The sequence below is a fragment of the Heptranchias perlo genome, chromosome 22, assembly GCF_035084215.1.
Source record: "Heptranchias perlo isolate sHepPer1 chromosome 22, sHepPer1.hap1, whole genome shotgun sequence".
Lineage (NCBI taxonomy): Eukaryota > Metazoa > Chordata > Chondrichthyes > Hexanchiformes > Hexanchidae > Heptranchias > Heptranchias perlo.
The window spans coordinates 30,993,115-31,137,293 of record NC_090346.1 but is presented as its reverse complement, the minus strand read 5'-3'; the positions used below and the strand labels follow the sequence as shown (position 1 = coordinate 31,137,293).

General features: G+C 42.5%; 2 protein-coding genes across 2 annotated transcripts; both read right to left on the bottom strand.

Annotated features, from left to right (window-relative positions):
* Positions 1 to 10,724: 10,724 nt before the first annotated feature.
* Positions 10,725 to 11,498, bottom strand: LOC137340538 (putative nuclease HARBI1). The gene has a single exon (XM_068003058.1). It carries the CDS (start codon positions 11,496 to 11,498, stop codon positions 10,725 to 10,727), a length of 774 nt encoding a protein of 257 aa, XP_067859159.1.
* A 54,798-nt stretch (positions 11,499 to 66,296) lies between these two features.
* gpr139 (G protein-coupled receptor 139) lies at positions 66,297 to 124,655 on the bottom strand. Its single transcript, XM_068003724.1, has 2 exons — positions 124,529 to 124,655; positions 66,297 to 67,231 (listed from the first exon to the last, which is right to left on the bottom strand). Exons 1-2 carry the CDS (start codon positions 124,653 to 124,655, stop codon positions 66,297 to 66,299), a joined length of 1,062 nt encoding a protein of 353 aa, XP_067859825.1.
* Between the last annotated feature and the right edge of the window lie 19,524 nt (positions 124,656 to 144,179).

The following is a 144,179-nucleotide window of genomic DNA, read 5'->3' as shown; positions in this document are numbered from 1 at the left end:
CATCGTCGCTGGGTCAAAATCCTGGAACTCCCTTCCTAACAGCACTGTGGGAGAACCGTCACCACACAGACTGCAGCGGTTCAAGAAGGCGGCTCACCACCACCTTCTCAAGGGCAATTAGGGATGGGCAATAAATGCCGGCCTCGCCAGCGACGGCCACATCCCATGAACGAATAAAAAAAAAGGATCATGCAGGTATTGCAGATTAGTTGCTGGAATATTGCTTCTGCTGCTGGTTCAATTGTTGAAGCTTCCTATACTGGGAGAAAGTTGCAATAGTATATAGGGAGTGGTCTAGCAGGTCCTCCAATGCTGTTGGTGGTATTTACAACAGTGTGCTGAACAAGATTTCTTGCAACGATGGGTGGCCTGCTAGGGCTCCCGCTGGGTATTGAACACGACTGGGAGCATGCAGAGAGGCCATACAGAGCAGGTCAAGCTGTGGGGAGAGGGAGGAGGAGGAGGAGGACGCACAGGACACTGAGCAGGAGGCCATATCCAATGAGGGCCTTCAGGGACCAGTTCTCTTACCTCAACCTGAGCGAAGATCAGTGCATCCGATGGCTGCGGTTCACGAAAGAGGTCGTGACGGAGATTTGTCAACTGCTGCAGCCACACCTGCAGCCGGAGAGCAGGGCAAGGACAGCACTGCCTGTGGCTGTCAAGGTAACCGTGGCGCTGAACTTTTACGGCTCTGGATCCTTTCAGGTCTCTGCTGGCGGTATGTGCAACATCTCACAGTTTGCAGTACACTGCTGCATAAGAGAGGTCACTGAGGCACTGTACGAGCTGCGCAACAGATTCATCACATTCCTGCTTGACAGAGAGAAGCAGAATGAGCGAGCACGAGGGTTTGTTCGCATTACAGGCTGCCCCATGGTGCCGGGTGCCATTGACTGCACGCTTATTGCCGTGCGTGCTCCACATCTCAACTTGGCCATCTTCATGAACAGAAAGGGATTCCACTCCCTCAATGTGCAGCTGGTGCCCGACCACAAGCAGTGCATCATGCAGGTTAATGCCCGCTACCCTGGCAGCAGTCATAACATCTTCATTATGCAACAGTCAAACGTCCCACCTATCTTTCAACCGGCTCGGCAAGTCAAAGGCTGACTATTAGGCGACAAGCGCTATCCCCTCATGAGGTGGCTCATGACTCTGGTCAGGAACGCACGCACACATGCAGAGCAGGCCTACAATGAGAGCCATGCGGCCACATGAAACGTCATTGAGCACACCATAGATGTCCTGAAGCAACGCTTCCTCTGCCTGGGCTGTTCTGGAGTACTGTAGTACTCAGCTGAGCGGGTGTCAAGATTTATCGTTATGCTGCATGCTGCACAACCTTGCCCTTATGAGGGAACAGCCCTTGTCACTGCCTTTCAGACAAGACCCTGAGCCAGAGGCAGAGGAAGAGAAGGAAGAGGCAAGGAGGCAACAAGGTGCACAGGCCCTGTCTCCAGGGGTTTGCGTGCTCAACTTATTCATGAGCGATATCAGTTACCTCAACAACACCTCCCAAGTCACCAACAGTCCTACACTCCTCACCTTTCCTCCCCCACATGACCTTCAAATCGTCCTCCTTATGATTACACATTGTTTCCTCCCGCAGCTTATCGCATAAATAAAAACCACCACCAACTGCAACTTCAAGTACAAATTTATAAACTTACACATGAAATCATGTAAACAACATTAGACTATTCACTCTTGTGCATTCCCTTAGTGCCTGTTGTTCGAGTGCCTTTTCCTTTCCTGGTGCTCCTACGAGGTGCATCCCCAGAGGCTGGAGCATGGATGGTGGAAGGCTGTTGAGCTTCGATTGAGGAGCGTGCAGATGGCCGTGGAGGGCTACCTCGAGCAACACTGGGCTGGGAGGACCCGGCTTCAGACTGCACCATCTCGGCCTGGGCTTTAGTAGTCTGGCCTGGTTGGCTGACAGCCAACAGCAAGGGTACTGGCGGAATGGCAGTGGTGGGAGCAGGACTGCTGTCACCTTGAGAGAGGACAGCAGGTTTGACTGCTATGGCGCCACTGCCACTCGCATGGTGTGGCACCTCAGCACTCCTGGTGATCAGCTGGAGAGCAGATTGCTGGAGTGCTGTGACGCCTGGAAGCCCCGTTCCACAGTGGTACCCAGAGCCACGATTGCAGAAGTCTGAGCCTCTAACGGAGCAGTCCAAGCTTCCATAGCAGCAGCCTGAGCTCCAAATGGAGCATGCAGACCTTTGATGGCATCTGTTTGTGCTGCAATGGAAGCTGAGACATGGGTCATCAGACGCTGTATCATGGTGGGTTCCACAGGTGTGCTGATGGAGGTGACCACTCGTTCCACGTGGGAAAGGATGGGCTCCAAGCTCTACGCAAAGCCTTGTGTCAAGTTAGAGCTGGACTCCTCCATGTCCCTTGACATTGTGTGCAGGCTTTCTAGTGCACCAAGCATTTGGTGGTGTACGCCCATCAGCCTTCTTCTGTAGCCTGGCTCATCAAAGTCATCATCTACTCCTCGGCAGCAGAACTAGTATGCGACCTCACCCTCTGGTGAGCTGGCACCTGTGGTATCCATTCCCCCCGCCCTGGCTCCGGCGTATTTGTGCCCGGTATCTCACCACGTGCAGATCTCTCCTCTATCCTAGCCTCCACACTACGCGCAGTGTCAGTATCTGAGCTGGTGGGTGCGAGTGTCAGATCAAGTGACGGTGTGTCTTCATTGTCACTGTCTTCCTCCTCCTCCTTGGACTCCAGTTCTTGAGTATCTGCAATGACAAAGGGAGACGGGTTGAGTTGTGGATCGGGGAGAGGAGCAAGTAAGACGTGCGTGCTGACACCATCTGCATCACGTGAGTTAGAAAAGATTGTGGGATGAGGGAGATGTGGGAAACGAGACGGAGGATTGAGTATGCAGAGACCCCCATCATTGGGACCTCCAGCGCCGCCAATGGCCACGGCCACAGCGACGGCCCATCCAATGATCCCCAGCACTGTCTCCTTCGTGGGGGTGAGGATGTGTAGGTGTGCCTGTCCTCTGTCCATTCTTTCCTGATGCCTCCTGTTATGTGCCACCTTCTCCTGCAAGACAGATGGAAGTGTGACAGTGAGTGTCCTGCAAGATGTTTGGATGATGTGCCTGTCATGGTAGAATAGCTGTCAGTGTGTGTGACCTGTGAGTTGTGGGTGTGTGGATTGCTAGAGTGGTACTATGTGAGGGTGAGATGCAGCATCTGAAGTGCAGCATTGTGTACGGATGGGAAACATTTGTTGATGGGTGGGTGATGGGGGGTGTTGTGCGTAGAGCAGTTGGTAGGATGTGACACTTGAGACTTGACTTCACTCACCTTGACCATTCGTATCAAGTCATTGAACTTTATCCTGCACTGCATCCACGGGAATGGTGCAATGCTCCTGGCATTCATCTCCAAGGCCACTTCCTCCCACTGTCTTCGCCTCTGTTGTCTGAAGGGTCTTCTGCACCCCCCCCCACCACCACAGCGGATACAGGATGACCCTCCATGCATCCACCTCATCCATCAAGGCCTCCGATGTGTCATCGGAGAACATCAGTGCACACTCTCTTGCAGGTCCATCCATTCCACTTGTCCTCCTCCACCGATTGCATTGACAGTGCACCTCCCCTTTAAGAGGTGCAGGCTGCCTTTAAGTAGTGCTGGCCATGTCCAATAATGGGACCCCTGCTGGTGTGTGCAGCCACTCAACAGCGCAGGTAGTGCTGGCTGCACGCAGGAATCAGGTAAATGACCAGGCAGCATGAATCTCACGTGCTGCCTGCATTGCAACGACCGGGAGCGGGTTAATCGCACACCGCGACCACCGCGTCCAGACTCAGGGATTATCAAATTTAACCCCCAGAATTTTTAAAACCTCCGACAACAATTAAAACCTGAAGGAAAGAGACTCTATACTTTTAGTAGTTGGTTTTCAGTGCCAGAGAGGTTGACTGGCTGAAATGGACAAGACTTAACTTTCTATGGTGAGTTTGGTTCATATCTACTGCGCAAATACAGCAACTTCACGCCATTCAATGCATTTCGACGGTGAGTCAGACAGCGAGATGCTGTTTTTGGGAAGCTAACGGCGGAGCAGCACATCTCAGACAGCAACTTTTGGATTTCCCTGTTTAATCATGCATCTGCCTTCGCCTGAAGTTGCTGCACCATTTGTGCATAAATAACAGCAAGCGCCATTAGCTGCACTGTTATTTTGACAGCAAATTATGGCCCAATGGGAGAATTATTTACGATTGTGAACATGAGCTGAAATGATGTATATCCAGGCTAAGCGGGCCGGGATAAAACTAAGTAATTTCTCTATTTCACACCTGGATGCAAATTGTTTATTACCCCGGAATAAAATAACTTTCTTCATATTTCGAAGGAAAGAGAATGTGAAAAAAATGTATAAATGCATTTTTTAAAATGGGAAATCTGAGGCGTGACTTTTAAGGACATGATGAGAAATTATTTTTATTTTGAGACCTTTGTTATTTAAAGTCGGAAAATCAGAAATAATAATTCCAGTGAATGCGGACTCGTATCTACTTCTATCAGAGACAATCAGGCCCATCAATAACTACAGTTCCACAAAAAAAGCAAGAATAATTATATAAATTGTATATAGACTTTGTTAACTTGACCCAGCCAGACCACTGGGTATGAGAAATGTTTAATTGAAAATAGCATCTGCGATGCCATGGATTCAATTACAGATGCCAGCTGTTACCCAGCATGATGATGAACCAGTGGAGAATGTGAAAAGTGGCATCGCACATCTACAAAAAGGCACTTTGATCTTCACAAATTAAAACCCATTTCAATTTCCCAAATCCCTTAATATGTACCTGAATGAAGTTGCTTTCCACTAGTGAAAATCAAAGAATGAATCCTGCATCGCTCAGCCCATGATGAGCGGTGATAAGGAATAAATGCAAGCTGGAGCCTCCAGCCATAAAATGCTGAATTTATGTACAGAGACTCTTAGCTACGATCTTAAAAATAATTCATTCCAGTTCAATTACAGGAAATAATCTCGGGCCCACAGTCTTTTTGAAATGTGTGCAGTAGTCCTAGCCTGGCTCACAACTTGAAGTGGAGAATCTAGTTTGATTTTTAGAGATTCATTTTTCAACTTGTTTCTACAGTGGCCCCATTTTTAAAGGGGGTAGGGTGCGTCCGAGCCTGAAGTGGGTCATGCACGCAGTGGGGTCCAGGGACATGGAGGCCCAGCCAATCTTAACGGGCTCATTAACGTAACTTCCATCGGAGTCCCGCCTAAACCCAGCATTAGCTGGCCGGCGGGAGGGAACAGAAGATTGCAGGCAGGGACCTGTGGGATCTGTCTCCAGTATTCAAGTAGTAAGGGGGGAGGGGGGCGGATACATGAAATGACCAATGTTCCAATTGCTCCTGCTCTTATGGCCATAACCCCTATCCTACTTCATAGCTTATCTACCAATGAGGCATTAATTTACTTAAATCAGACCATGTACTGTTTTCCTTTTTAACTTTAGTGTTCATTTAATTTCCTTACTGCTAGCGAAACAAAGAGAAGCAGGAAGAAAACCATTGAACAAGAGAGCAGAAATCAGGGAATGAGCACCCTTTCAGGCAGTGAGTTCCAGACCCCCACCACCCTCTGGATGAAAAAAATTCTCCTCAGCTCCCCTCTAATCCTTCTACCAATTACTTTAAATCTATGTCCCCTGGTCACTGACCCCTCTGCTAAGGGAAATAGGTCCTCCCTATCCACTCTATCTAGTCCCATCATAATTTTATATACCTCAGGCTCCTCTGTTCCAATGAAAACAACTCCAGCCTATCCAATTTTCCTCATAGCTCAAATTCTCCAGTCCTGGCAGCGTCCTCGTAAATCTCCACTGTACCCTTTCTTGTGCAATCACATCTTTCCTGTAATGTGGTGACCACAACTGTACGCAGTACTCAAGCTGTGGCCTAACTAGTATTTTATACAGTTCTATAGCTCTTATATTCTATGCCTTGGCTAATAAAGGAAAGTATCCTGTATGCCTTTTTAACCACCTTATCTACCTGTCCTGCTACCTTCAGGGATCTGTGGACATGCACTCCAAAGTCCCTCTGTTCCACTACACTTCTCATTATCCTTCCATTTATTGTGTACTCCCTTGCCTTGTTTGCCCTCCCCATACCTCACATTTCTCCAAATTGAATTCCATTTGCCACTTTTCTGCCCACCTGACCAGTCCATTGATATCTTCCTGCAGTCTACAGCTTTCCTCCTCACTATCAACCGCGTGGCCAATTTTTGTATCATCTGCAAACTTCTTAATCATGCCCCTTACATTTAGGTCTAAATCATTAATATATACCACAAAAAGCAAGGGACCTATTGCTGAACCCTGTGGAACCCCACTGGAAACAGCCTTCCAGTCACAAAAACACCCATCGACCATTACCCTTTGCTTCCTGCCACTGCCCCTCTCCCCACCTGTGACCGTCTTGCAACCCAAGACTCATTTTAATGTCCCATTTCCCTTTCCACAGACATGAAAAGAAATGAATTCATTATTTATCAGCAAAAAGTACGATTTCATGAAATAAATAATGTTGAACACAGGTGTAGAGTCTCAGGCTCCGATTTTGACCTCCCCCACCTGGCGGAAACTGGGCAGGACGGGAGTTTAAATGAGGGGAACAACTTACCCCCTCCGATCCTGATTATCGGGAACATACTCTGCTGCACCCCTACCTCCTCCTTATTTGGCCTGAAATATGCCTGCTCATATGTGCGTGGACATAGGCAATTAAACCTCTGCTATATTTCCTACCGATTGCCTTGACTGAACACTGGATGCAAGGGCTGCCTGTTAGGCCCTGGTGTCCAGTGTTCAATGGTGGGCACAGGTCCCCTGGATAGTCTTCTCTTGGGGTGAGTTTACCTCCAGTATGCTAATGAGCCTGGGGTCAGAAACTTGGCCAGAATCACTGATGGACACATGAGGCGGGCAGAAGTCCTCCTGCCCCTAGATTTACACCAGCATGGCCGCCATGCAGAGAATCCTGGCCAAGAGATTTAACTGTGGTGGGAACAGTCAGGTTGTGCTAGATTTTTAATATATTAAAATATATATGCATTTGCTGGAAAAAAGCTACTTTACTGATAATTTCTACAGTTTTTTACTTGGCAATTTGAAAGCATATATACAATATTTCTAATGCAGGAAGAAATTTGATAAATTTGTCATGACTGTGAAATATTTATGTAGTTGAATATTGGAACAGAGTCATTTAGCTGTAGGCATAAAATAAGTGCAAAGTAAAAGCTGAGAGAATTTAACTTTAGTATGGCACAATAGAAAAATAAATAAACATTGATTAAGCCTGAACACAGACTTTGCAGATCAGATAAAATGCCCAAGTTTCTATTCCGATGTAGTTAATTAGACCTGTGTAACTTAAAAGCCTTAATGTATTTCTTGTTCGACAGCAAAATAATGAAAAAGATATGAAAGATTTTTTAGGAAATTGATTTTATGCTACCATAGCTTAAAATGGTAATTGATTAAAGACCTTGCAATATTTCCCTATGGAATGTTTTAACCAACGTGATAATGAAACCATTTGTTACTGTCAGAATATAATATAACCTTAGAGTGGAAGCACTGTAACATAAATGGTACTTCACAATTTTGCAGATGAACCTATACACATATGGCACTATAATACAAATGCAGAGTTCAGATAAGTTTACTGATACCTCCCCGCAGCACATTACTGGGCCAAGCTGCAAATAGCTGTGCAGATAGATTAAAAAATATTATGTATGAAATTACTTGAGTAAAAAATTCATCCAGTAGTAATCATTATAGCTTCTGACACAGAGAGTTTGAAATTTCTCAATGTAATGATTGTTTTGGTACCCTGAGGTATTGGTACAATGTTTAATTTTATAGCTGGCAGGGTAAATAGAGCAGATGTCATCAAATTGTCACATTATCTTGTGATAAAGTAATGGTACTCCTTTTGAAAACTACCTCTCCAGAAGAATTTAAATCAAATTTTGATATACTGCATGCCAAGAATTCAATTAATTTGAACTATCAACAAATATCTTTTCAACTGGATTGAATTCCAAGCCAAAAAATAAACTCGCATCCTGAATGGAAGTAGTTTCAGTTAATTTGCCAAATGGATAAAATTGGACACTTTGGTTTTCATTATTCTCTTACACTAAATGTGCGTTGCCCTTGCACGCCAATATTTTAACTGCTGCGCCACAATTGTCCACATAGAAATAGCAATGAGAGCCAAACACTTGACAACTGGAAACACAGTAAAAATATGTGTGTACTTTCTTAAATGTAATCTTCTTAACCCTCATGGTCTAGCAGGGGAAAGATATATGGCTCTCCAATCCTTTAAAGACCAGGCAGAATCAACTTATCACAAATAGTTTGCACCATTTACTGGACCCTTCTTTTTAACAAGCTGAACTAAAATATATCATTGCTAATTCGCATCTCTAATATTTTTAGATCTCTCGCTTAAAACAGTGTTTGCTTAATTTCTGGATTTGCCACATTTTGAAGCAGTAAATAGTGTTACAACCAATCATCAGATCAACTAATAGATATGGAACAAATTTGTTTAAAAATAATGGGGCTGTAATTGCACTCCTGTATGTTGGCAGTGGAGATATGCTCCGGGGGCAGAAGAAGCAGAACTCTCCTTGTTAGTGCGTCTAATTGGCATTGCCTGATTTGCACTTGCCCTGAGTTTTTGGATGGTCATTCTCTGGGGACGCAGGAGCCTTGTGCTGCTCCATGGTGCAGACCACATTACAGCATTCATATAGGGTGTGTTGGGGGCATGTTCTTGCTGCACAGGGAATTCCAATGCAGGTGCCAACCAGGTGGTGTGTCCCTTTAAAATTTGGAGTAAAGCACACTCTTGCAGATGCACAACAAACGGAAGTCATTGTAAAACTGTCCTGCCTGACCTTTTGATGAGACTACTTCTTGCCTTTTGCTGTTTTAGGTTTCATGACGTTTCACCATTGCTTGTTTTTTGGATTGGATGTTTGTTTGTTCCCTTTTGTTCTTCGTTTCAATTTTATACTGCTGGACCCTATAATTCCTAACGTAGACTATCCTGTTTGTCTCTGGACATCAGCAATCCCCTGCCTCATCTCAGCACATAACACAGCAGAAAATGCCCGATTACAAACATTGGCAGTTGTGTTTTCAGCTGCCTAGACCTTAAGTTCTGGAATTCCCTCCCTAAACCTCCCTGTCTCTCTCTACCAAACTCTCCTTCTTTAAGATGCTCCTTAAAACTCTTTGACCAAGCCTTGGGATGTTTTACTATGTTAAAGACGCTATATAAATGCAAGTTGTTGTTGTTTGCTGCCAGTAAGAAGTGTAGGTGCCACGTTAAGGTGCTTCTTAACGTGCCGAGGAAATCCCGATCTCTGTGTTCCCAGTACATGATGAAAATTGTTTTGGGAGGTGCAATAAATGAGGAGATAGTAGAAAAACCCAAGGACGTCGGCTATGTGCTGCTGCTGTAACCCGGGGAACGTTCCTCCGAGCACTCGCAGTAACCCGGGGAAGGTTTCTCCATGTTCCTGCGGTAACCCGGGGATGGTTCCCTCTTTGCACCAGCAGTAACCTGTGGAAATCCCCTCTGTACACCCGCGGTAATCTGGGAGGTTCGGGCGAGATCACATACCAGCTCTGCTGCAGAGGTCTCAGATGATGATTTTGAGGGTCTGGTCCAGTGAAGAAGGCTGATGGGCATACATCAGGAAATGTTGGGTGCACTGGGCAGCCTGCCTGCAAGCTTGCCCACAACGGCTCGAAGGATGGATGAGTCCAGCTCCAATTTGTGTCAGGGCTTCACACAGATCAAGGAGACGAGTGGTCAGCTCCTACAACGTGATAATTTCGCCCGCCATGATGGAGCCTCTGCTGACAGCTTCCAGATCACACAGATGTCATGGGAGCTCAGATGGCAGCCATCTTGGCCCTGGGAGCCAGTGTTGAAGGGGCCTTCCAGAGTGTGAGATCACTCTTGCACTCACGCAGATCCTCAGGAGAGTGACCTTGGCTCCATGGGAGAGGCAACTGCTATCCTCTCTCAGGATGACAACATGCCTGCTCCTGCTTCACCCACTCCGCCAGTGGCTGTTGATACCACACAGCCAGCTGGGCCCAGACTGCCCAGGCCCATGTCGAGATGCTGCAGTCTGCAACCAAGCCCTCAAGGCCCAGAGCTGCTTGAGGGCACCCACCACGGCCACCTGAAGTGCCCTCAATGGAAGCTCAGCAGTCTCCCAAGCTGTAGCCACCGGGGAAACACTTTGTAGGAGCACTGGCTTATGAGCACACATGACAGGCACTAAGGAGTTTTTTGATAAATTTGTTTTTTGTTCTGGATTTGGTTTTAGTGTTTATATTTGTAACAAAGTGATGACATGACCCATAAGGCTGGACTGAAGGAAGGCAATTGGATGGTGGTAGTAAGGATGATGGTGGTAAGTATTGCGGAACTGTTGGTGTATTGGCGATAGGAGGGATTGTTCACGTGAAGTTCTCTTGGATGAGTTGCTCTCTAAGAGGTCTGGGAGTTTGGGGCAGCTGGCGGTCATTGTTGCACTCGCTCTTCCTCCTCCCACTCCTCTTTCTCCTACTGCACTTCTTATGCCCACGTGGTGGTAGGGCTGGTCCCTCATTATCGTAAAGTTGTGTAGCATGCAGCACATGACCACAACTCTGGAAACATAGTCAGGGCTGGACTGCAAAGCTCCCAAGAACAGTGCAGGCAGCTGAAGCATTGTTTGAGCAAGCCGACCATCTGCTTGATGATATTTCTGGTAGCAGCATGGCTCTCATTGTAGGCCACCTCAGCAGCTGTGCCCGGGTTCCTGACAGGAGTCATGAGCCATATCTGAAGAGTATACCCCTTGTTGCCCGGTTGCCATCCTGTGACCTGACAGCCTGGTTGGAATAAAGGTGGTACCGAGGACTGGCGCACGATGAATGAAGCATGACTGTGGCCAGGAAACCGGGCACAGAACTGCATGATATGCTGCCTGAGGTCACAAATAAGTTGGACATTGAAGGCATGGAATCCTTTTCTATTCAGAAACATGCCAGACTGGTGATAGGTAACAAGCAAGGCAAAGCATGTGCGGTCTATGCCACCTTGCACCTTGGGGAAGCCTGCAATGTGGGCGGAGCCTAGTGCTCTCTCATCTTGCTTCACTCTATCCATTGGGAAGGAGATGAAGGTTCTCCTCCTGGTGTAGAGAGTCTCGGTGACCTCCCTGATGCAATGGTGCACCACAAACTGGATGATGTCGCTGATGTCACCTGCTGCAGCCTGGAAGGAATCTGTTGCATAAACGTTAAGGGCCATGCTGATCTTGACAGCCACAGGCAGTGCTGTCCATGCTCTGGTTCGAGGCTCGAGTTGTGGCTGCAGCAGGTGATCTAGATAGGTCATAGCCTCCTTTGTGAAGTGAAGGTTCCTGACAGATTGTTGCTCAGTCAGGTTGAGGTAGAAGTGCTCTCTGAAGACCCGTTGTGGTCTCCTGCGCAGTGCACTCTTCCTCCCTCCTCTCCCAGCTGGTCCTGACTCTCTCCTGCCTTCTTCGCTGCTCCCCCTCTCCCTCTAGCCCGAAAGAAAGGCCTACCAGGCCACCCACGACTGCAATAAAACTGCTCTGAAGGCAAACAAAAATAGTCCAGCTTCAGCAAAAACTTGTTAGCAGAAGTCAGAATTAAGTTGTTGAATGCCAAAAATCACCAAGCAGTTAAGCAGCAGCCTAAAAGGACAAACCAGCAACTATCTGTATGTAATGGATGAGCCCTTTAACTAGTCCTGCTGCAGGGTCCTTGCTGGCTGTTAGTGCCATGATTTGTTGATCGAGTTTATCACAGGACGAGTCAGGCGCTGGGGCAGACCAAGATCACAAATGGTTTCCTACAAGTGTAAGACCCTTATTTAAATATTATAATTAGCTTTTTATATGCTTCTGGCTCATGCACTGGTCTACGGAGGAGCCCGATCCAATATGGCGTGTGGGGCATTTCCAGCATACAATGTGTACGTACATGCCACCCACCATATTGGAGCTTTAGGCACCCATTTTATGCCTGTAAAATAGGAAGACCCAGTTTGAATTCCTAGGCCTTTGAATTCAATAATTATTATATTTAAGTTTAACTATTATATTTGAATTTAATAACTATTATATTTAATGGACTCTTCAAAAATTACTTTTAAGTAAATACTTAAATTTTAAGGAAATTATTGCACGTGAAAAGGGAATCAGTTTTAACTTGAATGGCCAATTTGAAATAGTCTTTGTAGACTTTCTCAAAGCTTTATTGCAGCTTAAAAGTGCTGGTAATATGAATGTATTAAAGAGAAGCATCTGCAAAATATTGTCTAGCAGATTCTAATTGTGTACAGTATGGTCTGCTGGTGTCCTTCCACAGGCTGCCAGGTGTTATCAGTGGGAGAACCTGAGCTCTTCAGAGATGACTGACGTCCTGTAGAGATGTGCATCTGCAATTAGCAGTACTGATTGGCTTCATCTGTCTCCAGAGCCCAGAGGAGGTGGTTGTCAGCTCCACTGTAGCCGGTTTCATAAAGCTGGAACCTGCTGGATAAAGGTTAAGGTTCGTATAACCACATTTATACACCTTGGGGGGCAGACTTTGTAGCCAAACTCCCAGGTTGCCTTTGTGTTGAAGGCACAAAGAGAATAAGATAAGCTGTGGGCGGCAGGGAAAATTTACACAATCATTTGAAGCGCTCTGTGCCCAAAGGAAATCCATTTGACTTCCAATAAAGACATGAGCACTATTCAATAAATAATGGCCCAGAATTTGCTGGAAAAATAACAGCAAGTTAAAGGCATACGCCACTTTTAGTGCATAAAAATCCCAGCAATCTGTGGCAAGGAAGAGATATGCCATGAGTTGAGAATCACCACAAATTGCTGGACGATTTGTGCAGCTCTGCCGTTAGCCTTGCAAAAACAGGAGCTCGTCCTCAACCTCCCCATGAGTGTCAAGAAATTGCTGGATTTGCTCTGTAAATACGAATTAAACTCGCCGCAGAAAGTTAGGGCTACTATTTCATGGAGTAAGGACCCAATTAATAGGGTGATTTATAGTCCTGACATGCCACTCAACCTTGGAGGTCCAGAAAGAGAACAATTGAAACTGTGGAGTCTCACTCCTGCAGGTAGTAAATTGTTCCTCGAGGTTTTTCAATTTTTAAAATTTAACATTTTAAATTTTTTTTCTAACTTTTCCTTTCTGTCCCTTTTATCTCTCTCTCTCTTAATCTAATCTTTCTTCCCCTCTCTTTATTTATCTTTCTGTATCTGACTTGACTCTAATTCATCCTATTTCATTCTCCGCCATTTGCTCTGTTTCTTTCTCTATTCTTAAATTTAATTGGGTAAGTCTATTGGTCCCGTCATTCACCAAGGTCCCAGATGTCCCGTTGACCTCGGCCTGTTATGAATTCGTATTTCCAGCAATTTGTGGCGCAAAAATAATTGGAGCTGAAGGATGAGGAAAAAAATCCAACTCACACCATTCACTGCGCGATGCCCCACTCCAGCAGATTCTGGGCCAATATGAACAAACAATTCTTCTAGGTTGGGGAGAAACAAATAAAACATGATAAAATCTACCATGCTAAATTTTGTTTTAGAATTTTCTTTCCTTGGTTCACAGTTCTACTCTATAGTAATATTGATTTTTTTTTAATAAACACGTGCTTCCAATGCCAGTAAAAATAACCAGTTTTAAAAAATCTATTTCTCTTTCCCGTAGTAATGCATGTGTTAGAATTATATTCTCTTTCATTGTGCGGGATCTATATAAGAGATCTGTTCTCTGAAAATCGGCAGCTAAACATTAATATTTCTTGTAATCTTCACAATTCACAATTTTACTACATGATAAATATTGAAAAAAATTGCGAGATCTAAAATATCCAACACTCAGCCCAAGGATTTTTTTCTATGAACTCTGTTCTGTTCAGAATTAAAATGTTGTTAATTTTAATTTGCTTTCTAGAATAGAATCATTAGAAAGGTTACAGCGTGGAAGGAGGCCATTTGGCCCATCGAGTCCACGCCGATCTATGCAACAGCTTGTCCCATTCCCCCGCCCTATCCCTGTCGCCCTGCAAATTTTTTACTTTCGAGTACTTATCCAATTCCCTTTTGAAGGCCATGACTGAATCTGCCTCCACCACCCCCTCAGGCAGTGCATTCCAGATCCTAACCACTCGCTGTGTGAAAAAGTTTTTCCTCATGTCACCTTCAATTCTTTTGCCAATTACCTTAAATCTATGCCCTCTGGTTCTTGACCCTTCCACCAATGGGAACAGTTTCTCTCTATCTACTCTGTCTAGACCCTTCATGATTTTGAATACCTTCTGATGCCTGGAGGTGCCTGTTTCAGGTTCAGACAAGTGTTATGGCTCAAAACTCGTAAGCTTCAGTGTACAAAGTTAATGACAAAGCTTGAATCTGATTTGAAATTTAGAGATCTGAAAATTGAGTCTGGAATTCCGATTTGGATTCACCCAACTGGGGTATTTGTATTCGCCATTTCAAATCATTTTAGTGGTTTAGAGGGTTAAATTATGAGGACAGGTTGCATAATCTTGGCTTGTAGTCCCTTGAGTTTAGAAGATTGAGGGGTGATCTGATCGAGATGTTTAAAATGTTAAAGGGATTTGATAGGGTAGATACAGAGAAACTATTTCCTGGCGGGGGGAATATGAACAATGGGACATCTTAATCTTAAAATTAGAGCTAGGCCATTTAGGAGGGAAATCAGGAAGCACTTTTCCACAAAAAAGGGTAGTAGAAATACGGAATTCTCTTCCCCTAAAGGCTGTGAATGCTGGGACAATTGGAGCCTTCAAAACTGATATTTGTTGGGTAAGGGTATCAAGGATATGGAGCTAAGGCAGGGAAATGAAGCTGATACAGATCAGCCATGATCTAATTGAATGACGGGGGGCTTGAGGGGCTGAATGGTATGAGATTTGAGCGCTTTTTTGCACTATGGAATTGAACATTAACTTAGAAACAATGGACAATCTTGAAAGATACGGCATCAGCCAAAAAGACAGAACGAACTGCTGTTACCATGATCTCCGTGTGTAGCTGGAATTTTGATTATTTTAAAACCGCAGCTTGTATGGAAAAGCTTCTAGAAGTTTTAAACAAGTCAACATACCACAGAACCGATACCATTGAGAAACTGTGAGACAGTTAGAATCATGGACACATAAAATCAGGTGAGCACAGATAAGGAGGGGCCTTTACGTTCCAAAGTGCTTGAAAAGCCAGATGAACACAGATAAGGGGAGCCATCACATTCAAAGTGCTGAGCTAATTGTACCTCCATCAAAGAGGCCTAATCACAGGAGGTGATTGGACAGAGTGACACTTCCCTCACTTTACTTATGTCCCAAAGTGCAAAAACAACATAAAAAGAAAACATTGCAATGGAACTGACACTGCAGTTGGCGGACAGAGCAATAGGAGCTCACCTCAAGAAGGAGGACAACATCAGAAGAAGACACAACAGCCTTGAGTACAACGGACTGATCACCCAGAAAACTCAATGACCACTCTCTACTTCAGAAAGGTTGTATGGACTTGTGCCAATAAAGTTGTTTAGCCTTAAAGCAATTGTTCATGTAGTACTTTTCCAAAAGTTACCGTCCAGATTTCTCCAACCCTAAGGTAAGGACTGCTGTTTGGATTGTGTGGCCTACTCTTGCTGCTATGTTCTTATGTTTCTATGTCCTAAGTCATCTTTCACCTTTGAAGAAAACTGTCCAATGGTCCGTTTTTTTAAGTTTGTGGTTGGCAAGAAATGTCGATGAAGTGGATCAGCACGAGGCCTTGCATCAATATTATGGCAGAGAGGAAAAGTCAAGAATTGTAGCATGTATAAATGACATTTGTATAATGCTTAGGAAAGAATGTAAAACAGTACAGGAGGTACTCATATAGCTGGAACAATGTTCAAACTGAGATTGTGTACAAGTAAATAAGCATCATGAATCAAAGATTTGCCTAGTTGCACAGAGTTAAGATTAAAACAATAGAATAGCAGATTCATCCTTCTATCTTGTCCAATTCATTATGGTATAGTTTGCTGAGCCATCTTGCTAAATGATCTCCAGATATTCTCAGATTTATCCAATGATCCTTTGGAATGCCACTATGCACACCTTTTACTATGCTTCACTCCTGCCTAATCCTTCGATCTCCAGTGAACCAAAATACTGTACTACGTGAAGCAGCTAATTATATTGGTTTCTGGTGGGGAGAGAAGCTGATTTGTAACACTATACCAACCCTTTATTCATGTTTACAATGAGATGAAGTTTCTATCAGTAGACCTTTGTCCCTTGTGATCAAATCTATACCCATATGTATCTGATGAATGAGAATAGTGTGCCACATGATTAATAATGACCCCTTTACTGCAATATTTTGCACCAGATGTTGTTCCCCATCTTCACTGCATTCAGGCTAAAACTATTATTTGAGTTTATTTACAAGATTTTATAATTATGCAGAAGCTAACTAAGTACAGTATGTAATGAGCAAAACAATGCTTGACTTATACTATATCTTAAATTGTCTCAAAAATAATAATGGCCAAAGTGTCTTTTTCAGAATATTTTAACTAGGACCCCAATCAATCTTCAATCAATGTGGGCATTCCTTGGTTTCAATATTATAAACTAGAAACACACAGTTGAAACAAGTAAAGCAAAAAACATTTATTTTACTGCAAACCAGCTGTTGAACACTGCTCATGAAAACACTAGGCAACAAATATATTGCTATTGATTTTATCTTTCAGGCAGAGAGCTTGTGAACTTCTGGTATTTGGATGGGTTTTGTTATTTTCTAAAATCTGACTTGTACATAAAATGGCTTGGTCCTCAGAACAATCCTTAGTGATCATTATGTGTCTTGTTTCAAAGAATGGAGAGAATTTCTGATGCAATTAACATGAAATGATTTCCTTTTCCCCCAGGGAGACCAACAGGACTGGATATCTCTCATTGGAATGTATATATCTGTAGGCTGTATCTGTTTAACAAAATACAGTCAACAATCAATGAACTTTAAAGTCTATCTAAAATTTTGTATAAAGATATAATAAATGTTACAATTTGAAAAAGACAGGACTCTGATTCTGTAACAAAGAGTACTTAACATGGTTGGAATTTATTGTCCCATTTTCCAATAATCCTTAGAAATTTGATATGACCATGAAGTTTGAAACAGAATACCATTTCAAGTTTCACTTCCAGTGTTCAATTTTCTGGGAAACATTCCACATAGTTTTGGTGGAATCCATAATTGTATGACAAATTATCAAATCATGGGGGTCAATTGTAACCCCCCCACAAAGGGCAGGAGAGGATCGGAGGTGAGGGGGGGTGTGTGGGTTAAAAATGAAAAACCACAAACTGTGTCCCCAACCTGCCTTGTACGCGCCTGCCACCATTTTTTACGGTGGCGGGCTGTATGGCGTATCTGTGTCCTGCTCTCTAGAGGCGGGACACTTCATTATCATATTTAAATCAGGCTCCCATAGTGCAGGGCTCGGGAAATCCAGCAACGAAATAGAGATAGGAGCAGCTGGCTCCAGAAGGTGAATGCTTTTTAATGCACTGCTTGTGAGCCAGGAAGATCAGGAGTGCTCCCCCCCCCCGGTCCCTCAAGCAAATTGTGTCCCAATCACGGCCTCTCCTCACTGCTGTAATCAGCCGACCCCCACCCCTCCATCTTCGATCTCGAGGCACCTGCCCCATGATCAGCCGACCACCCCCCTACCAAGTCCCGATCTTTCCTGATTACCGGGAACTGTCCCCAGCGGTCACTAGCTGCGGCCTTCTGCCACTGGCTTTCTCACCCGGCCAGCATGTCAATCTGGTCAGCTGCCGGGCGGGAAACAGAATAAAAAAAACAATAATGAGGTCCAGCCGTTAAATTCGTCAAGACCTCCGCGTTCCCGGGATTTCCGGGTTTCGCCCCCGCAACTGCGATCCCCCGCTCCCTCCGCGCCGCCCCGTAAATATCGGGACCATGGTGTTTGTCTTCCACTTCCTACCTTCTACATCCCTCCAATCCAAACTAACTATTCTGGCATAATAATAATGAATGTGTCTATAACTCAAAGATGATTTAAATTTCTTTGTTACCCTAATTCTCTCCAAAATACTTCAAAGCAGTGGAGGGTTTGATAGGAGCAAAGTTGTGGATGCTGAGTTGTAATATGTAAGATCACAGAATGGGATTATATTTGCCTTATTTTTGAGTGGGTGGTACTTTTTACAGTAATTTTTACCCTGTTAAGGGTAATAGTAAGAAAGCAAAATTAAATAGGCATTGCAGGCATTTTTCCAAAGCAGAATGTGGGAAAAAAAAGTTTCAATAAATGATTATGAAGTTAAATATGTAAATATAATAAAACACTATTTTCACCAAAGGTAATTTAAAGGCTCTGTCATACCATGCCAATGGTAGTGGGCAATGTTATTTTAATAGCTGTAGTCGTGTTGAAAGTGTTTTACTTGAATATTAATAGCCACAATGCAGAACTAGTGATGATAAACAGATGGTCAATAAATATTATTGTGAAATCCACAGTAAATGCTTTTTGACTTCCAGGTGCAAAGGATGACTTTCTGATGTCACAGTTTTAGTCCCATGATATACAACCTGTGTCCATCAGATATAATACAGACTTAATGCAAAAGGCCATAATTCAAACAGTGTCCCAAGTCCAGGTCATTAATATATATCAATAAGAGCAGTGGTCCTAATACTGACCCTGGGGAACACCACTGTATACTTCCCTCCAGTCTGAAAAACAACCGTTCACCACTACTCTCTGCTTTCTGTCCCTTAGCCGATTTTGTATCCATGCTGCCACTGTCCCTTTAATTCCATGGGCTTTAATTTTGCTAACAAATCTATTATGTGGTACTTTATCAAATGCCTTTTGAAAGTCCATATACACATCAACCGTTCTACCCTCTTCAACCCTCTCCGTTACTTCATCAAAGAAATCAATCAAGTTAGTCAAACACGATTTTTCTTTAACAAATCAGTGCTGACTGTCATTTATTAGCCCATAATTTTCCAAGTGCCAATTAATTTTGTCCCGGATTATTGTCTCTAAAAGTTTCCCCACCACTGACTTTAGGCTGACTGACCGGGTTTACCCCTCTACCCTTTTTTGAACAAGGGTGTAACATTTGCAATGTTCCAGTTCTCCGGCATCATCCCCATATTTAAGGAGGATTGGAAGATTGTGGTCAGAGACACTGCAATTTCCACCCTTACTTCCCTCAGTAACCTAGGATGCATCCCAACTGGACCGGGTGACTTTTAAATATCTCCTCTTTGTCTATTTTTATCCTATCCAATATCGCTTCTACCTCCTCCTTTACTGATACATTGGCAGCATCGTCTTCTCTAGTGAAGACGGATGTGAAGTATTCATTTAGTACCTCAGCCTTACCCTCTGCCTCCACAAGAAGATCTCCTTTTTTGTCCCTAATCGGTCCCACCCTTCCATTGACTACCCTTTTACTATTTATATGTTTATAAAAGACTTTTGAGTTCCCTTTTATGTTGGCCGCTAATCTAGTCTCATACTCTCTCTTTGCCCCTCATTCCCTTTATTAGATCTTCTCTGTACTTTCTGTATTCAGCCTGGATCTCTACTGTATTATGAACCTTACATTTGTCATAAGCCTCCTTTTTCTGTCTCATTTTAATCTCTATATCTTTAGTCATCCAGGGAGCTCTAGCTTTGGATGCCTTTCATTTCCCCCTTGTAAGGATGTGTCTACTCTGTACCCGAACCAACTCCTTCTTGAAGGCCTCCCATTGTTCAATTACTGTTTTGCCTTCCAATTTTTGATTCCAATCCACCGGGGCAAGATCCCTTTTTAACTCACTGAAATTAGCCCTTCTCCAGTTAAATATTTTCACATTTGATTGCTCCTTGTCCTTTTCCATAACTATTCTCAACCCAATGATAATATGAACACAGTTCCCCAAATGCTCCCCCACTGAAACATGCTTCACCTGCCCCACTTTATTCCCCAGAATTAGATCCAGCACTGCTTTCTTTGTCATTGGGCTGGAAACACACTGTTCCAGAAAGTTCTCTTGTGTACATTTCAGGAATTCCTCCCCCTCTTTGCCCTTTACACTGTTACTGTCCCAGTCTATATTAGGATAATTGAAGTCCCACATTATCTCTACTCTATAGTTCTTGCATCTTTCTGTAATTTGCCTGCAAATTTGCTCCTCTATCTCCTTCCCACTATTTGGCCTGGAGTATACACCCAGTAGTGTAATAGTTCCTCTATTGTTTCTTAATTCTAACCAAATAGATTCTGTCTTTGATCCTTCAAATACATCATCCTTTTCCAGTGCTATAATAGTTTCTTTGATCAATACTGCCACTCCCCTCCTTTCTCTCCTTCCCTATCTTTCCTGAATATCTTGTAGCAGGAATATTAAGTACTCAATCCTCCCCTTCATTGAGCTAGGTCTCTGCTATTGCCAGCATCTCATAATCTCTGCAGCTCACCAACCTTATTTACCATGCTATGTGCATTAATGTACATGCACTCTAAACTCATCTTAGACTGCCTCGCATTTGCCCCCTGTCTGATCCCTCCTATTTCTGAACCATTCTTTACTCTAGTGCTAATTGTCCCTCCCAGTCCTGTGTGCACTTTGTTTCTCCTCTCTAATGTTTCATCCTGGTGCCCATCCCCACGCCAAATTAGTTTAAACTCTCCCCCACATCACATGTTAACCTCCCCGCGAGCACATTGGTCCCAGCTCTGTTGAGGTGCAACCCGTTCATTTTGAACAGATCCTAACAGATTGATGGGCCGAATGATCTCCTTCTGTGCTATAATATTGGACGATTACCTAAGAATGTAAAATGAAACAGGACATTCAGTCCATCCGGCTACCTAATCATGTTTGGGTCCTTCTTCAGGATGCACGTCCATTAAAATTGCTTTTTTTTTGATGATTTGTGCAGTGAAATTGCTGAATTTTAAACTTGAAACATACGCATTGGAATAAGTCGAGTCTTTATCCAAGGGCTCTGTGTGTAGCTACGAAGGAATTCCTTTTGATTTCTTTACAAACGGCAATGAATGTTTGTTTTTTGCTGATACAGTAAGCTGCTTTTTTCGTAATTGAAAATCATTGTACCTTTGCAAAAATATATGTGGCCATGGCTTAAAGATCAGTCTCATGCACAAGGTTTACATGTTTTTTAAAATTTAAAACATGAAAGAAGACCACATTCAATAATTTCATTCGGTAGAGTTAAGGAGCAGTATACTTCAATTGCAGTTGGTAGCAAAATCATTAGTATAGCAATTCTACCATGAACAACCTGCCAATTTAAAAACATATTTCAAAAAAGTACTCCCTAGAGAGATGAGGGGGCACATTCTGCAGTAGATCTTATAGAGACTTCCATTATTTGTAGCTATAACAGACTCGTTTGAAATTGCCTAAGGATCTATGTAATTGTATACAGATGCCCCAAACTTTGGAGATAGTTATTGACATTGCAGTTTTATTATACCCAGCAGTACATCGTAGAGGAAATTGGAATTCAACAGCTGATAAAATGATTTCAAATATATTACTCTGTGCACCTGGGAATGTATCCAACATATGAGTTGAAGTAATTGGACCATTGTACAATGGAAAAGACATGTTTATTTAGCATTGGTTAAGAAGATTAGTTTGCAATAGAAATAAATAATAAAATACGCTGCGCTTGGTGTATTAGGATTTTGTAGCTTTCAATCGTATACATTGATGGGCCTCAGAATTGAGTCATTTTGCATCCTTGGTACCTTAAATAAATAAGTTATTACCTGCAAAATTTAAACTTGAGTGTTAACTAAATTCTAGATATAGCAATGAGGGGTTCCACTGATGTCGTGGCGTCACCTGATGCTGGATTTGGTTCTGGGGAATGAGGTGGGCCAAGTGGAGCAAGTGTCAGTGGGGGAACATTTAGGGAACGGTGATCATAGTATCATAAGGTTTAGAATAGCTATGGAAAAGGACACGGACCACTCAAAAGTAAAAATACTCAATTGGAGGAGAGCCAATTTTAGTGGGATGAGATCAGATTGGGCCCTGGTAAATTGGAATCAAAGATTGGCAGGCAAAACTGTAATTGAAAAATCGTCGGCCTGTAAGCAGGAGATGGTTCAGGTACAGTCTAGGTACATTCCCACGAGGGAGAAAGGTAGGGCAACTAAAGCCAGAGCTTCCTGGATGACAAAAGAGGTAGAGAGTAAGATGAAACAGAAAAAAGGGGCTTATGACGGATGTCAGGTTGATAACACAAGTGAGAACCAGGCTGAATATAGAAAGTTCAGAGGGGAAGTGAAAAAGGAAATAAGAGGGGCAAAGAGAGAGAGACTGGCGACCAATATGAAAGGGAATCCAAAAGTCTTCTATAGGCATATAAATAGTAAACGGGTAGTAAGAGGAGGGGTGGGGCCGATTAGGGACCAAAAAGGAGATCTACTCATGGAGGCAGAGGGCGTGGCTGAGGTACTAAATGAGTAGTTTGCATCTGTCTTTATCAAAGAAGAAGATGCTGCCAGAGTCTCAGTAAAGGAAGATGTAGTTGAGATACTGGATGGGCTAAAATTTGATAAAGAGGAGGTACTAGAAAGGCAAGCAGTACTTAAAGTATATACGTCACCCAGGTGGGATGCAGCCTAGGTTGCTAAGGGAAGTAAGGGTGGAAATTGCGGAGCTACTGGCCATAATCTTCCAAACATCCTTAGATATGGGGGTGGTGCCAACGGACTGGAGAATTGCAAATGTTACACCCTTGTTCAAAAAAGGGTGTAAGGATAAACCCAGCAACTAGAGGCCAGTCAGTTTAACCTCAGTGATGGAGAAACTTTTAGAAACGATAATCTGGGACAGAATAGCAGTTTCTTGGACAATTGTGGATTGATTATTGAAAGCCAGGAAGGATTTGTTAAAGGTAAATCTTGTTTAACTAACTTGGTAGAGTTTCTTGATGAGGTAACAGAGAGGGTAGATGAGGGCAATGTAGTTGATATGGTATATATGGACTTCCAAAAGGTGTTTGATAAAGTGCCGCATAATAGGCTTGTCATCAAGATTGAAGCCCTTGGAAGAAAAGGGGGCAGTCGCAGAATGGATACAGAATTGGCTAAGTAACAGGAAACGGAGAGTAGTGGTGAACGGCTGTTTTTTGGACTGAAGGGAGGTATACAGTGGTGTTCCCCAGGGGTTGGTACGAGGACCACTGCTTTTCTTGATATACATTAATGACTTGGACTTGGGCGTAAAGGGCACAATTTCCAAATTTGCAAACGACAAAAAACTTGGAAGTGTAGTGAACAGTGAGAAGGATAGTGATAGATTTCAAGAGGATATAGACAGGCTGGTGGAATGGGCGGACACATGGCAGATGAAATTTAATGCAGAAAAATGCGAAGTGATACATTTCGATAGGAAGAATGAGGAGAGGCAATATAAAGTAAAGGGCACAATTCTGAAAGGGGTACAGGAACAGAGGGATTTGGCGGTATATGTACACAAATCGTTGAAGGTGGTAGGGCAGGTTGAGAAAGTGGTTAAAAAAGCATACGGGATCCTGGGCTTTATAAATAGAAGCATAAATACAAAAGCAAGGAAGTCATGATGTACCTTTATAAAACACGGTTTGGCCACAACTGGAGTATTGTGTCCAGTTCTGGGCACCTCACTTTAGGAAAGATGTGAAGCGATTTACTAGAATGATTCCAGGGATGAGGGGCTTCAGTTATGTGGATTGACTGGAGAAGCTGGGGTTGTTCTCCTTGGAACAGAGAAGGTTGAGAGGAGATTTGATGGAGGTATTCAAAATCATGAAGGGTCTGGACAGAGTAGATAGAGAGAAACTGTTCCCATTGGCGTAAGAGTCAAGAACCAGAGGACATAGATTTAAGGTGATTGGCAAAAGAACCAAAGGTGACACGAGGAAAAACTTTTTATACAGCAAGTGGTCATGATCTGGAATGCACTGCCCGAGGCGGTGGTGGAGGCAGATTCAATCATGGCTTTCAAAAATGAACTGGATAAGTACAGAAAAAATTAGCAGGGCTATAGAGATAGGGCTACGGAGTGGGACTAGCTGGATTGCTCGTGCATAGAGCTAGCACGGACTCGATGGGCCGATTGGCCTCCTTCCATGCTATACCCTTTCTATGATTCTACGATTCTAACAGGAGATCAAATAACATAGCAATGCATCGAATGAGAGATCAGATATGTACATCACATTAGAAATCAAATACATGCTGTGTATATAAGATAATTATATTACTCAGATTTATTTGGCTTGGAAAGTTTAACCCAACATTAATTTGAAATTTGAAAACATAAAGTCATAGTTTAAATTTCTAATGACAGTTATTTAGGCCAGGTTTATTGATAGTAATACTTGTACTCTTGTGACATTCTGTTCATGATCAGACAGCAATACATTTTGACAGGAATTCATTCAAATGAACCAAAGATGTTCGTTTGGACGTTGTCATAAAATATTCAAAAAAGCCAAAAATATATTCTAATATCTCCATGGTGCTCAATGGAAGTGTTTCTGTACGATGCTCAGCCTATCTATTATACAGTGCATCCTTGTGTGCAACTCAATCTCAGTCACTAATGTTTGTTTCAGGATGGAGACAAAAAGAACAGGGGGAAAAGAAATCTATCATCAATTTCCGGAAAAACTCAGCTCCAACCTCATTTCAGATGGAACTGCTCGATAAAAAAGAACAAACACAAAAACCTCTGGGTGTATTGTAGAGGTCATTTTCTTTACCTTGACCTTTACGCCAATGATGTGCTCTTAATTGTTGGAGGTGCCGCCTTTCATATGAAACATTAGACCGAGGCCCCGCCTGTTCTCTCAGGTGGATGTAAAAGATCTAATGGTACTATTTTAAAGAAGAGCATGGGACCTCTCCCCGGTGTCATGGCCAATATTTATCCCTCAACCAGCATCACTAAAAAAGATTACCTGGTCATTATCACATTGCTGATAGTGGGAGCTTGCTGTGCGCAAATTGGCTGCTGCGTTTCCTATATTACACCAGTAACTACACTTCAAAAAATATACTTAATTCTCTGTAAAGCTCTTTGAGTTGTCCTGAGGTCGTAAAAGGAGCTATATAAATGCAAGTCTTTAAAAAAATTCTATATCCTCCAGTCAATGGGGGAGAAATTCAACTTACTTATGACTGGCGTGCTGCCAGTGCTACTCATGCTGTTCATTGGCAGCTCGCCAATTGAGGGGGTGGGAAAATGGGCATCAGTGATGTCATTTAAAGGCATCCTGCATCTTTTAAAGGAGAGGTGCACCTTGGCTGTTGTCATCAATATTGCAGTTCAGCATCGAAATGGCAGGCAGAGGTGGTGCAGGAATGGCCCCTTAATTTTCCGTCACTGTGGTGGAGATCCTCGTGGAAGAGGTCACCAGGAGGAGGGAGTTTTTATTTCCTGCTGATGAGAGAAGAGTTCTGAGACAAGTTTCCCGGCACCAGTGGGCAGAGGTGATGAAGCAGGTCAATGCAAGGAGTATTGCACCCAGGACCTCAGTGTAATGCAGCAAGAAATTCAATGATATGACCAGAGCTGCTAAGGTAAGACTCATATTCATATCTCTCTTGCTCCCTCCTTAGCCCTGTACCACTTGTACCCCCAGCACTCTCAAGCCTTTTCTCACTCACCTCTAATCACAGCAGCACACTTCACTCAACTTCCTTCTGCTGCTTATGGCATACTCTGCATCTGCTACTGTTCTCATAATTAGTCCCCTTACTTCCCCATACATGTGGTATCTTTCTTGCACCAGCAACACTATTCTACGCTGACAGGCACATCGTCACAACCTTTCACCAAGCCACAAACTAACGCACTTCCTTTCTTCTTGCAGACTAGGCAGTGTAGAACACCTAACCAGAGACTTACCTGAGTGTAGCTGAGGACCCCTGTTAAATATTGCTGATACAGCCTACTTGCTGACTGTTGACACCAAGAATTACTGGGTGGGATGAAGAATCCACAAATCCGGTGGTCCCACAGTTCAATTTGGGAAAGGGGTCCTCCAAGAGGCAAAGGACCCTTATTTTAATATTTGAATGAGGCTTCCACTACTTACAGGCAGCAATACCAAGTCAGTCACACCATTATTTTTCAGTCTAAGTGGCTGCAGCACAAATGAAGGTGTAAATCTAGCAAACTGGCAATCGCCATTGAGTGCAATGGAGGGCTGAGCAATGAGAACAAACGTTTATCGGCTTAGGCGAGACTATCGGCAGAGGGGTGCAAATGTTCCAGCAAATTATGGCACAACGCAAATAACGGCATAACTCACTTACTCCGATATTTCTTGGAACTTTTACATATTAATGTCGGACCTGAATTTGCTGGAACGGCGTGTTTGGCGATGAACATTATTAATTGGACATTTTAGCTCCCTGTTCATATCTCACTATTTTTGCGCCACAAATTGCTGGATGTCGATCTGTTTGTGGCATGATGAGGCCAATGACGAATCAGGGGTCTCGTGGATGGAGCGACCAATGGCTTACCCCGCAAACCAACCACATGTCGCTATAAATAGCTGAGAACAGATGCCATTACTCAAATTGAGGTGTGGTACTGGGAGGTAAGTGAACTGCAACTTCTGAAATCAAATTAAATCAATGTTAAAACGTTAATAGCAGTTTAAAAAAACCTTGTCAAAGGCTGCCAAATGTAATCGCTAATGTCTGCACATCCCCTTTTCCACAGAAATGTCACAGGAAGAATAGAGAAAGAGGTCATCAATTGAGGAGAGAACCTGCTCTTTAGGATGAGGTGACCATTGGTGAGACTAGCTGCTGGGGACTGTAACGATGAGGGATCCCCGAAAGGCGAGCCAGGTGGTGTGGAGGGAGGTGGCCAAAGTGTTGAGCTTTGGTTGTCCCACGATTGGGGGACTCATATCATAAAAAATACAATGACCCAACCAGGGCAGGCAAGGTAAACATTCTCTGTGCTTCAATTCAGAACTCACAATTCTATTATAAGTAATAGAAAACCAAAAGTTGTCTGTCTCTGTAATTATCTTCTATAGAATGGCTTAAGATTGCAAAGGAGTTGTCCTTCAGTAGAGGAGGGTTAGGTACTTTCAAGATGTGATCTGTTTGTTTGCTCAAGGCAGAATCCAAAGGCAAGTGATTTATAAAAGTCTTTTGCCCTGGGAGACAGCCCTTTCTGAGTGGCTATTTGATGAATTTGACAGATTTAGTCACTATTTGAATGCCTGTCCTGTGGGAAGAAAAAAAGAGGATTAAAAATGGTTGCCCTTGTCAGTGCTGAGATGCCTCTACCTCACTAACCCACCTAACCTTTTACTTGTTTTCCCTCCACAGAGCAAATTGGCGCATAACACGTGGGTACGTGTGCGAAGTGGAGGAGGAAATGCCTTTTTGAAGGAATCAAGGGGCACAAATTTGGGCATGTCCATTTTTGGGTGTGGGGAGGTGCAGGGTACATTCCCTGCCCCTGAATGGTGAGGCCCGAGTCACCCCTGATATTGGGCCTCAGGCGTAATTTCAATGTAGCTGGCGCTTTCTGCAGCAGCAGAGATGATGGAGGCTTCAATTCTCTCCTGATCAGCTGATCTACGCTTGCATCAGGTAACCACGGGTGCCTGTGGCTGCAATGTTAAGAGACCCCTTCCCGAACAAACGCAATTGGAGGCTACTCGCCTTTGAGAGCTGGGAGGGGGTGGTGGCTAGTTTTGTGGGAGGATATTCATTCGGACGAAGGCTTTGATGGACCAATGTAAAAGATCGGGGAGATCTTGAGATTTTGGGCATATCGTAGTTACTCGTGTAACTCAGTTACGCCCAAAATTCTGGGATCTTTTAAGTCATGCAATTTCTCTCTCTGGGCACAAATGTGGAGGAAACTCCAGGCTGTTATGTTTACTGTTATAAAAAGTTGTTTGGAAATTCTAGCTGTTTTAAAACTGTTTAATACTATTGAATAAATTTACATTTAAACTGTTGTTACAGGAAAGTTTTTCACTGTTTATAAAACCAACCACTACTTTTCAATTGACTCCCTCAATACAGTTCTGCTGCTTAGTTCACAGGCAGTGATGTAGACACATTTATTGTAGAATATTTATTTACCACAGTTAACAACATTTAAATCTAAAATCTTGTTACAGAAAAAGTTCTGCACTATTTATAAAACTATGCAGTACTTTTTTGTTGAGTCTTCCTGAGAGAGTTTACTGCTTTTTTGTTCTCCTCTGCTTTTACACTGATGTTGTTTGTTGGCTGTTGATTTTTTACACTGTTGCACTGAGTAAAAGTTCAATTGTTTATTGCTTTAATCTTGCCTGTCCTTCTTTGTGTTCACACCACCATTCCACAGAGAATTTGTTCCGTTGGTGGAACTTCGGGGGGCGGAGGTGGGTGGCAAGGGTTGGGGTGGTTATCATTGTCCTGAGCCACCAGTTGCTTTCTGGTACCACTGCCTCCAGGACACCACCACCCATGGGCCCGGGGACATCCGAGTCGGGATCCTCTGCTAAGCAAGGGATTCCTGCAGAGCAAAATTGTACATTGCACGGCAGATCACTATAATCCTCACCACTTTATCAGGGGCGTACAGATGTAGAACACCCCCCTGAACTGACCAGGCACCGGAAGTGTGAGTTAATCACCCCGATTCTCCTCACCATCACTTGCTGAGTCGCCACGTGTGAACGGTTGAACCTTTCCTGTACTGCATTGTTGGTGACAGAATGCTGTCATTAGCCATGGCTTCAGTGGATAGGCCTTGTCTCCAAGGATCCACCCACCTCCATGTCCCTCCTTGCTGACTAAGTCAGGGATATTGGAGTGACGAAGGACAAAGGCATCATGAAAGCTTCCCCAATGCAGGATCCTCAGTAGGGCATCGCAGACAATTAGCACGAGAAATGACTGCCAGAACTGAGAGATTTTTAAAAATATTCTGAAAACAATTTCCAGACTGATGGAGTGAGACTCCACAGCTGTAATGGTCCCTTTGTTGGCCCCGGAGGCTGAGAGTCAGGTGAGGGCCGTAAATCACATCATCATCAGGTCACCCACGCCATTATTTTCCCGTTCTAAGTGGCTGTGTTGTTAAATAATGCCGTAAACCCAGCAAATTTGCGATTGCCAGTGACTGCAACGGTGGGCTGAGCAACGAGGACTAACTTTTATCGTCTTAGGCGAGGCTGTCGGCGGATTGGCGCAAATGTTCCAGTAAATTAACGTAACTCATGGCGCATCTCATTTACTACACTATTTGCTGGAACATTTATGTATTAATAATGGGGCTCACCATTAATGCATCACTACCATGGGGCTACTTCCCAGAAAATACAGGCCCGTATTGTTACAAAATTTTACAAGGATTAAAGATTGAAGAGATTATAGAGCAAGTATTAATGCCAACTATATTCCCTTCAAAAATCAAAAAAAAATTCAGATACAGAATTTGTTTCTTTTCATACTTAATACTCACTGAGGAATTGGTTTGGAGTAATTATCGGGCCTAACAGTGTGAGGGAGATGAAAAAACATACTTGTTTGAAGTGTGCTAGATTAATGACTTGAGACCAAATTTTCATTCAGTGGAAATGATGCAAGTGGGGAATAGTCTGGATCTCAACTCCAGTATTAACAGCAGGGTTGTTCAATGTACTTATTTAGATTCAGCTATTTATGCTTGAAATCCTGGTTCACTGGTGGTGCCTCTGAGGATAAGAATTCAGCAATTGTTGAAAAAAAAATCAATTTTAAAATACTTTATACGCACTGGGCTGTTTCAATTTGGCCTAAGCAGAGCTGAGTTAAACCTGGAATGGTTGGGGTTACTACTGCCCAGCCTTGATTTGCATAAAATGCCCGCAGGAACATTGAGCGTTGTGGTATCAAGTTAGAACTAGAATGCCACAGGGATGGTGAGCTCATGGAAGACATGATGATGGATCTATAACCTTTATTTTTCCCCAATTTTCATCCCTTCTGTCCAGAGGGAACTGACTCCCTTTAAGGGCTGATGGTTAGGCCGCGTTAGACCTGGATAAACTGAGCGGAGCATGCACTCTGTTTCTGCTGAATTTCGGAGTGAGGTAGTGAAACTGGTCTTACCCCCTAATTAGTATATGCAAGGAACCTAATAGCTGTTTCAGATAGGTCCATTGGACACAATTTGGCAGTCGGCACACTTCTGGGGGGATCGGGCACGTGATACCATCACCTGAAATTCATCCTCTAACCCTGATTTTGCACCCAGAAATTGGGCATGACGTATACCAATTTCTTTCCCATTATTCTGGTCATTTATCTCAATGCTATCTGTAATTTGGCTCCCACATTTGCCTACATTACAACAGTGAGCTTCAAAAATACTTCATTATCTGTAGAGTGCTTTTGAATGCCCTGAGGCCATGTGAGGTTCTATATATAGAACCTCACAACTACTCGCTGCGTAAAAACATTTCTCCTCATCTCTCCTATGGTTCTTTTGCCAATTACCTTAAATCTGTGTCCTCTGGTTAACTCCAGCCAGTTAAAACAATTTCTCCCTATGTACTCTATCAAAACCCATCAAAATTTTGAATACGTCTATTAAATTTCCCCTTAACTTCCTCTGCTCTAAGGAGAACAACCCCAGCTTCTCTAATCTCTCCACGTAACTGAAGTCCCTCATCCCTGATACTACTCTAGTAAATCTCCTCTGCACCCTCTCCAAGGCCTTGACATCCATCCTAAAGTGTGGTGCTCAGAATTGGACACAATACTCCAGCTGAGGCTTAACCAGTGTTCTAGAAAGGTTTAGCATAAATTCCTTGCTTTTGTACTCTATGCCTCAATTTATAAAGCCAAAGTTCTCATATGCTTTTTAACAACCTTATTAACATGTCCTGCCACCTTCAAAGATTTGTGTACATAAACCCCCTTTAAAATTGTCCCATTTAGTTTACATTGCCTCTCCTCATTCTTCCTTCTAAAAAGCTTCACTTCACACTTTTCTGCATAAAATTTCATCTGCCATGCATCAGCCCATTTCATCAGTCTGTCAATGTGCTCCTGAAGTTGCTACTATCCTCCTTACTGTTTACTACATTTCCAAATTTTGTGTCATCTGCAAACTTTGAAATTATGCCCTGTATACCCAAATCCAGGTCATTAATATATATCAGAAAGAGCAGTGGTCCTAGTACCGACCTCTAGGGGACACCACTGTATACTTCCCTCCAGTCTGAAAAATAACCGTTCATCACTACTCTCTGCTTTCTGTCCCTGAGCCAATTTCGAATCCATGCTGCCACTGTCCCATGGGCTTCAATTTTGCCGACAAGTTTATTATGTGGTACTTTATCAAACGCCTTTTGAAAATCCAGGTACACAACATCAACCGTACTACCCTCATCAACCCTCTCCATTACTTCATCGAAGAACTCAATCAAGTTTGTCAGACACGACTTGCCTTTAACAAATCCGTGCAGGTTGTTATTTACCAACCCATGTCTTTCCAAGTGAAAATTAAGTTTGTCTCGGATTATTGTCTCTAAACGTTAGGCTCACTGACTGATTTATCCCTTTTCCCCTTTTTTGAACAAGGGTGTAACATTTGCAACCCTCCAGTGCTCTGGCACCACTCCCATACCTAAGGCGGATTGGAAAATTGTGGCCAGAGCCTCCACTATTTTCACCCTTACTTCCCTCAACAACAAGGCTGCATCCTATCCAGGCTGGGTGATTTTTCTACTTTAAGTGCTGCCAACCTTTTAAGTAGCTCCTCGCTATCTATTTTTATCCAATCCAATTTCTCTACTACCTCCTCTGTTACTGTGACATTGGCAGCATCCTCTTGTTTTGTGAAGGCAGATGTGAAGTTCTCATTTAGGACCCCAGCCATGCCCTCTGCTTCCACAAGAAGATTTGCTTTTTGGTCCCTAATCGGCCCCACTCTATCTTTAAAAGAACACCTCTACACTTGAATGGAGCTGGAGTCCTTTCTCCAGCAATGTATGATTTTAGAATCAGAGAATCATAGAATGGTTACAGCACAGAAGGAGGCTATTCAACCCATGAAGTCTGTGCCATTCTTTGTAAGAGCAATCCAGTTAGTCCCATTCCCCCGCTCTTTCCCCTGTTTCTCTTTGTTTATTTTAGCTAAACACATCATGATTTTAAATACTTCTATCAAACCTCCTCACAACCTTCTCTTCTTTAAGGAGAACAACCCCAGCTTCTCCAGTCTCTCCACGTAACTGAAGTCACTCATCACCTCACTCGTGAGGAGTTCCTGGTAACTGAGTTCTTCCTAGCGATAGGCCAACCTATCCTAGTCAGTTATCAATTTTTTTCTGATTATGCTCCTGTGAAGTGCCTTTACTGTGTTAAAAGCACTATATAAATGCAAGTTGTTGCTTTTGTTGTTATTGTTATCCAACAACCAATTAATGACTAACCCACTTGGGAAGGTGGGAAAGAGAGATGTACATGGGGTGTTTTTGGATTGAGATGACAAATGACACATCTGGCAATGAAAGTTCAAACCAAGTCGATCATTTGTGGTAGATTGGTAATCTGATACCTGAAACAGGAAAATCCACAGATCTGCAGGATCACTAATGGAATCCCAGAGGAGTAGACCAATAAGAAAGGCTGGGATTCTTCCCACTTGGCTTTAGGTGAGTCTGAAAGCAAATGCCCTAAAGGGTTGGGTGGTCCTGATTGGACAACAGTGAGAACCTTACCACTGTGCTGGTAAGTTGCATGGTTATTATCTGGTTAAACTCCAGCAGCACCTGGGGACGAGGGCCCTAGGCCTTGGCTCTGCCAACTTGTGCGTAAGCCCCCGGACTTAAGTAATTAGTGTGTCGCTATGGATAGATTGTGTGCAGTCAATATTAGGCAAATAGAAATTCTACTAGCATAGATTGCTCAGTATCTTGGTTTGGAGACTTGATGGGATGCAGTGCACATCAGACACTAGGGTAACCAAAAAAACCCTCAATCATTAAAATGTGAATTATGGTACAGCAAGCCACCAGAGTTTTTCAAACTTTAAAAACCTATTTTCCTTGCTAGACCTTTGCGCCATCATTCCAAGTGAAGACACTCTTCCAGGTGATTTCCGATAAGTGATTAACTAAAAACACTTCTTGGACTTGCTCCAGGAAATGCTCTAATGATACTGAAGAACTTCGGTGACTCCAAGCTGCCACGCCAGCAGTAACGTGACATGGAACCTAGGATCAAAGCATGGATAGGTTGTCCCATATGACCCGAGGGACATATAAAGCTTGCTGTGTTTAACATGTTTGATTTTGGCATCAGGGTATGTGGCTAAGTAGTAACTACAAATCTTTGCTGGGAATTTCCTCAGGGTTCTCCTAATTGGTCACCGTAACTTTGCCAGAAGACTGGCTGAAACTCTGTTTACATGTCTATCCAGGGTTTCCACCAAAATTATGATGGCTGATCGGGAGAGCCACAGCGGAAATTCTCGGCAGTGACATATATCATTTTCTCAATGTTAACAGGTTTGTATTTATGATCAGCAAGACTGACAGAAGACTGGATCGGTGCTTATTTTTAGGAGTGAGATACATCAATGGAAGTCAACTTTTTGAATGAAAATGCGATTGTCACTCCAAATTAGTGATGCATGGTGCAACTATTCACAATAAATTTGAGGTCAGAGTCATTATATTGAACATTCATTATCCTGGCACTCTTACTCAATTGCTGCTGTCAGGTATTTTGACACATTTCTCATTCTGGCGAAGCCACATTTTGACACTACGCCATCGTTGAACCAAGCATCATTAGGATGTATTTAAATCACATTTCCAGATCATTTACGTTTGACACATTTGTAAGATGTATATATATATATATACTATCCCAGTTTGTGCCAATGGAAACAATAAAAATGTGCTATTTTGCACATTCAGAATGTGTTGCTGCGTAAATTCAGATGGCATCTCATGTGTACACGAATGCAAAGTGGAAGAACAGGAGCTAGTCAAAGTGCAGTACATGCACGAATTATCAGGGCATGTCAATAACTGGATTATGGAATGTTTCACATTGACTGAGTCATAATTCATTCAGCACAAAAAGGATTGTTGTAGCACTGACTCTGCATTTTTCTCTACTTAAAATGATTGATACAAAAATTGAAAAGCTACTGAAATAGTTCTTAAAGAAATCGAGTAACAAACTGGAGCATTTTGGGAGTGAAATTGTTCTCTACCAATGGAAAAGAAAATCAGGTACAGTGTAAAACGGGCCGTCGATTTCACACTACTGACGAAGATCAATTTCATCCCCTTTTTCTTTAAATGAACTCAAATACTTAGTTTTGATTTTAAACTTTATTTTTTTCAAAATTCAATCAATTATACTCTGTGGGATGGAAAATGATATAGCCTAAATTTCTGGAGAGTGATGCTCAAACTGTTTGTATAAGTTTTTAGTTTTTGGGGAATGTTTGTGCTCATCAAGATGAGGGGAGTGAGTGGTGGGGAAAGGAACACACTTTAAATTTTGAAACCCTAGCCCTGATGTTAATCTAACCCACCCTGCGGGATTGGGGTGGCTTTGGGTTGGATGCCTATTTTACACTTTGCCCAGTTTTACACTGCATTGAAGTTGGGGTGTAAAATTGGTGCCAGACCTGAACCCACTGCGTTCCCACAGGGCGGGTTAGGTTAAAATCAGGGCGAGGTGTTACAACCGGGCATGGTCAAATGCAGATAAAGCTCACATACTATTGTCTTTGTTCCGACCTCTGAAGTGAATTATTTGCACTAGTGTGAGTTTTTCCACTTCTTACATCACTCAACCTCATTGCTTCTAACTGCTCAGTTATCTCATTGTCGATAGGACTCTAACAGGCAGCTCATGCACAATTTGAATCGCATTGATCTGGGCTGGATTTAGACCCAGGGCCTGGATGTGATAAGACAAACCACTGCATCACTGTAGAAATAGTAGATATATGTTGATCAGAAATTGAACAATTGTAGTGTTGTTCTGAATTTTGACTTCACTTTTAAAGTTGAGCATTCACAAGAAACGGCAGGGTAGAAATTGCTGTAGGTGCGTCTTCGTGCACAGAATGGGTGCCGCAATTACCTGGCCCTAACATGTTGGCCCCAAATTCGTGTCCCTCATTAATTTAAATAAAATAGGCGGGCTGCCAGCTTTATTTGCACTGTTCATTGGCAGCTCACCTAATCGGGAGGCGCCAATTTCATACGTTGCTGACGATATTTATAGGTGAGGTGAGGTACACTTTGGCTGCAGGGACCTGTCAGTGAAGATTCCGCTCAATGGCAGGCACAGCAGAAACTTCAATGGGGCACCCCCCCACCCCACCCCCGGTTTTTGGACGCTGGAGGTTTGGGTGAAGGAGGTCGGCTGGAGGAGGGCGATGTTCTATCCACCAGGTAGTAGGAAGATATCCAGGCAAGCTGCCCGGCACAAGTGGATAGAGTTTTCAAAGTGGAGTGCAAGAGGTATCGCCCCCAGGACATGGCTGCAATACCAAAAAAGTTTAATGACCTCGCAACGATAGCTAAAGTAAGCCTCCTTACTCATATATCTCACTTCTCTCTGCTTAGCCTTGCACTACCTGTTACACACCTGCACACACAACCCTTCCCTCCCCCAATTACCAGCACTCTCCTTCAATCAGCAGACCTCACTCCACCTCCTTCTCCTCCTACTACACCACTCTGCACCTGCTACTCTCCTCACTGTTACTTTCTTCACCTCCTCACACCTCTGCCATCTTTCAGATACCAGTAATACCGTTCTACCCTCGCTACTCTTAACACTGACACACTTCCTTCTTTGTTGCAGGACAAGGTCACACACAACAGGGTGCAGGCAGCCACAGGAGGAGAGCCACGATTTATCCATGTGCTGTCCCTATTTGAAGAGTGGGTGATGGACATTGTAGGCAGGGGGCATGTCAGGAGGGTGGTGTCTGGTGAGGCTGCAGTACAAGTCCTACAGGGTTTTAAATCATCTTTCACTTCTCACTTAAATGTCATCTGTACACATGATGCATGACAAATTGCTGCTGCTTTCAGAAGGCTGGAGAGTCTAGAACTAGGGGGCATAGTCTCATCATGTTTATGTCAGTCTTTTTGGGGAAAGTAGAAATGAAAATATTAATGAATAATGACTGATTTTTTTCACAAAAACTTAATCAAAAATACATTATTTTCCTATCACAAATATACATTTATAGAGGAGATTGTGCAGAATACGATGAAGTATAATTTGAAATTTAGAGTAGAATTTGTTAAAATTTCACAGTGGATTTCACTTACTGTGTGCTACTCACATGAGGATGAAGTCATCAATTTAATGTTATACAGCTGGCTCTACATAGCCTGCCTCAGTATCACATAACTTCCTGGCACTCCCCATCAACCAATTTCTAGCCTTTAACCATTTGCCTTTTACATCTGTTGAAGGTTCACAGAACCAACCAATTTGTTTTCAAAGACCTGCAAGCTGTCCAGAGTTTCTGTTAATGGGAAATGTAGAAGAGGAAGACTTTTACATTTTGTCTTGGTGCCGAGATACCTTGCAGAGATGTTTAATGTTACTGTGACAGCAGTTTGGTCACGTAGCTTGTGAAGTAAATTGGTACTTTGTCAGACTTGCATGATTAGTTATGCTCATTGTTACTGTAATTAATTGTGACTGAATTTTTTGCAGGTGAATTACATCAAAAGGAGCTGTGCAGGGAAAGCCACTTATTGCTGGAGGACCATGATATTTATATTCTGGGGATTGGTAAATGCTGAATTTTATTATATGGCCCAATAATTAGCAGTTTGCAGGAATACTGAACAATAAGGCTGTGCAGAATGGTTTTGTCGATTTTATCCTAGAATATATTCCTCATTAAAACATCTCGGGGTAATTTTTAATTTCTCTGCGAGATAACCTAACGGAGCAGATCACACGCCTGTTATAGATCTTGTCCGATTTTCATCCCTTTGATTTCAGTTTTGGATGAGATCTGTAATCGATGGTCGATCTGCTCTGCCATATTACTGACCAGCTGGTGAAGTTGAAAATTACCCCCAATATCTAAATGGGGATCTTTCTCAGTGAGAGACAGAGGGGGTGAATTCCCTCACCATTTTTGACGCACTAGGAGCACTGGAATTGGGGTTGGAACCATTTTAGGGGAGGAAACTCGGGTTTACATGAATTGTACAGCTTGTGAGCCTTTAAATTGCTTCCCCCGAATTTTGTCGATCTTTATGGCCCTTCTCACGATCTGCCCGCTGAGCCTTCCTACTGAGATCTGCACTTGATTTTCACCACCTGCTACTGGGTCAGACCACGTGGAGATTTTTGGACCCTTGACCACGGTCAGAGCAACTCAGGAGCAGATGTTGCTTTTGCCCTGGATATACCACCCAATGTCACTATAATGGAGGAGGAGGAGGAGGAGGAGGAGGAGGAGTAGCAGCACAAGTTGGGGGAAAGGAGAGTCAGGCACCATTTCATACCAATACAGCTCGGGTGTTAAAGAGTATAAATTAGTTTGAGAAATCTTTAACACCCAATTGATAGCAAACTTTTTAGAGAGCCCCTAAATTTCCGGCACAGAAGGAGGCCATTCAGCCCATTGTGTCTGTGCCGGCTGAAAACCAGCCTAATCCTACTTTCCAACTCTTGGTCCGTAGCCATGTAGGTTACGGCACTTCAAGTGCATATCCAAGTACTTTTTAAATGTGATCAGAGTTTTGCCTCTACCACCCTTTCAGGCAGTGAGTTCCAGACCCCAACTACCCCCTGGGTGAAAAAAATTCTCCTCAATGGCCCTCTAATCCTTCTACCAATTACTTTAAATCAATGCCCCCTGGTTATTGACCTCTCTGCTAAGGGAAATAGGTCCTTCCTATCCACTCTATCTAGGCCCCTCATAATTTTATACACCTCAATTAAATCACCCCTCAGCCTCATCTGTTCCAAAGAAAACAACCCCAGCCAATCCAATCTTTCCTCATAGCTAAAATTCTCCAGTCCTGGCAACATCCTCGTAAATCTCCTCTGTACCCTTTCTAGTGCAATCACATCTTTCCTGTAATGTGGTGTAAGACTACAAATATGGAAAATATTGGAAAAATACAGCAAAACTGCAAGACATGAAACAGGCTGTAAGATATGAAACAGTAAACCCCAGGTGCCAGTCAAACAGACTCCAGCCCATGGTCAGATCCAGAGACTCAATTACATCAAACAATGATCCCCTGGTGAAGACACATTAACATCGAGACAATGTATAGTCAAACTGAGCCTCTGAGCCACGCTCAGTCTTGGACAAGAATGGAAGGACTTTCACACCTACACAACGCTATGAACCAAGGGCCCATCACTGTGAGGAATACTGCATTGTCCTGATGCTGTCCACAAGATGCACTGCAGCATTTTGCCAAGGCTTCTTCAACAGCACCTCCCAAACCCGTGACCTCTACCACCTAGAAGGACAAGGGTAGCAGGCACATGGGAACAGCACTACCTGCACATTCCCCTCCAAGTCACACACTATCCCGACTTGGAAATATATTGCCGTTCATTCATCATCGCTGGGTCAAAATCATGGAGCTCCTTACCTAACAGCACTGTGGGAGAACCTTCACCACACGGACTGCAGCGGTTCAAGAAGGCGGCTCACCACCACCTTCTCAAGGGCAATTAGGGATGGGCAATAAATGCTGGCTTTGCCAGCGACGCCCACGTCCCATGAACGAATAAAAAAAAAGGTAGCGGGAGAGGAGTTAAGGAGTTGTTTCTCAACCTCACAGCTCTGCACAACTAAGGAGTTTTGAATCACCGAGATGCCCAGATGAAGAGGTGTGAATGTCAAGCAATCCAACAGATTGATAGCTGAAACCACAGATGAGGCCCAGGTGGGGGTTTGCATGACTGGAACACTTTAAGAAGGTACAACAGCAGCACATGGAGGCTGAAGTCAGGTGAAGACGGACGGAGATCAGTAACCTCCAGATCCAGGCCTACAATCAACATCGGTAATGACCAGCCACGTGGGTGATTGTAAGTTCCAGGCAAACCACTAATGGGTTTGCACTGTGGAGGCTGCAGTCAAGGGAAGAAGGACGGAAACTGATCATTTCCAGGTCCAGGCCTACAATCAGCAGTAGTAACGACTAGCCGCATGGGTGATTGTAAGTTTCAGTCAAATCATAGAAGGGTTTGTACTGGGTTTTTATTGGTCTAATAAACTAACAAGTTTGGGTTGATCCAAAGCCTGTTCGTCGCGTACAATTTTGTTCTTGTAATTCCGAGATCCAAGAACCGGTGTAAGGCGGAAGGGAATGGAACACCTTACTGTGGTGAACAGAACTGTACGCAGTATGCTAGCTGTGGCCTACCTTGGTGTTTTATACAGTTCTAGCATAACCTCCCTGGTCTTATATTCTATGCCTCAGCTAATGAAGGAAAGTATCCAGTATGACTTCTTAACCACCTTATCTACCTGTCCTGGTACCTTCAGGGATCTGTGGACATGCATTCCAAGGTTCCTCCATTCCTCTATACTTCTCAGTATCCTCCCATTTATCGTGTACTCCCTTGCCTTGTTTGCCCTCCCCAAATGCATTGCCTCACACTTCTCCGGATTAAATTCCATTTGCTACTTTTCTGCCCTCCTGACCTGTCCATTGATACCTTCCTGCAGTCTACAGCTTTCTTCCTCACTGTCGGCCAACGGCCAACTTTTGTATCATCTGCAAACTAATCATCCATTAAAAAGTCATCCTCCACATATCAGTAACTGAAAATGTATATTCTGATCCAACTAAGTTTATTTTGTCCATATAATTGATTCGCTTGGAATAGACTCATAAATATTAGGGATGTTTTGGTTTGAATTTTTTTTTTAATTGAGTTTAACAAATCCCAGACCATTAATCTCAAAGACAGATCTAAACCAGTGAAATATTCATTTAGTTTAAGTGAAAGATTGGCTCAGTTTCTGTAAGGGTAAAAATCTGTCTTTTTTCAGGAAATTCAAGGGGAGCTCATTAAAAGCCAACTGTAGCCCAGCCTAAGTTTGGGTGCTTCTTAATGTGTGTTTCAAAATGGCCCTCACCCTCACAAGATATACTTGCCTTAGATTATTGGCACTAAATAGTTTCTGAAAATCTTTATGTGTGCAGTAGATGTTGTTAGACTATTCAACTAACTTCTTGGGCTCAATTTTGAAATAGTGGCGGGTTGGCAGCGGGGGTGAAGGGGTGGGGTGAAGGGGTGGGGTGAAGGGGTGGGGTGAAGGGGTGGGGTGAAGGGGTGGGGTGAAGGGGTGGGGTGAAGGTGCGCATGGCAAACCTGAATAAACAAAACTTACCGATTCCGATGCGATCGTGATACGGAAGATTGGGGGGGAGGGGAAGATCGGGGGGAAAGAGGGGAACATCGGGGGGGGGGGTGAAGAGGGGGAGATCGGGGGACATCGGGGGGTGAAGAGGGGGAGATTGGGGGTCATGGGGGGTGAAGAGGGGGAGATCGGAGGGACATTGGGGGGTGAAGAGGGGGGGTTCGGGGGGTGAAGAGGGGGAGATCGGGGGGTGAAGAGGGGAGATCGGGGGGACATCGGGGGGGGGGGTGGAGGGGGAGATTGGAGAGGGAAACATCGCACATCGGAGCAGGGTGGAGAGGTAGGTTGATTTTGTGTTTTAACTTCACGCAATGGTTTTTTATTTAATTTATTCTGTTTCTTTTTGCCTGATCCGGCCCGTCACGCCTGGTTTCAGAAGCAGTGGGCAAGCTGCCCAGGTAAATTAAAAATCGTTCCAACTACCTAATATGTGACAAGTAAAGTGCCTTAAGTACCTCAATGAGGTACATTTGGCTCTTTAACTATAATTAAAGCGGGCGGGACTTCTGGATTCGGGATGTCTGTGGAGATGGGTGAGATCCTAAATGAATATTTTGCATCGGTATTTACGGTTGAGAAAGGCATGGATGTTAGGGAACTTGGGGAAATAAATAGTGATGTCTTGAGGAGTGTACATATTACAGAGAGGGAGGTGCTGGAAGTCTTAACGCGCATCAAGGTAGATAAATTTCCGGGACCTGATGAAATGTATCCCAGGACTTTATGGGAGGTTAGGGAGGAAATTGCGGGTCCCCTAGCAGAGATATTTGAATCATCGACAGCTACAGGTGAGGTGCCTGAAGATTGGAGGGTAGCAAATGTTGTGCCTTTGTTTAAGAAGAGTGGCAGGGAAAAGCCTGGGAACTACAGACCGGTGAGCCTGACATCTGTAGTGGGTAAGTTGTTAGAGGGTATTCTGAGAGACAGGATCTACAGGCATTTGGAGCGGCAGGGACTGATTAGGAACAGTCAGCATGGTTTTGTGAGAGGAAAATCATGTCTCACAAATTTGATTGAGTTTTTTGAAGGGGTAACCAAGAAGATAGATGAGGGCTGTGCAGTAGACGTGGTCTACATGGACTTTAGCAAAGCCTTTGACAAGGCACCGCATGGTAGGTAGTTACATAAGGTTAGATCTCACGGGATCCAAGGTGAGGTAGCCAATTGGATACAAAATTGGATTGACGGCAGAAGACAGAGGGTGGTTGTAGAGGGTTGTTTTTCAAACTGGAGGCCTGTGACCAGCGGTGTGCCTCAGGGATCGGTGCTGGGTCCACTGTTATTTGTTATTTATATTAATGATTTGGATGAGAATTTAGGAGGCATGGTTAGTAAGTTTGCAGATGACACCAAGATTAGTGGCATTGTGGACAGTGAAGAAGGTTATCTAGGATTGCAACGGGATCTTGATAAATTGGGCCAGTGGGCCGATGAATGGCAGATGGAGTTTAATTTAGATAAATGTGAGGTGATGCATTTTGGTAGATCGAATCGGGCCAGGACCTACTCCGTTAATGGTAGGACATTGGGGAGAGTTATAGAACAAAGAGATCTAGGAGTACAGATTCATAGCTCCTTGAAAGTGGAGTCACAGGTGGATAGGGTGGTGAAGAAGGCATTCGGCATGCTTGGTTTCATTGGTCAGAACATTGAATACAGGAGTTTGGATGTCTTGTTGAAGTTGTACAAGACATTAGTAAGGCCACACTTGGAATACTGTGTACAGTTCTGGTCACCCTATTATAGAAAGGATATTATTAAACTAGAAAGAGTGCAGAAAAGATTTACTAGGATGCTACCGGGACTTGATGGTTTGACTTATAGGGAGAGGTTGGATAGACTGAGACTTTTTTCCCTGGAGAGTAGGAGGTTTAGGGGTGATCTTATAGAAGTCTATAAAATAATGAGGGGCATAGATAAGGTAGATAGTCAAAATCTTTTCCCAAAGGTAGGGGAGTCTATAACGAGGGGGCATAGATTTAAGGTGAGAGGGGAGAGATACAAAAGGGTCCAGAGGGGCAATTTTTTCACTCAAAGGGTGGTGAGTGTCTGGAACGAGCTGCCAGAGGCAGTAGTAGAGGCGGGTACAATTTTATCTTTTAAAAAGCATTTGGACAGTTACATGGGTAAGATGGGTATAGAGGGATATGGGCCAAGTGCAGGCAACTGGGACTGGCTTAGTGGTATAAACTGGGCGACATGGACATGTTGGGCCGAAGGGCCTGTTTCCGTGTTGTAAACTTCTATGATTCTATGATTCTATGATTCTAACTCGGAAGTCGGTGGGTTGGAGCCGAACCTGAACGGGAGTTCCCGAATTTTTGGAGCCCCCCCACCCCCAACACACCCTCAATTTCCCGGGAAAATCGAGCCCCTTGTTTGGGAAGTGAAATGCATTTTCCAGCCACTTTAAAAGCTTTGCTAAGTTAATTATGTTGTAATTTAAGTAGTAGCTGTAAACTTTCTGACCCAGAATTGTGACCTAGAAAGCTGGAAGTCAGGTGCTATATTGGTTATTGAATTTGCTTTAATTAATATTTCCAATTGTCTGTTTTTGCATCTTTGAATGGACTACAGAAATAGTTGTTTGGTGGAGGAGGCTCTCTTCACCATATTAAACCAGTGGATTGCCTATGGTGCTGCTTGTGGTACGTCAGAAGATGCGTTGTTGTGGAATGAAAGCAGTGTTATGCCATGAGATCGAGACGGTATTATTATAACTATTTCTGGTAGTACAATATCTGCCAATTTCTCTAATCAGCAGTACGTTTTAAACTATAAACAAAAGGCTCAAAATTGTAGATATAGTGAATCTGATACAAAGACAGAAAGTGCTAGAAATACTCAGTGGTTCGGGCATCAGTTTCTTTTGATAAAGGGGTAGGAATTGGAGCTTGTTGTGCCCACAAATGGGCCCAAATGAATTTTTACCCCAAAGGGTCCAGACTTGAAACATTTCCTCTGTTCTCTCCATGGATGCTGCCTGACGTCCTCACCATTTCCAACTGTGTTCTGCCTCTGTCAACCTCAGGGTGCATTCACCCTACAACTCTAGCATTGGGGCAAAATGATTTTGTTTCACACCTTGGCTTAAGTTACAGAGTAAAGACTGTCTGAATCTGGAATCAGGGCCTGACCTAGCACCGGAATGAGGCTGGAGTCTTGCACTGCCTCAGTCAATTCAGCTGCTGACACCCAATTTATACAACAAAATGTTTAGTGTCGGTACAAAACCAAAACTGCTGCATATTGATGCTAAATTCGTAGTGTACTTGCATTCTTAGAATGAAGAAAGTTTCCTGCTGGTTACTCTAACTCTACATAATGACAATTTTATCCAGACTCTAATTTTAAACTGTGGCAGTGATCTGAGTACGACCAGTTGCTATAGTAACAAGCTGAAAACTTCGTTCAATGTTAGATGGCTGAGAAAGGCAGAACACTCGCATTTTAAAACAAGATGCTGATTAAAATTAAAGCACTGGGTGAGAATGCAGATTGAGAGAGACAGTACCTTCAAATATACTGCTGACTAAAATTAAAGTTCCAGTGAGGGGTAAACTGAGTAGAACTGCGAGGTTTTAGCTATTTTCCTCACAACTACCTTGCGACGTTGAGCAATTTTATGTTGCACTAAATCACCTGTTCTAATTTATAGTTAATCTCCAGCAGCATATTCATGGGTGAAAACTTGTGCCTCTCCCATTTCTCTATCTGTGCTTGTGTGCTCTTCTCTCTTTTTTCTTTCTCTCTATCTTCCTCTCTCTCTATAAAACTTGAACCTTCGGCTTCTCAGAAAGGCATAGGTCTCCGATGAATAGCATTCTCAGATACATTTGAACATATTGTACAGGTAAGGTTAATAATTTTATTGTAAATGTTATAATTTTTTATGTCTTTATTATATTTGTTTGCAGTGGTAATTTCTCAGTTAATGGAGGTACAAAATAGCTGCCAAAAAGTTTTTCAAAAAATACTTTGAGCGAGGTTCAACATTTTCTATATTTGTATGGTGGCTGTTTTGACTGCCCATTTTTGATTTGTAGTTCTTTGAAATTCATAATAAAAAGTTTTCATTTCTGAATGCTATTTGCTGATTAGTTCCCTCCCTGTTCAGTTATGATTTATTGCTGTTTTATGAAAGTGGCGATGGAGCCAGTCAGGTGAATGAGTGCTGCATACTTTGCCTGAGGTGTGGCACAGGAAGTCTAACAGATAAAAGGTGCTACATGATACAGCTATAATGTATTAAAGGTCTTGAATGTGACACACATCTGTACACATTACTCCACCTGTATCACAATTTTTGAGTAACATTTTGCACATCCAAATTTATAGTGGTAAAACCCTCGAACCAATTTTCATCTGCCCTACTTCCAAATAGCCTTCCCGAAAATTGGGTGCAATGAAGAGGAGAAATGGGCACTAGTCGTTTGCTCTAACTGCTCCTGAACAACACTACACCTGAACTTTCTTCTGTGGATGGTGCAGCAATATAAATTACATGCAAATGAATATCAGAGGACTTTGTAGCTAGATTTCCCATAAGAGTACTGGGTGTAGATCAGGGCCAGAATACCCCCAGGGATACTGATCTCTGAGGTGCTGATTGTGCGCTATCACTCTTAAGTGAGAGGATGGTATTATTAAGATAGGTTATTATTTTTGACTTTTTGAATAAAAACCTGGTTTTGCTGCTTCAGAACATGTTGCAAAATACTGTTAGTATTTTACACGTAGTGATGGGGACTGTATTCAGTCAGTGTCACACCTCCTCCTTTTGTGATATGGTTTATTTGGATGGAGTGAGTGTTCACACCGCTGTGTCAGCCTATGTGTTGGAGGTGGGGTGGGACTTATGGCAGTACTTACAGCAAACAAAGTCTATTTTACAGCAAACAGTCTATTTACTCAGTAAACAGCAAAAAGAGTATTTAAACAGAGTCTCTACGCACTACAGCAAACATAACTCATGACCGAAACTCTCCCGAGTCTCCTGATAAAAGCAGAATTATTTCTCCAGCAAAATACAGTGAGCGGAGGATAGTTACATAATACAAATTATGTGTGTAAAATCAATCCCAGTCACTTACAGCAGTGCGGTCTCCAGGCATGATTGACAGGGGAATTACTCAATCATCTCCATTCTGGCCGGGACTTGCGGGATCACTGTACGCGGCCTTATTTGGAAACAGCTGATGGGAAACAACCACAAGTATCATAGTATGTTACAGCACTGCAAGAGGCCATTCAGCCTATCGTGCCTGGGCCGGCTCTTTGAAAGAGCTATCCAATTATTCCCACTCCCCTGCTCTTTCCCCATAGCCCTGTAAATTTTTTCCCTTCAAGTATTTAACCAATTCCCTTTTGAAAGTCATTATTGAATCTACTTCCACCACCCTTTCAGGCTGTGCATTCCAGATCATAACAACTCTGCATCAAAAAATGTTTCCTCATGTCGCCTCTCGTTCTTTTGCTGATCAACTTAAATCTGTGTCCTCTGGTTACCGACCCTACTGCCATTGGAAATAGTTTCTCCCTATTTACTCCATCAAAACCGTTCATGATTTTGAACACCTCTATCAAATCTCCCATTAACCTTCACTGTTCTAAGGAGAACAACCCCAGCTTCTCCAATCTCTCCACATCACTGAAGTCCCTCATTCCTGGTACCATTCTAGTAAATCTCTTCTGCATCCTCTCCAAGGTCTTGACATCCTTCTTAATATGTGGTGCCCAGAATTGAACACAATACTCCAGCTGTGGACTAACCAGTCTTTCATAAAGGTTTAGCACAACATCCTTGCTTTTATACTCTATGCCTCTATTAATAAAGCACAGGATGCCATATGCTTTTTTAACAGCCTTCTCAACTTGTCCTGCCACCTTCTAAGATTTGCGTACATACACCCCCAGGTCTCTCTGTTCCTGTACCCCCTTTAAAATTATACCATATAGTTCATATTGCTTTTCGTCATTCTTCCTACCAAAATGTATCACTTCATATTTCTCTGCATTAAATTTTATCTGCCATGTGTCTGCCCATTTCATCAATCTGTCCATGTCCTCCTGAAGTCTGTTACTATCCTTCACATTGTTTACTACATTCCCGAGTTTTGTGTCATCTGCAAACTTTGAAATTATGTCCTGTATACCCAAGTCCAGCCAGGTTTTTTTTATTCATTCATGGGATGTGGGCGTCGCTGGCGAGGCCGGCATTTATTGCCCATTCCTAATTGCCCTTGAGAAGGTGGTGGTGAGCTGCCTTCTTGAACTGCTGCAGTCCGTGTGGTGAAGGTTCTCCCACAGTGCTGTTAGGAAGGGAGTTCCATGATTTTGACCCAGCGACGATGAAGGAACGGAGATATATTTCCAAGTCGGGATGGTGTGTGACTTGGAGGGGAACGTGCAGGTGGTGTTGTTCCCATGTGCCTGCTGCCCTTGTCCTTGTCCTTAATACGTATCAAAAAGAGCAATGATCCTAATATCAACTCCTGGGGAACACCACTGTATACTTCCCTCCAGTCTGAAAAACAACTGTTCACCACCACTCTCTGCTTTCTGTCCCCTAGCCAATTTTGTATGCACGCTGCCACAGTCCTTTTAATCCCATTGGGCTTTAATTTTGCTTACAAATCTATTATGTGGTACTTTATCAAATGCCTTTTGAAAGTCCATATACACAACATCGACTGCACTACCCTCATCAACCATTACTTCATCAAAGAATTCAATCAAGTTAGTCAAACACGATTTTTCTTTAACAAATCCTTGCCCTCAACAGCTGCTGAAATCATGCGCACGGCCCTCTCTTAGGTCACCAATTGCAGTTTTCCTACCACAGAGTAGAAATCTCCCCTCCCCCTGACTGTATCACTGCTCCATGTCACCTTGAATAAAGAGAGAAACCTCACAGTCAAAGCAGTGCCCTCCTCCTATTCTCACACCATCATACATTATATCCATACTTGCTTTTCCTGCTCCTCCACCTAATGCTTGGCCCCACAGTGCTGCCTTGCATTCATTTATTTTGGACAGCACTGGGAGAGGAAGATTAGCCTTCCTATGTCAACATTTTTTATCACTCTTTGGTGATTGTCTTAAAGTAAAACAGCAGCAAATCAGAACATAATAGGTAAACAATGCATGAAACAGAAACTAGTTAAGTGTCCAGAAAACCATTAGTGAAAAACTACTAAGGACTTTGAAATTCCAGAAGCAGTAAGGAGAACCTTCCATTTTTTTTTAAAGTTAACCAATTGAATCACACTTAAAAAAAAATTGTCTACCAATTTATTCTCAGTAATTGAAATTTGTACTGTTCAAATTAAAGTTTTAAACAAAGTTAAAAATTTTAAAGTATAATTTACCCATTGAATTGTCTTTTTGTGTCTTTTAATGGCTAAAGTTTTTATTTCAAGGTCTCAGCCTGTCTCACAAGCCTACATGTTGACTGCCTCGTTTTCCCTTAGAACAGTTGAGGAGAGTTTCCAACCTGTGCAATCTGAGCAGATGTAGTTTGGAGAAGATTCCAACATCCATTGGTAGGTTTCGGAGTGGACGCAGAGGTTGTGCCCCTCGTCTTGTGAGGCCTTGCGAGTTTCTTTGTTTTCTCCAAAAGACTTTGAAACAATCAGGTTGAATTCACAAAGCTTCATTTCAAGAAAGTTTCAAGTTTCAAATATTAACATAAGCTCGTTTTCTATTCTGAACTGCTCATTTCGACAGCACCTGAGATTAGCACTGCTGTGATTAGAGGCACCTATTGTTTCTTTCTTGATAGTTAGAACAAAATTGTTTATTGAGAATGTATTTCACTTTCTTTGTTGAAAAGTTGGATCAGCACTTGTTTTTCAAAGTGAATCAAACCTAGCTGAAAGATACATTTGAATTATTGAATTCCTCTTCCACGCCTGTCACACTGTCACAGTGTAAATGAAGAGATGAATGATTATTCACAACACCACATATCACTACTACCACAGCTCTCTTCCACCATTCCAGTGTGCCTCATCCCAGTACCTGAGACCAGGCTGGTAGTGTTAAACTGAAAAGAGAAGAGATTGATGCATAGCCTGCACCTGAAAATGTTCTCACCATGTATACACCTGCGTGAAATTAATTGTTGTGTCAAACTTTCTCAATCTATATTCTCCTTCCAAAGGACAAGGTCACCCACAATCTGTGGCAAAAGAGTGCCATGGAGAAGGAACAACCACAATCAGGTCACTTAGTTTGCAAGAGGAGGAAGCTCTTCAACTCCTTGGCAGGTGTAGGGGTGATTTTAACCCAGCTCGCCCAGTGGGAACAGGGGAGTGTTGGCTATGGGCTGCACAAAGTAACCTGAGATTCCCCAGCTGCTGATACACAGGCAAGAACAACTTTTGAACTGAAGTAACCTGAGTTCAGTCGCTGGCCTGAGCTGGCTGGAGCCGGTTTGAATTAGCTAAGTTTTGTGAAAGACAAAGGAGATGTGATAAGACACAAGTCCTTATTTAGAAAAGGAGTAATGAGGTAATGCTACCTAAGTCCTTGGGACAGAGCCAATGAGGAGAAGACACAAGGTAACCGAGCAAGCCTAAACCAACGAAAGAGAGAGACAGCACGGCTTGAAGAGATAAGATTTGGAATAAGAATGAAGGATCTGGGGCGTGGAGCCAGAGCGAAGACTCCGGAGACCAACCATGGCGGAAGTGGAAGACCCTACGTCGGACGTAGAGACGACGTCGAGAGAGAGAGAGAACAGAATGCCTGGCCAGCGTCACCTCTCATTTTTGGGTATTATCCTTTATTTTCTGTGACTACTCAGGGAGTGTCAGAGAAACCTAGTGGGTGTGCGTTTAGATCTTAGTTTGGGTATAAAACTGTATAACCTGGTGTAAACTGCATGCCTATATCTAACCAGACGTATAAGCTATATGTATATGATCTAACGGCGTGATTGAAGTGAATTGAGAGTTAAGAGAGAAGTGACTCTTCTCCTCTTTGTACTAAGCCAGTAACCGTAACTGGTGACCTCCGGTCAACAGGAGGAACACAATTAAAATCATCTCCAAAACCTTACTGCCCTGTTACCGCTCAATTCCCACCCACTGCCACTTTAACGGTGTAGTTTTCTTAGGTGAAAGCAGGCGGGCACTTAATGAATGCATGCAAATCAGGGTCCTATGATGACATTAAAATACGCTAGGGCTGAAATTTGACAGCAGGTGTGTTTTACACTCACCCCTCCTCCTGCCCACCAGAACCCTGCTCCCAGTTAAAATCCATCCCTCTGAGGAGGTGGTGGGAGATAGGCAAGTTGGTGGAGAACCAGGAATGGATTGGTAAAGGAAGTGATGGTCTACAATGCAGTGCATTTTTCACAGTCTCCAGATGTCCACCGCATTTGTAAGATCCCCTATTATTGCTCAGCTACTTCTTTTAAGTCACACACAAGAGTCCTCAGTCTTAAAAGCATTCCCTTTGCAACCCTACTCAGTGCTGCACAGCAGCAGCCCAGCACCTGTTTTTCCAGCGATATTAGTCTTCAAGCAGCACAGAGTAATTTTATCATTTATAGTCGGTTTTATTGCATACGTGTCATGTTTCCAGCAGTGCATCATGATCGTCACAAGTCACAGCTTTAACTTTATATTGAACACCTGGAAAAAAAAGACAACATACTGGGTCCCAGCTGTTCAGAGAATCCAAAAAAAGTATAAGCTATCTGGTATCAGTGGTTTTGAAGCTTTTAATGAAATGAATTAAAACATATATTGAAGGGAATAGAGAATCAAAGGGGTGAGATTTATATTTAAAAATTGCTTGACTTGTACTGCTAATTGCTACTTTTTGTCATGCAAAAAGCCAAGGGGGTTAGAATTCAACTTCGGTGGGGGTGCGAGACGGGCGATATCGGATCAGGTGCCCATTATACATCCCGCCCGATTTTCCTTTTCATTGAAGGGAGAGCAAGTAGAGAAAGTTCAGATGGGGGAGCAGAAGTCAAGTGTGTGAAAATCATTTATTTTATTTAAAATTATATTTTAATTATTTCAGTTGTTTTGGGCTAATATTGCAGTATTAGTGTCCTGATAACATTTGAGGAATGTAATATTGATGTTTGTTTGAATTTCAGTATGTGAGCTGCAATTCTTTTTAAATGCCCATCACCTGGAATTTCCCTGAACCTCTCAGTGGCTTCAGGGTTAACTTTCATTTTGAAATGGGCGCATTTCAAAAATGAGCTTTTGAAATAGAATCTTACAATAAATTGTGAAATATTAAAATCCTATTCCATAATTATACTCTAAAGCAGGGAACACAGTGCGTAAGAGTGCCTCCTGTGACAAGCTTGTATAGCTTATGGAACAAATGGCACATCTGGACACTCAGCTGCCAGGTTGTGGTCAGTGTCTTCTATGTCCTAGAGGCAACAAGGGGGCAAGCCATACTAGATTTAGTAATGAGTAATGAACCAGATTTAGTTAACGGCTTAACTGTGCGTGAACATCTATTCAATAGTGATCGTAACATGATTGAGTTCAATGTAGTGTTTGAAAGGGAAAAAAGTGAATCAGCTGCTAAGATTCTAGACTTGGGCAAGGCTGACTTCAATGGGATGAGACAGAGACTGTCGACAGTAAACTGGGCAAATCTGTTAATGGGTAAAACGACTGATGATCAGTGGGAAATGTTTAAAGAAACATTTAACGTGATACAGAATCGGTTTATACCCTTGAGGGGCAAGAACTCTACTTGCCAAAAAAAAACAGCCATGGACAACTAAAGAGGTAAGGGACAGTATAAGACATAAGGAAAGGGCATACAAAAAGGCAAAAAATGGCACAGATCCTGGCGAATGGGAAAGATACAAAGATCAACAAAGGGTCACAAAACAGATAGTAAGAGCTACAGAAAGAGAGTATGAAAAGAAAGTCGCAAGGGATATCAAAACCAATATGAAGAACTTTTATAGTTATATTAGGAAAAAGAGGGTGGTCAGGAGCAGTGTTGGCCCATTAAAAACTGAAAGTGGGGATATTGTCATTGACAATGGGGAAATGGCGGACATGTTGAACAATTACTTTGCGTCAGTATTTACAGTCGAAAAAGAGGATAGCATGCCGGAAATCCCAAGAAAACTTATATTGAATCGGGGACAGGGACTCGATAAAATTAACATAAGTAAAGCAACAGTAATGAAGAAAATAATAGCACTAAAGAGTGACAAATCCCCAGGACCAGATGGTTTCCATCCCAGGGTTTTAAAGGAAGTAGGTGAACACATTGCAGATGCCCTAACTATAATCTTTCAAAGTTCTCTAGATTCAGGAACTGTCCCTCTGGATTGGAAAATTGCACATGTCACTTCGCTTTTTAAGAAAGAAGAGAGAGGGAAACCAGGGGATTATAGACCAGTTAGCCTAACATCTGTTGTGGGGAAAATGCTGGAGTCTATAATTAAGGATAGGGTGACTGAACACCTCGAGAATTTTCAGTTAATCAGAGAGAGCCAGCATGGATTTGTGAAAGGTAGATCATGCCTGACAAACCTGATTGAATTTTTTGAAGAGGTGACTAAAGTAGTGGACAGGGGAATGTCAATGGATGTTATTTATATGGACTTCCAGAAGGCATTTGATAAGGTCCCACATAAGAGACTGTTAGCTAAGATAGAAGCCCATGGAATCGAGGGAAAAGTACGGACTTGGTTAGGAAGTTGGCTGAGCGAAAGGCGACAGAGAGTAGGGATAATGGGTAGGTACTCACATTGGCAGGATGTGACTAGTGGAGTCCCGCAGGGATCTGTCTTGGGGCCTCAATTATTCACAATATTTATTAACGATGAAGGCCTAGAAAGTCTCATATCTAAGTTTGCCGATGACACAAAGATTGGTGGCATTGTAAGCAGTGTAGATGAAAACATAAAATTACAAAGCGATATTGATAGATTAGGTGAATGGGCAAAGCTGTGGCAAATTGAATTCAATGTAGACAAATGTGAGGTCATCCACTTTGGATCAAAAAAGGATAGAACAGGGTACTTTCTAAATGGTAAAAAGTTAAAAACAGTGGATGTCCAAAGGGACTTAGGGGTTCAGGTACATAGATCATTGAAGTGTCATGAACAGGTGCAGAAAATAATCAAGAAGGCAAATGGAATGTTGGCCTTTATATCTAGAGGACTAGAGTACAAGGGGGCAGAGGTTATGCTGCAGCTATACAAAACCCTGGTTAGACCGCACCTGGAGTACTGTGAGCAGTTCTGGGCACCACACCTTCAGAAGGACAAATTGGCTTTGGAGGGAGTGCAGCGTAGGTTTACTGATACCCGGACTTCAAGGGTTAAGTTACGAGGAGAGATTACACAAATTGGGGTTGTATTCTCTGGAGTTTCGAAGGTTAAGGGGTGATCTGATCGAAGTTTATAAGATATTAAGGGGAACAGATAGGGTGGATAGAGAGAAACTATTTCTGCTGGTTGGGGATTCTAGGAGTAGGGGACACAGTCTAAAAATTAGAGCCAGACCTTTCAGGAGCGAGATTAGAAAACATTTCTACACACCAAGGGTTGTAGAGATTTGGAACTGTCTTCCGCAAATGGCAATTGATACTAGCTCAATTGCTAAATTTAAATCTGAGATAGATAGCTTTTTGGCAACCAAAGGTATTAAGGGATATGGGCCAAAGGCAGGTATATGGAGTTAGATCACAGATCAACCATGATCTTATCAAATGGTGGAGCAGGCGCGAGGGGCTAAATGGCCTACTCCTGTTCCTATGTATTTTTAATACAAGAAGAATCCCAGTGTAATGAAGAACAGATAGCACAGACCAGTATGTGGGAAAAAAAATCAGATGGTTTCTTTATCTGTTCTGATAAAAGTTCTCATCCAAACATTAACCTCGCATTCAGAAGCTGATTCACCTGCTGTGCATTTCCATTTTCTGCTTTTATCTATGATCAATTGAACCTGCTTATTCCAAATATCATGAAAAGTGCTATGGCATGTTCAGAAGTTTTTAAATCGTAAAGGGATTGTAAAAGATAAATGACTTCTGTTCTGTTGTGGCTCAGGATGAGAAAAGGCCATCGGGCCCATGCATACTTGCCTCACATCTGATTGGACTCATCCTTGTGGGAGAGGCAGAAAAATGTACAGAACTATAGCCAATTCTGGAAACCTCTGTCAAAAACTACTTTCTGACATCTCAAATGCAAACAGGCAAGCCCCAGGAGGCTACCTCAGCCTATTGGTTATTACCCAAAATCCTATTTTCCTTCTGCTGTAAGCTCCTAGTTTTCCAAAGATGAATTCAATGCCTTTTAAAGGACTGCAAGGAGTCTGAGTCATTGAATACATTCAAGGCTGAATTAGACAAATTCTTGATCAGGAAGGGAGTCAAAGGATATGGGGAAAAGGCAGGAAAGTGGAGTTGAGGTAAAAATCAGATCAGCCATGATCTCATTGAATGACGGAGCAGGCTCGAGGGGCCGAATGGCCTACTCCTGCTCCTATCTCTTATGGTCTTATGGTCTTATGAGGTGTCACCAAAGCCTTATCTAACCCTATTATCATGGCCTTAGTTTTATACTGAAAAATCTGGGCAATACAGCCAGGACCCTGTTTATTTTGGATACAGATACCTGACACTGCACTTGCCTCTTTAGGGAGTGATCAATAATCATTTCTGAGTGCCACTCTCTTCCTGCTACCTTTAATCTACATCCACATGCTATTTTCTATACCCGAATTCTGTGCACCTAGGTGCATAACTGCATACTTGTCTACATTGAAGGACATTTGCCAGTCTCAGGCCCTCGTCCCTAATCTATCTAAATCCAGTTGTTACTTTCTTCTTCTAAAGTCCTGAATGTACCACACAATTTAGTATTATCCATGCATTTAATAGCTGCACTATACCCTGTTCAAGATCATTAATAAACAGGTCAAAACCAGCAACAAATCCTGGGACACCCCAATAGTGACTGGACCCCATTCGGGAGCATTTAAATCCATGCTTTACCTTTACCTAAGGTCCTTTAGCCAATTTACAATCCATCTCTTAAAATAACCCTTGACACCATGGGACTTAATTTTAGCAGAGTCCCTAATGTGGCACTTCATTGAAAGCTTTTTGGAAATCCAAGTAGGTGACAACTAGCGCATCTCCCTGACCTACTGTTTTAGTGACTGCTTCAAGAAACCGGATCAGCTTTGTTAAACATGACCTCTGTGTCCAACACCCTGTTGAATATCCCCCATCAAGCCCATGCACTATAGGTGATGATTAATAGCATCCCTAATGATGCTTTTCATCAATTCCCCCATTACTGAGGTTAAACTCACTGGTCTATAATTGCCAGATTGTGATTTGAATCCTTTAAAAAATATTACGGCACAATTTGTAAATTTGAAAATTAATTTCAAATCAAACTACAATGTGCAAGTGGATAAGCCCACCATCCACAATGTCCAGCTTTCTATGTTTTCCTATATCCCTAAACTATTTGCTTTTTTTTGTTTGTTTCTGTGAACAAATACAACCATTTAATAAAATCTGTTCCCCCGCTCTTTTAAAAAAAAGCTGTGTTTGTGCAGTGATTCTACATTGGCTGCTATTTTTCACTGATTATCTCTGTTTACCACTATTGATGTGGAGATGCCGGTGATGGACTGGGGTTGACAATTGTAAACAATTTTACAACACCAAGTTATAGTCCAGCAATTTTATTTTAAATTCACAAGCTTTCGGAGGCTTCCTCCTTCGTCAGGTGAACGATGTGAAAATATCACATTTTCACATCGTTCACCTGACGAAGGAGGAAGCCTCCGAAAGCTTGTGAATTTAAAATAAAATTGCTGGACTATAACTTGGTGTTGTAAAATTGTTTACAATTACCACTATTGTGCAGTGGGGGGAAAAGTTACCTGCAATTTGCATAGGTTAAGTAGTTTATTTCCAGTAATTCAGGCAGTAAATTTGAATAATTTCAACTGAATGCTGATTTAATGTCTTCATTTTCAAATAGTAATATGTCAACACTTAGACTGCTGGTACTTTGAAGAAATTCTAGCCTTCCTTTAAAATTTTTTTTAGCTAATGCTCTGGAGTATTGAAACTAAACTAATATTACCGTAATAAGTGTACTCTAATAAGTATACTCAGATGTCAGGATATTAATTCTAAATCAGAAAAAAAGTTTAAACAACTTGAAAATAATAAATAAAATGTAATTCTTCTCACCTGCTTTCTTTTCCATTCATTCCTGGTTTTATTTAAAGAAACAAGAGAAGAAACAGCTTGTGACAAATGCCATGGTAATTTTATTGTATATAGACATATAGAGGCAGAATTGGCTGCGTGTATAGATAAGTTAATATTTTAGGCTTTGTACGATTATAAAACTAAGACTGGAGAAGGCCAGGTGCATCTGGTTTCCAGAAAGTGCCTTTTGTTTTCAATTTTCATACAGCATTAATATATTAATGAAGCCAAGTAATTACAAGCTCGCTGGTGGACAAATTATTGGAATCGATTCTGAGGGACAGCATAAATCGTCATTTAGAAAGGCACGGGTTAATCAACGACAGTCAGCATGGATTTGTTAAGGAAAGGTCATATCTGACTAACCTGATTGAATTTTTTGAGGAGGTAACAAGGAGGGTTGATGAGGTAACTCATTTGATGTAATGTACATAGATTTTAGCAAAGCTTTTGACAAGGTCCCACATGGCAGACTAGTCAAAAAATAAAAGCCCATGGGATCCAAGGGAAAGTGGCAAGTTAGATCCAAAATTGGCTCAGTGGCAGGAAGCAAAGGGTAACGGTTGACGGGTGTTTTTGCGACTGGAAGGCTGTTTCCAGTGGGGTCCTGCAAGGCTCAGTATTGGGTCCCTTGCTTTTTGTGGTATATATTAATGATTTGGACTTGAATGTGGGGGGCTTGATCAAGAAGTTTGCAGATGATACAAAAATTGGCCATGTGGTTGATAGTGAGGAGGAAAGCTGTAGACTGCAGGAAGATATCAATGGACTGGCCAGGTGGGCAGAAAAGTAGCAAATGGAATTCAATCCAGAGAAGTGTGAGGTAATGCGTTTGGGGAGAGCAAACAAGGCAAGGGAGTACACAATAAATGGGAAGATACTGAGAGGTGTAGAGGAACAAAGGGACCTTGGAGTGCATGTCCACAGATCCCTGAAAGTAGCAGGACAGGTAGATAAGGTGGTTAAAAAGCCAAACGGGAGGGATACTTTCCTTTATTAGCCGAGGCATAGAATATCAGAGCAGGGAGGTTATGCTAGAACTGTATAAAACATTGGTTAGGCCACAGCTTGAGTATTATGTACAGTTCTGGTCACCAAATTACAGGAAAGATGTGATTACACTCGAAAGGGTACAGAGGAGATTTACGAGGATGTTGCCAGGGCTGGAGAATTTTAGCTATGAGAAAAGATTGGATAGGCTGGGGTGTTTTCCTTGGAACAAAGGAGGCTGAGGGGAGATTTAATTGAGATATATAAAATTATGATGAGACTAGATAGAGTGGATAGGGAGGACCTATTTCCCTTAGCAGTGGGGTCAGTGACCAGGGGGCATAGATTTAAAGTAATTAGTAGAAGGATTAGAGGGGAGCTGAGGAGAAATTTTTTCACCCAGAGGGTGGTGGGGGTCTGGAACTCAGTGCCTGAAATGGTGGTAGAGGCAGAAACACTCAACTCATTTAAAGAGTACTTTTTACTTGGATGTGCAATTGAAGTGCGTAACCTACAGGGCCACGGACCAAGTGCTGGAAGGTGGGATTAATCGGGATAGCTCTTTTTCAACCAGCACGGACATGATGGGCTGAATGGCCTCCTTCTGTGCCGTAACTTTCTAAGATTTTATGATTCTAAGCCAGGAAGACCTTGATTGAAGGATGTGGACAAATCCCACCTGTGGAACATTCAATTCGGAAATAGGATTGTCAGAGCAAATATCAAACCATTAATATGTGATCCAGGCAGATCAAAGGCTAATTGATCATTGATCTTAGAGCCCAGTGAGAGAGAAATTCTGAAGCACAAAAAGCATGAGGACGAGGGTGATCCAGGGTGAGACAGAACTGACAGGAAGCGCTGTGCCATGATTGGACTGTTGGTAAAGGGGCTCTGCTTTTACTTCTGGTGGGGCAGATTGCATCTTTGAAAGATTTGGTAGTTTCTACTGTCATTCCACACAAGCTTTTACTGTTCTGTATGTGTTCTACTTGTTTAATTTCTTGTTCATTCAGAATCTGAGCCCAATTAGAGTGCCATGTGTTAACAATATACATGGGGGGCTATATTGGGCCTTGTAGCGCCTGTTCTGTAGGCGCTATGCGGACACCCAAGCCCCGAAAATGGCGTCCGAAGTGCGTGCACACTTCTGGCATGATGTGCAAAGACGCCATATTGGTAAAGGTGATTGCACCTAACGAACGCCAGCAACATGTAAACAGTGCACAATGCTGATTTAAAGAGACCACAGCTATTTTGAAACTCCATGCTCCAGCCAACACATTTGTACCTGTTTTTGGAGGTCTCCTATACATGAATACTAGGACCAGGGGACATAGCCTAAAAATTAGAGCCAGGACTTTCAGGAGTGAAGTTGGGAAACACTTCTACAAGGGTGGTAGAAGTTTGGAACTCTCTTCCGCAAACAGCAGTTGATGCTAGCTCAATTGTTAATTTTAAATCTGAGATTGATAGATTTTTTTAACCAAAGGTATTAAGGGATATGGAGTTAGGTCACAGATCAGCCATGATCTCATTGAATGGCAGAACAGGCTTGAGGGGCTAAATGGCCTACTCCTGTTCCTATGATCCTATAATAAAGTTTCAATACTCTACAGGGAGTGGGCTGGCTAGCTGACAGGCAACAGCAAGGGTGGGACAGGAATGCTGTCATCCTGAGAGAGGACAGCAGGTTCATGTTCCATGGAGTCACTACCACTTGCTGTCTCCTGTTATGCGCCACCTTCTCTTGCAAGAAAGCGGGAAGTGTATCGATGAGTGTCCTGCAAGATGTTTGGTTGATCTGGCTGTCATAGTTGAATAGCTGCCAGTGTGTGTGACCTGTGAGTTGTAGGTGTGCAGCTTGCAACACTGGTAATGTGTGAGGCTGAGGTGAAATATCTGATTAGAAGAGTTGAGTACTGATTGAGAGAGGTTGTTGGTAGGTGGGTGATGGGGGGTGTAGTGCATGGAGCAGTGGATGCGGCTAGTGGTGCAGTTGGTAGGATATGCTACTTGCAACTTGAACTCGCTCATCTTGACAACTCATGTTAAATCACTGAACTTCTTCCTGCACTGCATCCATGTTCATGGTGCTATGCTCCTGTCATTGACCTTGTCCCCTACTGCCTCCCACTGCCTCAGGAGCATGTGTCTGGAGGGCCTCTTGCCCCCTCACCCCTGCGGATATAGGATGCCCCTCCTTCTGTCCACCTCTTACACCAAGGCCTCTAGTGCATCATCAGAGAACCTTGGTGCACGTTCTCTTGCAGGCCCCGGTACAAACTCAGATCAGCAGATTGGCAGAGTCTGGCGTGCAGATTAGAGGATGTGGGACATAGTTATGTGAAACCTTTATTCAATATTTTAAATTAAAACAACAGTTTTTAAACATAAGGACGAGACTTGCATCTGTGTTTTATGTGTGCGATTTCTGATCTCAATTCAGACTCCATTCAGACCCGTATCTGATATTTTGAAAATATAAGAGTCCCGCCAACTTTGAGCTGCCAAGTTGTTGCTCATTAAAAATTCCAGAGTTCCCATCATCACCATTCTTCACTATAGTCCAGCACAGATTTACTTCCAAATGGACTTGAAGCATTTCCTGCAGCCTCAGTGCACCTCCCCTTTAAGAGGTGCAGGCTGCCTTTAAGTGATGCTAGCCACTCCCGATATCGGGGCTCCCTATTGGTGCATGCAGCCACTCAACGGCACAGGTAGCGCTGGCTGCACGCAGCAAACATAGAAATCACCAGGCAGCACGAACGAATGTACAACTGCATCGCAACCAATGGGCGCGGGTTAATCGTGCACCGCGATCCCAATGCCTGTTTTCAGGGGTTATCCAATATTGTCTATTGTCTACCGAAGTGACTTGGAGATAAATAAAGTGCAGCAGGCACCAGGGAACTTGGATTTTAATCTCAAATAGCAAGAGGTCTCTGCACAGGCAGAAAACCATGAGGCTGAAGCTTCCAGTTTATGGGGCTGTCGGGAGAGGGAACAGATCATTAAAATACCCTAAAATTACATCAGTGAGTTGTGAGAAACGATTGTTTTTGTCACAATATCTTCAGAATAATCCAAAGCACTTCACATAAGATGAATTACTTTTGAAGTGCAGTCACTATTGTTACGTAGGCAAATGCGGCGCCCAATTTTGTGCACAGATGATCCCACAAACAGCAAACAAACAAACAAACAAACAAACAAACAAACAACTCCCATTAATATAGCGCCTTTAACATAGTAAAACGTCCCATGGCGCTTTACAGGAGCATTATCAAACAAAATTTGACAACAAGCCACATAAGGAGATATTAGGACAGTTGGGTCAATGAGGTAGGTTTTAAGGAGCATCTTAAATGAGGAGAGAGAGGTAGAGAGCCAGAGAGGTTTAGGGCATAGGCAGCTGAAGGTACTGCTGCCAATGGTGGAGCGATGAAAATTGGAGGAGTTCAGAGATCTCGGAAGGTTGAAGGGCTGGAGGAGGTTATAGAGATAGGGAGGGGTGAGGCCATGGAGGGATTTGAGAATTTTAAAATCAAGGCATTGCTGAACTGGGAGCCAATGTAGGTCATCGAGCAGAGGGGTGATGGGTGAATGGGACTTGATGCGAAGTAGGATACAGGCCACAGAGTTTTGGATGAGCTCAAGTTTATGGAGGGTACATGGTGGGAGGCCAGCCAGGAGAGCATTGGAATAGTCGAGTCTAGAGGTAACAAAGGCATGGATGAGGGTTTCACAGCAGATGAGCTGAGGCAGGGGACGAGATGGGTCATGTTACGGAGGCAGAAGTAGGTAGTTTTGGTGATGGAGAGGAAATGGGGTTGGACACTCACCGCAGGGTCAAGTAGGATGCCAAGTTTGCGAATGGTCTAGTTCATCCTCAGGCAGTGATCAGGGAGAGGGATGGAATCGATGGATAGGGAACTGAGTTTGTGACAGGGACCGAAGACATTGGGCTTTGGTCTTCCCAATATTTAGTTGGAGGAAATTTCTGCTCATCCAATGCTGGATGACATGGCCAAAGTTTTTCTTTGAACTCAAGTTAGATTAGTTTGCTAATTTAAATTGCAAATGGTTACTACAATATGAATTGTAGGAAATTCCTACATCAAATTCCACTGATACTGAGCTAACACATTAGTTCATCTGGGATCTCATGCATTATACAGATATTGACATAAAAAAAATGTATTGATCTTACTTATATAGTGTGTAATATCCACTATGTTTAATTGCATCAAGCTGGAAGCATTGTCTGTCTGAAATCCTGACTTCAAAACAAAGAAAAAGTTAGAAAACAATTTTTTTTCGCTCAACAGATCATTCTAAGTTCTAGGATTTGGTCAGATGGAGGACCCTGTAATGTGAAGAGTATTTTCTATACATGCACCTGGAATTTTCACAAGGGTTCTTTGGTGGAAGATCAGTGGAACTCCCAGAGAAATGGTGTAAATGGCTAAAAACGGCCATTTATGCCATTTCTCTAGGGTTTCCACTGATCTTCTTCCACAGTTATGGTGGGAAATCAACAAAACTCCACGGCAATTCTCCCCATCATGTTTTAATTCCAATCAATGTACCAATACCAAGATTGATACAAAAAGACAAAATTTACGAAATGTGCTTTGCTAGGAATGAGGAATTTTGTTTTTCTACAGGGACAATAATTACAAAAGATAATTAATGGACTTTGCACATTACATCCAACAATTAAAGAGTGGGCAGTGCAGCATGTGATTACACATATTCCAGTAAGCCGATTACTATTAGTAGATCATATTATAGATGCAATTTTTCTGACATGATATGGGAAAAATAGTCTAAGGGATGAGTAAAATATCCAGGTGCCCACTGAGGAATAGACGCCTAGATGAATAACACAACTACAGTATGCAACGGGTTAAATTTGGTGGAAAATATTGGTCAGATTTTTTTCCCTAAAATTTCAGTCCTATCAAAACCACAAAGAATTTCAATAAATGTCTTAGGCATCACCTCCATTTATTGTTGCTATTATTGCCAATACTTATGTCAAATGTTCTTCAAATATTCTTGTAGTCAATTTGCACATACTGATTTATGATGATGTGCACGTAGGTTGGAGCTATACTGTGATACATTTCCTGAATTTTTCAGCAGTTCCATAGCTGGTTCTGGATCCCAGGGTATGAGCATACTGTAGATATCAGTGTGATGACACACATACACCTTCATCTATGCAGATTCATATCATATTAAGAACACACAGAATCCAGGAGACCAGAATTATAATGTGAACTAGAAAACTGACTTGAAACCCTGAACTACTGAGTTTCACTGCTCCTATTTTAATTTGCTTGATCTAACTCCAAACTTGTTTGGTTACTTTTATGTTATGAAGCAAAATTGACAATATAACAAAGCCCCATAAACTACGTTGTCTTTCCTACTTCCAGAATGCTAACTTTAAATGAATGAAGTCTGCTTGTGGGTGTGATGTCGCTGGGTCAAAATCCTGGAACTCCCTTCCTAACAGCATTGTGGGAAAACCTTCACCAGACGGACTGCAGTGGTTCAAGAAGGTGACTCACCACCACCTTCTCAATGGCAATTAGGGATGGGCAATAAATGCCGGCCTCGCCAGCGACGCCCACGTCCCATGAATGAGTAAAAAAAAAGATCCATGGTTCTATTTGAAGAAGAGCAGAGAAGTTCTCATGGTGGCCTGGTCAACATTTACCCCTCAACCAACACAATTAAAACAGCTTATCTGGACATTTATCTCATTGCTGTTATGGGACTTCACTGTTTGCAAATTGGCTGCCGTTTTCCCCAAATTACAACAGTGACTGCACTTCAAACTGGCTGTGAAACACTTTGGAACATGCTGAGGGTGTGAAAGGTACTATATATGTGCAAGTTCTTTCTCTTTTTATTTCACTATTTATTGGAAACTGTAGTCAAATTCTTGCGTAACTTTTTTTCTATTTCCCACACCAATCATCCTTCAAACAACATCACTAAAAGCAGTATAAACATAAAGCAAAATACTGCCAGTGCTGGAAATCGGAAACAAAAGCATAAAATGCTGGAGACACTCCGCAGGTCAGGCAGCTTCTGTCGAGAACACAAATTAGTCGATATCTCGAACATAGACCTTTCCACAAAACAGCCAGTCCGTGGCTGCAGTGTGTACCATCCACAGGATGCACTGCAGCAACTCGCCAAGGCTTCTTCGACAGCATCTCCCAAACCTGCGACCTCTACCTCCTAGAGGGACAAGGGCAGCAGGCACATGGGAACAACACCACCTGCATGTTCCCCTCCAAGTCACACACCATCCCGACTTGGAAATATATCGTCATTCCTTCATCGTCGCTGGGTCAAAATCCTGGAACTCCCTTCCTAGCAGCACTGTGGGAGAACCTTCACCACACGATCTGCAGCGGTTCAAGAAGGTGGCTCACCACCACCTTCTCAAGGGCAATTAGGGATGGGCAATAAATGCTGGCCTCTCCAGCGACGCCCACATCCCATGAACGAATAAAAAAAAAGATAATCTGGTCATTAATCTCATTGCTGTTGCTGTGTGAAAATTGGATGCCCTATTTGCCTACATTACAACAGTGACTACACTTCAAAATTGGCCATGAACTGAGGTCGTGAAAGGTGCATTATAAATACAAGTTCATTCTTTTTCTTTCCAACACTTTATTTTTAAAAAAACAATACGTATATATTCTACACTGTAAAATACAGAAGCATTAAAATATGTATTTAACAAAAACATTTACACATATACAACTGTCAAATATATTGTATTCATAATTTAAATCAATTCAATATTAAATGTTTACTCATTTTATTTTAATGCACAAGTCCCATATCTTAAATAGTTTACCAACGAATTTTCATTCAATACATTTTTTGTTGCTCATTTTTTCGTCATAACACCATGTGATACAGTAACTTAGTAATTTAATTAAAAGACTAATTTCTATAAAATGCCTATTTGAAGTATGTAGGAGCAGCAATATTAGGTAATATATGTGAAGGAAGATGGTGCATAATGTAACATAATATTTCTGGATACTTTTTCTTGACACATTGATTTTTGTTATGGCTCTTTCCCTTCCAACTCTATAGCGATGTTTATTTACCAGTTTACAATGGCAGACAGTAGCTGGCAATTGGAGGATCCAAGTATAATATGCTGATAGCTGGATTTTTTTGTTATCTATGGTGTTTGTAGCCTAATAATAAAGCCCCAGCTATTGGGACCTCAAGGATATTGCTATATCCTTTCCATCGCCAATTAGTAATGAAAATTTTCACAATAAATACTTTTATGCTGTATTTTCCTTGATATCTATTTTTCACAATCATCTATGATGATTTTTGATATACTGTTTTGACATCTATTGGAAAGCATACCATCTCTCTTGTTCACTGGTGCCAATATTGTGATATTATGTAGTATAATACGAGCGATTTTACTTTCTGTTCAACGTTTCCATAATATGAAATATGTAAAAAATTAGATTCAGGCATATTACAGCATTGTTTTTACTATTTAAATGTATAGAATTTCAAAGGACTATTTCAGTCATTTAGAAAAGAACTCACTATGTGCTTAAACATAGTGATTTGCAATGAAGAGATAACCAAAGACCAGGTCCTTCTTAAAAATTGAAATATGCATTTTGAAATCATTCCCAATAAATACCTAGGTTCATTTCAAAAGCAACAAAAGAATATCTTTCTGTACATGGACAGACACAGGAGATGGTTCAGAGAGTCAATTCATACAATCAATTTTGAACAACTTTAGACATCACCTAGGATAACATAATAATAGAAATCAAAACACAAGTAAAGCACATTTTATTTTGAAATTGATTTAAATATAGGAAAAGCATTAATGAAACAAAAGCAACTAAATCTGGTCCAGTATATTCCATGGAAAGTGTAGGCTTTGGTTGTTTTTTTAACAGTAAGAAGCAGCTTATGAGAAGCCCACTCCCAGATAATGTTTATAATTAAGGCAGAAAAAGCATTAAAGCTACTAATATTAGCCTATAGGCAAAAATTAAACATTTAGTGAGCGTATAAAACCTGTCAGCTAGCATTCTTTTAAATTTACTGTGCAAAGTATTGTAAGCAAGAATAATAGTGTTCAACGATCACAGTGCATTCACAATACAACCATTATTTACTTTGTTACAAACAAGTGTTTAAAGTTCTATTTCTGTCAGTTGGATGTTTTGACCAAGGAATACAATGTGGACTTGTAGTTATCTGCAGTACTAAAACCCATACTCATTCTGCACAATTTCAACTTTTCAAGAGTTCTTCTCTTGTCTAATTATAAAACGTGCAGTAATATTAATCTTCACAATTTTGTTAATAACACAGAATTACAAAATCTGTATTTCAGCAACTGTTTCCCATTGATTGTTTCTAAAAGTTGAATAAACTCACATATTCAGGATAACCAATCAGTAACAATCTCTTTGCTTCTGTGTATAAAGTCCATACAATTATTAAATAAATTCTCTGCAATTGAATTGAATATTTTTTCCTCTTTGTAAAACAATAGATATGATAAATTGTTGTGTGCTGCTCTATGAGTAGCTGTGGACTGTTACTAAGTAGCTTTACCTTTCAGAATAAAAACCATAAATGGCACTATCTATGACTATCCTTTTTACAACTATTAATTGTTACAGCAAATTCCTCTTAATTTGCGGAAAATAATGTGCTTAAGAATTCCAATGAAAACAGACCAGGCAACATAGAAATCACATTTACTCAAATATTTCATCTGAGGACATTCCTAAATGACTCACAAAACATGATAAATTAAATACGTTTATAACATCGTTGCAGAAAACACCCTCCTATATTTGCACTGTAGGACCCTACTGAATTGGATACTAAAAATCCAAGGGAATCAGTACTCTACTTCCACTCAATTGAATTTGTACCAAAAAAACCTTAAGCACTCTTAAGGAATATTACTGTTTAGATAATACATAGCATACAATCTTTTGGTATAAGTGATTGTAAATTAAGCACTAAGTTTTTTTTTTGCAGTCTGTTATCCTTTTGCACCAGTTTTTGCTACCTCTTCCACACATTATTTTTTTGCTCCATTATTCATGCAAAGATCTTACAGTAACTTGCATGTCATTGTTAATTTGTTCTTGGAGAAGATGCTATTAATGCCATATATGTTCAAAAGTTGCTAACACCTCAAAGGTGAGCAAAGTTGTATTAAAATGGTGGAAGAGACAGAAGTTGACACTAAAATATGCAACTATTTGAACAATAAATGATCAGGCATTGTGATCTTCAAATAACAATTCAGCCATCAAAAATGTTTTCCACTTAGGCAATAAGTTTCTAGCTCATGGTGATATCTTCAGAGGTTTTCCGTCCTTATCATATTGGTACACAAGCATCTTGATGCAATGGGAGTTGGCAGGGGAGATCCATGGACTGCTGGTGATTGAGAAGTTGTGGTTTGTATAAAATTGCACCGGCTGTTTCTGACATTTAAAGAAGGCCTTCAGTGTCCCAGCTGCCATTGTGCGGAAACGTTTACTGATAAAACAATAAAGGAAGAAATTGATGGCTGTGTTCAGCAAAGCAAGCATGTTGGCTATGTCTGACACTATGTGCACTAACCAACCATTATTTATAGGTGATACGTAGAGGTGGTAGAGAATCATCACCATTCTTGGTGCCCAGAGTATTGCAAATATGGTCGTAATAGTGAGCAAAATAGCTGTTGTCTTCCCTGTGGAGTATCCCCTCATGCGAAAGTTACTTTTCCTTTTAAGTTTGTGAATAATAATTGAATTCAGAACGAAGAAAATTGAACATGGAACCAAATATACAGTAAAGCAGTGGACCCAGATCAGGATTTGATGCATGGAAGTACTTGTATAGTTTTCACTCCAGATGTTGGGCCACCAGTAGTATGGTAAGCTGGTCAAGAAACAAGTGACATACACACTCATTATGACTTTCCGAGTACGTGCGGGATAGGACACTGTATGGTACTTAAGTGGGTGACATACAGCAATGTATCTGTCAATGGTTAAAGGAACAGTTATCCAAATAGATGTGTGATTGGAAGAGAATTCTAGGACTCCAATTATTTTGTCCAGTACTTGAGGCAGCTGTCGGCCTAGAATGAAGTCTTCAAGCAGAAAATCAAGAAATACAATGAAGAAAAGGACCAGTATATCTGCAGCAGCTAGTGCCAGGAGATAATTGTAGGAGGACTTTTGTCTCCGAGCCACCAACCGAGAAAGGATGATTACCGTGAGTATGTTGGCTGCGAAAGAAAGAAAAGTTTATTCAGACATTCATGTATTACAAGGCAATTCGTCATTTTAAACTTTTGGGTTGATTGCAGTTGCTTTATTTACCTAAAGAAAAGCTAAGATATCTCTCAATTGATTTCAGGCAATGCATTTTCTATTTTCTCTCAAGTCACTCCTTCACATAATTTTTAATTATGTGTTGCTACATCAGAAAATAACGTACTTTTTGATCTTTTCCTTGAGATAAATAAAGCAGGCAACAATCTTGGTCCTTTTGGTGTCCTTTTATTTTTAAAAAAGTGCCCTGAAATTGCATAGCTGCAATCCTGGCAGTGATGCCAGGATCGTAACTACAAGTGCCCTGCAGTGTTGACCCCACCAGGTCAGTAGGAGGGCACCTCACTGGAATGGCCCCTGTGGATACCTGCACCACTACAGGCACACCTTGGGTGCTCGCCAGCCCAATGCTGCTGCTATTCTGTGGGGGAATTCCTGGTCTCACTCGCCCCCCACCCCCCAAGAAACAATTGGTAAGGGTGTCAATAATAATTTTTTAAAAATTCTGCTAAACTTTGTGGGTCTAGCTACTTCCCTGGCTTGGACCCTTCCAGTGGGTCCCACTTGCGTCCTTCTGGTGGTGGGTACACCTCACATCACTAAGAGTAACAGCCTCCAACCTTCCTTCGGGTGTCTGACAGTCCGAACCGACCTGAGAAAGCTCCCACCCTTACAAGGCCGAGCAGGAACTCCCAGTGTCGGCCGAGACCCATGCCTTTCCGCCACACTTCTGCCAGGGTTGCAGTGGGAATGTTTCAGAAATGCCAAGCAATTTGAGGCCTTGTGTCTAAACCTACTTTGGAAGGGATATTTCATGGTGATGAGCGTCTTGAGCATTGATAGGAACTTCAAGCAGAAGCCACAAAAATCTTTCTGTCAGCCAGTCTTTCTTTCAGGTACGTTGACAAGACACTAAGAAGCTTGTCAAAATCCTAAGAATGTCAGCAGAGCAGTACTTATGAAAACTGAGAAGCATTAACTGCAACATGGAATTATTGATTAGCTTTTGGCCACTTTTTGAAGTTGTTTGGTCTGATGGACTGACCTTTCAGGACTTGATCAAAACTCAAGCTGTTTGGCCAGGAAAACTATATATTATTTATCACTGACGATTATAATGGCAGAAATGTGCATCAAATCATTTCCTTTGGGTCACAAACCAAATGACCTTTCAATGTAAGTGCCTCTTAAAAATGATGAGTACTTACATTGGAGAATAGGGGTGGGCAGAGCAGATAACATTTTTGTAGCAACAGGCTTAAAATAGTCCAAACTGTTGTCATGGTGACAATACATAACAATTTCACATTGACACAAAACTTTGGGGGGAGGGGGATTTTCACCCTAACTGCCCTGTGGAAACCTGGCAAGTGGGCAGCTTAAATGCCCTGGGTGACTTACCCGTCCATTTCCCACCTGGATCCCAACGATATTTCATTTTAATCTGCCCTTCTCAGCAGGTGTCAAAGGCACCCACCTGAAGCCGAGGGGGTGGGTTCTTCTTTAAAAATGCAGATTGGGATCCGATGATGTCATTGGACTCCAACTGCGATTTTAACTCAGGCCTGAGTGGGAAAGCTGCTGGCTTCCCTGCCAGACTGAAGCAGGTGGGAAGAGGATTGGGATGCGAAGAGGCCCTGCAAGGTAAGTTTTTTACTATCTTGTGTGGGGCCAGGAGGAGCAGGAGTGGACCAGCAGCATGGTAATCCAGTAATGAGGTAATGAGGTTCGACGGTTAAAATGAACGTGGCATCATTCTGCCATCAGGTGGGTCAGAAACAAACTGACTCCTGTGGTTTGCCACTGGCTCCAAGGCCTGCCACAGCCACCCTTCAAGGCAGAGACCCCGGTGTAGGCCGGGGAACCGGCCTGAAAAATCCAAATGACCCTGAAACCAGAAAATAGATTGCCATCAGGGACCCGTCCTTGCAGTGGGTGGAAGTCCAGCCCCATGGAAGAGCCTTCGAGATTCTGCAACAGCGGAAAATCCTAGCCACAGTGTTCTAGTGCACATAAAGCCTTTTGTCCTTCTGGTCTGGCTGTTCAGAGTATTAAACAAAACACTGGATTAAGCTCAATATACACATTATCCACTCGGGCTGTAAACTCCACAAGTAAATTGCCAGAAGTATTCATAGAATAGAATCATAGAAGTTTACAACATAGAAACAGGCCCTTCGGCTCAACATGTCCATGTAGCCCAGTTTATACCACTAAGCTAGTCCCAATTGCCTGCACTTGGCCCATATCCCTCAATACCCATCTTACCCATGTAACTGTCCAAATGCTTTTTAAAAGACAAAATTGTACCCGCCTCTACTACTGCCTCTGGCAGCTCGTTCCAGACACTCACCACCCTTTGAGTGAAAAAATTGCCCCTCTGGACCCTTTTGTATCTCTCCCCTCTCACCTTAAATCTATGCCCCCTCGTTATAGACTCCCCTACCTTTGGGAAAAGATTTTGACTATCTACCTTATCTATGCCCCTCATTATTTTATAGACTTCTATAAGATCACCCCTAAACCTCCTACTCTCCAGGGAAAAAAGTCTCAGTCTATCCAACCTCTCCCTATAAGTCAAACCATCAAGTCCCGGTAGCATCCTAGTAAATCTTTTCTGCGCTCTTTCTAGTTTAATAATATCCTTTCTATAATAGGGTGACCAGAACTGTACACAGTATTCCAAGTGTGGCCTTACTAATGTCTTGTACAACTTCAACAAGACATCCCAACTCCTGTATTCAATGTTCTGACCAATGAAACCAAGCATGCTGAATGCCTTCTTCACCACCCTATCCACCTGTGACTCCACTTTCAAGGAGCTATGAATCTGTACTCCTAGATCTCTTTGTTCTATAACTCACCCCAACGCCCTACCATTAACGGAGTAGGTCCTGGCCCGATTCGATCTACCAAAATGCATCACCTCACATTTATCTAAATTAAACTCCATCTGCCATTCATCGGCCCACTGGCCCAATTTATCAAGATCCCGTTGCAATCCTAGATAACCTTCTTCACTGTCCACAATGCCACCAATCTTGGTGTCATCTGCAAATTTACTAACCATGCCTCCTAAATTCTCATCCAAATCATTAATATAAATAACAAATAACAGTGGACCCAGCACCGATCCCTGAGGCACACCGCTGGTCACAGGCCTCCAGTTTGAAAAACAACCCTCTACAACCACCCTCTGTCTTCTGCCGTCAATCCAATTTTGTATTCAATTGGCTACCTCACCTTGGATCCCGTGAGATCTAACCTTATGTAACTACCTACCATGCGGTACCTTGTCAAATGCTTTGCTAAAGTCCATGTAGACCACGTCTACTGCACAGCCCTCATCTATCTTCTTGGTTACCCCTTCAAAAAACTCAATCAAATTTGTGAGACATGATTTTCCTCTCACAAAACCATGCTGACTGTTCCTAATCAGTCCCTGCCTCTCCAAATGCCTGTAGATCCTGTCTCTCAGAATACCCTCTAACAACTTACCCACTACAGATGTCAGGCTCACCGGTCTGTAGTTCCCAGGCTTTTCCCTGCCATCCTTCTTAAACAAAGGCACAACATTTGCTACCCTCCAATCTTCAGGCACCTCACCTGTAGCTGTCGATGATTCAAATATCTCTGCTAGGGGACCCGCAATTTCCTCCCTAACCTTCCATAACGTCCTGGGATACATTTCATCAGGTCCCGGAGATTTATCTACCTTGATGCGCGTTAAGACTTCCAGCACCTCCCTCCCTATAATATGTACACTCCTCAAGACATCCCTATTTATTTCCCCAAGTTCCCTAACATCCATGCCTTTCTCAACCGTAAATACCGATTCAACTGCAAAGTGCCTCAAAGTAGTTCCATAATAACACCAACTCAGTCAGACCAAAATAATTTGTATTATTTTCAGCAAGATACATAGAATAATGGATGTCTGGCAGGGAGCTGAAGGCAACAATTTGATTGAGTTGTTCTGATGCCCTCATAAACAACTGAGTGAAGTTCAAGCAGTTTATGAATGTCAGTTCGTCTGTTGAGTGAATTACTGCCTTAGATTCACTCCCAGTCTGCCACCCGGTTTCCTTGTATCATTGTTAACATAGTAGGATTAGCATGACATAACTGAGATGATAATAACGATAGTAGCAATGTGGGAATAGTTTTTAGCAGAATACAGCAAATTGTGACACACACTAATATTTAAAAATGTAGCCAGAAATTCTTAAATATCATTTAAGAGGCAGTGCTTATATATGTTCTTTTACCATTGCACAACCAACTATCTCCATTTAAAACTCTACACCATGTGAAGCTATTGCAAACATTAGTCCAGGGCCATTTTTTCTGTGACTCACACAGAGTCAATGACTGTCATGTGCCTACATAGATTTGTTGTGCAATTCTTAACCCTTGGAATTTCTCTGGCACATCTATTTATTTGGCATAGAAACCCCACAAAGAAACAAAACATTGCATTGCCATCTTGAATGATTATTGACAGTTTATGCATGCTAATATATGTATTTCTGATAAATATCTCTGATGAACAGTAGGCTGAAATTTTCCCCATTAACATTGTTCAGACTAACTGGTAGAGCTATTGCTGTAAGAAAATAAGAATATAATGGTCCTGATTTTAACTCCGGGCCAGTTTTGGGTGGATGGGCAGGGGTGTGAATTAGAAACTCACCCGCTGATCCACAATTGAGGCCCAGGGTATTTTAACTCCTGGGCCTCATTTAAATCCTGCCGGTAGGAAGCGGTCGCCCACCAAGACCAGGTGTCAGCATTGGCTACCAGGCTGTCCCGCAGGGGTTCTGCAATCCTCATGGCCTCACAGAAAAATAAAGAGAAGTTTAAAAAACATACTTTTTTGGGCCTCTTCTGATCCCTTTTCTCACTATGTTGGCCTGGCGGCAAATCCAGTGTGGCTTCCCAATCAGGCCGCCAAGTTGAAATTGCAGTCGGGTCCTGATGACGTCATTTGGATGCGACATGTAAAAAAGGACCTCGTTGGCATTGGGTGGGTATCCGTGCCACCTATTCAGTTGAGCATGTTATTATCACAACCGGTCAGCTGTCGGTGGCTCTGATCAACTAAGCCTGCTGTGCGCTGCACAACTTTGCCATTCATTAAGAGGAACTCACGTAGCCAGAAAAGCTGGGAGGCAAGCCAGTAGCCTTGACTGCAGAGGAAGAAGAGGAGGAGGAAGATGCTGAGGCTGATGCATGGCCTGGTTGACTGGTGCATCAAGGAGTGATTGATAGAACTCAAAAGCAGCCCTTAAGTCCCTATATGAAGAGTCCTGTGGCCCTCTCAGTAATACCCCCTCTGCATTCCAACATGCTGGAAAAATGCTTCATGCCTTCACTACCATCCTACATGTTTGCCCCCAACATTAACATTCATAGGTCCCTTCTGGTCAGTAACATAATTAAAATTCCAAAGAAGGTGCAACCATTTCACTTTATTACTGCACATGTATGTCCCTGTATCAATATTTGCTGCTCCAATGCTTTCCCTGGGTGTGTGTAGGGTGTGCGTCATCTACTTCTTAATTTGTGACGCACTACTACGCCTCAGTGAGAACCTCGTGACTTACCTGTGGTGAATACCTGGTTTCTGCTGGGCCATAAGTCGAACCTGCCACCTCAACATCTGCACTGGCTGGCTGCTCCTGTTTCCTACCTGCCTCTTCTGTAGTCAGCTCGGAAGGGGCAGATGGATGCTAGCCTGAGAGGGCAAGTCCTTATCCATGGCTGTTCCTGCTATTCCCCATTGTTGGTTACCCCTTTGGATCACAAGGGATCAGACCTTGTGGGCCCAGACCATTGTCTGACACTAAAAAACACAAAGCCTGCCATGAAGTTCCTTGCAAGCTGATCCCCTAACCTCTAGTGAGAGCCTCTAATGTTGGAGCCCAAGATCTCAATAATGATTGACACAATATTAATGAGCAGAACTGTGTCAATACTTGGGCTCTGTGCTCCAATAAAACCCCCAGGCTCTCCACCATGAAGGGGCCAGCACTGGAAAGATCTGGTCTAATTCAGTGATAAGGCTGACCAAAATAAAATGGTATCTAGACAGCTAACCAGGATAGCGTGCTGTATTTTTATTATTTTCTTTATTGCAAGGAGAGACTGAAATTAAGTTGAAGGCGAGATTTGTTATAACTGTTACTCCGTAATTTCACTTACTGACTGTAAAATAAAGCAGCTTAGCAATTTGTATCTGGCCTCGTTTCACTAAAGTACCAATCAGTCTGTCTTTTGGAAGATTAGAGAAGCACATGTGAAGGCAGGTGTAAAGATCACAAATCCAGTTCATATACCAAGGGGGTCACATTGTTACACAACCCAGGTTACGTTATCATTTTTTGGGTAGTGAAAATAAAATCCTGATCATGATGTACATGATTCACTTCTAGGAGAGACTGGTGATGCTAACATGAGAGAATATCTAAGGGAAACCCAAAATTTGTAACGCAAGAGTTAATTAAATCCATGGAATACTCCCTTCTATATTTTTATAATGTTTTAAAATTCTACTTTGATAGGTTTTTAAAAAAAATTCTTAAATTCCGCAACTATACTTACAGGAATTTGAGTAAAAATCGGGGTGTTAAAAACATTCACTAAAATATAGATCACATTCAGTAATTTTTTTCTTCTTCTCCAGGTGATCAATATGCTGGTACATGTATTTCATTTTTGAAGACTAGGATGGTGTCCCATTGGCCTTTCTGCAGAGGCACTGGTGTAATTAACCTAAGATGTAACCGCTGACCCGTTGGCATTTTTGTTGTCATGAGCGACAACAGACAGCAGACCTGATTACCAGTAACTCACTGACAGCTGTTCTGGTATTTTGATTCTTCTCCTCTTAAGTACAAAGAGTATTGGGCCAGAATTTGCTGTCAAAATAACGATGAAGCTAATTGCGCTCGCTTTATCTATGCATAAATGTTACAGGAACTTTAGGTGGGGAACAGATGTCAATATCCGAAAGTTGCTGTCTGAGTTGTGTCGCTCCACCGTTAACTTTGCGGAAACGGCATTTCTCTGTCTACCTCACCATTGCCATGCATTGAATGTCATGAAGTTGCTGTATTTGCGCCATAGATACAAACTAAATCTGCTGCAGATATTTAGGGCTAGTAATTAGTAGTGTCAGTACCCTTTTAACAACATGATAATTGTTAATTACTGCCAATCAACCTTTCTGGCATTGAAAATTAATTTTACAAACATGGATTTTTGAATTTTTCAGGGAATATCAAATTTCAAATTTTAAATTTTTTTTCTTACTTTTCCTTTCTGTCCCTCTTTTCTCTTTCTCTTAATCCAATCTTTCTTTCCCTTTATTTCTCTTTCTGTACCTGATTTGACATTGCATTCACCCCCTTTAATTCACCCTCCTTCTCAGTCCTTCCTGTGTTTATTTCCCAATCTTTAAATCTTATTGATTAAGGAGATACCCTGTTTCTTGCCCTGTTCACTCAGGTCCCAGATGCCCTGCTCCCCTCACTGCGCTGTTATCAGTTTGCACTTTCAGCAACTTTGTAGGCACAAATTTTTTGAGCTGAAAGGTGCAAGGGCAAGTCTAACTAATGGCAGATGCCATTAGATGCCCTGCTTACAGCAAATTCTGGCCCATTAACTTCTAATCTGCTATGTCTATTTATGTCATTTGATGGTTGTGATGGCTTTTTGCGAATATATCAAAATCATAACTCAGTTTGCTATTGAGAACTGGTATGAGACATTAATAGATTTTAGTAAGAAAGCTTTGATTTTGTTTGCAATGATAGTTATAAAAAATTATATTCTAAGTTATTTAAGATAATTTCTGAACATACTAGAGCATTATTTAAAGATTTTCAAAAATGCCTACTGGTTAAAAAAATTGTTAAAAGTGCTTAAATTGCTGCAGCATGAACTTTTTAATCAGGGTTGAGACTTGAAATAAGTTTATTAATGTACTAATTTAAAAACCAGGATGTTCCAAAACCATGGTGTTATAAACAATCAACAGGCATTTGATGAATAAAAGGTCTTACTTTTGTAAAAAAACAAGTTCAAAATTATCTTTACACAATTTGTTGCATAAATGTTCCAAGTTCTTTCATTGTTCCCAATAAAACTCCATTTAAGAACACCCCCAAAGACTCATTGGGCAAGTGCAGCACATGGTGTAATACTGAGCTATACAGAGCAGGCCCAATTAGATTGAATTAACTGAATTCAGGAGAGTAATGGATATGCCAAAATTGACCTCAGTATCCATGGGATAGAGAGGGGAAAAATCAGTCAGCGTTTTTATTCCTGATCACTATCCACTGTCCCCTGATGAAAAGTATACCTGTGAGGAAGTCAAATAAGGAGAGGATCCAGCTCTACTGTGATAACTTCTATGGTTGAATAGCCTGCCTCCACCAACTATTTAGATTGACGTGTGAACAATGACCATTTTCAGGTATTGGAAGGCTATTGGTGCCTGTGGAACTTAACTCCAGCATGAGTTAGTGCTTTCAGGACAAACGGGGAGAAAACTGAGGTGAAATAAAACTCCATTTAAGCCTCTTGTTTCCTGTTGTGTCTTTAATTTATTGTTGTAGATATCTATCTCCTAATTATCCAGGAAGCTATCTGCCGGTGTCTATTTATCCTGCCCTCTCCCCCAGATCCTAACCCATTTATGTTTGGCAATCAGAACGGCTAGTTGTGTTATTAGTAATTATCAGTGCAGTACTGAGGGAATGCTGCACTGTCGGAGGTGTCGTCTTTCGGATGAGACATTAAACCGAGGCCCTGTCTGCGCTCTCAGGTAGATATAAAAGATCCCATGGCACCGTTTCAAAGAAGAGCAGGGGAGTTTTGCCTGGTGTCCTGGCCAATATTTATCCCTTAACCAACACCTAAAAAACAGATTATCTGGTGATCATCACATTGCTGTTTATGGGACCTTGCTGTGCACACATTGGCTGCCGCATTTCTCATATTACAACAGTGACTACACTTCAAAACTACTTAATTGGATGTAAAGCACTTTGGGATGTCCTGAGATCATGAAAGGGGCTATGTAAATGCAAGTCTTTCTTTTACTCGTTTTGGTCCAAAGGACCTTCTACATAGGAAGGTGGGGGAGGGGTAGAATTTCCACAAGGGTTCTCCCAGTCTCCTGCTGTAACTTTGGCAGAAGACAGGCGTAAACCCTGGATAAATGGTACAAATGGGTTTCTCCAGGATTTTGGATGACCTTCTACCAAAGTTACAGTGGGTGATCTGGAGAACCACCACTGAAATTCTTCATTGGGAATTTTTAGGATCAGGAAAATAACATTGGGAAGATCGAACCCATCGTCTTCGCCCTCACCACAAACTCTGTTCCCTTGTCACTGATTCCACCCCCTCCCCAGCCACCATCGCAGGCTAAACCAGACCGCGGCCTCGGTGTCTGTCCTATTTGACCCCGAACTGAACTTCCAACCCCATATCCTCTCCATCACAAAGATTGCCTATATCCCCATTCATAACGTGCTCGCTTCTGCTCCTGTCACAGCCCATCTGCCTGCTGAAACACTCCTCCATGCCTTTATCACCTCCAAACTCCACTATTCCAATGCTTTCCTGGGTGGCCTCCCACCTTCCACCCTCCGTAAACCAGCTCATCCAATACCATGCTGCCTGTATCCTTTCCCACACTAAGTCCCCCTCACCTTTGTGCTCGATGACTTACATTGGCTCCTGGTCCCCAGCACCTCAAATTTAAAATTCTTTACCTTGTATTTAAACACCTTCATGGCCTTGCCTTTTGCAATCTCTGTAGCCTCCAGCCCTATCATGAGAACTCTGCTTTCCTCTGTCTTTGGCCTCTTATGCATCCCCCACTTCCTCCGGCCCATCATTGGCTGTGCCTTCAGTTGTGTAGGCCCTACGCATTCGGATTCCCTCCCTAAATCTCTCTGCCTCTCCATTTCCCTCTCCTCGTTGATGTTAAAAGCACACCATAAATGTAAGCTGTGTTGTTGTTGATGATGTTGTTGCTGTTGATGTTACTTTGGCTACATTTTTTAAAGCCACATTTGTACCTTCTCTTTCTCAGAAATATATGCAGTTCCCTTTTGAACCCATTTGTTCAATAATCTTCAATTGTGTTTTATTCATATGTCTATTGATCTTTCAAATCCTTCTAACTGAACTTCTATCTATCTGCAAGATTAAAAGTTTTGCATCTGCCATATATCTGCAGGATGTAGGAATGCCCAAAGTGTTCAAAGGGCATGAAGCTTGCTGATTTTTTCAAATTTCACATTCACAAAAAAGCAACCAATCATAAAATGCTTAAATGTTCAAACGCATACAGTGATCTTCACTATACTAAAAAAAACCATTACAAAAAAAGAAAACAATTAAAAAAAGAACCTTTGGCAGTCATGGCAGTTTTCCAATTTCCCCTTTCTTTTACTTCTTTATCCATTTTATGTTTTAAGGATTCTGACATGGAAGTGTTGGTTCTCTGACTGCCCCTCTCCTCTGCTGTCATATTTGCTTAGACTTATTGCTGGTCCTCCTCCTACAATTGGTTGTTCCTGCCTTACTACTCTGCCGATTCTATACGCCAAGGAGATTTTATGAGGGAATCTATGAGTGCAGAGCTGTGGCTTTGTGAACTTCAATTTATAACGGAAGTCTTGGATGAGCTGAGCCAGTTGCTGCACACTGATCACTTGTCCAGATCAACTGCCTGAATAGCTCAGCCAGTGCCTATCAAAAGTGAGTACAGCTCTCAACTTTTTTTTAACCACTGGCTCATTCCAGGTTTCAATGATGGATTTCTGTAATGTCACCCATGGTGCCTCCAGTCTTCCATTCACCAGGTCACCAATGCCATCTTTAGGAGACCCAAGGGACTTATCCATTTTGGGATGATTCCAAAGCAGCAACATGAAAGCACCATTCAGTTCTATTATATTGCTGGTTTCCCCAAAGTTTTGTGAGCTATAGATGGCACCAATGTTGTACTGTGGGCCTCTGCTTATGAACCCATTGAATTTCACGAATAGAAAGGGATTCCACTCCCTCGATGTTCAAATTGTTAATGACCAGCTGTAATGAAGCCTCTATGTCAATGCCAAATTTATGGGGAATTGTCATGAAGATTTTGTCAAGGCAGTTTATTTTCCCAGCTCTATTCTGTGTCAAGATGGCTTCTGGAAGTCAAAGCTTCCAAGGCTCATGACACCGCTTCGAGTGCCAATCACACTAGTTGAACATGGGTACAGTAAAACCCATGCATCAACTGGAGTGGTCTTTCAGAGGATTACTGGGATTATGAAGGGATGGTTTTGCTGCCTTGACAGATTAGGAGGGGTACTGCAGTTTTCTTTGAGTGGGTCTCTCACATTTTGGTTGCTTGTACATCTTTACCATTCGGAAAAGAATGTAAGTGGAATCCCTGGAAGAGCTGAGTCCAGCTGCTGTGGTGGCCGAGGAACCCAGAACCCAGCATCATGATAATCTTGACTCGGAGGACGCAACTGCCCTAGCTGCCAGAGAAGTTAGTAGGCAGATTATTTGTGATACATTCTCCTCAGATTAAAGCACCCAACTTTGAAAATTTTCATTACTACATCTCCCCAGCCTTCATGACAACTACATCCTTCTATGATAAAACACCTGTCTTTGTTTATTACTAAACAAACATGTTACTGCACCCCAACCAGACCTCAAGAGAACTAATGAGCACATCAAACAATATATCCAATTCAAACAACAACATCTGACTTATTATTTTTATACATAGTTCAACTTCAACATACGGGCTTACTTTTTCTCGCCGTGTGTCTCCTTGGTGCCTAGATGTTTTCTATGACCTATCGTGTTGCTTCATCTAGGTGCCAAATGAGGGCCAGTGTTATAAGAGGTGGTTGGCCACTGAATTGGAACAAAAGCCTCTTAGGACCTAGGTGGTCTTTATCTCATGACAATTTAGTCCGGGCCCTGCCTCTTATGTGCTCTCTGAGTAGGCCTCTGAGGCGCTAGGATGTGCAGGCCCGAGTGTCTAAAGACCATAATGTAGGTCCCTCAAGCCAACCCCTTAGGGTCTCAAGGCCTGACAAGGAGACATTGACTTGTCATGGGCCACTTCTGTGCAGCTGGACAGTTGCAGAAATTGCCATGTGCTCAATTGATCACTGCAACAAGGAAAATGGTTTTCTGGTGCTGCTTATGAAGGCAGTGGACTCCACTGTGAACCCTGCCATCTGGTGCACATCCTGGGAGAACAATCTCTGTTCCTCTACCTAGTTGTGAACATCCTTATTTTCATAGGAGGACCCATGAGATCTGAGCCCACTGGCTCATCAGGCAAGGAAAACCATCTCCAGTCTCCACTGGGAACGACTGAGTTCTCATTCACTCTTCACCATTTTGGCTCACTCATGCTTTGTGAATCATCCAGTTGCAAATTTCTCATCTTGACTCCTTCCTCTCCCTGGGTGCCTTTCTCTGAGGTGATGAATAGGACAGAGAAGGCAAGTGACTCAGGGGGTGAAATCGACTGGGATGCCCAGAGGCAGATGGGCCAGGCTCTTCATCCTCATCTTCTTCATCATCATATTCATCATCATCATCATCATCATCATAACCAACCAAGATGTAGTTAATTTCTGGCTCCTCCTCTCCTTCTTCCTCATTTGTCCCCGGTTGGTGTGTTTGATCTGCAGAAGAAGAGGAAATGAGCAGCACCCAGAGAGAGTGAGACAGAGACAGCTTTGGGATTTACTACAGCTGTTTTTATGAAGTGCTGTAGCAGGTGCAGCTTCTGCTTTATATTCACTTCCCTATCAGATCTCTCATGACTGGGATTCCACAACCCATGCCCTGACTCTCCTGATCATTATGAGCAAGATTTTTCCTGGAAAAAAGATTAACAGTATCAGGTGAAGGGAAGCACCTGAAGGACATCCCCCAGGTGAAACAAACAGCTGATGTAACAGAGAGGAAAAGTGCTGAAAGGACCCTGTCACAGGAGAGATGGAGTTGTAAGGGGCTGCATGCAAGGAAGGGGAATTCCAAACACAGATTCAAGGTGCATTCTGCATGATGGCTTGAAATTAGATTGACCAGTGTGGGGGATGCCAGGGTGCCAAAGTGAAAAGGGAACAATTCTCTTACCTTGTCTACCCTCATCAGGTTATTGAGTTTCTTCCAGCACTGGTCAGGTGCCCTGGTCAGTGCCACTTGCCTCTATATATCTCGAGCAACATCATTCTTCCCTGTGGGGTCCACCAATCAGTCTGTTCTCATCCCCATTTCATTCATCAGGACCTAGGGGTCAGCGCCAAAAAGTTCTGGGCTCACTGTTTCAGTCTCTGGGTTGCCTGGGAACGGGCTGGGGATGCTCTGCCACTCTGGGAAGTGCATCCCATCCTTATTCCTAGATGCCTATATGAAAGTTGTCTTAAAAAAGGACAGTAAGCCCTTGGTAATAATTCAATGCAGTTGTATACGCTGAGTAAGGCGGGAAGAGAAATCACTACTCACCTACTGGTCCTCCAGGAAACTGATTTGAAATCATACAGCAACAAGTTACGTCCACCAGCTGTGCTTCACTCCCATTTTACACTGGATTTGCGGCTGTGGCCTGCCATGCATTATGATAATAAGTTGAACTCGCAAATTCCAGCCAGGTCAGCAATGCATGTCACCGACAGGTACACCATGCTGTAAATGGTACGAAGGGATTTTGGTGCCTTGGTAGCATTTTATTATGTATAATCTCAAAGGACAATAACATCCTTCCTATAGTTTGGTGACCAGTATTGCACACAGTACTTCAGGTAGCATTTGACCTGTGCCTTCTACAGCAACTGTATCACTTTTCTCATTTGTATTCTATCCCAGCTTTCTGGTGTAAGATTTTAATCTATTGTGACACTTAATCTATTGTAACACAACTGCACTCCACTGAAATAAGACCTTCAAAATGTCAATAACTTAATAACGATTCTTTAACGTAGAAAAGCATCCCAAGGCACAGAGGCATAAGGAAAAAGAATGTTGAGCCAAAGAAGGAGAAATTAGAAGGAATGCCAAAAGCTTGGTCAAAGAGGTGGGTTTTAAACACGGCCTTAAAGGACGAGATGGAGGTGGAGGGGTTTAAGAAGGGAACTCCATAGAGTGGGACCTAGGTAGCTGAAGGCACAGCCTCCAAGGGTAGGGCGAAGGGGGTGTGGACAAAAGGCCGGAGTCAGAGGAATGGAGGATGCAGAGGAGGGGTCTGTAGGGCGACAGGAGCTTACAGAGAGACCACTGACTGATTTAAACACAAGGATGAGAAATTTAAATTCAAGGTGTTGGTGGAACTGGGAGGCAAGTGTGATGGGCAAGTAAGACTTGATACAGGATAGGACATGGGCAGCCATGTTTTGGATGAGCTGAAGTTTGTAGAAGAGGAAGGATGGGAGACTGGTCAGGGGAGAATGGAATAGAATGACAAAGGCATGAATAAGCCTTTCAGCACCAGTGGGCTGGCAAAGGGACATAAGAGGGCAATGTTACAGAAGTGGAAGTAGGCGGTGTTTGTGATGAAGAGGAAATGAGGTTGGTAGCTCAGCTTACAGACACACGGCACATTGAAGTTGCAAACTGTCTGTTACTGGCCGGGACAGTGGCCAGGGAGTGAGTGGGGCCGAAGATGATGGTTTCGGTCTTCCCAATGTTTAGCTGGAGGAACTGTAGATTTAGACAAAAATTCCATAAGGGTTCTCCTGCTGTAACTCTGAAAACACCCATTTACATCTTTTCGTGGGGGCTCAGCTGGTCTCCCACTGGAATTTTGGTGGGAGATAGGGAGAATCCCTGTGGAATTTCAGGACCAATCTCTTCTGTGAATTAATTTTGCGTTCTAGCAAATCACCTATGGTATAATTTTAATACTGAGTTGAAATCAGAGACAGAACAGTGTAAACACTCAGCAGGTCACCCATCATCCATCCTCCCCGTTAGATCTCTCCATTATTGTTTGCTACAACCAGTCCTCAGCACTTACTATCCATTTTTGCCCACTTTCTTAAATAGCACTTTAAGAAGGAACTTGCATGAGTGGAGAAAACGATTACAGCTGACCAACTCACCCACTGAAAGTCAGCACCATAAAGAGGTAACTCCACCTAATCTTCCTGAGGGAATTCACATACTGAACCTGGATTATGGACTCTGAATATACATATACTTGTAAAAATCAAGATATGCTAAAAGAGCTGGGACTCTACACTTTAAAGAAGCGTAGACTTAGGGATGATCTGTTCATGGTTTATAAGATGATGAAGGGAATAGACTGTGTTCGAGTTGACAGTTTGTTCCAATTAAATAGGTTAGGGAGGACCAGGGATCACAATTTTAAGTGGTATAAAACCGGATCTAGGTTAGATGTCAGAGGGTGGTTCTTTTCCCAGAGAACAGTGGACCTTTTGATTAGGCTCTCAGCTTGTGCGGTGGATGCTGATTCGCTGAATTCTTTCAAGCAAGAGCTGGACCTGTTTCACGTCTTGCAAAAGATAGGTAATGCAGGGTCGGAGTGATCTCCTGGACTAGTTTCGAACACCTGGCGGGGGGTGGGCGGTCGGAGAGGAATTTCCCAGATATTTCTCCCCCAAATTGGCCGGGGTTTTTATCTTTCCCAGGAGACCACATGGCTTTTTGGGTGGGTGGGGAGTGTGTATATTGTGGTACACAAGGTATCACAATTGTGTGGGACAGGCTGGATGGACCAGAGGGTCTTTTCCTGGCTGTCATTGTTCGTATTTTCGTATATAGAGATATTTGTATATTGAACATACAAATAATTTCATTCGGATTAATGAGGATTGCTGTTCGAGCCTTTCTGCATTTGAAAGGATATAAGACCTGAGATCATTGATTTGTTCATTCTAATCTAACTTTTAGAGACAAAAAGGAAGACTTTAACTCGGTCATTCCGGTGGGAACAGGAGAGTACCGGGCCTTAAATTGGAGAACTGCTCTTACCCCCCGTTACTGCTCTGATCCTATCCGCTGCCATATTGTCTAGAGTCTTTACAAGGGCAGCCCAAGCACCTACCTGAATCAGGCGGGACTCTCATTAAACTATGCAAATCGGGGTCCTGTGATGTACATAGGATCCCAATACAATTTCAAGGTTAAACCACTCTGGTCTCTGAACCTTTTTGGAGGGAATCCAACACATAGGACCCCATTGCAATTTCGAGGTACAAATGCACGTGCCATGCATTCTCCATCCACTTATGGTGAACCCAACAGCACGCACAAAACACTGGCAATGAGCATTGATTAGAGCAGCTACAAGAAGTGAGTGCAGATATAAGTGACCCATGAGCGTATAATCAACAGAGACTCAGTGATATGCTTCCTGCCTGTACATGATGCATATTTCCTCTTGTTTTCCATTGTAATTCCCTGGCCAAAGGGGTTAAAGAGGTTTCAAGTGAAAATGATTGAATTAATGGCCTTAAAGGGACTGCTGCCGACTGCTCCAAAAAACGGAACAGAACTTTTCTCTGCTCCTCCTGGCTCCCTGAAAATGCTGCAGGTCACTCCTGGCCTGGGCTCTTCCCTCTCTGTGTTCACCTCCCCGACTCCTCCCAGGATCTACCTGCGAGCAGGCACGGCGTCCGTGCTGTCCAATATTGCACGGGGCCCGGAACCGGCAAGCTGCAGCAGGACAATCGTTCAGGGCATGCAGCTCACCGGCAGAATGGAAACGAGGCTCGGGCCTCTGCCAGCAAGAATGGGTGGGTGGCCGGCGCTCTCTGCCTGCTGTCTGCTTGTTCTCCGCTGGTAGTTAAAATTTCCTTTCTATTGATTTACAAACTCCATGGGATATAAATCCACCCTGGGCGGTAGGTCAAAACAGGCGATGGCGAATCGGCAGGCTGCTCAACATTCCGCCTGAATTTCTTGTTCATTGACTTCAATCGGGCGGAGCGCAAAACGAGCTGCCCATTTGCTATTGCCCATTTTGCACTCCCGCCCAGGGTGAATTTTTGCCCCTTTTGGTCCACTTATATGCAGGACATATAGATTTGTACTCATTGTTTTTCTAATGCTTCCCTATGTTGAAAGATAGAAATTCTGCTCAGTGGGAGTGGTTCCCCAATGATAACTGAATGAGTAGCACTAGAACGTGGAAGACCCTCACTTGACATCCATATTCCATGCTAATGTGATGCAGCCCTCTAATTTCTGTGTTACAGGCATGGTCCCCACTGACCGTTGAGTCCATCAATTTAAAATGGCCATTAAAGGTGAGTAAGGTTATCATATGTGAACTCTTAGAGGTACATGGTTATTTTTTTAAAATATGATTTTACTGCAAGATATGGGGTTTGTTTTCAAAGTGCCTCTGTCATAGTATTTCATGCTTGACGACAAAGAAAGTCAGAAAAGTCATGTCATGGAGATCAGGTGGCAGTGGAGTCATGCTGTCCATACCCGCCATTATGCTACCAACTCGATCTGCAGACCCTGACACACCTATCTGTCACTAACAAAAGAAAACTGTTCACTGCCCATAGATGTATCAAACAAATGACTGGTGCATGTTCTACAGGACTGGCATCGTCATCCCCCTTTCTCACTGGAATGCAACAGTTGCCCAGTTGCACTGCAATGCTGCATTTCATAAAGTACACGGGGTCATTGATCACATCCAGTTAGCCATCCTGCAACCCATCCTGTGTGCTAATAGCTGAAAATGTGTCATCCAGCTGGGGTGGCTTGGAAGGATTTGCTGTGTGAATCACTGTTAAGATTTCAATTCCACAACAGTTTTCAAATGTGAATTGCATGCTGTGCCATGCTGCTGTATGGCTATGCTCACTAAGCATTCAAAAGAGGTGTAAAGTTGCATGTAAAGTTTTGAACAGTATAAAAGTAACAGGTTCTGTGGGCACACTTTGTGCCACACAATTTGGGATGGGTATTTTCTATAAGAATCTGCTGGATAACATTACCTGGGCACATTTCTGCAGGTCTGCCAACTCCTTCCACATTTGCTAACAAGTCCCCTTGGTATTGCAGACTGCAAACACCCTGTCAGCAATTTCCTGCCAGACATTTCAGACAACTTCTCTGGGGAGGGTGCCTTCATGCTCTTTCAAGTGATTAAGGATTGTTCATTATCTTTCCCATGTATAGAAGGGGTAATCCTTTTCTATCCAATGAGATAATATTGGAATTCTGAGATCTGTAAATAAAATGTAAATAGTAATAATCTCCACGTTACCTGGTCCCTGTCTGCCCTTTCTGATTGCAATCTGATCTTATGTACTATAAAAAGCATCATAGACTTGTATCTTGTAACTCTGAGGAAGGAGGTAGGTCTGCATATACCACAGAGTTATCAATCGTCCCTCTTTTTCAACAGGAAGAGAATCAATACAGTAATTTTGGAGTTTAAAACTCTCATTCTGTGTCAGAATATGCCATTTAAGTTATTTTTTGGAATTCAGCCATACTTTCTTCTCCCTCAAATATGCCACCTGGCCACACTCCTCCTCCTGTCATGAAGAGAACAGGCAGATGCCCTGCTCACAGCCTGTTACTGTTTTGTATTGGCGATCAGGCACTGTCATAGCTTGCTGAGAACTGTCCTGATGACTTTTATCTTTTCCCCATGCAGCACGGTTCAGATCAGCAATTGAGCAGAGGAGATAGGTTCTTGAATATTCCCACAGTCATTTTAATTTAAGTTATCAAATCCCCTTGATTAAGACAAATGTCATTTTTAATGTGGATTAAACAATGATTGAATTTAAAATCTTTGCAACTTTCGTTTCCTTCTATTTTCAATGTAAAATTAATTGCTCTGAATGAAATAATAAATGGAACAAGAAAATACAGGGAAAATCTTTGAATGTCACCCAATAAGAAAAGTACTCACGTCTAAGGTTGTAAATAGAAGTTTGTTGAAAGCTGAACTTGTGCTAATGAGGAGAAACCCCAATTGCTGAATATGATGGCCCAGAAATTGCTTAAAAAAGAACGGTGAGCTCAACAGCGGTCTCCGTTGTTATTGACGAAATCGAGGAGCAAGTTCCGGCATTCGCTTGGAAATCCGGAACTTGCTCCTACTGGTTCGCTGGCGATATGTCAGCTTCGCATTGAAGGGGTATCACCGACTGCAATCAACAAAATCAACGTACCAGCGCCAACTTGCTCATCTGCCCAGCTGGAAAGTAACTAATATCACCACAAAACAGGTGCGTTTAAAAATACCGGGTCTAAACTAAGTTTTAACAGTGCTGTAAGTCTTACTGACTGCCAAACAACTAAAAATTAACTTTTAAAAATGTGGAATCTCATTACTTCTTATTTTAATAGGTTTTGGCCATTAAATTTTTTTTTAAAAAGTTAAAAAATTACGATTTTTTTTACCTTTTCCTTCTATCTCTTTTATTTAATTCGATTATTTCTTACCCTCTCTTTGTTCGCTGTCTATAACTGTTTTTACAATGATTTTAGTGTTGTATCTTGCACTTCCTGGCTTAATGCTCCAAGCTTGCAGAAACTGTTTGCAGCATGTCAAAAATGCTGCAATCTGATTGGTCGAGGGGAGAGATCGCTCCTCTCGTTTCTCCCAGGGTCCTAGCTTCGCTGGAGTTAACATGGGACCTGGGCTCTTCTCCGCTTCCTATTCGAGGAAGTGCCCGCAGTAAAGACCGCGGTAAGTTAGTGGGTTAGTATAAACCTATGAAGTGGCGAGCACTATTGGTTCTCTGCTCCGAGCGATTTCTGGGCCGATGATTTGTTTCCATTGAAAGGACAAGCCAATATGCTTAGACACTAGTCTTGAATGAACACATAAAAATGTGTCTGTGAGATTGAAAGGCCTTTAGGTACCCAAATCAGAGTCTGTTGTGCTTAATGGTACAATTTAAATTTGTGCTGCTTAAACACAATCCAATTTAATAAACAACACACTCTTCTCAGATGAACATTTTAACTAAACTGCTTGTCTGGGTAAAGTCACTGCCAGTGTCGTATTACTATATTACATGAACCAGAAGTTAGTACTTAAAAGAAAGAAAGGTTGGCTGTATTTATATAGCACATTATCACAGCTCTTAGAAATGTCAAAAAGTGCTTCACATGTAATGAGGTACTTTGAAATGTATGAACTATTATTGTGGTTAATTCAGCAGTCACTTTGCACAATAGTTCCATGGGATCTGTAACGTTCACCTGAAACATGAAGATAGTGGCCCAGTTTAAAGTCTCATTTGAAGAACAGACCCTTTCGGTTCAGCACTAGAGTCCTAACCTAGATTATCTGCTCACCAGGAGATGAAATACATTCACAGTTATGGTTTATTCAGGTTCTTATATTTCAATGAATTAGGTCAGGATAATGAACTCTTTAAAGCTGATTCATCATAACAGCATAGGTATCCGCAGAACAAAGTAACGGATTTGAATATCAAACCTGTTTCTTTCACAAAATCTAAACAACTTGCCCTACCATGGACTCTGTCTAGCTTTATCAACTGAAGGAAAATTTTCTCTAACAACATAAGCCCAGAGCCGGAAAATGTTATATAGCCTACCAAGGCCACTCCATTCAGAGTCCATATATAATTATCCTATCAAAAACTAATCTTCTCCACCCATTTACCCCCAAGTTTGAGGAGCTCTAAAGCTCTGATTTTCCATAGCTGGCTGCCTATTCTGATTGCGGAAATCAGGAGGCCAGTAGCAGCAAATGTCTACTGGATCTCCAGCTCCTTTATGTGGTAGCATAGTTGCAAGGGAATGGGGAGCTGGGTGGCTGCTTCATTTAAATGTACATTTGGTGCTGTTTCCATCACGAATGCTACTACCCAATGTTCAAGTGTACAGGATGCCAATTCTAATAATGAATGGTGTCAGCTGTGGCTTAGTGGTAACACTCTTGCCTCTGATTCATGAATGTTGTAGGTTCAAGTCCCACTCCAGAGACTTGAGCACAAATTCTAGGTTAACATTTCAATGCTGTACTGAGGGAGTACTGTGCTGTCTTTCAGATGAGATGTTAAACCAAGGCCCTGTTTGCTCTCTCAGGTGGACATAAATGGTCCCACAGCACTATTTTGAAGAGGAGCAGGGAAGTTCTCTCTGGTGTCCTGGTCAATATTTATCCCTCAACCAACATCACTAAAACAGATTATCTGGTCATTATCACATAGCTGTTTGTGAGATCTTGCTGTGCACAAATTGGCTGCCACGTTTTCTGCAACAGTGGCCACACTTCAAAACACGTACTTAATTGGCTGAAAAGTGCTTTGGGATGTCCTGAGGTTGTGAAAGGCGCTATATAAATGCAAGTTCTTTCTTTCTTAATAAGGACACCCATGTGAAATGGATGTTAGCATTGTTAAGGAATCAGATTAATGTGAATATTATAAAATTTCCAGTTTAATGCTGAATCTCTAATTATAAAGGATAAAGTATTGGGAGTGACTGTGCTGGGGGAAATTGATTTTTTTAAATTCTGAAATTTAGATTTGTATTTCTGCCTATCTATAGTAAACCATTGTGATTAACCCAGAATGCACCTCAATTGGTCAGATGTTTAATCAAAATCTGGTATTAGCCAAGCATTTTGGGTGTCCTATCAAAGTACACACTATAGTGAATTGCTATCAATACATAACATAAAATTGGAAGCAAAGTCTTGTAGCCTCATAACACAATTAGGGGGCAATATTTGTGTCACTACTGCTGTATTTATGCTTAAAAACGCAGTGGTTCCAGGACCAAAATTACACGCCAGTGGAAGACTCGCTATATCGCTGAGTTACCGTCCATCCCATTTTCGTGTGGCCTCCGGTTGCTTGTTGGTTTTGAGCCTTAAAGCATTTCAAATTGAATGTAATTGCTGCTGTAGGTTCTGCACATGTTTCCCGCTGCTCTAAAATGTTGCTTCTTTTCATTCCGACACTAATACTCTTCCCTTTTAAGATGCTGCTGCAGGCCTTTCACATTCAGCTGTCCTGCCTCATTTCCCGCCTCCAGATTGGTGAGCTGCCTATTTGGGAGCATGTTTTTGCGCTGGCCGCTTGTCAACTGCATTACAATTAGGATCCCATAACAAAATCAATAGTTCACACGATGACTCCTCTGCGTAGCCACAACATCACAATATCAAGATCACCCCTATAATGTTATAAGTAAGAACTTTATAACGAGGGTCACCTGACGAAGGAGAAAGCCTCCGAAAGCTTGTGATTTTCAAATAAAATTGTTGGACTATAACCTGGTGTTGTAAGATTCCTTACATTTGTCCACCCAGTCCATCACCAGCATCTCCACATAATGAGGAGTGTGAGTAACTTATCACACCCAAAATAAACCTGAATTCCTCAAACTTCAGGATGAGAACTAAACTGTGGTAAAGATCCACGGTAAGGACAACCTAGTTTCAGCAATGCTACATTTTTTTCTAGAGAAATAAAATTTAAATAAATATAAAGGCTCAAGTCTAAAAATTCAATCGCTTGTCAGTTTTGAGCCTCGGGCACAGGCATGATTGGCCGAATTGCCTCCTCCTGTGCTGTATCATTTTGTGATTCTATGATTGTAACTGATCAAGATTTTAGCAGTGTAATGTTTAGTGCCAAGATAATCAATGTTGTGCTGAAAACCAAGATAAATATGCATATTTTTACACTTAAACAGATGAATAACTGATGAACGAGAGTCCTAATCTAACCCTTTGGGAAATGTAGCTGCTTTTCAATGCCAAAGTAAAACCTGACAGCATCCAAATGTCTGTAGTCTGAGAATACTGAAAATTAAAAATGTTCTCGATCGCATTTTTTCTTAATTTTGCAGTGATACATTGGTATCTTTGTACAGTCCAGTTCATAACAATGATTTGCAAGGTCTTACATTATGTGTTGAGTTGAGTTAATGTGCAGTTAAAGGACATTACATAATTAGTGACTGCCCTTCAGACATCCAAGGAACAGCAGTGCACGGTCATGCAGTAACAGCACCAAGGAAGGCTTAAAGAACCATGGGGGAGAAATTCAATATCGTTACGCCTACGGGTGTAAAATGGGCGCAACAATAACGAATTTAGCAGTGCAATGGCCTGCGGCTGATTGGCGCTTGCATTTGGTTGACCACTAAATTCATCAGGGCCCTTTTTTAGATGGCCTTGGCAGCTGAGGAGGATGAGGTGGAATAATGCATCACGGCCACAGTCATAGAGAATGCCATTTGTGACTTTGGTTAGGGCCGTTACAGTACCGTGGTAGGGATTGGAGAGGTTCAAATATGGAGTTGTGGGAGAGATGTGGGAGGACTTGAAAGTCTAGAGTCAGAACACAGAGTCAGTAAATGAGATATTTCATTGCACTTTCCTACCAGCGCTGTTTCTTTTTGAACATATTGGTGTTGAAATTGGACCTTGTTGCGCTTGTTTTACGGGCTTAAAACAGACAAGTGCAATGAAGCCAGTTTTGTGGACCAATGTCTTGCGCCCCAAGGACGCCTGAAAGACATCTGACCCAAAATTGGGATGGGCTATTTGTCAGGCATCAGGTCCCTTACAGATGTGAAGGCCCCCTTACAGAAATTGGTCCACGATGAGCAGGAACAGGTGTTGGGCCTGCCCTGCTCAGGAGTCTTTAGCGGCTGCTGCGGCCCACGTCCCTGGTCTTACCTTCAGGCCTCTGCTGGTGAGGCAAGCGGCCCGACATTCGTGCAGGCAAAATGGGCAAGCTGCATGTGGAGGCACAACAGGCACCTACAGCTGGTCCAAATTAAACAAATAAGGTACAAGGCCCAATTTCAGGCAAGCCTTAGGCCTCCAGGTTGGCGCGCGCGTTCAATAACCAATTTCTACCCTGTTGCATTTATTCACTATCATCTGGTTTGTGGTTTCTGCTTTTTTTGCTCTTTCAAAAAGTCTATGCTGCATTAATTACACTGTAATTCATTTGTAAATTACACTGAGCCTCAAGCCCAGCCTTGTCTGTCCATGTATTTATATAATTAGATATGTTTGCAGTTATTATGTAACAATTAATGTTTAAGAAAGCCTTAGAACTTCCTTATAATTATATATTTCACAATGGTGTAATTAATTTATAATTATACATAATGATTTCGATATAATACAAACACTTAGATAAAACTGGGAAGCAAGCAATAGCCAGGAGATTCCAATTCTCCATGATTCATTACAATCAACATTAACTAACCAGCAATTCACTTGTTGTAATTGTCGCCCTCCCACAGGAACTTACAAAGTTCCCTTTTAAAGAACTCATAGCAAGTTTATATTTACCACATCTCAGCAGTGTATTCCAGAGGTCAGCAACTTTCTGTGAAAATAAATATGTCCTGACATCTAACCTCTTTTCCTATGTCGTAACCTCTAGTCCAACCGTTCCTACCTGTTTCAAATAACCTATCTAACTGGATTGTATCAATTCCTTTATCACTTTAAAACATTCTAATATATCACCCGTAACTCTGCATTTCTCCAAAGTAAATATTCTTAATTCTCGGAGCCGATCCTCATAATTAAGACAAGATTTGGCATCACCTGTTTGCCTTCCTCTGCACCCTCTCCAGAGGCTTGATATCTTTCATCATGTGCGTGCACCAAAACTGGATCTAGCACTCAAAATACAGCCTTATATAGCTTAAGTATAGTACTCTTTGCTTTGTACTCAATGACTCAATGGTCCTAGCAATACAACCTAAAACTCGATTTGCTTTCCCAATAGCAACCTCACACTTTTTTTTATTTGTTCTCAGGATGTGAGTGATGCTGGTAAGACCTCATTTATGCAAATCCCTAGTTGTCCAGAAAAAATGTTGGGCCTTCTCCTTGAACTGCTGCAGTCCTTGGGTGACAGCGCTTCAATGATGGCATTAGATTGGGAATTCCAAGATATTGACCCAGTGACGATGAAAGAATAGTGATAAATATCCAAATCAAAATGGTGTGTGACTTGGAGGGGAATGTGAAGTGTTGGTGTTCCCATAACCTTCCTGCTCTTGTCCTTCTTAGTGATACAGGTGACAGTGGAGGGAGCTGCTATCAATGTTACCTTGGTGCGCGTTGCAGTGCATCCCGTAAATCCTACTTACTACAGCCACAGTGCACTGAAGATGGAAGGGGCGGATGTTGAGCCAAGTGGCAGGTGCACTGATCAAGCAAACTAATCTGTCCTGGATGATATTGATCTTCTTGAGTGTTGTTACTGGCTGCACCCATCTAGAAACCTGGTGGGTTATCCATTACCCTCCTGACTTGAGTCTTATAGATGGTGGAAACGCTTTGTGGGTTGTAGGGTGAGCCACTCGTCACAGATTACTAGCTTTTGTAGCCACAGTGTTGATATGGCTGGTTCAGTTAAGTTTCTGGTCAATGGTGACCCCAAGATGTTGATCCTTCCTCATGCTGTCATTCACCCTTTCTCCCTCACTCACCACCCACATAAATCCACCCAGGAAGTGGGTGGTAATATAAATAGTTCTGATAAGGTTTTTTTTGCTGGCTGAGACAAAACACACAAAGGTGCTAGAGGACCAACTTGGACATCTGGCAGGAATCACAGTTGAGTCCAATGCCAGCCTCAGTGCCAATATCCGAGAAGTATTTGACACAATGCAGCACTTTCTGGGGTGACTGGTGGTACCAGGAACTTCTGCATCTGTCTCCTGCTACATTACAATATTCACGAATGACTTTAGTGCTTAGGCCAGATTCACAGACACCTTGAATGCTACAGGCAACTGAGACGTCTAATTGTAGAGCTTAGTGTGGTCTGAATTGTTCTTTCCTCCATTTAAAAAATAGAATATCAGGAGGCAGGTTAGTAATTACTCCTCCTACTGTACTTCTCTCCTACCAGCATTAGCAGCAGCTGTAAATTTGTTGTACCCAGTAAAGTTTGTACTGGCAAGGATAATTATTTGAAAAAAACAGGTATCTAAAGATAAATCTAGATTATGTCCTGAATTTGTTTTTGGACTATATAAAAAAGTCAAACATACCATTTTATCTTGGATTATATTGTTCAGTTTAAATTAGATTTAATTATCACTTGTTGAAGCAGGGTTGCTGGAACATGCAATATTCTTTAGAAACTTGGTATTCCTGTAGAATATCTCCAAGTTTTTCATAGCTTCCTAAAAATTGCAGGGTTAAATTAGTGAAATATCTGTCATTGGCACAGTTGTCTCTAGTCACCCCCTGTTGTTATGCTGTCTAAGAAGAATAGTGTTGCAGAATATCGGGGGTTAAATTGGATAACCCCCTAATCCTGGCAAGGGGGTCGCAGAGCGCGATTAACCCACGCTTGGTCATTGAGATGCAGGCAGCACTTGAAATTCATGCTGCCGGATCATCTCCATGTGGCCAGCACTAATTAAAGGCAGCCTGTACCTCTTAAAGGGGAGGTACACTGTCAATGCAATCAGTGATGGAGGACAAGTGTAATGGCTGGACCTGCAGGAGAGGTTCTCCAGGCACCGAGGTTCTCCGATGACGCACTGGAGGCCTTGGTAGAGGAGGTGGACGCACGGAGCGCCATCCTGTATCCGGAGGGTGGCAGGAGGCCCACCAGACACCAACTGTGGAGGCAGAGGGAGGAAGTGGCCCTGGAGATGAATGCCAGAAACATGGCACTATGCACATGGATGCAGTACAGGAAAAAGTTCAATCGTTTGACACGGGTGGTCAAAGTGAGTGAAATCAAGTCTCAAGTGACACATCCTACCAACTGCACCACTGCACCACTACTCCACGCGCGACACCCACCCCCGTCACCCACTCACCAACAAACGCTTCCTATCCGTAAACAATGCTGCATTTCAGATGCTGCATCTCACCCTCACATAGTACCATTCTTGCAATCCACACACCCACAACTCACAGGTCACACACACCGGCAGCTAATCAATCATGACAGACACATCACCCAAACATCTTGCTCACTGACACGCTTCCATCTGTCTTGCAGGAGAAGGTGGCGCATAACAGGAGGCAGCAGGAAAGAATGGACAGAGGACAGGCACACCCTCATGTCCTCACCCCCATGGAGGAGACAGTGCTGGGGATTATTGGGCGGGCCGTCGCTGTGGCCGTGGCCACTGGTGGTGCTGGAGGTCCCGACGATGGGGGTCTCTGCATACCTAACCCTCCTTCTCATTTCCCACATCTCCCACATCGCACAATCTATTCTGACTCACGTGCTGCAGATGATGTCAGCACACGCATCTTACTTGCTCCTCTCCCCACTCCGCAACTCAATCTACCTCTCTTTGTCATTGCAGATACTCAAGAACTGGAGCCGACATCATCTGAGGTGGAGGAGGAGGAAGACAGTGACAATGAAGACACACTGTCACTTGATCTGACACTCTGACCCACCAGCTTAGATACGACACTGCGCGTAGTGTAGATGCTAGGTTAGAGGTGGGATCTGCACGTGGTGAGATACCGGGCACAAGTGTACAGGAGCCGGGGCGCGGGGAATGGATACCACAGGGGACAGCTCGCCGGAGGGTGAGGTCGCACACTAGTTCTGCTGCTGAGGAGTCAGATGATGACTTAGATGGGCCAGGCTACAGAAGAAGGCTGATGGGCGTACACAACTAAATGCTTGGTGCACTGGAAAGCCTGCCAGAAAGTCTGCGCACAATGTCAAGGGGCATGGAGGAGTCCAGCTCCAACTCGGCACAGGGCTTTGCACAGAGCTTGGAGCCCATCCTTTCCCACATGGAACAGATGGTCACCTCCATCAGCTCACCTGTGGAACCCACCATGATGCAGTGTCTGATGACCAATGTCGCGGCTTCCATTGCAGCACAAACAGATGCCATCAAAGGTCTGCGTGCTTCACTTGGAGCTGAGACTGCTGATTTGGGAGCTCAGACTGCTGCGTTACCTGCTCAGATTGCTGTTATCGTGGCTCTGGGTACCACAGTGGAACGGGGCTTCCACGGCGTCACACACAGCACTCTAGTAATCTATTCTCCAGCAGATCACCAGGATTGCTGAGGCACCGCCCCGTGCAAGTGACAGTGGCACCATGGCAGTCGAACCTGCTATCCCCTCTCAGAATGACAGCATTCCTGCTCCCACCCCTGCCACTCCGCCAGTGCCCTTGTTGTTGCCTGCCAGCCAGCCTGGCCAGAGATGGTGCAGTCTGAAGCCAGGCCCTCCCGACCCAGAGCTCAATTAAAGGCCAACAGCCTTCCACCACCCATGCTCCACTCGCTGGGGATGCACCTCGTAAGAGCACTAGGAAAGGAAAAGGCACACTAACGACAGGCACTTAGGGAATGCACAAGAGTGAATACTGTAATGTTGTATAGACGATTTCATGGATTGGTTTATAAATTTGTATTTGACGTCGCAGTTGGTGGTGGTTTTTATTTTTGCAATAACTGCGGGAAGAAGCAATGTGTAATCATAAGGAGGATGATTTGATGTCATGTGGGAGAGGAAAGATGAGGAGTGTAGGACTGTTGGTGACTTGGGAGGTGTTGTTGAGGTAACTGATATCGCTCTTGAATAAGGTGAGCACACAGAGCTCTGGCAGACGGGGCCTGTGCACCTGGTTGCCTCCTTGCCTCTTCCTCCACTTCCTCCTCTTTATCTGCCTCTGGCTCAGGGTCTTGCGGAATAGGCGGTGGCAAGGGTTGTCCTCTCCTAAGGGCGAGGTTGTGCAGTGTACAATGACGAATCTTGACACCTGCTCAGCTGAATACTGCAGGGCTCCTCCAGAAAGGTCCAGCCAGCGGAAGCGTTGCTTTAGGAGCCTACGGTGAGCTTGATAACGTTTCATATGGCAGCATGGCTCTCATTGTAGGCCTGCTCTGCACGTGTGCATGCGTTCCTGACCGGAGTCATGAGCCACCTCATGAGGGGCTAGTCCTTGTCACCCAATAGTCAGCCTTTGACTTGCCGAGCCGGTTGAAAGATAGTTGGGACGTTGGACTGCCACATAATGACTGCTGTCATCGTCATGACTGTTGGCAGGGTAGCGGGCATTGATCTGCATGATGTGCTGAGTGTGGTCGCACACCATCTGCACATTGAGGGAATGGAACCCCTTTCTGTTCGTAAAGATGTCCGAGTTGAAATGTGGAGCACGCATGGCAATAAGCGTGCAACCAATGGCACCTTGCACCATGGGGAAGCCTGCAATGCAAGCAAACCCTCGTGCTCGCTCATTCTGCTGCTCCTCTGTTACGAATCTGTTGTGCAGCTTGTACTGTGCCTCAGTGACCTCCCGTATGCAGCAGTGCACTGCGAACTGCTAGATGTAGCTCATACCGCCAGCAGTCGCCTGAAAGGATCCAGAGCCGTAGAAGTTCAGCACCACAGTCACCTTCACAGCCACAGGCAATGTTGTCTTTGCCCTGCTCTGAGGCTGCAGTTCTGGCTGCAGCAGTTCACATATCTCCGTCACGACCTCTTTTGTGAACTGCAGTGCAGTGCATCAGTTGCACTGATCTTCACTCATGTTGAGGTAAGAGAATTGGTCCCTGAAGGCCCTCACTGGATATGGCCACCCGCTTAGTGCCCTGCGCCTCCTCCTCCTCCTCCTCCTCCCTCTCCTCACAGCTTGACCTGCGTTGGCTGGAGCGTTGAGTTCCAAAATTGCATCTGTCCCTTTAAATCAGCGTTGCACACCGATCTAACGCATATTCTTCCTACTTTACGTGGTGCTGGTGTTCGTTATCCACGTGCACACAAACGCCTTTACCAAGATGGCGTCCGGTGCACATCACTCGAGAAACATGCATGCGCATTCCGGACGCCATTTTGGGTCCTTAGGAGGCAGCGTAGCGCCTACAAAACAGGCGCTGCAATGCCCAATTTATAGCCCATCATGTCTACAAAGCTGGGGAGATAAATCCATTAAGATAAATTATAAATTCAAACGATTCCAATTGTACAGACAAGTTTGCATCAGATCGGTTTGAAGAAGTGAACCTGGAATGTGAATGTGACTCCTACACCTCACAGAGGAAATGGCTGCGACTATCCATCGAGAGACGTTGTTATATCCTACGGTGGTCATTTGCACTTTTAATAATTAAAATGTGGTAAAAACATATTAATAAAGCAAAGTTTAATTTCAACTTAGTGCTGAGGTCCAGGTGTGGACTTGCAATCCGAAACTGTCCACATGCTTTATGAACGTTGTGGAGCTCTGAAGATGACCATAGGGGTAGACTGATGTATCTATTCATGGCAAGTCATTAGGCAACCATTTGTGAACTGAAAAATCAAACAAAAGATTCATGGCTAAGCTGCACATCAACTTTTTATTTAACAAACTAGTATGGGCAAGGCTCACAAAAATATTTCTGTGACTGTTCTTTTTAGTAGTTTTGCCAATGAATAAAATATTCTCCAGAACCATGATGCTGGGAAGTGCACGCCACAGTGTTGATGCAAATTTTTAAAAAAATCAATAGTAAGAATTATTTAGTTGGTTTGAGTCTAGAGGAAAGTCCAATGAATGGGTCACATAGGATGACCTTATGGCTGTAACCAAACATCCAGGCTTTTGTGATACAAATGATTTATGGGCATGTTGGAAGAGACTTGCAGCATTTCAGCAGGTTTTTCTGATACTGGATTTATTAATTTGCAAGTTATTCTGATGAACTGCAGTGAACATCAGGAGGTTGGTGCATCCTAATACTGTACCAACAACAAATACATTTTCTTTTACTCTGGAGAAATATGAATACAAGTTAAATTATAGTCCTTATTTTTTATAGCTGCCATAGATATTTCCACTACTACTACTACGACTGCTCTGTGATCAGTTAGTTGGGGCTAATTTTTTCTTCCAACTTTTTCAATTAATTTAGATTGATCACTGGTGGCAGAAGGATGAAGTTTAAGCAATAAAACTAACTTTACGCCATTTCATGCATGTAAAATTACATTTTTTGATTTTGACAAGTGTCACTATTGATCCTGTAGTCATAAGAACATAAGAAATAGGAACAGGAGTAGGCCACATGGCCCCTCGAGTCTGCTCCGCCATTCATTATCATGGCTGATCTTCGACCTCAACTCCACTTTTCTGCCCGATCCCCAAATCCCTTGATTCCTCTAGAGTCCAAAAATCTATCGCTCTCAGCCATGAATATACTCAACGACTCAGCATCCACAGCCCTTTGGGGTAGAGAACTCCAAAGATTCACAACCCTCTGAGTAAAGAAATTCCTCCTTATCTCAGTCTTAAATGGCCGACTCCTTATCCTGAGACTGTGCCCCCTAGTGCTAGACTGTCCAGCCAGGGGAAACAACCTCCCAGCATCTACCCTGTCAAGCCCCCTCAGAATCTTATATGTTTCAATGAGATCACCTCTCATTCTTCCAAACTCCAGAAAGTATAGGCTCATTTTACAGAATCTCTCATCATAGGACAACCCTCTCATCCTAGGAATCAATCTAGTGAACCTTCATTAGACTGCTTCTATGGCAAGTATATCCTTCCTTAGGTAAGATCATAACTATGCATAGTACTCCAGATATGGTCTCACCAAAGCCCTGTACAATTGTAGTAAGACTTCCTTACTCTTGTACTCCAACCCCCTTGCAATAAAGGCCAACATTTCATTTGCCTTTCTAATTGCTTTCTGTCCCTGCATGTTAACTTTCTGTGTTTCTTGTACGAGGACACCCAGATCTCTCTGAACACCAACATTTAATAGTTTCTCACCATTTAAAAAATATTTGGCCTTTTTATTCTTCCTACCAAAGTGAATAACCTCACATTTCCCCACATTATACTCCATCTGCCAACTTCTTGCCCACTCACTTAATCTGTCTATATTCCTTTGCAGACTCTTTTTGCCCTCCTCACAGCTTACTTTCCCACCTAGCTTTGTATCATCAGCAAACTTGGATACATTACACTTGGTCTCTTTATCTAAGTCATTAATATATATTGTAAATAGCTGAGGTCCAAGCACTGATCCTTGCAGCACCTCACTAGTTACAGCCTGCCAACCTGAAATGACCCGTTTATCCTTACTCTCTGTTTTCTGTCCGTTAACCAATCCACTATCCATGCTAATATATTACGCCCAACCCCATGAGCCCTTATCTTCCATAACAACCTTTTATGCGGCACCTTATTGAATGCCTTTTGAAAATCCAAATATACTACATCCACTGGTTCCCCTTTATCTACCTGCTAGTTACACGCTCGAAGAACTCTAATAAATTTGTGAAACACGATTTCCCTTTCACAAAATAATGTTGACACTGCCTAATCATATTATGATTTTCTAAGTGCCTTGCCACCACTTCCTTAATAATGGATTTCAGCATTTTCCCAACTACTGATATCAGGCTAACTGGCCTGTATATCCCTGTTTTCTTTCTCCCTCCTTTCTTGAATAGCAGGGTAACATTTGCTACCTTCCAATCTGCTGGGACCATTCTCGAATCTAGGGAATTTTGGAAAATCACGACCAATGCATTCGCTATCTCTGTAGCCACCTCTTTTAGAACCCTAGGATGTAGGCCATCAGGTCCAGGGGATTTGTCAGCTTTTAGTCCCATTAGTTTCTCCAGTACTTTCTCTCTACTGATATTAATTGCTTTAAGTTCCTCACTCTCATTAGCCCTATTTTTGGTCTGCTTTTTGTGTCTTCTACTGTGAAGACAGATACAAAATATTTGTTTAACGTCTCTGCCATTTCCTTATTCCCCATTATATTTTCTCCTGTCTGAGCTTCTAAGGGACTAACATTTACTTTTGCTACTCTCTTCCTTTTTACATACTTGTAGAAGCTCTTACAATCCGTTTTTATATTTCTTGCTAGTTTACTCTTATATTCTATTTTCTCCCTTTTTATCAATTTTTTGGTTATCCTTTGTTGGTTTCTAAAACTTTCCCAATCCTCAGGTTTACTATTATTCTTTGCAACATAATAAGCCTCTTCTTTTAATCTAATACTATCCTTAACTTCTTTAGTTACCCATGATGGATCACTTTTCCCATGGAGTTTTTATTGAGAATTTTGAAATATCTCTTTAAATGTCTGCCAATGCTTATCGACCATCATACCTTTTAATCTAATTTCCCAATCTACCTTAGCCAACTCACCTCTCATACCTATGTAATTGGTTTTATTTAAGTTTAAGACTCTAGTTTCGGACTTAAGTATATCACTCTCCAACTCAATGTGAAATTCTACCATATTATGATCACACTTTCCCAGAGGATCCTTTACTATGAGATTACTAATTAACCCTATCTCGTTACACAATACAAGATCTAAAATAGCCTGTTCCCTGGTTGGTTCCAGAACATATTGTTCTAGGAAACTGTCTGAACTGCATTCCATGAACTCGTCTTCCAAACTACCTTTGCCAATTTGATTTGCCCAGTCTATGTGAAGATTAAAGTCCCCCACGATTATTGCATTACCTTTGTTACAAGCTCCTATTATTTCTTGATTAATACTCTGTCCAATGGTATAGCTACTGTTAGGGGGCCTATAAACTCATCCTACCAATGTTTTCTGCCCCATGTTATTTCTTATCTTCACCCATACTGATTCTACTTCCTGATATTCTGAGCCAAGATCCTTTCTCATTACTATTCTTATGTCATCCATTATTATCAGGGCTACCCCCCTCCATTTCCATTCTGCCAGTCTTTCCAAAACATCAAGTGCCCGGGGATATTTAGTTCCCAACCTTGGCCACCTTGCAACCACGTCTCTGTAATGGCTATTCAATCAAACCCATTTATCTCTATTTGTCCCACTAATTCTTCTATCTTGTTATGAATGCTTTGTGCATTCAGATAAAGACCCTTTAATTTTAACTTTTTACCATTATTCTCTGCTTTGACCTGATTTGTTGATGCACTATTTCCGTTAAACTCTCTGTCCCTTCCTGCTACGCTCTGCTTATCTTTACCTAAATCACTACACTGCTCTATTGCCTTGTCTTTTCTCTTTAGATTGCTAAATTTCTCCTCACCTGACTCCTCTCCCACTTTTTAGTTTAAAGCCCTATCTACAGCCCTGGTTATTCGATTCGCCAGGACACTGGTCCCAGCCCTGTTTTAGTGGAGCCCGTCCCAACGGAACGGCTCCCTCTTTCCCCACTACTGGTGCCAGTGCCCCATGAATCGAAACCCCTTCCACCCACATCGCTCTTTGAGCCACACATTGAACTCTGTGATCTGCTTGACCCTGTGCCAAATTGCGCGTGGCTCAGGTAGCAATCCAGAGATTATTCCCTTTGAAGGTCTGCTTATTAATTTCGATCCTAGCTCCTCGAACTTCCTCAGCAGAACCTCATTCTTAGTTTTACCTATGTCGTTGGTTCCTACATGGACCACGACAACTGGATCCTCCCCCTTGTGCTCCAACTTCTTTGCCAGCTGATAGGAGACATCCTTAACCCTGGCACCGGGCAGGCAACACAGCCTTCGTGACTCTTGGTCGCGGCTGCAGTCCTTTTTTGAAATAGGCCAATCCGAATGTGGGGCCAGACAAACCTAGCCCCATAGGTACACAATCAAGTGCCTCCCCGTAAAGGGGCAAAACTACTAAAAACAATTGAATCAAAATTAACTAAAGTAATAAATTAAGTCAAAATGATAAAGTCAGGAGAAGTCCATAACATTAGTGGAAATGGAACAGGATTTGCTTGTAATTATTGATCATTCAATGGAGCTTTCCAGTCAACATAAAACTGCTGTAAACAAACTTAATCAAATACTAAGATATTTCTCAAGGATGTTTGACTGTAAATGGAAATTGTTATAAATTGGATAGCCAGGTGGTGAAGGATAGAATACTAGAGCCTAGTCTTCAGTTCTTCCAAACCTTTATTAACAGAGCTCCACATTTACCCCAACACCACACCCTAGATCAACTCTCTTGTAAATGGATACAAGAGAGTTCCCAATTGATAAACACCACCTGAATACAATTAACACTAACTGATATAAATCAGTTATTCCAACCTAATAAGGCAACAAATGTAATTTTGTGTGTAATGTTTATCATCCTGCCTTCAATTTGGACATCCAGTCTTGGATGAGTAGCAATTTCCTCCGGCTAAACATTGGTAAGAGTGAAGCCATCATCCTTGGACCCCACTATAAACTCCGTATCCTTGCCCTCCAAGTCCATTTCACTCCCACTGTCTCAGGCTGAATTAGACTGTTCGCAACCTTGGTGTCCTATTCGACTCTGAGCTGAGTTTCCAATTCCATATCCTCCCCATCACAATGACCATCTACTTCCACCTATGTAACATCATCCACCTCCACCTCTGCCTCAGCCCATCTGCTGCTGAAACCCTCATCCATGCCTTTGTCTACCTCTAGACTCGAATATTTCAATGCTTTCCTGACCAGCCTCCCATCCTCCCTGCTGTGTAAATTTCAGCTTATACAAAACTCTGCTGCCTGTATCCTATCCCGCTCACCCATCACCCCTGTCCTCCCTGGCCTACATTGGCCCCTGGTGCCCAATGCTTCAAATTTAAAATTCTCATCCTTGTATTTAAATCGTTTCATGGCCCTGCCCCTTCCTATCTCTATAACCTCCTTGAGCCCTATAAACACTTTCAAACTCTTCCCTTCTGACTCTGGCCTTTTGTACATACCCCACTTCCCTTGGTTCCATCATTGGCAGCTCTGCTTTCAGATGCCTAAGTCCTATGCTCTGCAATTCTCTCCCTAAACCTTTCCACCTCCATCTCCTTGTCCCCCTTTAAGACCCTCTTTAAAACCCACCTCTTTGACAAAACTTTTGGTCACCCCTCCTAATATTTCCATCTTTAGCTTGACGTTCAGTTTTTTTTTACTCCTCCGTGAAGCACCTCGGTACTTTTTTTTCTACATTAAAGGTGTTAAATGAATGCAAGTTGCTTTGTGATGCATTCGAGGGAGTTCAGAGAAAAAACTTTAATTTATCATGTTTTCAGGGTGTCCAATAATATTTCATAAACAATTACTTTTTGAAGTGCAGGCACTGTTATGATGTAGGCAACAACCTAACTTTAAACGGTGTCCTCTGGTCCCTGAATCCTATGCCTGACAGAAGAACATTCCTAGATCCAAATTTTACATACCCATGAGAATTTTATAGACCTCTATCAAGTCCTTCTTTGTTCTGCTCTTCTCCATGGAGTAAAGTCCCAAAGTATACAACCTTTCCTCATAACTCAGCCCTTTAATTTCAGGAGTCAGCCTCATAGTCCTCCTCTGCAATTCCTTCCAACAATACTACATCTTTGCTGTAAAATGGAGACAAAGCTGAACACAGTACTCCAGATGTAGCCTCACCAAGGACAGATACAATTTTGACATCACAGCCTTAGACTTCTAAGATATATCCTTAACCATACACTCCAACATTTTATTTGCTTTCTTCACCTACAAACCTATTCACTAGAACCCCCAGATCTTTTATCTACTCTGTTACTCCAAACCTGTTGCCATTTAGTATGTCATTTATATTCTTGCTTTGCTCCCTAATTTCATGACTTTAGACTTACCCACGTCATCTTTCAAACCATTGACCTAGCTTACCCAGATCCCTTTGGATTATCACACATTGGTTAGAATCAATGCTAACTACATCCAATTTAGTGTCATCCACAAACTTAGGCTCCTTGGATAATATTCCATCATTTAAATAATATATAAAAATTATAAACAGCAGCAGTCCCAACACTGACCTTTGGCAAATTAGTTTCTACTCTGGCAGTTCTCCTCTGGCATGAAATCATGGCTGGCACAGTGGAGAGAGAAGCATTTTCTTTTAAGTGACATGTGTTTCTTGATATTTATCTCTACTGAGTTTTACATAAGCAATTATAACAAACATTTATTTTCTCCATGAAGTTTGACTGTTTGCAGTATTGCGGAGTTTTCAAAAACTTTATGAAAAGAATCAAAAAAGGAATATCTTGCTTTGAAAGGATGTTTTTTATATTCTTTAGTTCCAAAGAGAACAATGGATACCACTGAGTGATTACAAGGCAGTAACCTCATCAAGGAACTACGGATGACATAAATGAATTTCAAATGGTTTATAACTGTCACCTAAAGCTTGAAATGCAATTACTGTCTTGAAATCATTTCCATATATTGTTTTTTTAAGTGTTAACCATGGAGCTGGCAGATAGTTTTACTTCATTTTAATTACATTTGTTTGTTGGTGGTGAATGTCCTGCAGACACTAACAACCATTATATTCCATGGAAACAATGCACAATGATATCCAGAGTGAGGGATATATGGTCATATAAATCCACATTTACATTGATAAAACTAACACTCTTATCCTGGTAGCATGAAAATGTGGGTCCATTCATACTTCTGTCAGCTTTAGTGATGCAAACAGCGGGAGGTGCTGCATCAATGTTGCTTTCCTATGATCTTGGGAAGGTTGTAAAAGCTATTAAAAAGGCATACAGAATCCTAGACTTTATAAATAGAGGCATAGAGTACAAAAGCAAGGAAGTTATGATGAACCTTTATAAAACACTGGTTCGGCCACAACTGGAGTATTGTGTCCAATTCTGGGCACCTCACTTTAGGAAGGATGTGAAGGCCTTAGAGAGGGTGCAGAAAAGATTTACTGGAATGGTCCCAGGGATGAGGGACTTCAGTTACGTGGATAGACTGAAGAAGCTGGAGTTGTTCTCCTTAGAGCAGAGAAGGTTGAGATTAGATTTGATAGAGGGATTCAAAATCATGAAGGGTCTAGACAGAATAGATAGAGAGAAACTGTTCCCATTGGTAGAAGGGTCAAGAGCCAGAGAGCATTGATTTAGGGTGATTGGCAAAAAAACAAAGGGGACATGAGGGCAAACTTTTTTACACAGTGAGTGGTTAGGATCTGGAATGCACTGCCTGGGTGGTGGTGGGGGGGTAGGGGGCTGGTGATGGAGGCAGACTTGATTGTGGCTTTCAAAAGGGAATCGGACAAGTACTTGAAGGGAAAAAATTTGCAGGGCTATGAGGAAAGGGCGGGGGAGTGTGACTAGCTGGATTGCTCTTGCACAGAGCTGGCACAGGGCTCGACGGGCTGAATGGCCTCCTTCTGTGCTGTAACCATTCTATGATTCTATGATCCAAACTAAACAAGCACCATTATAAAAGCTCCTGTGGACAAAGGAAGAAGAACTGGCCGGAGAGCTCTCTCTCCATATTTGTTATATGTACACCTATACTAGATGTTTGAACTGAGAACATGGACAGCACCTTACCTGCTCTAAATCAAAAAATCTACACCCATGTGTGCCTCAAGATTGAGCATAAACACTATGAATGATGCATGAGAACTGTCGATTCAACTTCTAGAAAGAATATTTATCAATATGCCATAAGTTGAATGTTATGGTACAGTTTGTTTTCCTCAATAAATTACTGACATTTGGGAATCAGATTTATGTGATTATCTTAACTGGCAACTATTGCATTTGTAAATTATACTTGTATATAATTGCTTAGAAAAATGTAAAAATTGTAAAAAGTAGAGCAATTAAAATTGGCAGAGAGGTGTGAAGCTTAATCTTTGGGAAAGGAAACAAATATCCTATTTATCAAAGAAATGCCAGAGAATAAGATTTAAAAAAAATAGTCCATTAGCAGGACACACAGACAAAACCAAGGCTTTGCAGTTTCCAAAGAAGTTAAAAAGCTACTTTTAGGAAAAGGAAATATTTGCAGGGCTATGGGGAAAAAGCAGGCAATTGGGACCATTTGGATAGCTCTTTCAAAGAGTCGGTACAGACATGATGAGCCGAGAGGAATTTGCATTTATATAGAATCTTTCATGACCTCAAGAAGTCCCAACGCACATTACGACCAATTATTTTACTTTTGAAGTGTAGTCACTGTTATAATGTAGGCAAACATGGCAGCCAATGTGCACATTGCAAAGTCTCACAACCAGCTAGTGAATGAAAGTCTGTTGGTTGAGACAGAATACTGGCTAGGACAACAGAAGAGCACCCTGCTCTTCTTCAAATAGTGCCGTGGGATCGTTTACATCCACCTAAACCGACAGATGTTGGCTTAACATCACATTTGAAACACGACTCCAATAATGTCGTAATCTTTTAGTAGTGCACTGGAGTGTCCACCTAGATTATGTGCTCAAGTGCTACAGTGGAGCTATGGGGATAACTGTTGTTAGATTATCCTTACAGAAATGTTTGATTGGCAACTCGCAAAACAACAACTAAATATAACTGGACTAGAAGAGGAAAATTTGGCCCTGAAAATCCATGGGCCACAATCCTGGAAGTTATGGTGGGATTGGGCCCTTCCCCACCCCTCCGGTGCCTCCACTGCTGACCCTGCCGGAGTTTGTAGGATCAGTGGAAAGGCAACCTGGCAGGTTGTTGTTGTCACTACAGGTGCACCTCAGACATCTGTATAGCCCATGTTGCTGGAGACTCAGGGGAGGGGGGGTGGGGTGGTGGGTGGGCGTGGTTGGTCTGTGTAAGGGGTACAATCCTTTGGAGGTTTAGGCACTTTCCTGACCTGGATGTCACCACTACCCCCCCAACTCACTCCTGCCCTTTTGGAGGCCGGTGTACCTCCTCTCACTCAGTGTACCGATCTGCAGTGTTACGTTGTATCCCTTATGGGCCAGAGAAGCAGGAATTCCCAGTATAGGGAGCCCCTGTCCCCTCTGTCGTGACTGGCCTTGTATGAGCCATGTGTAGGCTCCTCCCAGGTTGGGTCCCAGCAAATCCAGGTCCCACTTTTTTCATGTGATTCTGCCAGATTTAGGGCAGGAGTCAGATGAAACTGCCAAGGAAATATGACCCCTTTCTTTTTTACCTCTGCCTCATCTCTCTCTCCCCCATCACCCTCACTAGTAACCTGAAAAATATATAGTCCTACAGATTCAATGGTGGATAACTGCTGAGGTAAGTATTCCATCTACCTTAAAAGTAAGATACTTCTTTTCATGAAACAAAGGCCTTGAAATTCATGGGGTTGGAAAGGGTGGGAAGTCTGATTTCTGGCTGTGGGTGGAAGAATTAGGATTCAACCCCTTCAAACTGGCCTTTTAAGGTCTAGGGGGGGCCATGGGTGGATATTCCACATGTCCCTTCCTTCCCACCCCACCCCAATTTAAGGGGGCAGATCCTGTGCTTCTCTCGGAGTTCCATGGGTTCAGAGGATTCAGCCTCAGTGGAACTCACACCAGCTGAGAGCTGTTGGGCCTAAAGGGATCTCAGAAGGAGCAGCTATCAGCCAATCCACCTTATAAGGGTGGATTGGGACAAACAACACTGATATGACCTTGCAACTCCAGGTACCCCACCGTCCCCAGGATTTGGGAAAGGGTCTCCAGCCTAAGGCTGGCGTGGGTGGGGTTCTGCTCTACCACACTTGTTCAGGCAGAACGGACCCCGGAATTTCAACAGCAACAACTTGCATTTATATAGTGCCTTTAATGTAGTAAAACATCCCAAGGCGCTTTACAGAGTCAAACGTTGACACCAAGCCAAAGAAGGAGATATTAAGATGGTTGACTAAACGCAAGAAGTAGGTTTTAAACAGCGTCTTAAAGGTGGAGAAAGAGGTGAAGAGGCAGAGGTGTTTGGGGAGGGAATTCCAGAGCTTAGGGCCTAGAAGGCTGAAGCCAATGGTGGGGTGAAGGAAGTGGAGGATGCACAAGAGGCCAGAGTTGGAGGAATGTAGAATTTTTGGAGGGTTGTAGGTCTGAAGGAGGTTACAGAGATAGGGAGGGGTGAGACTATGGAGGGATTTGAACACGAGGATAAGTATTTTAAAATCAAGTCGATGGTGGACTGGAAGCCAATGTAAATCAGTAAGCACAGGGGTGATGGGTGAACCATCAGGGCCAGAGTATTTGACAAGCTGTCTTACCTAGCTATATTCAGAGAAGAACTTGCTGAAATAGGTCTAATTATGTGTATTGTTGAATTTGATCTGTTGACTGACAATAATTGGCTTTTCTTTTATCCAACTGTTGAGTTTTCTACCTCTCCATTTGAATTTGCTAAGAAAAGGGGCCATGAATGATAGCCTTCCTGAGAGATTAAGACTGTGTGAAGCCCCAAACACCCTTATTACATAAAAGCATTGCATAAGGCAGTATGGAAGTGGAAAAAACCACTTGCTTCATCAAGCCTATTCTGTCCAATAGGTATAATTTGCATTCTTACATAAGAACATAAGAAACAGGAGCAGGAGTAGGCCATGCGGGCCCCTCGAACCTGCTGCACCGTTCAATAAGATCATGGCTGATAAACGACCTCAACTCCACTTTCCTGCCCGATCCGCATATCCCTTGATTCCCCTAGAGTCCAAAATCCTATCGATCTCAGCCTTGAACATATTCAGTGTCTCAGTATCCACAGCACTCTGGGGTAGAGAATTCCAGAGATACCCTAATTTAGTTAATTTCCTGCTGGAGAGGTCCACATAAAAATTAGAAGAAGACCATTCTCAAAATCTTCCCTGACCCCATGGTGAAGCCATGACAATCGTCACTATTCAAACCTGACCAGTTGCTTTCTACAGGTGATATTTCCATTTCCCCTGCAGGTCTGGAGCCATAGTGTTCCATAGTTTATGATCATCTATGTGTATAGTTATCCTCATAAACTTCAATCGTTTTCTTAATCTGATATTCATCAAGGTTTTTTTAAACAAAATCATCAATCAACATGCATTGTTTTTTAATGTGGATCAGTTCTACATATCTTTCACTATACGGAGAAAACAAATGCCTTCTATATCTGGTCTCTTTTATGATTTGTCAATTTTATATTCAGTCTCTTAAGCACTGAGATCAAAGTTTTACTTAAATAACCTGCTTATATCTGCATTATCTAAACCTTTTAGCATTTAAAGACTTCAATCATACCTTTTAAGCTTTGACCTTTGTTCTCTTTACCGGTCCTCCCCCTGCTTTCTCTGAAAATCTAATAATTTATTCATGCCCTAGCATTGCTTCATGTGGTTTATTTGTAATTATACTTTTACGGCTGTGTTATTTTATGTATTCATAATAATTTCTTCAAAAAAAGCACCTGAATCGTGTCTCTCCACAATTTTTTTTTCAACAATGAGAAATAATTAAATTCTGTGCGCATATTGTAATAGTTTAGGCACAGGAATTTTATTTTGTGGGATACTAACATAGGAACTCTTAATGTGTCTATGTGTAATTTCTTCCTTTGTTATATTAACAGACATCTCAACAGGTTAATGTCATCACTAAAGTGCCAGAGGAAGGAATTTCATGCAAACACGTTCATATGCTAGTGTATCGTGAGGTAATTCAAGGCACGATACTATTATGTCCCAAAATCATTGCAATTTGCTCTTACCTGAACCATTCATACCTTTTGCAGTAGGGCATTTGTCCAAATTGCACAGAATATTGTAAATATGGCCTTACCAATGAGTTATGCAACTTAAAACAGAATTCCTTCAAAGTGCATTTTGGTACAGTCTTAGGCCGGGAAATTGAAAACCGGTGCAAAGTGCCTGCAATAATTGCCTGAAGATCAAGGCCCGAGGCTCGCTGGAAATTGGGCCTTGGGCCTTATCTGCATAATACCGGTGAGCTGCAGGTGCCAATCGAGCATCCTGATGCAGCTGGCCGGTCAGGCCCTGGAAAATTCATTCGAATCCGACGCGAGGGGGCGCGGCAAATGGGATGTGGGTGAGCGTGAGCCAACAATGACCCACAGTATTAATGCGAAGGCAGCAGGGGCACTCTTGCTCACTCTTACCTGTTCTTCAACAGCCTCCAGCAGTCTCTTGAAGAACTGCTGGTTCGGCCACTGTATACCCGGAAATTTGGCATCGAGTTCCTAAAACAGGTGTTAGGCCCCAATTAGCAATTTAAGGAGCTTAATGCCTGTTTTAAGTGGGTATCCACCTCGGAGATCACTGGCTGCCAATTTAGGTGTGTAAGATCACGCTCAGAAATTGATCCCTTTAGCTCCTAATTTTCGTCCAGAAGTCGGGTAACACAGGGATTAATCTCACCCCCTTAATTTTATTTATAAAAACCTAACTTCAAATGAATTATTGATAACCATGTCAATTATTTTTTTTATTTTCCCATTTTACTAATAGATCTTCATTCATTGTGCACATATTTTTCATGTTTTCTGCACCAATGCAATATATACTACCTGCATTTATATCTACATTAAAATCCATCTGCCTTTTCTCAGCCCATCCACTTCATTTTTCCAAGGTGTTTTCAATGCTTTCAGTGTTCCTTACACTAGTCACCTGGCCCTGCAGCATATTATCACTGGGAAGGTTTATATTGGGGCAGAAATCACTGAGAGTGGTGAACCAACACTGCTTGCCGCTCCATAGATTTATACTAACCCACAAACTTACGTCTTTTCATTGGCCACTTCCTCGAATAGGAAGCGGAGAAGAGCCCAGCGTCAGTTCAAGCGAAGCTAGGACCCTGGGAGAAGCGGGAGGAGCGATCGCTCCCCTCGACCAATCAGATCGTAGCATTTTTGACAAGCTGCATTCACTGTCTCTGCCGGCTTGAATTGTTAAACCAGGAAGTGAAAGGCACAACATTAAAATCAATGTAAAAACGGTTATAGACACTGAAAAAAGAGAAGGTAAGAAATAATTGAATTAAATAAAAGGGACAGAAGAGAAAAGTAAAAAAAAATTAAAATTTTTAATTTTTAATTTTTTTTAGTAACCAAAAGCTATTAAAATAATTCATAATAAGACTCCACATTTTTAAAAGTTAATTTTTAGTTGTTGGGCAATCATTAACACTTACCGCGTTGTTAAAACTTCGTTTAGCCCTGTATTTTTAAGCGACCTGTTTTGTGGCGTAATTAGTTAATTTCCAGCTGGGCAGATAAGCAAGTTCGCACTTTTTCAATGATTTCTCTGATTGCAGCGTGCGATATGCCTTTAATTCGAAGCTGTCATATCGCTGGCGAACCAGTAGGAGCAAGTTCCAGATTTCCACGTTTCACTGTGCATGTTCGAATGCCGGAACTTGCTCCTCCATTTCGCCACTAATAACGGAGAGCGCTGTTGAGCTCACCGTTATTTCGCAAGTGATTTCTTCTAATGTGCTGTATGTACCAGAAGTACTTTCTTTATGATTAGTATACGATGCAGGAAACAGCAGAACTCTGTTGATTAGTTTCTCCTAGACAAAGAAAACTAATTTCTATTGGTATGCCAACCTTCAATTTAGTTGACTAATTTACTATTAATTTCATGTGCTTTTATCTTCTTTAAAATTCTTGAATGTGGAGATTTATAAAGCACCTTCTGAAAGTTCAAATAAATTATAGACTACATTGGTCTCATCTGCTAACAGTTACTTTTGAACGAACTTCAGTAATTTTTGTTTTAGAACCTACTGCTTCTGAAACAATGCAGACTACCTCTTATGTGCCATTCTTTTTATATGATAACATTCAGTAAAATGCTCCTACATATTTTTCCCATGATCCGTATCAAACTAATCTGCTTTTGTAAAATTATGCTTTAAGTTAGTCGATCTCCTGTGGCGTTGCATACACAGAGCCAAGATCAAGTGTTGTCTTCAGGTGAAACGGAGTTAGACGGCAGGGAATAATTGGACTGAGGCATGCAGACATAATTCAGTCTCCATTTTGAAATCATACATTCTATCCTTATTTTTGATTTGATGTTATAGTTATAATTAAAGAGAAAAACATATGGGTAATTGAGGAAGCAGATAAGATTCCCTGCAGTACATGCTGAGGATCTGGGAGACAACAAACTGAGGCATTGCAGCACCCTCAGTGGTGGTAAGATGTAATTACAGCATGACAAGTTTACATAGGTAGTTTCCATTATAAATGTGAACACAGGAATTTATAATGGAAAAGCTGACAACAGGAGGTAAGGCTTTATAGACTGAAAGTGCGTGCAGAAGTAAGATTTTTAATGTATTATAGATATATTGTTCATAGCTGGCTGGATGGTGGATTGTCCCCAAATTATTTCATCTCAGTGAGATGAATCGCCAGAAGTGAAACATTTGGGAAGAGAAATTGTGAAATTCTTTTGTGAAATTCTTAAAATAGTTTGGTCCAAAATTATGTGATGAGGTAGGATCTTGGTGAAGTGACCAAGTGGCAGAGTAGTTGACATCTACTTTGAAAACAGACCTTTTCAGTGGTTTTACCTCTCCAAACAAAATTTGGATGTCTGCACATTCCCGCCATGAGGAATGAGTCAGCCAAACTGGGAGTGCAAACAAATAGCCATTGAAATGGTCTGAGATTATCACACATTTTTTCTCTGGTCATTCTGAAATCTGCCAGAAAAAAATGGAGGAATCCTGATAGAATAGCAAGCTTTGATGTTTTTCTGTCATATAAATATAAGGAACCAGTTTTATAGGTAAATACAAACATTCTCCTACATACGGAAAGGCTACAATTGTCATTTGCATTAGAATTATTGGAGTTTAGACAAAGGAGTAAGTTTTCTGTGACAAACTTTCAGGATATGAATGGAAATAACTGGTCAGTTTTTCTCTATTCAGAAATAACTAGACAAGAATCCTGGTTTACTGAGTACAGAGGGAGGGCATTAAAACCCAGCAGGGAATTCTGTAAGATGTATTTCTTGCCCTTAGGTATTGCTTACACTTTGAAGCTTCTGTTCCAATGTCATCCTATTTGAAGGTGTCAGTAGAGATGTATCCTGGCCTAAAAGGTCTATGGCTGCAGTTTTTCCTTTTCTGTCTGAATATGCAATAGTGGACATGATGGCGCCAAAATTCTTGTGCAGGTAGGTCAAAGATAGAGACCCTGTCCCAAACCCTGCTGGGATGGGCAGTCCATGCCTGCAAGGGTCCACCAGCTGCGTCCCCTCTGAAATGTCAGCCAGAAGGTCAAAGTGGTGTCATGCTGCTCCGACAGTAGAGAGAAGGCCCAGTGGGACCTTAAGGAAACTTCTTTCGTCACTCTTCTGCCCCCAGTGGACCAAGCAGGCCTTTTTGGGAAGGTAATTGTGTTTACCTTTCTCCAGTAAAGGTTTGGGGCATTTGTAACAGGCCATAATGGAACTCATGACAGCTGCCAGCTCTTAGCTGGTATAAGTTCTGCTGAAGCCGATGGAGGACATAAAGGGCAGAATTCCCACGGTTGCCCAGGAAGTCTCCCAGATATGCCCCCTTGACAGAGAGTGAGCTGGAGATCTTCCAATGCATCCTTTACTGGAATTTAAAGGGCCACAGGAAGTGGGGCAGGATTCCAGAGTAAATTGGTTCTGCTCCAAAATTATGGCACATAGATGGAAATTGGACTTTCAATCCTCTCTAGCCCCAGTAATTTTAGGGCCAATGTTTTTGATAAAGGACAGAACCTGTTTCTGAGGTTTCGAATTTAATTGGCACATTGGTACCTTTTAATATTTCTCTTTTTCAAACAACTATCTAATTCCTTTTTAAAGAATTTATGGACTCTGCTTCAACAATGGTTTCATAGAATCATAGAATCATAGAAAGTTATGGCACAGAAGGAGGCCATTCGGCCAATCATATCCGTACTGGCCGAAAAAGAGCTATCCAGCTTAATCCCACTCTTCAGCATTTGGTCTGTAGACCTGTAGGTTATGGCAGCTTAATCCCACTCTCCAGCATTTGGTCTGTAGACCTGTAGGTTATGGCACTACAAGTGCACATCCAAGTACTTTTTAAATGAGTTGAGGGTTTCAGCCTCTACCACCCTTTCAGGCAGTGAGTTCCAGACCCCAGCCACCCTCTGGGTGAAAAAAATTCTCCTCAGCTCCTGTCTAATCCTTCTATCAATTACTTTAAATCTATGCCCCCTGGTCACTGACCCCACTGCTAAGGGAAATAGGTCCTCCCTATCCACTCTATCTAGTCTCATCATAATTTTATATATCTCAATTAAATCTCCCCTCAGCCTCCTTTGTTCCAAGGAAAACACCCCAGCCTATCCAATCTTTTCTCATAGCTAAAATTCTCCAGTCCTGGCAACATCCTTGTAAATCTCCTCTGTGCCCTCTCTAGTGCAATCACATCTTTCCTGTAATGTGGTGACCAGAACTGTACGCAATACTCAAGCTGTGGCCTAACTAGTGTTTTATATAGTTCTATAGCTCTTATATTCTATGCCTTGGCTAATAAAGGAAAGTATCCTGTATGCCTTCTTAACCACCTTATCTACCTGTCCTGCTACCTTCAGGGATCTGTGGACATGCACTCCAAGGTCCCTTTGTTCCTCTACACCTCTCCCATTTATTGTGTACTCCCTTGCCTTGTTAGCCCTCCCCAAATGCATTACCTCACCTTCTCTGGATTGAATTCCATTTGCCACTTTTCTGCCCAACTGACCAGTCCATTGATATGTTCCTGCAGTCTACAGCTTTCTTCCTCACTATCAACCACACGGCCAATTTTTGTATCATCTGCAAACTTCTTGATCAAGCTCCCCACATTCAAGTCCAAATCATTCATACCACAAAAAGCAAGGGACCTTGTACTTGTTAAGATTGAAACGTGTTACCCTCATCGACCCTCCTTGTTACCTCCTCAAAAAATTCAATCAAGTTAGTCAGACAGAACCTTCCCTTAACAAATCCATGCTGACTGTCCTTGATCAACACGTGTCTTACTAAATGACGATTTATGCTGTCCCTCAGAATCGATTCCAATAATTTGCCCACCACCGAGGTTAGATTGACTGGCCTATAATTACTCGGTTTATCTCATTCTCCATTTTTAAACAACGGTACAATGTTAGCAGTTCTCCAATCCTCCGGCACCACGCTTGTAGCCAGGGAGGATTGGAAAATGATGGTCAGAGCCTCCGCTATTTCCCCCCTTGCTTCTCTTAGCAGCCTGGGATATATTTCATCCGGGCCTGGCGATTTATCTACTTTCAAAGTTTGTGTTCTAGAACTAGTCCCAGTGCTCCAGGAACTTAAACCCTTCCCTCCTACAAAAGCTCCTAGCCATGCATTTACCTTTCTAATCGGTGGCACTATTTTTAAGCAAGTTGTTCCCACTTATGTACATATATTTTGCACTGTTTCAAAGTCACATTTAAGCAGTCTTTATATCTCTTTTGCTGTCCACCATGAGATTACTTCCTAGTTGTCAATGCACCATAAAAAATCTTCTTCGGGATTTATTCATTGTACATTCGCACCACATGACTTGACCAGTGTAGCCATGCCTTCATGATCAGAGCATCTATGCTTGGCATGTCAGCTTTGTTAAGAACTTCAGTGTCAGGGATCTTGTCTTGCCATCTGAGCTTCATCCTACCGTGAAGGCACTTCCTACTATGAGGCCTGTTGAATTGCTAATGCTGAATGTAAATGCCAGTTGAGGAAGTCTTGCTTGAAAAATCAAGATCTCCAACCATGTGCATCTGGGATCCATTGTTCAATCTGTGAACGTTCATTCCTAGCAAAAATCAGTTTCATTGGTCATCAATGAACTTCCTGCTGAAAATGAGATGATATTTTGTCTGTCTTCTTTGATATCAGCAGACAAATGAACAAACAAATCTGTGGCACTGGTAGTATCCCAGTGATTACTATCTTTGAGGTCCTGGTTCTTAAACCTAACTCTTAACTCCTGGAACTCTCTTTGCAGGAGCTGAATCATATTCTGATTCTGACATGTGCCATGACTTCTGGCTGATTCCCTCCCTTTCCAAGAGCTTCATAATCTGCTCCATTATGTCCTTCACCCTGGCACCTGGAAGGCAATACACTAATTGGGATTCATGTTAACAGTTACAGGAACAACGGTCTACTCCTCTCACTATTGAATCTGCCACTGCCATTGTGTTCCCACACTTGGTTCTCCCCCTTGCGTAACCAGTCGCTCCACGGTGTGTTGCTCGTGATCTTCCTCCTGAGTCGATGTCCTTGTCTGCATCATAGGTATCCCGCACTGTAAATCCATCAGACAGCTTCAGACCTCCAGGAGTTTCCTGGACTGCCTCTACCTGAGTCTTTCCATCTCTGTGGATGGTTGCCTTCCTCTGCGTCCCTATTCCTCTCTAACTGTGTGCTCTGTATGTTTCTTAAGCTCTGTAACTTGGAGCTCGAATCAATCCAACTGGAAACATTTCTCTTATCTGTGGCTGTCCTGGATACTCAACTTCTAGAAATTCTCATATTATGCACATTCCACACCGTACAGGTTTCTATTGTCCTGCCATAATAAATGGACTCAAAGGATTGAAGCTCAAATAACTGAAAGTAGTTCTTCGCCAACTACACTTCAGTATCGAGTTCTATTTCAGGCGAAATGTCCTGTACTCACTCGGTTGCCTCTAACAATTGTCTTTTGCTTGTACAATCTACTTAAATACTTTCAAACCAGCACAATCAGCATACATACACTTACCTGCCTCATCTTGCTGATTCAGACCCACTCTTTCTCAGTGCTGAACTCTTGTTAAGGTCAAACTCATCTCCCTACCTTCTCTCAGCAACAGGTGACTGTCGGTTACACCGCGTCAGTGTTACACTTCCTATTAGATGCCTACAAGAATCTAATTTATGACTTATTCAGGAATTCATTCAGCTCTCTTTGTCATTCCTTCAATTTAAATTGTGCACAATCAGTTAATTCAATTAACTTTAAAGTGAAATTACTTAATTCTAAAACCAGCCCACTCCTTGCACAGGTTCAGTTACATCAGCACATTTCGGCATTCGTGTTTCCTTACTGCTTCTCAGCAAAGACTCCCTCGGTCAGCATCTCAGTCAGTCAGCCTCTCACAGCTCTTGACTGAACACTTTTTGGAGAACTTTGCTAGGCAGAAAAATGGGGAAATTGCTTGTACTTATTTCAGACATATCCTGATTTTGTTTGTTAACCAGTTTTTGGCCTATGAACAAATATTATTCAATAAAGAAGTGAAGAAAAAAAAATTAAAAATTAAGACAATGCAAAAATCAATGAAAAGTGCTCATATTTTTACGTAGTAACAAAAAGTGAATTGCGTTATTGCCTGGGTTGTTTTGGTAGCTTTAAACTACTTGTAGTGGAGTTTTTAGTGGAAGCATCAATACCGGAAATTGCCAGAGAGCCCCAGAGTGAGTGACACAACAGCAACAGTGGCACTTAAGGTCAACCCAACAGAACCACCTAGTTAGCTGTTGAGATCTCACTGGTGACATCCTCATGGGTAAGATAGCAAGTGGTAGATCTGTGTCAGCAGATTGATGGAGCACCATGCTGTTCACTTGGAAACAATCTGTTTGCATACTTGTAGGATATGGTACACAATTGTCTCCGGGTGATATGGGCATCTGAGGGTGTAATATATGACCACTGTGGTTGATATGTCCCTCTTGCGGATGGATCAGTGAGAGGTCCTCTTTCTTTGATGGATGGCTCTTTGGAGATTGCTGAAGGCAAAGCGTCACCTTACAGTCTGTCTGTGCTCAGTTGTATTGGTTCTCTCAGATGATAGACCGGAAACCAAAATTTCTTCAATATCTTCTTGTTTAACTTTACAATTCTGGCTTGCTGGATGTCTCCTAATATGGCTTATTCTGTGTGGGTATGACATAACGACTGTAATATATTCCATTTTAAGTTCAGACAATTAAATACAATCATTAACAGCTATACCTACTAGCAGGACAGTGGACTAGATAAAATGTCTGGATAATTTGGCATAAGTTAATGGAGACACTATATTGCTATATTAATGTATTTTTGTCATTTTATTACAGTACTAATTTTGTGTTATTGTGCATATATATCTTTTTTAATTACCTTATTCAGATTTTCATCTCCTTCTTCCTCTCCACAATGAATAGCTGTGCAATTTCCGCTCTGCTGGTGATAACACTTTTCTTTTGGCCAGATGCTCTCTTTTGTTAACATGTCTTTAGCTATATCTTCATGTGATTTTCTTCCTTGTAGCATTCTCCATGTCATTGTGATACTTTTTATACTCTCCTGCTTTCCTCTTTAGGACAGAAACATTATTAATGTTTTTGCCCAAGCAATTCCCTCATAAGCAGGTCAAGTTCTCTCACCCTGTGTCACAACCTCCTCGTGGTAGGTAGATATTTTATTTACAATTTCCCCATCTTTACCCTCAGCAGAATCAAGTCATTGGTAAGGGTCAAGTGAGTAATTACTAATTGTTAAGCTGATTAATTTACATGATTAGAGTTTACGTTTGGTTGGAGAATTTAAATTATCAACAACACTAATAAGATACTTGCAAAAATTAGAAAATTGCATATCAGCATTTGGCTTATTTTTCACTCAAATACCCTGATGTCATAGAATCATAGCATGGTTACAGCACGGAAGGAGGCCATTCGGCCTGTAGAGTCCATGCTGGCTCTCTGCAAGAGCAATGTCTGCCCATTGGGGATCTAGGATGACGTAATGGCAATATTCTCAAAAAATCATGCTAAGTAATTGATACACTAATAAAAATGTATTTCTTTCAAGATAGTTCAGAACTACTCATTACCCCGTCACTCGTGCCTAGTCAATGATTATTTAGTTAATTATAGAAAAAAAGTAAGATTTTCTAATGAAATTCCTTGAGTTAAATTAGACTTCTTTAACATAACCATTAAAATGCTGAGTTTAATGATTAAATTTAAATTAACAACTTTCAATTAGGAATTTGGCTAGAAAATCTGTTATGTTTGTGAACCTTTTCTTTAAATAGTTATACAATTATTCAGCCATCATGAATGATAAATGTTTGACTATTTTGAAGCAATTTTATTTTAATTAAAACTGTTGCAAAAAATGAAAAAGAGTAATGTTTTATCTTTGAACAATAACTGCAGGTTCCTGTGGTGAGTCATCAATATTGGTGCAGCTCTGAGCCGAGGCAAGGTGTGTAGCTAATTAAAAGAAAAGAGTATCAGTTTGAGACCACACTTGAATGCTCATTATTGGCTGGGGACAGAATGACATTTGCAGAGGCTTCGGAGGTAGCTGCAGTCACTTGCCTGTCCTCTAGACTAGAGACCAGGCTGCCTAATCTGGGAGGCTACAGACTGGAGAAAATGAGGAATAAAATAAACTGAATTAAAATAATTTTGTATTATTTACATACTTTGTTCTTTTTACAATGAGAGAGAGTGAGAGCTGAAAATGTGGAATCTGTGGTAGAAAACCACCCAATTTATCTATTTGCGATATATACTTTATGGTGGAGGCAATTTTAGGGGAACAGCCAAATACTCATTTTGGGGAATCAGAAAACCAATATTATTTACTATGGGCCAGATTTCACTGTCAAAATAACAGTGGGGCTAATGGCGCTCGCTATTATTTATGCGAAAATGCTACAGCAATTTCAGGCAAGGGGCAGATGCACGGTTAAATGAGAATGTCCAAAAATTGCTGTCCGGGTTGCGCCAGTCCGCTGTGAGCGTCATGAAAATGACATCTCGCCTACTGCCTCACTAGTGAAATGCATTGAATTGCTGCATTTGTGCAGAAGATAAGAACTAAACTCACCACAGAAAGTTAAGTCTTGTTGTTTCAAGTGTAAGTACCCTTTTAATGACGTGATAAGTATTAATTACTGCCAATCAACCTCTCTGGCACTGAAAATTAACTATTACAAGTGTAGAGTCTCACTCCTCAGTATTAATTTTTGTTGGAGATTTTTAAAATGTCAAATTTTAACAATTTTTTTTTACTTTTCCTTTCTGTCTCTTGTTTCTCGCTCTCTTAATCCAATCTTTCTTTCCCTCTCTTTATTTCTCTTTCTGTAACTGATTTGACATTGAATTCACCCACTCTAATTTACACTTCCTTCTCAGTCCTTGTACTGTTTATTTCACAATCCTTCAATCTGATTGATTAAGGAGATACCCAGTTGCTTGCCCTGTTCACTCAGGTCCCAGAGGCTCTGTTTCCCTCACTGCCCCGTTATCAGCTCGCACTTCTAGCAACTTGCCACGCAAAAAATTTTAAAACCTAAATGTTCAAGGGTAAGTCTAACTAATGGCAGATGCCGTTCGATGCCCTGCTACAGCAAAATCCGGCCCATTGTATTTGATGTCAAGGCTGGTGGAACCTTCTCATCCTTTCCCAGTGGCTATGGACAATGGCACAATTTCAATAACCTTATATCTGCCTCTTCTCAGTAACAAATAACTACTAAAACAAACATAAAATACTGCGGATTCTGGAAATCTGAAATAAACACAGAAAATGCTGGAAACTCTCAGCAAGTCAGGCAGCATCTGTGGAGAGAGAAACAGAATTAACGTTTCAGGTCCATGACCTTTCATCAGAACTGCAAGATGTTAGAGATAAACAGCTTTTAAGCAAATGCAGAGCCAGGGAAACAGAGGAGGGGGAAGGAAAAGAACACAAGAGAAAGGTCTGTGATAGGGTAGGTTTCTGGCCTTAACATTGAATTTAACAACTTTAGATCTTAACCACCGCTCTCATTTTCTCTTGGACAGCAGGTTCTGGTAATGGGGGATGGCTGCACCAAAGCCATTGGCGGTGGAGGAGATGTGGGCTGGTGCTTAGGGTGGGGATCCCCTATTGGTACATGGCTGGAGGGGTAGTGAGCACCCCTGGGGTCTACCCACCTTTCTCCAACACACTCTGGGCCATGGGAACCTTCTCCGCTTCCCTGCGCCTCTGCTATTCTGCTGTAACCATTTACACCTCCTCCGGACCCATCTTTTATTTCCGTATTTGTCTCATTCCCACTTCATTTTGCCTTGTGCCATCATCACTTTGTCATTTAATCACACCTGTTCTCCACTCTATCACAGACCTATCCCTTTTGTTCTTTTCCTGCCCCCTTTTCCCTGGTTCTGCACTTACTCTAAAGCTGTTCATTTCTATCATCTTCCAGTTCTGATAAAAGGTCATCAACCTGAAACATAAACTACTAAAACAGTTTATTTCTCATGGATGGAACAAAGAATCTGATCCAGCCAAATGGTAGAAAGCGAATGATTGTTTCAGTTTTCTAAAACTGATTGTTACATGAAGCACCCAGGAATAAATTATGTGAATTCTGACCAATCTGTGCTCTCTAGGCAATACAGAATGCAACTTTCTTAGCATTTTGAACCCTTTTAATGTATATTAAAATAAAGCAGTGTTACACATTTAAAAACATTTCTGTGTAATACACTATCTTGGCCTTGGAAAAGCTTTGAAAAGTCACTTTTGTTTGTATTTTGATGAGAGCACTGAAATGTATCTCATCTTATGTGGCTCGACATGCATCCTTATTTGTTTAATATATTACTGAAAATAAGCAGAGTCTACTGAAAAAAACAACATAATTTTCAATTTCCCAAACGCTGGCCATTACGTAAATGTGTTGGCCCATATCAGCGACATACTTTTGCACAGACTGATTCCTGGGATGGCGGGATTGTCGTATGAGGCGAGATTGAGTAGACAAGGCCTGTATTCTCTAGAGTTTAGAAGAATGGGAGGTGATCTCATTGAAACATACAAAATTCTTACAGGGTTTGACAGGGTTGATGCAAGGAGGATGTTTCCCCTGGTTGGGGAATCTAGAACCAGGAATCACAGTCTCAGAATAAGAGGTGGGCCATTTAGGACTGAGATGAGGAGAAATTTCTTCACTCAGAGGGTGGTGAATCTTTGGAATTCTCTACCCCAGAGGGCTGTGGAGGTACAGTCATTGAGTACATTCAAAACAGAGATTGATAGATTTCTAGATATTAAAGGCATCAAGGGATATGGGGATAGTGCAGGAAAATAGCATTGAGGTAGATGACCAGCAATGATCTTGTTGAGTGGCAGAGCAGGCTCGAGGGGCCGGATGGCCTACTCCTGCTCCTATTTCTTATGTTCTTATACCAAATCTTTTGTTCAGACTAATTTCATTTAAATAATATTTTATGTTGACCTAATGAGTTTGTGCAGCAAAAATTAAGATATTTTCATTATAATCAGTTTATAATCAAAAATAAGCTCAGTTATAGCATCTGACAGAAACTCCGATCTGTTGGCATTCATGAAATTACATTTACCAAATACAGTTAAATTCAAGTAGCTCATTCTGTGCCATTTTAAATGAAAAATAAACACTCCCAGGTCTTTGTAGAAATTGAGCAAATCAAAACGATTTCCAACTTCAGCTGTTAACAAATTACAAGTTGAACTTTGTTTCATCGACTTTCAGATGAAGTCGCCCTTTAGTGTCATATCACCAATAGATAGGTGCATGGAAAATTGATTATCTTAACAACCACCGTTAGGTAAGCGACTGAGGTTCAACTGAAAATTTTCCGTTTATTTGGAAGTGAATTTTATTAAAATTTGGATTAAGGCTATGTTGAGACAATTGCCGTCTTAAAAATTGTGATGGAAACTCATACTGATTTGTTTCTGATTTATTCCAAGGATGTTGTATTAAACACTTTAGGGGTGATTTGAACTCCTTCCACCTGGTGGAAATGGGGCGACACCAGTTAAAATCAGAGTGACGGCCCTGTTCCTATTCACTTCCCACCCGCCGTCATATGGCCTGTGGAGTTTTCATGGGTGGCGGAGTTGGGAGCTTCATGAATTCATGCAAATCTGGGTCCTATAATGTACACAGGATCCCAATGCAATTTTAATGACCTACTGGGCGGACCGTGTGTCATGGACACTCCGCCCGGTAAAACCTGGGCAGGAAGAGGGAGAGGTAAATGTTAAGATTATTTTTGTGTGGTCAGGAGGAGCACCACTGGGCTCCACAAGAATAATGTGGGCCATTACCGCTCTGGGCTCCTCTTCTCATGATTGCAACCCCCCCTCGCCACCCCAGCCCCGGGACCTACATTTTTGCCAGTTGGAAACCGTCGGGCTGCAGCAGGACCACTTCAGCGCATGTACCTTAATGAGGCCCGGCCCTCAGAATGGACCGTGCCTCTCACCGCAGGTATCGGGCAGCCACCAGAGCATTCTGCCGGCGGATCGCCCAGGAGTTAAAAACCCTCCCCCACCCCGCTTAATCAATAATGTATCTTTAAGTATGGACAATGTCTTTATGTTCTGAAAAATCAATTAATTACAACACTGAATTAATTTAATTCATTCTTTTCATGGTTGCACTGAACCTCTGACAATATATAGTTTCATGTTAAATACGCCCAGAAAAGTTTTCCAATAATGACCTTCTTTGTGATGAAATAAACATTTGAATGAACAAAATGACCGTTAAGCATTTAAATAATATTAATTTAACATTTTAACTTTTGGGGTTTACTAATGAAAAGGTTAGATGAATTGATTATATCACACTCAAATTGCTGTGACCAGAGATATGTGTCACAGCTCCCAGCCTGTTGGGTACGGGGATTATTAAAGCCTTACTCTGCTCTGTTCTGATTGTCACCTATGCCATAAATTATGTTTATATCTGCTATTATTCATGCATGAAGACAGGGACTTGACTCCTAATGAAACAAGTCTAACATTGATGCATATAGATTTTTTTTATTAACAACTATTGGTGTATTCTGTAACTGTATTAAATAAATTGTACATAAATGAATATTATTCTGCCTGTGTCTAACATTTTGAAATGATTTTAAGTGGCTATGTACTAATTTTAATAAGCAGAAATTTAAATTATGCTGCCCGCAGGGATCATTATATATAAATTAGAGAAGATAATTGCCATGCCTTCTATCAGTATTTTTTAACTTTACAAATTGGACAGCTCATATTTGGAAATGATGCACTGATATAAGAGAAGGACTTTTGATTTTGAGAGCTCACAAGGAAAACACAGCCACCATATAATGTTTCTTCTCCTACTTCATTTTCTTTTAATTTATCCATTCATTAATCAGATTAGCATTAAGTAAAAATAAAGCAATTGTTTTTTCTTAACCCTTTGTCACAAATTAATGATTTCTAGTTCAAATACACACAGTGTTTGTCCATTAGGAAAAACATTTTAGATAGAAATTGACAAAACATGTTTTAGACACATCTTTAAGATGTACTAAGCCCATTAGATAAACAAACCCAAGTTTCTTATTATAAGATAATGCATTTATCATTTCTCGTACAATTTCACTATTTCATTAAATATATCTGACAAAACTATAATTCAAATAAATGTCAAAACAGCATTACAATTTGAAGTGTTAAGGTTCTTTTACAGTGCTGCTCGTCCTATGCAGATAAAAATGTGCACTCACCTGGCAAACCTAAGCACAGAAGAAGACTGTAGTAGATAACACGTACATATCCTAAACCACATCCGTACTGGTTTCCATCATGGGAGAGTAGAGTACTGTTGGTGGTGAAAATGTGATTGTGCTCCATGGACTTTTCTTGTCAGCTGGCTCAGTCTACAGAAGAACATGGACAATGAATGCCGGCACTTTCACTGAGGTTCTGTATCCAGTGTCAACCTCTATCCTTCAGCACATGTTTATCTCTGGATTCTTCCACCTGCTGCTTGCTGCAAAGCTGGCATAATTAGGAGAAAGTGCAATGCTTTAACTGCCTCGCTCTTAAGGGAACTGCACTGAAGTGTCATTAAAGTAGGTAAATTAATACATTAAAATTTGATGATGTATAGTCACCTCTATTGGTTGCATCTCTGAAGAGTATAATTCATGCAGTGCAAAAGCAGTACCTCATACTAACTGGTTTGCTGCTTACTAAGCTATACAGTACAGTAATTGGAATACAGCTTGTGGTTTAAAAACAGTTCATTCTTTTCCTTTGCTGCTACGAATGCTTTTATCCAAAGCACTTACCTTAAGACAGAGAAGTAGGTATTGAATGTGGATATTATAAGAAAATAACCATTTTGCTTTAAAACAAGTGAAATAGGATAAATCTTTCTGAAGATTGTAAGGGCTATTATACGTTGCCTACAGACAACAGTAGAGTTCTGTCAAGTGTCATTCTCAGTGTGTCTTGCCTACCCACGTGATAAATGGTTTGAGAATGGTAAGCATGAAAGATTAGAATGACGTACTACAGAGGCACGTTGCAGCTGCGGATAATAAACTATATGCTTGTTCCTCTCAAATTCTGAAGCCTGAAAATTTTGAATCCTTAGGAGTATTTACAGTATATACTTTTCTGGCTCGATATTACATGCAATACAGGGATAAGTGGCAGAATCAAAGTGGATGAAATTGGATTCAAATACCCTTATTTTAAAAAAAAACTAATTTTGGTCCTGTCTCTATGGAAATATGGTGCCATGTATGTACAAGTGACAGTTTGTCAGTTTGTAACCTTCTGTCAATGTCACCTCAATGTTTGACAGTAAATGTCAAATGTCAATAGCTGGATAGAAGGAGGCTTGAAAAATAATTTATAAAAAAAATTCCCTCTTGTTAAGTGGGCTCTTTTTTTAGTGATAGTAACTGGTAGTCAGTTCCTGATGATCTAGTAGCGGATCTGCATCTGATTTATAATGTGCTTTTTTTACTACAAGTCATTGAACTGTTTATGGATGTTACTCAACATCCGGCACGGGCTCGATGGGCCGAGAGGCCTCCTTCTGTGCTGTAACGATTCTATGATTCAACCTTTGTAACGTTACTAATGTAGAAGTATGGAGTTAGATTTCAGGGGGGGCAAAATGGATGTTTTGTGTTGTGACCTGCTAATAATATTACAGGAATGCAAGGTTCTGTGATGTACGCTTCCTGAGAATGCAATTTTGTTAGTGAAAAATGAAGTCTAGTGAGAATCCTGATACACCTACAGCAATGATTCTTTAACATTTCTCAGGTAGCTAATGAGTCACCCAACCAATATAAATTCAAAAAGTTTATTAATCCAGATGTGGAATGCATAAATAATTGCTGATATTTGAAAAAAAGCTTGATTTACTGAGGATTTCCTGCATGTGCTGGTAATCTCTGTAATGGAGCATCATAAGCACATTTTTGACGGAGAAAGATCATCTTAAATATGCTAAGAAGGCAACAAGGGTGGCAATGTACCACTCAAAGTATGAACTCAGTGTCAGCTACTCAGTGGACCTGGCTAGAGATCAGGAAGAAGGTGCATGACTTAAAGAAAAGCAGTAAGGTAAGATATGAACATTAACTCATTTGTAGATGTATCCTGTTCTACTCATTTACAGTAAAATAGTCGCTCTTAAACCTTATATGCAAACAATGCTATTTGAGAAATGTTAGTAAGGATCTGGTAATGAAGTGAAGAAAGCAGGGTTATGCAAATCACATGATACATTCCAAGACGGGAAGGTGTACCACAGAATGGGATTTACACAGATCAATACAAGATGCCCTCTAGCAATGGTATTCATACAGTAGCACAGGTTGGCATGAATGTCAACGGGCTGTGCCATCATGTAATCCTGCACAAATAATAGTAGGTACCATTTCCAAGTGCCAGGAATGATCTCACAGAAAATACAGTAAAGAACACCCTTGCCATACTGGAAGTATATTGGGTTGATCACAGATACAGTTAATAAGCCAATGCTGTCGCTTGCCGTTAGTAGTCCAGCATCAGCACAACCAACATGGAGACATTCATGAAAAGCAAGGGTTAAAAGAGATAGCAAAACATAAACATGTCCACCATTAAAACCAAAGAACCTAATAAATTAAATTTGCACAATCCGACAGCCTACTATTCTTTTATTTTGCAAAAAAAAAGCATCAGTTGTTTAAAATTAAATCTGACAGCTAAATAAAATGGCACTTATGGGATTGCAGATATGTTCAATAGAAAGTTATGGTGCCCGACTGCAGAGCTCACTGGTAGAGCTGGTCACTGAGAACCTCTTGCACTTGCCTCCCTGCCTGGAATGGGTGGACTGCTGCTGATGGTTGTTGTTCTCTCCTAGGTCTCCCAAGGCTTGCAGCTGCACCTCATCCAAGTTAAGGTGAGGCATCGTTCTATGACAATATTATGCAGCAGAGCACGATCATTTTTCAAATCTTGTCTGGGGTATATTGTAACGCCGCCCCTAAACCTGTCCAAGTATCATAAGCATTCTTTTAGAATTCCAAATAGCTTCTCGATGAGGACCCTTTTCAACTTTGTGCCTTGTTGTATTTGCTTTTTCATGGGGCATAAGGTGTGCACACAAGTATATTGTCATCAGACACTACTGTATAACAACAACAATTTGCATTTATATAATGCCTCCAATGTAGAAAAATATCCCAAAGCACTTCGCATAAGTTTAATCAGACAAAATGGACGCCAAGACAAAGAAGGAGATATCAGTAGGGGTGACCAAAAGCAAAGAAGTGCGTTTTAAAGAGGGTCTTAAAGGGGGAGAGAGAGGTAGGGAGATTTAGGGAGTGAATTCTGGAGCATAGGGCCTAGACAGCTGAAGGCATGGCCGCCAACGGTGAAGCAAATTGGGGAAGGGATGCACTAGAGGTTAGAATTGGAGGATCGCAGAGTTCTGGAAGGGGTTGTAGGGCTGGAGGATGTTACAGACAAAGGGGTGGGGGGAGGGAAAGAGGCCTTTAAGAGAATTAAACACAAGAGTGAGAATTTTAAATGTGCGGCACTAGTCAGCGAGGATGAGGTGATGGGTGAGTGGGACTTGGTGCGGGACATGATATAGGCAGCAGAGTTTTGGATGAGCTGAAGTTGAGAGGTGGTAGAGGATAGCAGGCCAGCCAGGGGGCATTGGAATCATGGAGACAGAAAGTGACAAAAGCACGGATCAGAGTTTTAGCTGCAGATGGGCTGAGGCAGGGCAGAGACAGGTGGTGTTACAGAGGCAGTCTTTATCATAGAGAGGATATGGCTTCTGAAGCTCCGTTCAGGGTCAAATAGGATGCCAGAATGTGAACAGTCTGGTTCAACCTGAGAGAATGGTGGTAGGGGAATGGAATCGGTGACAAGGGTATAGAGTTTATGGCAGGGACCCAAGATGACAGCTTTGGTCTCCCACTGTTTAACTAGAGAAAATTGTGGCTCATCAAACTCTGTGGGGGGGGGGAGGTGATTTTAACCCCCAAGAACGGGTGGGTTGGGGGCGGGTGGGAATTGAAAATAGTTGTTTTTTGGGTCGCAACTGCAAAATTTTCAGACTTTGCATTCCCAGTGAGAAGCCTGTACTTTTACGCGCCCAAGTTACCGTAAATAAAGCCGGGTTGCGTCGCGGCCCAAAAAACAACTATTTTCAACTTCCACCCGCCCCCAACCCACCTGTTCTTGGGGGGTTAAAGTCACCCCCTGGATATCAGACAAGCAGTCTGACAACACAGAGAGAGTGGAGGGGTGGAAGAGTGCTGGGTGTTGTCAGTGTACATGTGGTAGCTGACCCCACTAACCTCCACATAACCCTGCAAACCAGTGCCCTAATGAGCAGGGTGGTTCTGGCTGAACAAGTTTGGTAAGCCTTCCAGTGCCGTTTGTTGGTAAGTTGTGCTGTTTTAGCTAGTTAAACTTCAGATATATTCCTATGTTTGCTGGTCCTTAAGCTTTGGTTCTTGCCACCGTGTCTATGCTCCCTGGACTTCAGTAAGCGGAATGTGCTCCTAATGGGATAGTGTCCATGCGACATATTAGACAAGCAGAAACTAACTATTGATTAATCAATAGCTTAGTTTGGAGATGCTTAACCATAGCAATGCATTTCTGCATGTGCAGCTGACGAATTAAAGGAATCTCTACCTGGATGTTTAGTTGCAGAAAGTCACTGTCAAAGGTTGTCATTAAGCAGTTTCCTGTATTGTATCTTTCAGAGCGATATATTTACTTAGAAATGTACTTAGAGACGTATAACTGATTAAAAACTCTTATTGGCATTTAGCATTATTTACTAAATATGTTGTGACCATTTATGGGCATTAAATCACAATTTCTATTCATGTGACCTTGTGACTGAGGTGTGGATTCTCCCTCTTCTGGTGCTGGAGTGTCATTAACTGCGATCTGGAGACAATGCAGCAAGAATCAGAATATAGAGCTCTACCACGTCCTTGCCACTCTTAGTTCTCATACGACGAGATGTCTAAGTAATTGCTGTTACCAGAACACAGACCACAGCACGAGTTCTGTTCAGGATAATTTGACTATCTGGGGTGCCTGAGGCCTGGCATGCCTTTCAGCTGTAATTTACAATGTGCATTTGTAATTCAGCACACAAGGCTCACATCACTTTTTGCCCTCGTGTGTTTGAGATTAGGTTAGTACGGAGAGTGCATTTGTGCAGCATTTGAAATTTAGCAATTCCTCCTAATAATAACCAGATACTAAATTACACCATATCATATTATCTAACCTAAACATAATTTTTCAGATTTTAATCCTAACACAATTTGACTTATATATGTTAACATCACAAAAAATGCTCAAAGCTTACTAAGCAAAGTTAAATATTGCATGAGCCAATAATTTGTTGTAATGATTGTTTTATTGTACTAAAATCAGTGTTCTTAATGCGACAAATGATCTACATAACATATTTCATGAATTAAAGTGATACATATTTAAGATAATTGTATTCTGACCTTCATGCCCAATGGTAACAAATGATTGTAGTTCTGCTCTACAAAATAGAAATGTTCAAATAAATGAGGTGTAACAATAGTTAAGCAGATGAAGATTTATTTGGCTGTTCAAAAGCTGCATTCACTTTCCTATTATAGTTGGAGAGAAATGTTTACTCTGAAAAAATACTTTGAGAAAAAGAAATCTGTGTTTACAAACCGTTTAAAACATGAAATTAAGAATTTAATTAGAATTAGCAGATCCCCAGTGCCGTTGCTCACAATGACTTGGAGGGTGTGCTGTTTTATAAAAGTAGGGCTGGCCATGCCATGTGGGCCATGACATCAGCACCTCTGATTTACATTAACTGAATGTAAAATTCTGTTTCTATTTGGTTTTCTAACATTTCCAACCAATGCTTTGGGGATTGAATCAGAGGGATCGTGACAGACAGGTGAGATTACACCCTAGATGTTCTATTTGGACACATCCTTATGCTGACTCTTCTGTTTACAGGGCCAAGGTCTCTTATCTGAGCCAGTTTTAAGAAATCTGTCAGCAGCTAATTAGAAACCTGAAGGAAGCCATCAACTGAACTGTGCACAGTTGAAGAGCAGTTCCTGCACAGGGATGACTCTGTCAGTAGCTGTCAAGGTTACAGTCACTTTCAACTTTTATGTGGCAGGTTGCTGCCAGGAACGTGTGGGAGATCTTTGTCACATCTACTAACCTACAATTGTACCAAACATCTAACTAACGCATTGTTTGTCAAGGCCAGCGAATTCATCACATTTAGAGGGATGTACAGGACCACAAAAGACCAATTTGATCCACCTGGCCAACATCAGAGTTCAAAAGCTGAATACACAATTCACTACAATTTCCAGCAGCAAGAAAGAACCTTGCACTTCTACAACGAGGCAGGGTTCTCACTAATTCAAGTTATAATTGACTGCACTCATATGGCCTTACACACCGTCCAGCCTGAATATAGCACCATCCATGACTGGAAAGGAATAAAATTACATCAATGTACAGATGATCTGCAACCACAGGAACAGAATCACATACACGACAATGTGCTTCCCTAGTATCTCCTGTTATTCATTCATCCTGCAGCAATCAATGCTGCCAGCTTCATTTGAAGAGCCAAGAAAATTCGAGAGATGTCTTTTGGCTCATGACACCAGGTAGACCTGAGGACAACTGCTGAGGAGAGGTTCAATGTAACCCATGTATCCACCAGACTTAAACGCTCCGATTTTAAACTCAGGATGGGAATCGGGTGAGCAGGTACCGAGGCGGGTTGCAAACCATCCTGACCTTGGTAGTGTGAGGCCCAGGAGATTCTATCATCAGGCCTCATCTGCATGCCCCGGTCAGTATCCTGCCTGAAATGGCGGGAAGTGGCTGCTGGCCGGCAGGCGGGAGCGCAATGAAGGAACGGTCCCTGGCACTCAGGTAAATTGCAGGGAGGGGCTTCAGGGAGGGCCTCGCGAACAGGGCGGAGGGAGGGGGTAGAAGCCAGGGCAAGGGAGGTCTAAACTTTCCTTGAGAGGCCCAGAGGGAGCACTGCTGCTCCTCCTGGCCCCACAAAGAAAGTCCTTTGGACCTTTTCTGACCCCAACTCCTCTTTCCACTAGATTGACCTAGTGAGAAAGCCACAGCCACTTCCCCTGCTCAGGCCCACTTTTAAAATAGCAGCCGGGCCCAGCTTAGGTCATCGGAGCCCAATCTGCATATTTAAAGACGGGCACCGCCGGTTTTGGATGGGTGTCCTTCTCAAAGCCTGTGGGAAGAGAGGGCAACATTGGCGGGTGAGTCCCACAGATGATTTTAACTGTCCGCCCACCCGGTTCCTTCGCCCCTTTATAGTGGAACACACCTTCAGTGTCATGAAACAGAGATTCTATTGCTTGGACCAAACATGCGAGTACTACAGTACCGCCTAGTCAAGGCCAGCAAGTTGTCTGTTGTGTCCTCCACAACTTTGATCTGCAGAGGGGCCAAACAATGTAGCGGTAGGGAAAAAAGGGAGCGGCAAAAAGCTGAAGAGAAAGATGGGCTGATCACAAGCAAGAAGAATAGCCTTTTTTTTTTATTCGTTCATGGGATGTGGGCGTCGCTGGCGAGGCCAGCATTTATTGCCCATCCCTAATTGCCCTTGAGAAGGTGGTGGTGAGCCGCCTTCTTGAACCGCTGCAGTCCGTGTGGTGACGGTTCTCCCACAGTGCTGTTAGGTAGGGAGTTCCAGGATTTTGCCCCAGCGACAATGAAGGAACGGCGATATATTTCCAAGTCGGGATGGTGTGTGACTTGGAGGGGAACGTGCAGGTGGTGTTGTTCCCATGTGCCTGCTGCTCTTGTCCTTCTAGCTGGTAGAGGTCGCGGGTTTGGGAGGTGCTGTCGAAGAAGCCTTGGCGAGTTGCTGCAGTGCATCCTGTGGATGGTACACACTGCAGCCACAGTGCGCCGGTGGTGAAGGGAGTGAATGTTTCGGGTGGTGGATGGGGTGCCAATCAAGCGGGCTGCTTTATCTTGGATGGTGTCGAGCTTCTTGAGTGTTGTTGGAGCTGCACTCATCCAAGCAAGTGGAGAGTATTCCATCACACTCCTGATTTGTGCCTTGTAGATGGTGGAAAGGCTTTGGGGAGTCAGGAGGTGAGTCACTCGCTGCAGAATACCCAGCCTCTGACCTGCTCTCATAGCCACAGTATTTATATGGCTGGTCCAGTTAAGTTTCTGGTCAATGGTGACCCCCAGGATGTTGATGGTGGGGGATTCGGCGATGGTAATGCCGTTGAATGTCAAGGGGAGATGGTTAGACTCTCTCTTGTTGGAGATGGTCATTGCCTGGCACTTATCTGGCACGAATGTTACTTGCCACTTATGAGCCCAAGCCTGGATGTTGTCCAGGTCTTGCTGCATGCGGGCTCGGACTGCTTCATTATTTGAGGGGTTGCGAATGGAACTGAACACTGTGCAGTCATCAGCAAACATCCCCATTTCTGACCTTATGATGGAGGGAAGGTCATTGATGAAGCAGCTGAAGATGGTTGGGCCTAGGACACTGCCCTGAGGAACTCCTGCAGCAATGTCCTGGGGCTGAGATGATTGGCCTCCAACAACCACTACCATCTTCCTTTGTGCTAGGTATGACTCCAGCCACTGGAGAGTTTTCCCCCTGATTCCCATTGACTTCAATTTTACTAGGGCTCTTGGTGCCACACTCTGTCAAATGCTGCCTTGATATCAAGGGCAGTCACTCTCACCTCACCTCTGGAATTCAGCTCTTTTGTCCATGTTTGGACCAAGGCTGTAATGAGGTCTGGAGCGGAACCCAAACTGAGCATCGGTGAGCAGGTTATTGGTGAGTAAGTGCCGCTTGATAGCACTGTCGACGACACCTTCCATCACTTTGCTGATGATTGAGAGTAGACTGATGGGGCGGTAATTGGCCGGATTGGATTTGTCCTGCTTTTTGTGGACAGGACATACCTGGGCAATTTTCCACATTGTCGGGTAGATGCCAGTGTTGTAGCTGTACTGGAACAGCTTGGCTAGAGGCGCAGCTAGTTCTGGAGCACAAGTCTTCAGCACTACAGCTGGGATGTTGTCGGGGCCCATAGCCTTTGCTGTGTCCAGTGCACTCAGCCGTTTCTTGATATCACGTGGAGTGAATCGAATTGGCCGAAGACTGGCTTCCGTGATGGTGGGGATATCGGGAGGAGGCTGCGATGGATCATCCTCTCGGCACTTCTGGCTGAAGATGGTTGCAAACGCTTCAGCCTTGTCTTTTGCACTCACGTGCTGGACTCCGCCATCATTGAGGATGGGGATGTTTGCAGAGCCTCCTCCTCCCGTTAGTTGTTTAATTGTCGACCACCATTCACGACTGGATGTGGCAGGACTGCAGAGCTTTGATCTGATCCGTTGGTTGTGGAATCACTTAGCTCTGTCTATAGCATGTAGCTTCCGCTGTTTAGCATGCATGTAGTCCTGAGTTGTAGCTTCACCAGGTTGGCACCTCATTTTTAGGTACGCCTGGTGCTGCTCCTGGCATGCTCTTCTACACTCCTCATTGAACCAGGGTTGATCTCCTGGCTTGTTGGTAATGGTAGAGTGAGGACTATGCCGGGCCATGAGGTTACAGATTGTGCTGGAATACAATTCTGCTGCTGCTGATGGCCCACAGCGCCTCATGGATGCCCAGTTTTGAGCTGCTAGCTCTGTTCTGAATCTATCCCATTTAGCACGGTGGTAGTGCCACACAACACGTTGGATGGTGTCCTCAGTGCGAAGACGGGACTTCATCTCCACGAGGACTGTGTGGTGGTCACTTCTACCAATACTGCCGTGGACAGATGCATTTGCGACAGGTAGATTGGTGAGGACGAGGTCAAGTAAGTTTTTCCCTCGTGTTGGTTCGCTCACCACCTGCCGCAGGCCCAATCTAGCAGCTATGTCCTTCAGGACTCGGCCAGCTCGGTCAGTAGTGGTGCTACCGAGCCACTCTTGGTGATGGACATTGAAGTCCCACACCCAGAGTACATTTTGTGCCCTTGCTACCCTCAGTGCTTCCTCCAAGTGGTGCTCAACATGGAGGAGGACTGATTCATCAGCTGAGGGAGGACGGTAGGTGGTAATCAGCAGGAGGTTTCCTTGCCCATGTTTGACCTGATGCCATGAGATTTCATGGGGTCCAGAGTCAATGTTGAGGACTCCCAGGGCCACTCCCTCCTGACTGTATATCACTGTACCGCCACCTCTGGTGGGTCTGTCCTGCCGGTGGGACAGAACATACCCAGGGATGGTGATGGAAGAGTCTGGGACGTTGGCTGAAAGGTATGATTCTGTGAGTATGGCTATGTCAGTCTGTTGCTTGACTAGTCTGTGGGACAGCTCTCCCAATTTTGGCACAAGTCCCCAGATGTTAGTAAGGAGGACCTTGCAGGGTCGACTGGGCTTGGTGTTTTGCCGTTGTCGTGTCCGGTGCCTAGTGGTCCGATGCCGGGTGGTCCGTCCGGTTTTATTCTTATTGCTGCAGTCGTTAGACAGGATCAAACTGACCAAACCTTCCATTATTAGTCTTTCTCTGCTTAAAGATTAACTGTTTTCCCTACATGTACCCAATCTCCATGCCAAATAAAGCTTTCTGTTCATCCGGTCCAGCTGTACATCAGCACCCATAAATGCAACCTCATTTCTCCCAACTACCTAAACTGCTGTGTTCAGTATGTTTTGCCGTAGCACTTCCCCTTAGTAAAAGTGTATGATGTATGTCTTCTAGTTCATAACTTTATACTCCTTCTGCAGCATAGGCCCTGTGGCTCACTGGAGCGATTTGACCATAAATGATTGTTTGGACCCCAAATCTTGTACTGCTGTGTAACATTATAAATTCTTCTAGTCTTGCCATGGTAACATTTTGCTATAATGGAAAATTACCGTAGACTGGTGAGATTCTGTTAAGCTGGCCAGTATATTGTTGTACTGCTGTGCATTTTTCCTAGAATACTGAATAAATGTTACCAGTAAAATCATTACTGTTATCAGGTTGAAGTGATAGCTTTGTTAAAGTTGCAGGGCGCTAAATTGGGCCGTGTACCGCCCATTGTTGAGGCGCTATGCGGCCTCTTGACCATCCAAGATGGCATCTTGGCTGCGCACGCACATTTCCAGCATGACATGCGCCGGACGCCATCTTGGTATAGGTATTAGTGCATGTGTAAATACCGAACGCCAGCATCATGTAAAGTAAGAAGAAATTGGGTGCAATCAGTGTGCAACACTGATTTAAAGTGATAGACATCATTTTGGTCCTTAATGTTCAACTCAATGCACAGTCTTAATCATCACCATCTGAATGTGTTTTAGAGTGCCTGGAGGACCCCAACCATCGCTATTTAAAGGGATCTTGCAGGATTTACAGGTTGGTGGCTGGATTATTGCTTCTAGCTGCCGATACATACATTTGTAACTGTTTCTGGAGGTCTCCTATACTTGAATACTAGGACTAGGGGACATAGCTTAACATTCAGAGCCAGGACGTGCAGGAGTGAAGTTAGGAAATGCTTCTACACGCAAAGGGTGGGAGAAGTTTGGAACGCTCTTCTGCAAACGGCAGCTGATGCTAGCTCAATTGTGAATTCTAAATCTGAGATTGATAGATTTCTGTGAACCAAGAGTATTAAGGGATATGGGGCTAAGGCGGGTATATGGAGTTAGGTCACAGGTCCAGCATGATCTCATTCAATGACGGAACAGGCTCAAGGGGCTAAATGCCACTGCCACTTGCTGCCTCCTGATATGCGCCACCTTCTTCTGCAAGAAAGCGTATGTCTGGGTGATGTGCCTGTCATGGTTGAATAGCTGCCAGTGTGTGTGGCCTGTGAGTTGTGGGTGGGCGGCTTGCAACAGTGGTAATGTGTAAGTGTGAGAGGAAGCATCTGATTGGAAGAGTTGAATACTGATTGAAAGAGTTTGTTGGTAGGTGGGTGACGGGGGGTGTATTGCGTGGAGCAGTGGATGCGGCTAGTGGTGCAGTTGGTAAGAGATGGCACTTGATAGTTGACCTCACTCACCTTGACCACTCGTGTCAAAGCATTGAACTTCTTCCTGCACTGCGTCCCTGTTCTTGACGCTATGCTCCTGGCATTGACTTCATCCCCTGCTGCCTCCCACTGCCTTTTGGCCAAATGTCTGGAGGTCCTCTTGCCCCCGCCCGCGGATTTAGGATGCCCCTCCTTCTGTCCACCTCTTGCACCAAGGCCTCTAGTGCATCAGCAGAGAATCTTGTGCATGCATTCTCGCAGACCTGGTAACGACTCAGATCGGCAGATTGGTGAGTTCTGGCATGCAGATTGGAGGATGTGGGATTTGGTGGTGCACAACCTTTATTCAATGTTTTAACATAACTCATCAGTGTGCAAACATAGGGATGGGATCTGCATCTGTGTTTTACGTGTGCGATGTCTGATCTCCATTCAGACTCCGTGCAGACAGCAGACTGTTATTTTTTAAGCAAATTACAGGTATGGGCTACCTTTAAGAGCTTTTAAGAGACATCCACCCTTTAAGAGATTGGGGCTTCCCCTGCTGGTGGAAAGTGCGAATTGCATTGAATCACCGTGCAAAGCCTGGATTTCAATGCACGTTGACGGTGAGTACTAAGGCCGGATGAAGTTCTTGTCCTGCCTGCGCAGGGGCCATTGGGCCCGGGTTAATAGCAGATCACGCTACCCGCGCCCAATAATAGGCTCTATTGAATTTTTTTCTCTCCCCCCGCCCCCCCTCAATGTTTATACGAGTATTTGATAGTAACTGAATGTACTGACTCATCCCTGTTTCAGTTGTGTAGAAAGAGGATGTATGAACAGATAATATGTGGAGTGGTATGGGGAACAGTACCCCTGTGTGAACACCAAATGGCTTTGTGGTTCTGGCTAAAGCAAGGCTGGTTGGATGTAAACATAAGTAGCGTAGCCACTGACTGTTAGAATGGACCAGAATCACTGACTGTCAGATTAGAACAGAACAGACTCGAGAAGATATCGTGCTGAAACCACTATACATCTGTTCCCGGAAGTTGAGGTAACTATTAGCTCTTCCTGTATTTTGAAGTGCTGTTCAATAAAGTTATCAAACTGTATTGTTGTGGTGAGCTTGATTATCGAGCATCTTTAGAGTTTTCCCAGGAAGGGTGAAGTGAGGAGATTGGCTGCTGGGTATCAATACTTGCCTTTAGGGCTATAATCTCTTATTTTGGTGGGTTCGAAGAGCTCACTTTACAATGTTTGAAGTATCCTAGGCAGTGTCCAAGGCAGTGTCCAAGGCAGTGTCCTAGGCCCAACCATCTTCAGCTGCTTCATCAATGACCTTCCCTCCATCATAAGGTCAGAAATGGGGATGTTCGCTGATGATTGCACAGTGTTCAGTTCCATTCGCAACCCCTCAAATAATGAAGCAGTCCGAGCCCGCATGCAGCAAGACCTGGACAACATCCAGGCTTGGGCTCATAAGTGGCAAGTAACATTCGCGCCAGATAAGTGCCAGGCAATGACCATCTCCAACAAGAGAGAGTCTAACCACCTCCCCTTGACATTCAACGGCATTACCATCGCTGAATCCCCCACCATCAACATCCCTGGGGGTCACCATTGACCAGAAACTTAACTGGACCAGCCATATAAATACTGTGGCTACAAGAGCAGGTCAGAGGCTGGGTATTCTGCAGCGAGTGACTCACCTCCTGACTCCCCAAAGCCTTTCCACCATCTACAAGGCACAAGTCGGGAGTGTGATGGAATACTCTCCACTTGCCTGGATGAGTGCAGCTCCAACAACACTCAAGAAGCTCGATACCATCCAAGATAAAGCAGCCCGCTTGATTAGCACCCCATCCACCACCCTAAACATTCACTCCCTTCACCACCGGCGCACTGTGGCTGCAGTGTGTATCATCCACAGGATGCACTGCAGCAACTCGCCAAGGCTTCTTCGACAGCACCTCCCAAACCCGCGACCTCTACCAGCTAGAAGGACAAGAGCAGCAGGCACATGGGAACAACACCACCTGCACGTTCCCCTCCAAGTCATACACCATCCCGACTTGGAAATATATTGCCGTTCCTTCATCGTCGCTGGGTCAAAATCCTGGAACTCTCTTCCTAACAGCACTGTGGGAGAACCGTCACCTCATGGACTGCAGCGGTTCAAGAAGGCGGCTCACACCCACCTTTTCAAGGGCAATTAGGGATGAGCAATAAATGCCGGCCTCGCCAGCGACGCCCGCATCCCATGAATGAATAAAAAAAAGTAAGAAACCCCTTGACATGTAGTTGCATTTGGCAAGAGCCTGAAATGCTGCAAGGTGGGCCTTTGTGTGAGGGAATGAATAAGTAAGTAAATATGAAAAGCTAAAAAAAAAAAGCAAAGGAGGTCTCCAAATTAACCCTTCATCATTACTTCTATTGCCTCCATGCCGTCTTCTCTTAAAGAATTAAGGATCATAACTTTGGTGACCCCCTCCTCCCCCTCATATCGACAAGCACTGCCATCCTTTATGCATGTAAGAAGAACAACGTAAGAAAGAGGATTATGACAGAAGATTATTTGTATCAAGGTGCTTAGGATAACAAACACCTAATGTGAGTGTGTGAACCTGTATCTGTAAGGAGCCTTATGTTGGTATAATAGTTGGAGCTTGGCACTTTTCCCACTTAATGGCCAACATAAGCAGCACTGTGAAATAGCAACATGGCACAGTCATTCAAAGTACATTTATAACATTTATAAAGATCAACAGTTGGCCATGTCCCCTGCATTCTCCCTCTGTATAATTATAGAAAGGTTACAGCACGGAAGGAGGCCATTCGACCATCGAGTCCGTGCCGGCTTTATGCAAGAGCAATCCAGCTAGTCCCACTCCCCCGCCCTATCCCTGTAATCCTGCAATTTTTTTTCCTTTCAAGTACTTATCCAGTTCCCTTTTGAAAGCCATGAATGAATATGTCTCCACCTCCCCCCTCGGGCAGTGCATTCCAGGTCCTAACCACTCGCTGTGTAAAAATTTTTTTCCTCATATCACCTTTGTTTTTTTTGCCAATCACCTTAAATCTATGTCCTCGGGTTCTTGATCCTTCCACTGGTGGGAATAGTTCCTCTCTATCTACTCTGTCTAGACCCTTCATGATGTTGAATACCTCTAAGAAATCTCCTCTCAACTTTCTCTGTTCCAAGGAGAACAACCCCAGCTTCTCCAGTCTATCCACATAACTAAAGTCCCTCATCCCTGGAATCATTCTAGTAAATATCTTCTGCACTCTTTCAAAGGCCTTCACATCTCTTCTAAAATGCGGTTTCCAGAACTGGACACAATACTCCAGTTGCGGCTGAACCATTTTTATAAAGGTTCATCATGACTTCCTTGCTTTTGTACTCTATGCCTCTATTTATAAAGCCCAGGATCCCAAATGCCTTTTTAACCACTTTCTCAACCTGCCCTGCCGCTTTCAATGATTTGTGTACATATACCCCCAAATCTCTCTGTTCCTGTACTCTTTTGAGAGTTGTGCCCTTTAGTTTATATTGCCTCTCCTCGTTCTTCCTACCAAAATGTATCACTTCGCATTTTTCTGGGTTAATTTTCATCTGCCACGTGTCCGCCCATACCACCAGCCTGTCTATGTCCTCTTGAGGTCTGTCACTATCCTCCTCACTGTTCACTACACTTCCAAGTTTTGTGTCATCTGCAAATTTTGAAATTGTGCCCTGTACACCCAAATCCAAGTCATTAGTATATATCAAGAAAAGCAATTGTCCTTGGACCGGACCCTGGGGAACACCACTGTACACCTCCCTCCAGTTCGAAAAACAACCATTCACCACTACTCTCTGTTTCCTGTTTCTTGTTTCTTAGGCAATTCCGTATCCATGCTCCCACTGCCCCTTTTATTCCATTGGATTCAATCTTGATGGCAAGCCTATTATGCTGCACTTTATCAAACACCTTTTGAAAGTCCATATACACCACATCAACTGCATTGCCCTCATCTACCCTCTCTGTTATCTCATTAAAAAACTCTATCAAGTTAGTCAAACATGATTTGCCTTTAACAAATCCGTGCTGGCTTTCCCCAATCAATCCACACTTGTCCAAGTGACTGCTAATTCTGTCCCGAATTATCATTTCTAAAAGTTTCCCCACCACCAAGGTTAAACTGACTGGCCTGTAATTGCTGGGTTTATCCTTACACCCTTTTTTGAACAAGGGTGTAACATTCGCAATTCTCCAGTCTTCTGGCACCATCCCAGTATCTAAGGATGTTTGGAAGATTATGGCCAGTACCTCCACAATTTCCACCCTTACTTTCCTCAGCAACCTAGGATGTATCCCATCTGGACTGGGTGACTTATCTACTTTAAGTACAGCCAGCCTTTCCAGTATCTCTTCTTTATCAATTTTTAGCCCATCCAGTATCCCAACTACATCTTCCCTGAGACTCTGGCAGCATCTTCTTCCTTGGTAATGTATAAGTTTACAGTGAGGAGCAAATAAAGAAGCTTGGCAAGACAACCCATTAAGAGTCATGTTTGCACACCTATCTTGTTAACCATGTGGAGGCCACAAAATGTATTTCTTCATAGAATCATACAATCATAGAATGGTTACAGCACAGAAGGAGTCCATTCGGCCCATCGAGCCCATGCCCGTTCTTTGTAAGAGCAATCCAGTTAGTCCCATTCCCCCGCTCTTTCCCCATAGCCCTGCAAATTTTTTCCCTTCAAAAATATATCCAATTCCTTTTTGAAAGCCACGATTGAATCTGCATCCACCACCCTTTCAGGCAGCGCATTCCAGATCATAACTACTCGCTGCGTAAAAGTATTTTTCCTCATATTGCCTTTGGTTCTTTTGCCAATCATCTTTAATCTGTGTCCTCTGGTTCTCGACTCTTCTGCCAATGGGAACAGTTTCTCTTTATTTACTTTATCCAAACCCTTCATGATTTTGAAAACTTCTATCAAATCTCCTATTAACCTTCTCTGCTCTAAGGAGAACAAATCCAGCTTCTCCAGTCTATCCATGTAACTGAAGTCCCTCATCTCTGGAACCATTCTAGTAAATCTTTTCTGCACCCTCTCCATGACCTTCACATCCTTCCTAAAGTGCGGTGTCCAGAATTGGACACAATACTCCAGTTGAGGCCGAACCAGTGTTTTATTCCTTAACTGCTCTCAGGTTGAGCCCACAGGTGAGACTGCACCAATGTGCTCCATCACCTCCATCCATGCTGCTCTGGCTGTAGTCCCTATTACAGGATGGCCCTCTACTCCAAATAGGACCACCCTTCACTTCAAGACTTTCAAAGCTTGGTCACTGAATCGAACTATTGTGCCTCCATCCATTTTGGAGCTTAAAAATACATATATACCTTTAATAACAGCCTTTAAGAGGGGCTGGAGTCGGAAACCTAGCCCCCAGCCTTGGTGTACTGCCAATGCATCATGAACTACATGCTGAGAATACCAGCAAATTATGTTGAAGAACTGACCTTGCAATATCAGGTGAGATTTGCCTTTTTAGGCAGAGGCACAGTCAGTGTCTGAAGTGCTGTGGCCCCAGCACCACTTCGCTACGACCGTATTGTCGGCCCCATTGAAAAGAAACAAAAGGATTGTGAGATCAATGTGGAGTCCTGCGAGCAGCTTGCCACATACTGAATTACATGGCAGACTGCCACTCACCAAGGCAGATGCTACTTTGAGAAACAGTATGATAATGCTGCATAAAGAAAAAAGAGAAAGGGACATAGAGACCGACATCCAGATTTGAAGAACAAGCTCTAAATTCACCTGTACAAAACATGGCTGCATCTGCCTAGTTTGTATTGGACTAGATCGCCACACCAGAGCTCATGAAAGAAGAAACAACACCTGAATGTCTCAGGTTCTGACCTGATCAAGATGTCATCGTCTTTCCATTGGACAACCAACATTCAGATGGAAATTGATATGGAATTCTGGTCAGATAGTGAATGCCCAACATTTTGTTTTAGGTGGAGTCTGTTTCGTATGTTTAAAAAGTACAACCACAAATTGGGATTACTTCACAAAGTGAGGTTGAAATAATTTCATTTCAGTTGCATTACAATAATTTTGGCATGTTAAGTAAATTACAGCAGTTGAAAATTAACTGCATCCTTGTATCAGAGTATATAATTTGGCTGGTAGAATTAGCCTACTGATGAATTCCCTTGTCAATACAGTCCTAGGATGTCATCATTCAAAACTCCTTGGAGAATGATGATCAGCTGGTGGGGTTTTTGGGATGGGCTTCACGGCCGATGTGTTGATGGGCCACTTTACTCAAAGGTTAAACCTATGGAAGATTCTTCTGGTGAATCCTACTCAAAAAGGTATACAATAAATAGCTTTTAACATTTTAGATCAATGAAAATGAGTAATAGAATTAAATGCTATTTTATATTTTTCCATGTAAATGCACCAATTAATATATTTACCACCTTTTGCTGTATCAAGTGTTGCTAGGCACTGCGTCCCATGTAGAAATCAGTTTAAAGAGACCAGTAGTAAGATTCCCATATTATCAGGCTATTGCTGAAACTTTTCTCTTGCATTTAAAAATAAAGGGGTCTCCCATTTGAGATGGAGATGAGGAGAATTTTTTTCTCTCAGAGGGTCATGAGTCTGTGGAATTCTCTTCCCCAGAGAGCGGTGGAGGCAGGGTCATTGAATATTTTTAAGGCTGAGTTAGCTAGATTCCTGATTAACAAGGGAGTCAAAGGTTATAGTAGGTAGACGGGAAAGTAGGGTTGAGGTCACAATCAGATCAGCCATGATCTTATCAAATGGCAGAGCAGGCTCGAGGGGCCAAATGGCCTACTCCTGCTCTTAATTCGTATGTTTGTATTTTAAGTTTTTTTTCTGTTGCCACTGAAGTCTTTGAAGGGCCATGGTGGCAATGGCTGTGGTGCTGCCTCTTTTAAAGACAGAACAGATCAATGCAATCACTTATACTTGAAGGACAGTGATCCTAATTTCTAGCATCTATGAGAAAGGCAGAGAAAGGGGAAGAACCAGAGAGAGAAAGAGAGAAAGACACAAATATTGGAAAAGGCAGACAGTTTTCACTATGGGCTAGGAGTAAAACAGCTTGAGGGTGAGGGGACATCAGGCCTGTTGCCACCTGCACTTGGGGCAGCAAGTAAGAATGGGGGAAGAAGTGAATGGAAGTTTAAGGATGAAGTGAATGACAGCAATGCGAGGCAGAGGAGAGGATATAGGGATTGTGTGGGTAGTTCAAAGGGGAATGGGAGTGAGGAGTTGGTAAATGGTTAGAGGGAAGGTGAAGGGACTGGGGATCAATAGAGGTGAGGGGGCGGGGGATGGGAAGAGGGCTGCTGAGCATCACATTTTCCCTGAACCCCCACCTCAAATTCAGCCTGCAGCTACTGATGGCTTCTTTCTGCATACCACGCATCACCTCCCAGCTGGAAGGAAAGAAGAAAAGAAAAACACAGAGCAAGAAGCATTAGAGAAGAGAAAGAAAGAGAAGCAGAAGATGAGACAGAGATAAACAGTAACATGAAAACAGTACATATAGATAAGCAACTAACCATATTCTTTGGCTTACTGTGTGCAATGCCATGGGGATCAACTAATATATTATATATATGAAGCCCATGGGATTAAAGAGGCAGCGGCAGCGTGGATACAAAAATTGGCTTAATAACAGAAAGCAGAGAGTAGTGGTGAACGGTTGTTTTTCAGACTGGAGGGAAGTATACAGTGGTGGTCCCCAGGAGTCGGTATTAGGACCACTGCTCTTTTTGATAAATATTAATGACCTGGACAGAGTATAATTTC

Excerpts from the sequence above, each read along its gene's own strand:
- LOC137340538 (XM_068003058.1), bottom strand. The coding sequence starts at position 11,498 with ATGACCTATCTAGATCACCTGCTGCAGCCACAACTCGAGCCTCGAACC.
- gpr139 (XM_068003724.1), bottom strand. The coding sequence starts at position 124,655 with ATGGAGCACAATCACATTTTCACCACCAACAGTACTCTACTCTCCCAT. Across the intron at positions 67,232-124,528 it reads TCTGTGCTTAGGTTTGCCAG|CCAACATACTCACGGTAATC; the intron begins GTGAGTGCACAT and ends TTTCTTTCGCAG.